General features: G+C 32.2%; 17 protein-coding genes and 1 non-coding gene across 20 annotated transcripts; 13 read left to right on the top strand and 5 right to left on the bottom strand.

Moving 5' to 3' along the window:
* Positions 1-2,034: 2,034 nt before the first annotated feature.
* Positions 2,035-5,043, top strand: LOC126677410 (glutathione S-transferase T1-like). Its single transcript, XM_050372003.2, has 7 exons — positions 2,035-2,188; positions 2,297-2,370; positions 2,482-2,542; positions 2,633-2,686; positions 2,771-2,850; positions 4,450-4,655; positions 4,730-5,043. The coding sequence occupies exons 1-7, from the start codon at positions 2,124-2,126 to the stop codon at positions 4,880-4,882; spliced, it is 693 nt and encodes a 230-aa protein (XP_050227960.1). The 5' UTR covers positions 2,035-2,123; the 3' UTR covers positions 4,883-5,043.
* A 117-nt stretch (positions 5,044-5,160) lies between these two features.
* On the top strand, positions 5,161-7,041 carry LOC126677405 (glutathione S-transferase T1-like). Its single transcript, XM_050371997.2, has 7 exons — positions 5,161-5,419; positions 5,565-5,638; positions 5,749-5,809; positions 5,894-5,947; positions 6,193-6,272; positions 6,363-6,568; positions 6,749-7,041. Exons 1-7 carry the CDS (start codon positions 5,355-5,357, stop codon positions 6,929-6,931), a joined length of 723 nt encoding a protein of 240 aa, XP_050227954.1. The 5' UTR covers positions 5,161-5,354; the 3' UTR covers positions 6,932-7,041.
* Positions 7,042-8,126: 1,085 nt separating this feature from the next.
* LOC126677406 (glutathione S-transferase T1-like) lies at positions 8,127-10,612 on the top strand. Its single transcript, XM_050371998.2, has 7 exons — positions 8,127-8,383; positions 8,489-8,562; positions 8,713-8,773; positions 9,154-9,204; positions 9,446-9,525; positions 9,942-10,147; positions 10,246-10,612. The coding sequence occupies exons 1-7, from the start codon at positions 8,319-8,321 to the stop codon at positions 10,423-10,425; spliced, it is 717 nt and encodes a 238-aa protein (XP_050227955.1). The 5' UTR covers positions 8,127-8,318; the 3' UTR covers positions 10,426-10,612.
* Positions 10,613-12,728: 2,116 nt separating this feature from the next.
* On the top strand, positions 12,729-15,149 carry LOC126677409 (glutathione S-transferase T1-like). The gene is made up of 7 exons (XM_050372000.2): positions 12,729-12,906; positions 13,041-13,114; positions 13,275-13,335; positions 13,458-13,511; positions 13,903-13,982; positions 14,113-14,318; positions 14,734-15,149. Exons 1-7 carry the CDS (start codon positions 12,842-12,844, stop codon positions 14,887-14,889), a joined length of 696 nt encoding a protein of 231 aa, XP_050227957.1. The 5' UTR covers positions 12,729-12,841; the 3' UTR covers positions 14,890-15,149.
* A 1,580-nt stretch (positions 15,150-16,729) lies between these two features.
* LOC126677396 (uncharacterized) lies at positions 16,730-19,665 on the top strand. The gene has a single exon (XM_050371984.2). The coding sequence runs from the start codon at positions 16,813-16,815 to the stop codon at positions 19,570-19,572; it is 2,760 nt and encodes a 919-aa protein (XP_050227941.1). The 5' UTR covers positions 16,730-16,812; the 3' UTR covers positions 19,573-19,665.
* A 17,841-nt stretch (positions 19,666-37,506) lies between these two features.
* On the top strand, positions 37,507-40,437 carry LOC126677397 (uncharacterized). The gene has a single exon (XM_050371985.2). The coding sequence runs from the start codon at positions 37,593-37,595 to the stop codon at positions 40,350-40,352; it is 2,760 nt and encodes a 919-aa protein (XP_050227942.1). The 5' UTR covers positions 37,507-37,592; the 3' UTR covers positions 40,353-40,437.
* Positions 40,438-40,911: 474 nt separating this feature from the next.
* On the top strand, positions 40,912-42,356 carry LOC130015436 (glutathione S-transferase T1-like; the record flags this gene model as incomplete). The annotated part of the gene is made up of 4 exons (XM_056105559.1): positions 40,912-40,973; positions 41,070-41,114; positions 41,721-41,820; positions 42,064-42,356. Coding segments are annotated over 4 exons (417 nt in total), but the record flags the coding sequence as incomplete, so codon positions are not given.
* Positions 42,357-45,188: 2,832 nt separating this feature from the next.
* Positions 45,189-47,509, top strand: LOC126677403 (glutathione S-transferase T1-like). Its single transcript, XM_050371994.2, has 7 exons — positions 45,189-45,343; positions 45,487-45,560; positions 45,641-45,701; positions 45,804-45,857; positions 46,465-46,544; positions 46,702-46,907; positions 47,175-47,509. The coding sequence occupies exons 1-7, from the start codon at positions 45,279-45,281 to the stop codon at positions 47,382-47,384; spliced, it is 750 nt and encodes a 249-aa protein (XP_050227951.1). The 5' UTR covers positions 45,189-45,278; the 3' UTR covers positions 47,385-47,509.
* A 3,266-nt stretch (positions 47,510-50,775) lies between these two features.
* On the top strand, positions 50,776-53,157 carry LOC126677404 (glutathione S-transferase T1-like). 2 transcript variants are annotated; one of them, XM_050371996.2, is made up of 7 exons: positions 50,776-50,902; positions 51,010-51,083; positions 51,474-51,534; positions 51,814-51,867; positions 52,266-52,345; positions 52,467-52,684; positions 52,803-53,038. In XM_050371996.2, exons 1-6 carry the CDS (start codon positions 50,838-50,840, stop codon positions 52,676-52,678), a joined length of 546 nt encoding a protein of 181 aa, XP_050227953.1. In that variant the 5' UTR covers positions 50,776-50,837; the 3' UTR covers positions 52,679-52,684; positions 52,803-53,038. The 2 variants fall into 2 exon arrangements, with proteins under 2 accessions (XP_050227953.1, XP_050227952.1); XM_050371995.2 differs by having other exon boundaries at positions 50,786-50,902; positions 52,467-52,672; positions 52,803-53,157.
* Positions 53,036-59,478, bottom strand: LOC126677402 (probable copper-transporting ATPase HMA5). The gene is made up of 10 exons (XM_056105558.1): positions 59,329-59,478; positions 58,844-58,911; positions 57,917-57,953; positions 57,557-57,634; positions 57,276-57,344; positions 56,084-57,178; positions 54,800-55,054; positions 54,312-54,458; positions 53,219-54,102; positions 53,036-53,105 (listed from the first exon to the last, which is right to left on the bottom strand). The coding sequence occupies exons 1-10, from the start codon at positions 59,476-59,478 to the stop codon at positions 53,036-53,038; spliced, it is 2,853 nt and encodes a 950-aa protein (XP_055961533.1).
* Positions 59,479-64,570: 5,092 nt separating this feature from the next.
* LOC126679155 (probable copper-transporting ATPase HMA5) lies at positions 64,571-69,575 on the bottom strand. The gene is made up of 5 exons (XM_050374104.2): positions 69,112-69,575; positions 66,411-67,811; positions 65,961-66,215; positions 65,222-65,824; positions 64,571-65,077 (listed from the first exon to the last, which is right to left on the bottom strand). Exons 1-5 carry the CDS (start codon positions 69,526-69,528, stop codon positions 64,661-64,663), a joined length of 3,093 nt encoding a protein of 1,030 aa, XP_050230061.1. The 5' UTR covers positions 69,529-69,575; the 3' UTR covers positions 64,571-64,660.
* A 6,304-nt stretch (positions 69,576-75,879) lies between these two features.
* LOC126677530 (probable CoA ligase CCL9) lies at positions 75,880-78,391 on the top strand. The gene is made up of 4 exons (XM_050372202.1): positions 75,880-76,303; positions 76,407-77,457; positions 77,550-77,653; positions 77,949-78,391. Exons 1-4 carry the CDS (start codon positions 76,103-76,105, stop codon positions 78,165-78,167), a joined length of 1,575 nt encoding a protein of 524 aa, XP_050228159.1. The 5' UTR covers positions 75,880-76,102; the 3' UTR covers positions 78,168-78,391.
* Positions 78,392-78,641: 250 nt separating this feature from the next.
* On the top strand, positions 78,642-81,259 carry LOC126677531 (serine racemase). 2 transcript variants are annotated; one of them, XM_050372204.2, is made up of 7 exons: positions 78,642-78,843; positions 79,456-79,631; positions 79,726-79,812; positions 79,908-80,138; positions 80,429-80,502; positions 80,598-80,784; positions 80,893-81,259. In XM_050372204.2, the coding sequence occupies exons 2-7, from the start codon at positions 79,456-79,458 to the stop codon at positions 81,137-81,139; spliced, it is 1,002 nt and encodes a 333-aa protein (XP_050228161.1). In that variant the 5' UTR covers positions 78,642-78,843; the 3' UTR covers positions 81,140-81,259. The 2 variants fall into 2 exon arrangements, with proteins under 2 accessions (XP_050228161.1, XP_050228160.1); XM_050372203.2 differs by lacking the exon at positions 78,642-78,843 and adding an exon at positions 79,229-79,345.
* A 291-nt stretch (positions 81,260-81,550) lies between these two features.
* On the bottom strand, positions 81,551-84,150 carry LOC126677043 (tubulin beta-1 chain-like). The gene is made up of 3 exons (XM_050371476.1): positions 83,694-84,150; positions 83,166-83,435; positions 81,551-82,460 (listed from the first exon to the last, which is right to left on the bottom strand). The coding sequence occupies exons 1-3, from the start codon at positions 84,085-84,087 to the stop codon at positions 81,784-81,786; spliced, it is 1,341 nt and encodes a 446-aa protein (XP_050227433.1). The 5' UTR covers positions 84,088-84,150; the 3' UTR covers positions 81,551-81,783.
* A 6,967-nt stretch (positions 84,151-91,117) lies between these two features.
* LOC126679613 (small nucleolar RNA R71) lies at positions 91,118-91,224 on the bottom strand. Its single transcript, XR_007640904.1, has one exon. It is a non-coding gene; the product is annotated as a small nucleolar RNA R71 (small nucleolar RNA).
* An 8,428-nt stretch (positions 91,225-99,652) lies between these two features.
* Positions 99,653-101,277, top strand: LOC126676647 (actin-depolymerizing factor-like). Its single transcript, XM_050370888.2, has 3 exons — positions 99,653-99,778; positions 100,052-100,317; positions 100,809-101,277. The coding sequence occupies exons 1-3, from the start codon at positions 99,776-99,778 to the stop codon at positions 100,957-100,959; spliced, it is 420 nt and encodes a 139-aa protein (XP_050226845.1). The 5' UTR covers positions 99,653-99,775; the 3' UTR covers positions 100,960-101,277.
* A 1,396-nt stretch (positions 101,278-102,673) lies between these two features.
* On the top strand, positions 102,674-105,777 carry LOC126677965 (RNA-binding NOB1-like protein). Its single transcript, XM_050372787.2, has 5 exons — positions 102,674-103,073; positions 103,245-104,361; positions 104,791-104,959; positions 105,161-105,280; positions 105,394-105,777. Exons 1-5 carry the CDS (start codon positions 102,746-102,748, stop codon positions 105,538-105,540), a joined length of 1,881 nt encoding a protein of 626 aa, XP_050228744.1. The 5' UTR covers positions 102,674-102,745; the 3' UTR covers positions 105,541-105,777.
* A 281-nt stretch (positions 105,778-106,058) lies between these two features.
* Positions 106,059-110,183, bottom strand: LOC126678877 (probable LRR receptor-like serine/threonine-protein kinase At1g63430). The gene is made up of 13 exons (XM_050373790.2): positions 109,762-110,183; positions 109,400-109,538; positions 109,071-109,142; positions 108,840-108,983; positions 108,597-108,737; positions 108,275-108,385; positions 108,139-108,203; positions 107,769-108,023; positions 107,477-107,682; positions 107,228-107,360; positions 106,982-107,139; positions 106,499-106,714; positions 106,059-106,416 (listed from the first exon to the last, which is right to left on the bottom strand). The coding sequence occupies exons 1-13, from the start codon at positions 109,844-109,846 to the stop codon at positions 106,171-106,173; spliced, it is 1,971 nt and encodes a 656-aa protein (XP_050229747.1). The 5' UTR covers positions 109,847-110,183; the 3' UTR covers positions 106,059-106,170.
* Between the last annotated feature and the right edge of the window lie 4,453 nt (positions 110,184-114,636).

Raw genomic sequence — 114,636 nt, 5'->3', positions numbered from 1 at the left:
TATAACCTTCATTCTTGTTTTTGATGACATTTTAGTATGTTTAATTATTTTTTATGTCAATTGAGTCAAACAATTCGACTAAAAATAATTATTTTGAAATTTAGTTCATAAACTCCTTTTCAATACAAATATAAAAATAATATTATTATTTTTATAAAATTTAATGGTTTAATAAATCTAATTTTTTAATTTACTTACTTTATTTACTTTTTTAAAAACCAAAAAACAAATTCTCAAATTTTAAGGCATTAGTGAATATTAAAAAATTAAATTAAGATCATTAAGTAATTATTATATTTTATAGTTATATAATTTTTTATGCATGTTAAAAATAGGGTTAATTACACCAAAAGGTGCCTTTACACCTTTTTAAAAAAATAGCATGACCTTTTTAAAATATGGCAAATAAAGGCATCACCTTTTATTTTATTACAAATTCAACATTAGGGGCGTTTTCGCTGACGTGGCAGGACATGCGGCACACTCATCAAATTTCCAAGTCAACGAAATTCCACCAAAAAATGTGTCAATGTTGAATTTGAACATAAACGAAAGGTTGCACCTTTATTTGCCACGTTTGAAAGGTCATATTATTTTCGTTAAAAGGTGTAAAGGTCATGATTTTTGTTGTAATTAACCCTTAAAATATAAATTTAAAGAATGAAAAGAGTTATAGGTTTTTGTTAGTTAAGTCATCAGACTTACTTGACTTACGCCACAAATAATAAGAAGGATTAGACATTAACTTAAATAAAAATGGTCGACTATATAGTTTGATTTATAAACAGGATGACGAAAGTGTAAATTATAATAAATTGGAGTGATTTAAGAGTAATTTGCTCAAAATATCAAAAAGTTGGACCACAATTTTTTTTTCCTAACAAAACTAAGTAATTAGTTTAAATTAAAACGGACTTTTCAAAATTTGATCAATTTATTTTTAAAAATAAGAATGTAAACTTTTTTTTGCTAAAGATAGACCTATTTTACTTCTTAGCGGGAGTTAGCGGAAATTAATTGTAATTTTTTTTTTTTAAATCAGCCCACTGGCTGCTGAGAAGGATGTTTTAGGAGTTTTGCCAACCAGGTCAAAGCTCCCAGACTAAGAATGTAAATTCAATAATTAAAAAATGTAATGTCTTTTTAAGATACTTATATTTAAATAAAATTAACTTTCTTTTGAATATGATTGATATTTTTGCTGACGATTTCTTTTTTGAAAAAGAGAACATTAGTAGCCGGAAGTGAACTAACTGTTCTAGTGCAATACAATTCAAACACTTATATCATTTCAACAAGGTTTAATCACTAAAAAGTATTTATGGTCTAGTTTTAAAATTATTAATTTTAACTCATTTTTTAATTTTATTTTCAGTTGTAACCATTTATTTATATTGAATTGAAAAAAATTGAAATATTCCCTTCATGTTCGGATCATTGATGATAAAAAAATAAATTGGAATAATATTAAATAATATAACTGGTATATTTAGACTCTTTTTCACTATAATTTGAAAAATAAAAATACTAAAATAAAAATTAAAATTAAAATTAAAAAATAGGCTAAAATTAATAATCTTTTTAAAATTTGAACAATAAATAAAAAAGTTAAAAATAAAATATAATTTTAAATATTTAAGCCTTTTAGCTCATTGACAGGTTAAGATTGTTTTGATTATTAGAATAGCACTCCATTCGTTAAACGCAATAATAATAAGACGTTTGGAAGTTAAAATATCTAATGATATAAAATGCACAAAAAGAAAATATTTTAATTTTTAAACATGCGTCAATTTGTTATAAAGATGACGTCACATAATTGGAAAAGAAACAGATTGCTCAAATAATAAAAAAACTAGCAATATTTTGAAATTATAGCCCGACACATCATGTGCTTCTCTCACATAAATTTCATAATGTATGAAATATGAGAACTACATGACAAATTTAATTTAGATAAAAAGTTCCTGACAATATTAATAATAATAATAATAATAATAATAATAATAAAATCAACGTTAATCTTCAATTTATTCTGTAAGCCATGTATATAAACATATATAGATTGCTGGATAATATTGCTGCCAAACACAGAAGCAATAACAAGAGTGTGAAAGTGAAAAATGGCTTTAAAAATTTATACGCATCCATTATCTCAGCCTGCTCGAGCTGTGATCATCTTCTGCAAGTAATTTATTTCTTTTCTTTATATTAATTCAATTTCTTCTGTTTATAATCTTTTTTCTAGATCGAATCTTTTTATAGCTAACTACACGATTTCAAACAATTTTTGAAGGCTTAATGGAATAGAATTTGAGGAGATTGTGATTGACTTGCTTAAGGGACAGCATAAATCTCCTGAATTCCTGGGTATTAACTGCAAATACTTTTTTTTTTTTTACATATTAATTAATTAGTTAAAAGTTGAAAATAAACCATAAAATGACTTCTTTTTTTCTTTTGGATATGATATGATTATAGAAATTAATCCTGTGGGGCAAATTCCAACTATTGTTCATGGAGATTTTAAGCTATTTGAGAGGTATGATCTAAACTCAGAGGTTAAATTGAAATGAAATTGTTGGTCCAATGTACTTTTTGGTAATTTCTGGTGTATAATTGACATTTTCAGCCATTCAATTTTGATGTATCTTGCCTCTGCTTTTCCTGGAGTTGCAGATCATTGGTAAGAGTCTGATCATCTTCAACCTTTTTTTATTTAGTATAAAATTGTAATCCAGGTATTGACACATTTGCCCTTAAACTAAAGGTATCCAGCTGATGTTCAGAAGAGAGCCAAGATCCATTCTGTTTTGGATTGGCATCACTCCAATTTACGTCGCGGCGCAGGTATTTCAATTTTTTGTCCAGTACTGGGGCGGCGGTGCAGGGGACCGTGGGTAGACGGCCGCCTCCCCTCCACCGGCCAGAGGTCTTGTAGGGATAGTGTCTAGACGTCTAGTTGTCTATGTACATTGCTTTCTAGGAAGGGTCATCTGTTTTGTTTCTTCCCCCATAACTTCATTTTTAGAAGTCGTTAGGCTAAAATAAAAATAAGTCTCTCTCACATTTAAAAAGTTAAAGTTTTTCTTTTAATATTGGCCTAATGTTTTAAAAAACCCCGACCTTTTAGCCCCTTTTCAATCATACCCTGACGTTGAAAATTTGTCAATTTTACCCTATTTTGCATTTTTGTGTTTCAATTGTACCCTGAAAAATTAAATTAACGTCTTTTGCGTTTGAAAATTTGTTTAAAACATTCTCCATGTCTCACATATATTGATTGTATATTTTTAAAATTTATTTAAATTTAGTTAAATTAATTAAGAATTTAAATTAGTGTTAATTTGATTATGGTTTTTATTTAGTTTTTAAAAATAAAGGACTTATTTGTACTTTTTTGAATAAAAAAGAATTTAATTTCATGTTTAGATTTAATTAATTGAATGATTTCATCATTTAAGTAAAAAAATTAACAAAAATTAAAATATTGGGGTACAATTGAAAACGGAAAATTTAAAAGTGGGTAAAATTGACAAATTTTCAACGTCGGGGTGGAATTGAAAAAAAGTTTAAAGGTGAGGGGTTTTTGAGTGATTAGGTCTTTAATATTTGATCAAATGTAGTAATTTTTTTTCAGTTAGTTAACTTACTTACAGAATTTAATTATCAAAATAACATTTATTTTGATCCCTTATTTTTTTTTTCAAAAAATACATTAAAACGTAAAAATTGAAATTAATTTTAAAATATTGTGCTTAAATATTTAACTGATTATTTATAATAGTTAAAGATTGTGCTAATTGTAAATAATCATAAATAATTTATAATTTTATGAATAAACATAAGCCATATTTAACAAATTATTTGAATTTTATTTGATGTACTTTTACGAAAGAAAATAAGCTTATGGATCAAATTAAAATTTAATTATGACAATGAGATTATTTGACCAACTTGTCTGTCTGCACTTAACAGACAAAGGACTGTCTTGAATTTGATCAAACGCCATAAAAAATTAGGGGATTTAATTTGCGTGAATGAAATTATTAATTATAATAACTGGTGTAAGGAATGATTGTGGGAGAAAAAGAACCACAACTTAGCAAATTGCTATCTAGCGTTGAGCTATTTGAATTATAGCTCATGTTTTCAATATTAAATAATCTCACTTAATTTTAGTGTTAAAAAATTAAAACTAGATTGAATTAACAAAAAAACAAACGTAGCTGGTTTGATTAAATTTAAAAAAAAATGAGAATAAATATTTGATAATTTTTAATAATTGTCTCTTTTTTCTTTCGAGTAAAAGTTCAAGCTCCTCTACTGCCCAGTACTGCTGTTTCAATATTTATGCTTAATTAATTTGTAAAGCTTCAGTAAATTAGTTGCTAATGCATGGATATTATAAATTTGCCTCTCATGATGGATTTTGCTGCTTCCTTCCAGTTATGTACGTCTTACATTCATATCTATTTTCTATATTTGGCAAGCCCCTGAACCCACAAGCAGCTCTTGAAGACGAGAAAATTCTAAACTCGTCTCTGTCAAACATAGAATCGGTTTGGCTTACTGACCACGGACCATTCTTGACCGGTAGAGATAAACCATCCATAGCGGATCTCAGCCTTGTTTGTGAAATACTAGAACTCGAGGTAATTATATATTTCATTTTCTTGAAGAACTTGGAAATTTTACTAATGGAGATTGGTTTCTTGAATTTATATAGGTTTTGGATGAAAATGATCGCAATCGTATACTGAAGCCATACCCGAAAGTTCGAAAATGGATTGACGATGTAAAGAATGCGACGGGACCTCAGTTTGATGAAGTTCATCAGACCATGCATCAGTTCATGAATGATCTGAAGCAGATTGAATAAGGAGAGGCTTAATTTTGGCTTTGGATGAAAACAGAATTGAGAACTTTTATGAATTAAGAGTCTTGTTTTTGTGTGTTGTGTTAAGCATTATCAGATTATTGTTCTCTTGGAGCACTATTCGAAGTGTGTTTGAAAATGAATAAAAACATGTTTTTGCTGTATTCCGAGTCGAACTAAGTTCACACAAGTATTTCTCGTGATTTTGACATTCTATTTACATATACCAACTCCCACACCATTTCTTTTGCTATCTAACACTATGAAAAATGAATAAATTAAAAGAATGGTGACATGAATTTGTATTATTGCCTATCCGGTATCGCATCATCATCCACTACTATCAAATATAATACCTGCAAATTGTATAGAAAGAGCTATAATTGCATAATTAATCAAAAAAGTTAAACGAATTCAGTTTTTTCTTTGAGCCATAGAAAGTGAACTAGAACAGGGGTGTACCGTACAGAGAAAAATGAAGTTGAAACTTTATATGCATCCGCTGTCTCAGCCATCGCGCGCTTTAATTATCTTCTGCAAGTAAATGATTATACATTCAATTATTGCAATCTGATAAGTTTCATTTATGATTAAAACTTCGAGTTATTATTTACTTTTTTTATTCTGGAATTTGTTCTTACTTTAAATTATTTGATTCTTGATTAATATATCTGTTGATTTGAAGGATTAATGGAATCGAATTTGAGGAAATCGTGATAGATTTAACTAAAGGACAGCACAAATCTCCTGATTTCACAGGTATAAATTATATTGTATCTGTATGATTCTTATAGTTTGATTCATGATTGATGAGTAAATATTTTCTCATGCCCTTAAATTTTACATGACGATGATAATGATTTAATCAGAGATAAATCCTATGGGGCAAGTCCCAGCTATTGCTCACGGAGATTTTAAGCTATTTGAGAGGTATATATGATCTAAAAACATTCAGATCTTAATGTTGCTAAACTATATATTATACAATTAATTTTTTCTTAAATATTTTTTCAGCCATGCTATACTTATATATCTTGCCTCTGTGTTTCCTGGAGTTGCAGATCACTGGTAAGTAGAGACATAAAAGCAAGTAAATTTAAGTTTAATATAAAGTTTATAGCCTGAAAATAACGTACTGTTTAGATTGAGCCATTTTAGATGAACAAAATTTGTAGATTTAAATAAAATCAGTTGTTTGCTGTAGGATAAAAAGTTATGAGAATGTCCCTCATTTACTAAAATTCATAGTTTTCCAAAACGCTCAATCGGAGCGGTGCCTGAACTTTTTGACTGGCTGCGTCTTCAATTGATAGGTATCCAACTGATGTTCAGAAGAGAGCCAAGATCCATTCTGTGTTGGACTGGCATCACTCCAATTTACGCCGCGGCTCAGGTGCTTGATAAAAGATTGTTTGCCTACTGTATTTTTTTTCTATTTGATCAACTGATTGAGATTGATTTGGTAGCTAAATTTTCCTCCCAGTTATATATGGCCTCAACAGAACACTAGGTCCTGTATTTGGGTTGCCCTTGAACCCAAAAGCAGCTGCTGAAGGTGAGAAACTTTTGTGCTCATCTCTGTCACAGATAGAGTCTGTTTGGCTCGCTGATGGCGGACCATTCTTGGTTGGAGGAGATAAGACATCAATAGCCGATATCAGCCTCGTTTGTGAAATCATGCAACTCCAGGTAAGCCTGTGTTTCATGCCAATTTCTTACCTAGACAGGGTCCATAGATAATGCATAGACTCAACCGATTAGAAGTTAATTGGTTAGTCCATGCATTATTCATGAACGTGGCCTAGGTAAGAATTTTCCGTGCAGTTTCCTTTCTAGTACGAGAGGTAATTAATTAGTTGAGAAAGATAGGTTTATATATTGGATGAAAGCGAGCGCAATCGGTTCCTGGAGCCATACAAGAAAATTGTACAGTGGATTGAGAACATAAAGAATGCAACAAGACTTCATTTTGATGAAGTGCATTATGCCCTTTATAAATTTAGTGCAATGCTAAAGCATAAGTCAGAAGATGCTTACTCTTGCATTCAATAGCAGTATAATGTTCAATGGAATAGGAGCTGTTAATGACTCTTTGTTTGTTAAGTATCTGTAGTAATTTTATGTTCAATATGTCTTTGAGCATCATTGCCTTGTTGGAGTAATTCCATGTTCACTATTTATATTTTATACTTTTATAGATGCTTTTACGGCATTTTGAAAACAAAGAAATTGATATAATTAGATTAGTTTCTAAAATTGTGAACTAATTGTTAAAATAAGATTTTTTTGGCCTAAGGTAGAAATATACTGATAGAATCATCGAAATGCAATGTAAATCAACCGATACAAAATATAAAAAAAGAAAATTAAACTCGAACATTTGATCTACTAAAAACAAAACGATGTAATATAGAGAATGAAATTTAGGCAGCACCAATAAACCGGAAGACTTGAAGTGATGTAAATTTTTGTACGTTATATGCATCCTTAAAACTTCTATTTTCAACTTGTCTCGTTGTAATAATGCCTAAATATATTCATCAAATCCTGAATTTGAAATTTGAACATATTTTCAATTAATATTTTTGTTGACCAAATAGCAGTTGCATTAATTTCGAAAAATAGAAGCACATTTATTATCGATAACAAAATTTACTGAAATAGCTCTTAAATAGTGACTTTTTAGCCACTACATGGATCATCCAATTACACATTTGTTTAATGTATACAAGTCGCAAGTAATAAACGACACGATAAGCGAACCGTATCAAAAATTATGATTTCTATTGCCGACTGAATATCTTCCTCGGACTTTGCATATCCATGAAGGAAATGAGTTGGTCACTTATGTTTTTAGTTCATATTAGTAATTAGTTGTAAAAATAGGATCAAGATCCTCTCAAGTTACTTGATTGAACATGATCTGTCATGTTCAATCAATTTACACCATTCATTACAAAATGAATGGTGAAAATTGAAAAAGCATAAACTATGTTTAGTTAATTTACACCGTTCATTTTGTAATGAATGGTGTAGATTGATTGAATATGATAGGTCATGTTCAATCAACTTGAGAGGATACTAATCGGTAAAAATATATCTTTAATATTTTCAGACTCTACTCTTTTTTCTTTCTGTTTGAATGAAAATTAACCTCCAAAATATCCACAAATTCATTTATGATCTGCATGTCGACAGCTGATATAAATTGAAGCTTAATGAGGACGGCAATGGCGGGCAGTATAAAATAATTAAAATTCAACCTTCGATTCCGATACTTGGTGCGTCACCCTTACCGTCACCATCGTTGAATAATCAGCATCAAATTAAAACAAAAAAAGAAAGAAAAGAAGCATAATAATTGCCAATCCAGTACTGTATAAAACCCCATACTCGCTTCACACACCACAAGAAATAAACAGCCACACAGAGAAGAAAAATGGAGCTGAAAGTTTATGTTCATCGCGTGTCCCAGCCATCACGCGCTCTGCTCATCTTCAACAAGTAATTAATTAACCTCTTATTTCAATCTGTTTTATATGTTAATTTGGATCAATTTGTATGATGTTTAGCAGTAACTAACTGATGATCACAAATTTGGTTTTGAAGGATGAATGGAATTGAATTTGAGGAGATCTCGATAGATTTAACCAAGGGGCAGCACAAGTCTCCTGAATTCTTAGGTATTTTTAATTACTATTTCATAGTGAATCATATAAAATGTGTTTACCTTCAGATCTGTTTTTATAATACTCATATCATATAGTATTCTCATTTTTTTATGTTGACCAATTGAATTTACTGTTTTTATTGATCGATGTCAATGATTTCAGAGATAAATCCCATGGGACAAGTACCAGCTATTGTTCATGTAGACTTTAAGCTATTTGAAAGGTAATAGATGATCTTAATTTAGTTGTTCTGCACAAACTGATTTGTGGTTAATTGTGTTGATGGCTATTCTATTTCTTGTTTATCTGTTGATGTAACTATTAAGGAAGGCAGGAAGATTCTAATTCACTATCGCTTTTCCGATACATGAACAAGATTACTATAGAAAACATGTACTACCAGAGTTTATAACTTGGTGATTTGATTTCTCTGATGCATTGATGAATGTATGAATCGAGATAGTTGACGCACTTATGTTATGAAAATGAAGCAAAAACTTGTGTTTGCAGTTTGTTTGGTTTTACTATAATCGGTCTGCCTTTGCTTCATGTTTTTTCATGTTTACTTACTCATACGTCTCTCTCTTGTCCATTCTTTTTCAGCCATGCAATCTATATCTATCTCGCATCTGTATATGGAGTTGCAGATCACTGGTAAGCGGATTTGCTAATTCATTGCTTTTAGTTTCATAATGTCGTATATCGCATGAATCTCATCAATTGTCGGTGGTGATTGAGTTGAAACAGGACAGATTTAATAATTGACAATACACATGTCACATGTGTACATCTAGCGGCAACATTATTGTTTGGATAGTAAATTAAATCAAAGTAATTTCAAACTAATACTCATTTCTGGCATTTGACTTTTGACAATTTTCCTCTTTTTTTATAGGTATCCAAGTGATCTTCAAAAAAGAGCCAAGGTTCATTCTGTGTTGGACTGGCATCACTCCAATCTACGCCGTGGTTCAGGTGCTTCATCAGGCCTTAATTTTTTTATATTCATATGTAATGCTGCATTCAACCTAATAGAAACAAGTTTATGTCTTCAAATGATACTTAAGAAAATATCTTCTTTTTGGATGAAAATTAGGATTAGATCCGGGCTTTATAGACCATGTTATAGTGATTGTGAAGATCAATTCATAGCCTTAATATTTGGGTTTTACTCAAAATAATGGCAAATCTAGTATGAGCTTCCATGGGTGCAGTACAATGACTCCCCTTTGGCTTGATTTTATAGATCTAATTAGTTTATTTCGTATTCTGAATCGTCCACTAAATTGCTCGTGTGGTGTGACTACATTCATGTGTATTTTGCTAAGCTAATGCGCTTGCTACATTTACCTTTTCTGATGGTCTGTTATGTGTTGCCTTTTGTCTTCCAGTTTTGTATGTTTTAAACACAAAACTAGCTCCTGCATTCGGCTTGCCACTGAACCCGCAAGCAGCTGCTGAAGGCGAGAAGCTTTTATTGTGTGCTCTGAATACTATAGACACGGTTTGGCTCACCGATAGCGGACCATTCTTGGTTGGAGCAGAGCAACCATCAGTAGCAGATCTCAGCCTGGTCTGTGAGATCATGCAATTTGAGGTGAGCATATGATTTTTTTAATATTCAGTTGTTGTAAGGCGGGGTTTGAGACATTCCGTATAATTTTAGTGATATTGCTGCTTATTTGTTCGGTGTAGTTTCTGGATGAAGATGACCGCAGCCGAATTCTGGGACCTTACAAAAGAGTTCAGAAGTGGATTGAGGATGTAAAGGATGCAACAAAATCTCATTTTGATGAAGTTCATGATACCCTTTATAAATTCAGCGCAATGCTGAAGCAGAAGCAGAAGCCAGCAGGAGAGAAGAGTGAAGCCTAGTCATGCATGTCAATAGCATTGCAGTATTCAATAATTATCGACTTTTATTTGATTTTTGTGTAACATTTTGTGCAACATTTTGGGCGACAATTTTATGATATCTTGCATTAATATATTATAGATGCTGCAGCTGTGTAAAAATAGAACCAATCCAACTATACAACTAAATCGGTTTGATTTTATGCTATATATATTTTTTTTTGTTTATTCAGTTGAAAAGTAACAAAATGTTTATTATTATTGTTATATTAAAAGTTTAATGTTCAAAAAAATCTCAGACCTTTTTTTTCAATTTCACCCGACGTTGTAAAATTGTCAATTGTATCCAAATCCGCATCTTTAGGTTTCAATACAATCGTACTCAATTTTATAAATTAGACTCTTTTTCATTCGGAAAAAATTCAAAAAAATCTTTATAAATAACTTATTTGAACTCTTTTTCATTTAAAAAATTTAAAATCAATGATTTATTTGAATTCTTTTTAATGAAAAAGATGCCAATTGAGTACAATTGAAAATAAAAGTTGTTAGTTTGAGTATAATTGACAATTTTATAAAGTTAGAGCGAAAAAAAAGAGCTAAATGGTTAGGGTTTTTTATAACATAAGATATAATTTTGAACTTGTTGTAGTTATTTAATTTATTTTCAAAAAATTATAGATGTATAACTAAAATATTTATGATTATACTCCCCCTTGTTCCAATAGAATTGTCAACTTTGCCATTTATTAGTATATGAAAAGATAATTATTGTTATGGAATTTATAAATTTTTCTCTAATTTTTTGTTATACCTTTATTTAATGTGGGTCCATTTTCAATTTATTTTATTAGTAGAATTTAAATAAAGATAGACTAGGAAGATTGATTTTTAAAGTTATTATTTTTAGGAAGTGGATAAAAATTTTGGGATAATTTTTTTTATCAAAATGGACAATTCTTTTGGGATGGAGGAAGTAGTTTTTAAGTTTTTTTTTTCATAATACTGTCAGTTTTATATTAAATCTCATTTATATTTCTACTTTTATTCATGAGTTAATTATACAAGTAATGATGGTAGATCTAGGAAAAAGAAAAGAAAAAAGTTGACAAAATAAATATGGATTTTACCCAATGTTTTTGGACTAAAAAGCATATACTATTAGGAGTAATGTGAAATGTGAAGAAGATGCTGCATAATCACTAGAACCATGACCAAATAGACAAAACAAGTGGAGGGTGTGGTCATTTGATTGTGACACGTATCATTGGTCTATGTGATTGTCATATTTATCCACCCAACAATCATTTATTGAAATTTGAAAATGGTAACTTTTAAATGTTGCTACCTCAGCAGCACGACACGTTTTATTTCAGTTTACAATATTTTTGTACACTTATTAGGAAAATTTAAATATCAAAATATTAATAAAAAAAAACAACATTTTACAAATATTAATAAAAAGCCAATGACCTCTAGCTCAGTTGGCTAAGAGTGAGGCATCAAGTCCAAGGGGGCGTGGGTTCAAATTCCCTCATGGACAAAAAAAAGATGAAGATATTGAAGAATATTTGGAGGAAGGTTCGAAGCGTCAGAAGCGTCAGAAGCAAGCGGCTGCGGCATCGTCCGCCATATTTGGCGAGTTCGGAATAGCGATGTATTCAACATAAACAATGTGGATGGCGTGAATGGCGGTTAAATTTATAAATAGTAGTATATCTATAGTTTGTTTGTAATAATGTAGTCCTATCTCTGTTTAAAAAAAAACAAACAAATATTAATAAAAAAAATGCATATTAAAATTTTACACTGGTAGGCTCCAACTTGTTAAGACTGTTCGCTGAGACAATAATGCGCCAACAAGACAGTATTGGTTAATAATAGTAATGGACCAATAAAATAATCAATTTTTACGTGTTACCCAAAAAGATAAGGATGTTTATTTTTAAAGAAATTCTATGGATAATTTTATATTTTTATCAAAATATATCCGTAGTAGAATTTAAAAATTTATTAATTTTATAAATATAAATAAATTTTCATTAATGAATTCTATCTTTAGTAAAAAAAAAAACACTATATTTTTATGGAGAAAGAGAGTTGAGTTGAGTTGAGTTTTATTACCCCACCCAATACTTTGGGTTGTAAAAGCAAATCTCTTTATTAAAGTTTGTTTAAAATGTCAAAAAAAAAGTTTGTTTAAAATGTTTAGTAAGGTATTGTAGAGACCACTTAAAATGCATAAAGTTAAATTCGGTCTGAAATTAAAAAAATCTTTTCATCTTTTCCCTTTTTCTTTTGCTATATATTCGGGCCCTCTAGTCGCTTCACACATTGCAAAACAAACACAACGAGTGAGTGAGTGAGTGAGTGAGTGAGTGAGTGAACGAGCGAGTGAAGCTTTAAAGAAAGTGAGTGATCAGCGAGTGAAGCAAAAATGGAGCTGAAAGTTTACGTGCATCGTCTGTCTCAGCCAGCACGCGCTGTTCTCCTTCTCTGCAAGTAATTCATCACTTCTGTTTAACTTTCGCATTTCAGTCTGTTTTGAGTTATGTTTAAGTTAAATTTTAACGATCAACTTTAGCAAATTTTGATTATTACTTAAATGTTTTTTTTTTTTTTTTGAAATTGTGAAGGTCTGCTGGTATAGAATTTGAGGAGGTCTTCATTGACTTGACTACAAAGCAGCAAAAGACCCCTGAATTTTTAGGTACTGTTTCAAGCCTCATCTTCATAATTTTAGTTTATATTATAGTATACACAATTTAGTTAGTTGCTAGATTTATTTAATATAATGAGAATATGTGTTTGTTACAGTGAAAAATTAAGTATGAACTAAGCAATTTTTGTGTTATTGATGATGATTTCAGAGATCAATCCTTTGGGGCAAGTACCAGCTATTTCTCATGGAGATTTTAACCTATATGAGAGGTATCATCAAGTTCTTTGCAAATTTAGGGTTAAAATTGCTATTTCCTATTTGCTACAGTAATTAGTCAATTGATATCTTATAATCCATTTCTAACCTTACTTTTTTTCCCTAACTTTTTCAGCCATGCTATACTTATTTATCTTGCCTCTGCATTCCCTGGAGTTGCAGATCACTGGTAAGAACAGTTGCTTGTTTCCTGCACTCAATTTCTCGATTATGTTATCGCAAAATTAGTAATTGAGAGCTTTTAATTTCATAATATCTGTATTGTTATAGCTTGATTTGAAGTATTTTCTTTCAATAGTAATCTAATTCGCCCAATTGAATCGAGTAATTCAATGAAGCGGATTTAGCTATAATTGGAATAAAATTGTTGAAATAAGGTTGTAGTTGACACATTTAAAAGTTTTAGTCGGTACTGGTAAAAGCTGCAAATTATTGGACTTCTTGAGTTACTAGGTCCTATGTTATTGGAAGATTTATGTTGTGAATATACAACATGTTAACATAATTTCAATCTAATGTTTATTTCCCTAAGCATTTAACTTTGAAAACTTTTGCCTTAGGTATCCAAGTGATCTTCAAAAGAGAGCCAAGGTTCACGCTGTGTTGGACTGGCACCACTCTAATCTACGCCGTGGTTCAGGTGCTTCCTAAGATCTCGTAGCTAGTATTCTTTTTCGGTTATAGTTGTTGCACCGAGCCTGATAGAATTATGTTCATGTCTTACTTTCTGGTATGATATGGGAGATTGATCTGTTGCCTATTCCTTGCAGTTTTGTTTAGTCTAAACACAACACTGGGTCCTGTATTTGGATTTCCCGTAAGCGAAGAAGGAGCTGCTGAAGGCGAGAAGCTTTTATCTTCGTCTCTGTCTACGATTGAGTCAGTTTTCCTCAATGATAATGGCTCATTCTTGCTCGGAGCAGACAAACCATCGATAGCAGATCTCAGCCTTGTCTGTGAAATCCTGCAATTTGAGGTAACCATTTGTTGTCCATTCAAATCTCTATAAGGTGGGGTTGATTGTTTGCTTTAATTTCTTCTGGATTAAATGCAAATACAGTCATAAAACCATAGCCTGTTTTGCAATTTTAATGCGAACTTTAATTTTTCGCAATTACAAACACAAACTTAAATCTCCTTTGCAATTTGAATCAACAATTGAAAACTGGTCAATTGGCGCTGATGTGGCCATTAGAATACATTTTTGGATTTCGGCATTTCACATAGCATTGATGGATCAGATTTTCAGTTGGTGACTAGAATTATAATTTTTTTTAACTTCACATTATACTTCCTAATCTTATTTGCATTCAAACCCTTTTTTGTTCTTTTAACTTGCGAGCAGAGCAATTTTTGTTCACATGGATATTAATTTCTTGAAATATTGATAGACTCTGAAAGAAGAAGACCGCAAACGTATCATGGAACCACACAAGAAAGTTCAGAAATGGGTGGATGATGTTAAAAATGCAACGAAAGCTCACTTCGATGACATTCATGAAACTCTATACGGTTTCTGTGCAATGCTGAAGCAGAAGTCAGCATGAGTCCGGAAGAGTGAAGCTTAGTCTCGCGTGGATGCAGCATTGGAGTGTTTGAAGAATAAAAATGGTGCTGCCTTTTTGTTTGTTGGAAAGATACTGTAGTCAGATGTCTCTGTATGTTAAGAAAATTGTTCTGTTGTAGCAGTTCAATGTTAATGCTGAATAAATCTATGCCATGTAGTTCATGTTAAATCTCATTTCGATGTAATGAAATATTTTGGTATGTCCTATGAAGTCATAATATATCTGCCGGCTTCATATAACTCGTGTGAACATACATATTATATCAGGTACAAGCTATGAATTTAAAAATCAGTGACAATGAAGATGATAATATATGTTTTTCGTTAAGAAAAACAACGAGATATAGCAGATTAGGTCACGGACTCACGGTTCATAACCGGCAGGTTTCTGTATTATAGCAATGAAACCTGCAAATTCTGGTTCATGGTTTTGAATCCAGTTGGTTCAAAAAAATTAAAAGAGAATTTAAGTTCCCCTGAATAATTTTTTTAAAATTATGTAGAATTCATTTACAATTCCAAATTTTTGTGTTTGTAATGAATGAATGCATTGATACAATTTTTGAAATTGAAATTTTGGAATTGGTTTTAGTTATAATTTGAGAAATTGCAAATCTAACTAAAATAGGTGCAATTTGCAAATGAACTCCAAAAATTTATAAGGACAATATTATTTATATAAAGTTATTTATTTTTTTCCTTTTCCTTTTCCTTTTTTTCCTTTTTCTTAATTTACATCTCAATCTTTTCTCATATATATTTTTATTTTCAATTTTCAAAATTTATTATAAATTATTTTATAGTATTTATAGATTTAATATTGTTAATTTCAAATATTTTTATATGCATAACATTTAATAATTTAATATTATAAAATAAATTTAATAATTAGTTCTATTCTTTAGATATTTTAAATAGGGGTAATGTTATAAAAATTCATAAACTTTACACGTTTTCTTATTTTAATTACGCCGTTCAAAAATCCGGTGAAAAATGATGACGTGTCACAATCTTGTTCGTTATGACATGTCACTATCCGGTTGCCAATCCAACAATTTTCACCGGATTTTTGTTAAACAAGAGTTTGTTAAACTTTCAAACCGAACCAAACTATAAATTCAGATTACATGAAACTGAACCAAAAAGTTTGGTTCAATTCGGTTCGATTAAAAAAAATGAAATTTTTATCTTTTAATATTTTTATCTTAAATTAATTTAAATATTAAAAACTATTGTAAAATAATTTTACATTTATGTTTATGTTTATTAGCATATTTATCTATTGTATGAAATTTAGTACCTTATGTGTGAACTATAATTAAGGAATAAAGACTAAAAAGTGCAAATATATATATTTCGGTTTTTAAAATGTACAAACCAAATCAAACACCGGATTTTTATACATTTACAAACAGAACCAAACCATAATCATTAAATATCCGAACATAGCTGCAATGTTAGTCCAGTATGGTTTTATTGTCCGATTCAATTTTTTAAATGATTTCTGCTAATTTCATCTTGCACTATTTGCATTGAGAAGAAAATTAACCATGGATACTCATTTTTTTGAATTCAAAATTTAATAATTTCTTTTTATCAAGTAAAACAGAATTTTGATAACGGGGCTTGTTAATTAGAGATATCAAATTATAATAACACAGCGGCTTGTGAAATTACAATTAAAATTGAAATTTAGGGACTTTTATGAGAAAAAGATTTAACTACGGATGTAAATCCAAATGAAAACCGAAAACCGTAATTTGCAAATTTTTAAAACCTTTTATTTCTTCTTCCTGTACCAAGTAATAAGCTTAATCCTAATAGGATTAGGAAAAGTAAAAGCTAATTATAAATAGCGAACCTGGTCATACCCTCTCACCTCAAAACTTTGCAACGGTACAAGATGTCGACTCTTTACCCATCTGAAGCGCATCTTCAATACGAAGAAGAAGTCTTGCGAGCCCCCTTTAGTGTCAAGCTATGGTGGCGCTACCTGGTGGCCCTCCGTGAAGCTCCGTTCAAGAAGCGGTTTGTGATTTATGAGAGGTCAGTTAAGGCTTTACCTGGTAGTTATAAGCTCTGGCATGCTTATCTTAGAGAGGGTCTTGAAATTGTTAGCAACTTACCCATTATTCATTCTCAATATCAAACCCTAAATAATACATTTGAAAGAGCTTTGGTTACGATGCATAAAATGCCCAGAATTTGGATTATGTACTTGCAGAGTTTGACGAAGCAGCAGTTGATTACGCGTGCCAGGAAAACTTTTGATCGAGCGCTCTGTGCGTTGCCTGTTACGCAGCATAATCCCATTTGGGAGCTGTATTTGAAGTTTGTGAGTCAGGAGGGTATTCCGATTGAGACTTCGCTTAGGGTTTATAGGAGGTACTTGAAGTATGATCCTAGTCATATTGAGGATTTCATTGAGTTTTTGGTGACTTCTCAGCTCTGGCAAGAGTCGGCGGAGAGGCTAGCTTCGGTGTTGAATGATGATCACTTTTATTCGATCAAAAGGAAAACGAAGCATACGCTGTGGTTAGAATTGTGTGATTTGCTTACTAGGCATGCGGAGGAGGTGTCTGGGTTAAATGTAGATGCTATTATTAGAGGTGGTATTAGCAAGTTTACAGATGAGGTTGGCAGCTTGTGGACATCGCTTGCTGATTATTGTATCAGGACAGGGTTGTTTGAGAAGGCAAGGGATATTTTTGAGGAGGGTATGACTAGTGTGGTTACAGTGAGAGATTTCAGTGTTATTTTTGATGCATATTCACAGTTTGAAGAGAGTATGGTTGCTCATAAGATGGAGAATTTAGACTTGAGTGATGAGGAAGATGATTCCCTGGAGGACGAGAAGCTTGAAGATGTTCGTTTGGAAGTAAATTCCAAGTTTGAGAAAACGATACTTAAAGGATTTTGGTTACATGATGTTAAAGATGTAGATTTGATGCTGGCCCGGTTGGAATATCTCATGGACAGGAGGCCAGAATTGGCTAATAGTGTACTTCTACGGCAAAATCCACATAATGTGGAACAATGGCACAGGAGGGTTAAGCTTTTTGAGGGTAATCCAACTAAGCAGATACTGACTTATACCGAGGCAGTCAGGACAGTTGATCCTATGAAAGCAGTGGGGAAACCCCACACATTGTGGGTTGCTTTCGCTAAGCTGTATGAAACTCACAATGATCTTGTCAATGCAAGGGTAATTTTTGACAAGGCAGTGCAAGTGAACTATAAAACTGTAGATAATCTAGCTAGCATTTGGTGTGAATGGACTGAAATGGAACTTAGACACAAAAACTTCAATGCTGCACTGGAGCTGTTGAGACGGGCCACAGCAGAACCATCAGTTGAGGTCAAACGGAGAGTTGCTGCTGATGGCAATGAACCAGTACAGATGAGGCTGCACAAGTGCCTTAGACTCTGGACCTTCTATGTCGACATGGAAGAGGGACTCGGAGACTTGGAGTCCACGCGTGAAGTTTATGAGCGGATACTGGACCTTAAAATAGCCACACCACAGATTGTTATCAATTATGCTTTGCTTCTAGAAGAAGAAAAATATTTTGAAGATGCTTTCAAGGTATATGAAAGGGGAGTGAAAATATTCAGATACCCTCACGTGAAAGACTTATGGGTCACATATCTTTCAAAGTTTGTGAAAAGATACGGGAAGACAAAATTGGAACGGGCAAGAGAGTTGTTTGAACATGCTATCAGCATGGCCCCTGCGGATGCGGTGAAACCTTTGTACCTTGAATATGCGAAGCTGGAAGAAGACTGTGGTTTGGCAAAGCGAGCTATGCAGGTTTATGATCAATCAACTAAAGCTGTCCCTAATAATGAAAAGTTGGGAATGTATGAAATCTATATTGCCCGTGCTGCTGAGATATTTGGTGTCCCCAAGACAAGAGAGATTTATGAGCAAGCCATTGAGGCCGGGCTCCCCGACAAAGATGTAAAAGCAATGTGTTTGAAGTATGCCAAGCTGGAAAAGAACTTGGGAGAAATTGATCGTGGGCGTGCCATATATGTATTTGCATCTCAGTTTGCTGATCCACGATCTGATGCCGATTTCTGGAATGAGTGGCATGAATTCGAGGTGCAACATGGGAACGAGGGCACGTTCCGGGAAATGTTGCGTTTGAAACGAAGTGTTTCTGCAAGCTATAGCCAGACGCACTTTATCCTGCCAGAGTATTTGATGCAGAAGGATCAAAGGCTAAACATTGATGAGGCTAAAGACAAGCTGAAAGGAGCTGGGGTCCCTGAGGACGAAATGGCTGCTCTAGAAAGGCAGTTAACCGCCCCGTTGGCCAACAATACAACTGCAAAAGATAGCGGCAGGAAAGTCGGGTTTGTAAGTGCTGGGGTAGAATCCCAGACCGATGATGGAGTGGTGAAGCTTAATGCAAACCGTGAGGACATCGAACTACCAGAAGAAAGCGACTCCGAAGATGATGAAACAGTTGAAATTACGCAAAAAGATGTTCCATCTGCTGTCTTTGGAGGACTGGGTGGGAAGAGGCGCGAGATGGAAACCGCAGATGATACCACTGCCGCCGCAAAGGACAACGATGGCGAAGGCCGACTTGGTGCGCTTGCCAGACTGAAAAGGCAAAGACTAGACTGGTTACTTGGACTTTCAGTTGTGAAATAGTTTTATGTTATGAACTACTTATTTGGACCCTAATTTAATTGGAAAGTTGGCAAGTGACTGAATTGTTAAAATTAAGTTTTTTGAATTTGTTAATTTTATTTAGTTATAACAAATACTAGAGTTTACTTTAATTTATTTAAATATTGGATAATTGTGGATACAATTTTTCTTTTAATAAATAAAAGATGGTAGGTGTTTTAAATTTATTAATTTAAAAGATATAGATTTCAAAGAGTTTAATTATTCTAAAGATAATGAGATATTAAAAAGTTGGATCAGCTCCTTGTGCTGAAAATTGAATAGTGGATTGTGATTAGTTTTTAAGACAGTTGATAAAGAAATGAAACTGAAAGTATATGCAGATCGAATGTCCCAGCCTTCACGTGCAGTTCTCATCTTCTGCAAGTAAACTTTTTTATTTCCAATTTCATTACTTTTTTTGAGCAATTCTGTTTTTATGGATTCATGTGTTTAAAATTGAGTTCTGGGTTGTCCAATTTCATTTGGGTCATCTTTTATTTACCACCTCGCCCACAAAGCAATTGGGCTACATGGCCTGTGTTAGAAACTCAGGATCAACTTTACCCTTTTTTCAGGGGATTTTGTAAAAGTATCCGGGAAAAAAAAGCAAATATAAATAATTCCCAAACCGTACATTTTTAGTCATATTCCAACGCTTCTCAATTTATATTTTTTTTTTCCTCAAACGATCAAGATGTCGAATGGTTACTAAAATTACAATTTAAAGTCGTTTTTAAACAATTGTTAAACGAATTTCAAACAGTTTTATATAATTTATCACTGTTTTTAAAGAATTTTTTTCTAAACAGTTCCAAAAAAAAAACTCAATACGGTTTGAAAAGTTTTTTAAAAAATGTATTTTGCAACCATTTCTAAACTGGTATTTTAAACAGTTTTTTAAAATAAATTAAGTAAAAATAAAATTTCAAAATAAAATTAAGACGGAGTATTTTGGACAAATTCTCTTTTTTTAGTTCCAACTAAAACCATCTGCAACATATTTCACAAGGTAAAATAATTTTAACAGTCATTGAACTTTTTTTTTTCATTTCAATCATTGAAGTTTAATTATTTTTCTTTTTGGTTACTAAACTTTCATATTTTTTACATTTTGGTTTTTCGGCTAAAATTGCTCTAATTGGCAGCCAAAATTTAACACGTGACAGTCGAATTTTGTTAGTTTTACTTTGAAAATTTATCAAACATGCATACTTTTAGTTTGAAAATGATTTTTTAGGCTAAATTATACATACATGACAAGTTTTAAGTAAATAAAAATAAATTTCAGTTTACATTTAATTATTTTTAGCCAGAAAAAATTAAAATGAAAAAAATTAAAATATAGTAATAAAAAAGAAAAAAAGTTAAAGTTTAAAAACTGAAATGGAAAAATTGAAAGTTTAATGACTCTCGTGATCAATTATCCTATTTTTCAACTAAAAGATAATTGAAGACATGATAAAAATTGGGGTATTCCACACTGCAACGGGTGATGATGTCATCACCCATTGCTGTTGAGCATTGACATCACTTCAAAGTCTTTTACAAATTCTATCATTGTGGAATATCACACTTAAGAATTATTTGGATTTGGATTTTGAACGAAAAGGATCCAAAATTGATAAGAAATTCTTATGTGAAATGATTAGATTATTTATTATAATTATATCACGTGGCACAATTTTATGGATGGTCCGTAGCTCTATGTAAATTTTTGTTGATAAATGTTTCACTCTTTGCATAAAGCTTTTGTCAAATAAATGACATTGTATCAGACTATCAGTTGCCTAAGACACAAGCATACACTGTCTAACCTCAAAATTAGCAAGTGAATTTTGTTTATACATACATAGATAGATATGTACAACTTCCATAAACATAAATTGATAGATCATTCAATCTTGATTACGTGAATCTCAAGGTTTTCCAGAATTTCGGGTCTCTTGTAATATTTCAACGGTAGAGAGCACACAACCACACTGAGTGAAGAGGCAACCATTGCAGCTCCAGCAATCCATGGAGGTAAACGGAATCCGGTACCAGGAAATAATGCTCCGGCAGCTATGGGAATGCCTAACATGTTATAACTCAGAGTCCAAATGTAGTTCAGACGAATACGAGAAAATGTCTTCCTCAAAAGGTCTATAGTAGTGATCACATCCTCCAGGCTACTATTCATTAGAACTATGTCGACTGTCTCTATTATAATATAAAAAGAGCGAACGGTGGGCAGTCGCCTACCTTATAATTTTGAATTCCTTGAAAAAAAATATAAATGTAGAATCAAATACTATATTTTTATCTCCATTAGCAAACCGCAAAATTTAATTTTAGCACTCAATTAATCTCATGTAACTCTTTTTAAATCTTTACATAATCTATCCATCTGATTCTTGTTTTTTGCATGCTATTTGCTTAACACTCTATCTTTAATTTGTTTTTAGAGTTTTAAGTTTTGAGGGTTTAATAAAATCTCGCTACTAAAGCTTAAACTTTTCTGGTACCCTTTTAAATATCAATCCCTAAAGAGCTTTACCCATGTTAAGCTGATCTCTTATACGAAGAGGAGCTCTTCAGAAACCCATTCAGTCTCAAGCTGATCTCTTATACGAAGAGGAGCTCTTGAGAAACCCATTCAGTCTCAAGCTGATCTCTTATACGAAGAGGAGCTCTTGAGAAACTCATTCAGTCTCAAGCTGATCTCTTATACGAAGAGGAGCTCTTGAGAAACCCGTTCAGTCTCAAGCTAATCTCTTATACGAAGAGGAGTTCTTGAGAAATCCTTTCAGTCTCAAGCTGATTTCTTATACGAAGAGGAGGTCTTAAGAAATCCATTCAGTCTGAAGATGATCTTTTATATGAAGAGGAGGCCTTAAAATCTCGCTACTAAAGTTTAAAACTTTCCAGGTACCTTTAAAATACCAATTTCTAAAGAGCTTTACCCATATCAAGATGATCTCTTATATAAAGAGGAACTCTAAAAAAATCAATTTAGTCTCAAATTTATATAATATCTATCTATATGGGTGGTCTTCTTTGCCCGTTATTTGCTTAAGGCTTTATTTGGAAAAAGAGTCATCTAGAAAAGTAAGGGTTAAGAGCATGGGCGGATGGTGGACAGTCGCCCACCTTATCATTTTGAATTCTGTGAAAAAAATATAAATGTAGAACCAAATACTATGTTTTCATCACCTTAATAATTATAGTATGTCCACTATAAAATTTAAATTTTACTATTTTTTTCTAATTTTGTAAACTTTTAGTATAATTTTTTCCATTATCAAAATTTTAGATCCACCAGTATATGAAAATAATTTTAATGGTAAAAGTTTGAAAACTCTGAATAAAGAAGGCGGAAGCGGTTCATGTTCTCCTCCACTAACATGTTCTTCTAGATCAGTGATGAGTATAAAAATAATGTTGTCTGTTACGCAGCATGATAGGATTTGTGAGATCTTTACTGAGTAATTCAGACAAATAAAATTGTGATGTAAAAATTTATAGAAACGAAGTTGATTTTTTTCAAATTGCGAGTTTGAAGACGAGTTTAATGAGAAATTATTAAAGAGAAAAATTTGAAAAGATACAGAAAAAAAATCTTGAAATGCCTAACATGTTATAACTCAGAGCCCAAATATAGTTCAGACGAATACGAGAAAATGTCTTCCTCAAAAGGTTTATAGTAGTGATCACATACTCCAAGTTACTCTTCATTAAAACTATGTCAACTGTCTCTATCATAATATAAAAAAAGCGAATGGTGGGCAGTCGCCTACCTTATAATTTTGAATTCCTTGAAAAAAAAATATAAATGTAGAATCAAATACTATATTTTTATCTCTATTAGCAAACCGCAAAATTTAATTTTAGCACTCAATTAATCTCATGTAACTCTTTTTAAATCTTTACATAATCTATCCATCTGATTCTTGTTTTTCGCATGCTATTTGCTTAACACTCCATCTTTAATTTGTTTTTAGAGTTTTAAGTTTTGAGGGTTTAATAAAATCTCGCTACTAAAGTTTAAACTTTTCTGGTACCCTTTAAAATATCAATCCCTAAAGAGCTTTACCCATGTTAAGCTGATCTCTTATACGAAGAGGAGCTCTTCAGAAACCCATTCAGTCTCAAGCTGATCTCTTATACGAAGAGGAGCTCTTGAGAAACCCATTCAGTCTCAAGCTGATCTCTTATACGAAGAGGAGCTCTTGAGAAACCCGTTCAGTCTCAAGCTGATCTCTTATACGAAGAGGAGCTCTTGAGAAATCCTTTCAGTCTCAAACTGATCTCTTATACGAAGAGGAGGTCTTAAGAAATCCATTCAGTCTGAAGATGATCTTTTATATGAAGAGGAGGCCTTAAAATCTCGCTACTAAAGTTTAAAACTTTCCGGTACCCTTTAAAATACCAATACCAATCTCTAAAAAGCTTTACCCATGTCAAGATGATCTCTTATATGAAGAGGAACTCTAAAAAAATCTATTTAGTCTCAAGTTTATATAATATCTATCTATATGGATGGTCTTCTTTGCCCGTTATTTGCTTAAGGCTTTATTTGAAAAAAGAGTCATCATAGAAAAATAAGGGTTAAGAGCATGCGCGGATGGTGGACAGTCGCCCACCTTATCATTTTGAATTTTTATGAAAAAAAATATAAATATAGAACCGAATACTATATTTTCATCACCTTAATAATTATAGTATGTCCACTATAAAATTTAAATTTTACTATTTTTTTCTAATTTTGTAAACTTTTAATATAATTTTTCCCATTATTAAAATTTTAGATCCACCACTAGATGAAAATAATTATAATGGTAAAAGTTTGAAAACTCTGAATAAAGAAGGCGGAAGCGGTTCATGTTCTCCTCCACTTTCATATTCTTCTAGATCAGTGATGAGTATAAAAATAATGTTGTCTGTTACGCAGCATGATAGAATTTGTGAGATTTATATTGAATAATTCAGACAAATAAAATTGTGATGTAAAAATTTGTATAAACGAAGTTGATTTTTTTCAAATCGCGAGTTTGAATACGAGTTTAAGGAGAAATTATTAAAGAGAAAATTTTGAAATGTAAAGAAACAATATCTTGAAATGCAGTAAAAGTGAAAACTAAAATAAATAAAAAAAGCTTATACAATAGAAATAAAATTCTAAATAAAAATATGCGAAGAATAAAATTCTAAAACAGAAAAATCATGATATTAAATCCTATTTATGTTCTATCTTCCGATCCAAGTCCAATTTTTTTTCTTTAAAAAATTGTGATATTATATCCTATTATTTTTAGTATTTTAGGTAAATGCTAAATTTCTCATATATTTATGTTCTATCTTCCGATCAGCAACCGCAAATCTATTTATGTTCTATTCATTCGATCTGCAAGCCGCAAATCTATTTATGTTCTATCTTCCGATAAGACGCTCTTTAAGATAAGCAAGCCGCAAATTTAATTTTAGCACTCAATGAATTTTAGGTAACTCTTTTCAAGTTTATATATTATCTAACAGACTGGATGATCTTCTTCTCCCGCTATTTGCTTAAGGCTTTATTTGAGAAAAAAATCTTCAAAGAAAGTTAGGGTTAAGAGTAGAGACGAACATAGAAAATGCGAATGGTGGGCAGTCGCCCGACTTATCATTTTGAATTCTTTAAAAAAATGTAAAGTTAATCTGCAATTTTTCTACCATATGATAATACCCTGATCTCTACTCATGTTATCTGCATTTTTCTTCATGTCAAACGTATAAATAAGGAGTTGAATCCTGACAATTCTTACAAAAAGTTTTCTCATACCAAATTTATTAAGAAACAACCGTTCCCTTCTGATTCTGACAACGAGTTTCCGCATGTCAAGTTTCCAAAGAAGGAACCGACTCCTACGGATTCTTACAACGACTTTCCTCATATCAAATTTAAGAATAAAGGATGGAATATCTCTCCGGATTCTTACGACGAGTTTACTCATAACAAATTTAAGTACAAAGGATGGAATATGTCCCTTGATTCTTATAACGAGTTTCCTCATAACAAATTTAAGAATAAAGGATGAAATATTTCTACCGATTCTTCCAACGAGTTTCTGAATGTCAAGCTTATGAAGAAGGGACTGATTCCTAACGATTCTTACAACGAGTTTCCTCATACCAAATTTATAAAGAAGGGATGGACTTCTGCTGATTCTTACAACAAGTCCTCAAACTGAAATAATGAAGAAACATGAGGAACAACTACTGATTTATCATACTGCTTAGCTTTAAATTTATGTAGTTTAAGTGCTTTATGTATTTGCCTAATTCAAATAGATTAATATTGTTTGAACGATTTTGTTATATTTTTTTTTAATAAACTGATGAGATATTATAATATAAAGAGAAATGCTCTAATCACACTAATTTGACTTTTTCAACCAAAATCATAATCCATTCCTTATAAAACATTCAATTCTCTTCATCTTAGGAGCAGTGTTTATTTTTATATTCAATTCTTTACATATATTAATATTACTTCTTACCACAATCACTTAATTCACAATCACTTAATTCACACATTAAGTTACTGCGTATAATGTTTTTTAATTATTTTACTTTTATTATGTCATATATAAATTTTAATTAAAAATATAAAAGTATATATTTTTTCATTTTATAGAATCTTTTTATGTTAGTGCATTATTTTTAATAAAATTTATTAGGTATAAATGTAATTTTAAGGGTTTAAAATTTAAATTTAAGATTTAAAAATTAAGATTTAAAATTTAAAATTTAGAATTTATCATTTAAAATTTAGGATTTAGAGTTTTTTTTTTATAAATGGGTTTAGAGTTTAGGGTTTAGATTTTATTTTATACTTTAGTATTTAAAGTATAGAATTTTAAATGTAAAACTTAGTGATTAGAATTTAGATTTAAATAAAAAGTTAAAATTAAAATAGATTGTAAGTAAAGAGTAAAAAGAAAAAGATGAAAAGTGTGTACATTCATTGATATAAGTAAAAAAAAAAGTGTGTACATTCATTGATATAAGTGTAACCGTTACTAATATTAGCAACAGTAACACAAATCGTGTAATTTGTGCTATACCACATTCGTGTGGTATATCACTTCTCATATAAAAGTTCCGTTTTTATATGTTAGCCATGTTGTAAATTGTTTTATTTGTTATTTTAAGATAAACGAAATGGTTTTGAAATGTAAAACATTGATATGATAAATAACAGTATATTAATGATTAATTTCAGCTAAGTTATCAATATAGATAGTGTGTGCGATGTTTGAATATAGCTAAATCTATTAATTTTTGTTGATCCTCAAAAAATAAAATAAAATTAAGCATAAACTTTAGCATTGTGATTTGTTCATCACGTTAAGCAAATAAAAATTCATAAAGATTGATTTTTACCCTAAAATTTCTAAATTAACTAAACGTGATGATCAATTTTTCTTATTTTCCTAATAAAATTAAAAAAACGTGTAAGTCATTATCTCTTATTTTGTTTAGTGAATTTTTTTAAAACAGACTATATTACGTGATAAGTGTTCAAAAAAATATAACAAACATAATTATAGTAGCATATCTATCTTTTGCTATTTTTTTTTCAATTAAAATAAAACTAAAATTAATAAATTAAAATTCAGCCAAAAATATAAAATTTAATGATTCTCATAATATTTTTTTTAAGATGATAACAAATACTAGAGTTTACTTTAATTTATTTAAATATTGGGATAATTGTGGATGCAATTTTTCTTTTAATAAATAAAAGATGGTAGGTGTTTTAAATTTATTAATTTAAAAAATATAGATTTAAAAGAGTTTAATTATTTTAAAGATAATAAGATATTAAAAAGTTGGATCAGCTCCTTGTGCTGAAAATTGAATAGTGGATTGTGATTAGTTTTTGAGAGAGTTGATAAAAAAATAAAACTGAAAGTATATGCAGATCGAATGTCCCAGCCTACACGTGCAGTTCTGCAAGCAAATTTTTTTATTTCCAATTTCATTACTTTTTTTGAGCAATTCATGTGTTTAAAATTGAGTTTTCATTTGGATAAACATTGCCAGTAACAGGAAGAACAAGCGAAGAACCAAGGGCAGTTGACTTATTCTTGGTGGGTGGGTTGACTGGCGGCTGAAGAAGAAGCCTGAAAAGTAGCAGATGGTTAGCAATAAAATAGTAATAAAATAAAGAAGATGGTTAGCAATAAAATAATAAAATAATTGGTTGGAAAATGTGAGAGCGCCCATGTCTCAGGAAAGGTAGGATTTTAGTACACCAGGTGATACTCTTCAAAATAAAATAAAATATTATTCCACGTTTCGAGTGAGCATTTAGTCTCTTCAATTAAAATTAAATTAAAATTTTAAAATTATATCAATTGATCGGCTGAATGTTTAAAATCATACCGACTGAGTATCAAAATTTAATTGAAACCAAATCGATCAAAACGTAAAATAAAAGCTAAACCGAACTAAACAAATTAGGTTGATAATTCAATCGGTTCGGCTAAACCTAAAAAAATAAATGGAAAGTTAAAAAAAAAAATTGTTGATATTTTTCTATCCCTAGCCATGGTGCTTTATACATATGTTGGGATAATTGCACCAACTCTTTTTGGGCTTTTATATGTCTCTTTAAACCATTATAAAATTTTAATTTGTACGTTAATTGTTTTTAAACTTTTATCTAATAGTGTGATTATCTTTGTCGCTATTCATGCACCGCTTTCTTCAATTATAATGACGTAATATGTAAAACAAAGTCATACATACTTAAATTAATTAACATCATCAATTACTCAATATGATATCAATCCAAAGCGCAGGTGAGTTGGTAAAACACTCTCTTGATTGAAATGAAGTCACGAGTTCAAACCGTACTCATGTATGCAATTGTTTAAAATTTGAAATCTTTGTCTGCTGAACCTACACTTAGTGTTTTAAAATCCGGACCGGACCGTTCGGTTCAACCGGTTCGATCGGGAATCAGATGCATGTCCTGTCCGATTTCATCATAAAACCCGGAGTACCGGTTCAATCTCTTTGAACCGAAAAAAGCTGTATAAAACCGGAGAATCAGAGAACCATTTAAACCTTAAAACCGGCCGGTTTAACAAAATCTAAAGAAAATCGACGAAAAATCTTACCACTTCTTTTTTTTCTCCCGCCATCAGTTCTTTTTTTCATTTTTTTGGCCTTCTGTCGATGAACAAAGATTTTTTATTTCCTAGAACAAATTAAACATGACAATTTTTATGTGGGACATCGAGTTTCAAAGATGTTTGTAGTAAAGGGTAAGGATTTTAGAGTGGCTGAATGCCTCTGATTTTGGTTAGTATATTATATTACTCTGATTTAGAAAACAAATCTTTTTTGTATTTTCTTTATTCTTTTATTTTGACATTCTTTCTTAGGTCAACTTGCAATTAATGCCGTTTTTATTTTTCATCACTATAACAGAACCTTCATAAACTGACAAATGCACTAAATTTAACCAACAGGCTCAAACTTCTCTGCAAGCAACATCAACCCAAAATAGCACTACCAAGTAATGAGTTCAATTTGGAAGCAACAAAATCCACGATTTAGACTTGTTTTCTTCGCAGTTAAAATTAACACACGGACAGCGACGGCAAACCGCAGCAAACCGGGCCACCAACGATCACACCAACAAACTAGCAGTAAGGTATAGCTTTAATCCTTTATTAATCATGTTAGATATGCATATTCTGTAGATTAAGAATTTAAAAAGTGTTTCAAAAAAGATTAAATAGACTTCATGATCAGAAGTTTTTTTCCCTTACCATGCATAGAAGCAGTTAATCCATCTGATTCGGGTGTATGATTTTGGAAGTGATAATATGACTATTATAGTAACAAAGATTCCTCCAGTAATTTGTAAATGCCTAGTCAATTAAAAATCATTTTCTTAAAGTAAATGTTCAATCAAAACCGTTTTCTTTACTGTTCAATCAAAACGGGGTTTTTCCCAAAAAATTGCCCTAAAACAATAATATTCCCGAAAAGTGCCTGTTGATAGAATCCGCAATTCATAGTTGCGGGTTCATGGTGAATCCGCAACTATGAGTTGCGGACTCCCCTTAATTAAATTAAGGGGAGCTAATCTGATTCCCACATGGGAATCACTTGATTCCCATGTGGGAAACAGACGATTGATGTTTGAACCAATCATTGGGAGACACATTTTGTCTCCCAATGATTGGTGGAATGATTTTTTTTTATATAAAAAAAAGTTATTTTAATAAAAACCCCACTTTAAGATATATCTAATAATTAAAAATTGATAAAAATATTAAAAATTAAATAAATTTTTTAATATTTGAGTGTCGACGTTGCTATAAATTTTATTAAAAAAAATTAAAATCTATATTTTTAATATTTGTCCACAAATTATAACAATTTCAAATGCAAAATATTTTTTGACATTTTTTTTATAATTATTTTTAACGACATTTTTTTATAATTATTTTTAGGGTTAGTGTCATAAAAATTCACGAACTTTACACGTTTTCTCATTTTAATCATGCCATTTAAATTTTCTCATTTTTAAACACTAAAATATAATACTAAATTTTTTAATATTTTCCTTTAATCCATAGAATTTATAGTTACACTAAATTCTTTAAATTATACTAATTTTTTTAATTTAAACTAATTGTTAACATTTAATTAACAATTTCTATTAAAAATTAGGATTAATTTCATAAATAGTCACGATATTTACACGAATTTTCATTTTAATTACGACTTTTAAAAATTATCATATAAAACCATGACCTCTCAAATATTCTGAAATGTACAAAATCCCAAAACTAATTTTTTTTTAAATTAGTATATATCTTTTTGAAAAGAAATTAATATTTTATTTTAAAAATTAAAAAAAAATGTTAAAAAATGATAAATTAAAAAAATAACCCAAGGGTAGATTTACCCACCCTTATTCCCGGTAGGGAATCTGATTCCCACATGGGAATCAGTTGATTCCCATGTGGGAATCATGACCACGGAGTCAGTGGTCAAGTGATTCCCATATGGGAATCAAGTGATTTCCATATGGGAATAAGATTAGCTCCCTTTAATTTAATTAAGGGGAGTCCGCAGTTGCGGATTCATCATGAATTCGCAACTATGAGTTGCGGATTCTATCAACAGGCACTTTTTAAGAATATTATTTTTTTGGGGCAATTTTTTGGGAAAAAACCCCAATCAAAACCGTTTTCTTTCAATTAACTGTTCAAATAAAGCCGACTTCTTCCCCTAATCATTTCACTTTTATTAACCTCTTTATGTATTATCTTTATCCAATTAATCAAATCTCAGTTTTTAATGCCCTAATTAAGCAATGGGGGATTAATTATTTTGAAAAACTGAAAAACGGTTATTTATGCTCTGTTTTCTTCATCTTTTACTATTCCATATTCTCCAATTTCCATAAACTATATTTTTAACCACCGTTTGTTTTCTTATTATAATTTTATGTAAATTATTAATTAGTGGTTGTTTTTTCAGATAAAGTTATATTATTTTATTCGTTATTTTCAAATTCTTTTGCTCTTTGTTTTTTTGTTTTTTTTTCACTAGCACAATTAGAACGGATTGAGTACATTTGAGATGGAAATTACATAGTCAATAATTTGTTTCTTCTGTAAATTTATTATATCGCTAGTACATCCACCTTCGCATTGCTTCGGAATTTTAGAAAGTCGAAAGATATTTCAAATAAAAAATGAAAAATAAATTGAAATAATCAAAGCATAACTAGAAATATAATTACTTAATTTATAATTGCTTTTGAAATGCATTCAACATAATAAATGCATAGATTAAATTATGATATTAACTGAATTTTATTTAAAACTCTCATTATAACTATCATCTATATATCATTTCCTTTGCTAGTAAATTCCTTACTTTAATATCATACGACAAGTATGGGCAATATAAAAAAAATCAATATAAAAATAAAGAAAAACATTGTTACATAAATTATTTATTAAAATAATATTTTTGTATTGTCGTATTAACTCTTTATCTCTAATTTGGCGTGATTATATATCACATTCTTGGCACTTTTCCTTAAGAGCATCTTAAATGGTATTCTTTACTTTTAGAAGCATCTTTAAAAAATTAATAGAGAGTTGAGTAAAAGTAAATTTTATTTAATATTCTCTAAATTTAAGGATTGCAATGTTTATAATTTTAAAATAAATAATTGAAAAAAGTGATAAAAAAATAAGATTTATATTATATCTAAATAAAAAAAATTAACTGTTTAAATTTGTAGAGTTAAATTGAATTTTATTTTTATTTTTATTAAAAAAATTCTAAAGTATTTTTTATATTAATATATTATCGTAATAGAAACTTTTAAATTTATAAAAACTCCATAGTAGATGCTCTTAAAGGGTAAAGTTTATATATTTGGCAATACCTTTAATTTTGGATGAAATATGGAGCTATTCAACGCCGAAGACAGTTACTTCAAATCATATGGTCAGTTATATAAATATATTTCGATATTTTTTTCACTTTCTTTTATGTATCATAATTTATTTCATCTCATATATTATCAGATTAATAATTGTTTTTATTTTCATCTAGTCAAAATAATTATTGGTAAAATTTATTATATAGAATGCTTTAATGAGTGATTTATATTTTATGGAAATAATGCAATATATATATATATATATATATATATCTATTCTATAGTATAAATTTGGGTCCAAAACACTGTAGAAATAACAGTGTTTGGACTGTTTTGCCCTTTACTAAGCAAAAAATCCCACCGTATCCTTTGCTTTATTTCCTTTCCTATCCTTTCTTTCTTTGCAAATTACTCCACTTTTATTTTGTGTTTTCAATTTCTCCAGTTCTAAACTTCTAATCCCTTTATCTTCACTTTCAGTTCAAATTCTTCTTTTTTAATATTTATCATGAATTTCTTTAAAACGTGAATTCTTTCTAATTTTAGAATATTTTGGCAGCTTCTCTGTTCTTTGATTCGAAAAAAATTGTTAAAAAAAATTTCTTTCTAATTTTAGAATATTTTAGCAATTTAATATACTTCTTAGCCTAATACTTTGTTTTTAGGGGTAGTTGTGTTGTTGATTCTGATCACTATTAAATTAAGGATCAAAAGTAGAATAAAGCAATTATAAATTTGAAGTTTTTACATTCCATAAAATCTCCGTCATTAGCTGTGCCAACAGTTGATTGAAGAAATTTTAATTAGCTTCATTTAGTTCATGTTAATGGAGTTGAAGAAAACAGTTGCTACGAGTAGTTGTGTTGATTTAACTTTTGATAATTATTTCAGATGAATTTGAGAAAAGCATGTACCTCAAAACAACAAAAGAAACCTTAATTGGCCTTCTTCATACCGTATACGCACACTAGAAAAATTGGATATGCAACACACAACTTTGATCTATTGAATTTTATATAAAAAAATATCTCAATTACAATTAATGAAAGTACAATGTGAAACTTCTTTCAATTGGAATTTTTTGATGTATAAAGATTATCTAAAGTTGATACAGTATTTTTTTTTCCTTTTATTTCATACAATTTGATTAGAAAATAGTATCTTCTTACAAAGTAATAATATAACTGGTGTTTTATTGAAAATAATAATAAATGTTATTTTAGCTGATTTTATTGAAAGATATATATTGCTTTATGAAATGAAATGGTGATTGCAAATGCACCTAATCATTATCATTTGCCAATAATTAATTGGGTTTCACCACAAAATGTGCAAAGAAAAAACATCACTTAATTTTAAAATTACGCTATAAACCTAAAACATTCACTTTTACCCAAAAAATAATTTGTTTTCCACTTTTTATGCTTTTATTTAACTGTAAAAAAAATTCTCCTTAGATACATACATTAAACTTTAAAAGACACATCGACGATGCATCTTTATTATATATCTTATACGGAACAAACAAAAGAAAAATATTTAAATGTTGAGAGAAAACATTTTGATTTTTTTTATCATAGTAGCTGCATGAATCGAAGCGGATATTGAGATGCTTTTATAATCCCAACTCTTACAAACGTACCGACTCTTTTAGGTCTTTTTTTGTTTTCTAATTAACTTGCTTATAAGAATACAATCTTTTGATTATTTATTTATTTTGAGACAAAATATAATTTTTTTTCTTCTTATATTATTTGCTTTAAATTTAATTATTACTAGATAATTAAGAAACTAAGTTATACAAAATAGTATTGAAATTATATATTATGGCTGTTTCTATGGTTATTTTGTTATAATTACTTTATTTATTTGTCTATTAGAAGAAAATTGGTATAATTCTTCAATAGTTATAAATAAATAAAATTAACATATTTTTTACAAACAATAACCATAGACTTATATTTAATGGCTAATTTTATTTTGTTTTGGTTTATATTTGGCTTGTTTAATTATGACAGAGTTGCCAAAATTCTAGACATATTTGAAGAAGCTGTTACTATAGTGTCTTCTCATCTTTAAAGGAACGATCACAATTCAAAATTTTATTTTTTTATTGATGTTGAGAGCTAAAGTGACAATTAGTTTCAAAATTTTATTTTTCTATTGGATGACTGTTTTGCAGTATCATCATTTGATTTTGATATCACTCACTCATTATGATGAGGAGTTGTTATCTTTGTATATAAATATTTTCACTTCATTTATTGAAGTTTAACATACCGACAAAAGAAAAAACAACAGAACCTTCATTATACCTTTCATACCATAATCATTGTTTTGATTGAATATATTTTAGGTAACTCACATTTATATGCTAAATTAGTTTTTTATAATTTTTTTATTTCCATTATTATCCAGTATCTTTCCATAATTTATTAGTGTAATTTATTTATTAATTATTTTTATATTTGTATTTTAATATCAACGATATTTATATATACCTCAGAATATATATCATATATTGTAAAATGTATAATATTTTTATATTTTAATTGAATGGTTAAACCGGTTGAACCGGTTGAACCTCGAATGGTTAGACTCACTAATTCTATCAACGGTTCGGGTATGAAAATATTTCTTAGACTACTCGAGTGGGAATTAGCATAAATATGAAAAATTTAAAAATATCATTTTGTAATTGAGATCTATTAAAAAAAAAAAAAAACCTCACGCACCCTGCATAAAAAGAGCATCATGGTGTCCAATTAGGTGTATCCAATAATAGACTCTCTTTCTGAGGTGACAAGATACCATTGGTTTGTTTGTCTATGAAAGGTAAATATCATGTTGGATTTTTTTACCATAATTTGTCTATAAAGCCAATTATCATTTTGAATGTTTCCTATTATCATAGCAAATTGTTGAAATATATCAGTACTTGCATTTACAATGTTTCTACCATCATTGCCCCTGATATTTAGGTTTTCCAAATTAGCAATGGCGTCACAATCTTCATTATTTTTATCAATATATACAGCTGATGATTTCGGTACCACATTAGTAGTAGAGGTTGAACTTATAGGAACGGCCTTGTGCTAGGGGATTACCGACTCCACGTGTATTTGCAAGGCAACAATTCCTTATGTATTAGCATATCGTTCCAGCCGAATTGATCCTGATAGCCGCACATACCTCATTATACATGGCCATATAGTCGGGTGGAGAATTTGAGCTTCAGGATAGGGGATATTCGTATTTAGATCGAATCATCATTAATCCGAACTTATTTTATTAAATGAAATTAAAGAAAATTGATGTGGAATACAAGTTGCATTAACTTGTAGGAACACAAGTAATAGAAAGAGTGATCTATTACATTCAAAGCTGGGAACAACTCTTACCTTGCTATTTCCCAGTTCAATAACTTCACATGTATTCGGAGTAAGGGATTTATGTAATGGATATGTCAGAGTTCACCGACCTACTCCTTTCTCTATATTTCTAGTATTTTCTATATCTAGAATTTACAAGTTTACTTAAGAAGCCACTAGAAGATTAGGCTACGTTAACTACCGACTTAAAGTCCCTATAAATATGAGTAGTCATATGTTATTATGTATGTATGAGAGAAAGCAAAATAAACAGTGAGTGTGTGCATTAAGTGGCGTGAGCAAGAGTGTACTTGTGTTTGTAAGAGTTTATTTTAGTACAAATAAAATAAGTTTCTTTTAATTAAGTCTTCCTATTTTCCAACAAGTGGTGTTAGAGCGGCACGGTCAGTGATCCGTTCAAGCAAAGGCCGAACAAGCGATCCGGGATCGTATTACGTTGAAACACCGCTAGCATGCAGTCAGGGACCGTGCAGAGTATTAGTCAGGGATCAAGCGATTTGGTTAATTGGAGAAATAATCAAATAAATAGCGGATTTTTCAACATCGGTGAGTACCTTTGAAAAACTCAATGCTAATAATTATAGCATTTGGCTCGTATGCAATTTTGTTCTTGAAATTGAAATTTTGAAACTGGTTTTAGTTACTTTAAGAAATTGCAAATTTAACTAAAATAGGTGAAATTTGCAAATGAATTTCAAAAAATTTAAAAAATAATATTAGACTTAATGCTTAAAAAATCCCGACCTTTCATCCCTTTTTCGATCCTAGCCTGACATTGAAAAACTGTCAATTTTATCCGAGTTTATATTTTTTCATTTCAATTGTAATCTGAAGCATAAAATGAACTTTATTTATTTGACCAAAGTTCAATAATTTTTTTTTTAAATGGTCAATTTAATATAAAAAATTAATCTAATGCAAAAAGGTCAATTTAGAGAATTTTTGCCAAATAAAAAAAGGTCAATTTTATACTTTAGGATACATTGAAATGAAAAAAAATAGGATAAAATTGACAGATTTATAACGTCAGGGTAGGATTGAAAAAGGAACGAAAGGTCAAGATTTTTTAAAACATTAAGCCATAATATTATTTATATAAAGCTATTGTTTTTCCTTTTTTTTTTCTTTTCCTTAATTAACATCTCAATCTTTTCTCATATATATTTTTATTTTCAATTTTCAAAATTTATTATAAATTATTTTATATATCATAGTATTTATAGATTTAATATTATTAATTTCAAATATTTTATATGCATAATATTTAATAATTTAATATTATAAAATAAATTTAATAATTAGTTCTATTCTTTAGATATTTAAAGTAGGGGTAATGTTATAAAAATTCACCAATTTTACACGTTTTTTTTATTTTAATTACACCGTTAAAAAATCTGGTGAAAAATGATGACGTGTCACAATCTGATTTTTCTATAACATGTCACTATCTGGTTGCCCAATTCAACAATTTTCACCGGATTTTTGAACGGCATATGAATTTGAAAAAATGGTACTTTGTGTACGAAAATAATGGTTTTTAAACGGCGTGATTAAAATGAGAAAACATGTAAAATTAGTGTATTTTATGACATCAACCCTTTTAAATAAAATGTTTTGTTCAAACACATTTCTCTTCTAATGGAGTCCTAATACAAATACAATTATAAAAAACCAGAAAAATAATAAAAAAGAAAGGGGAATTTTTTTTTTTTTCATTTTTCTAATCAAGAATCATAATTTTATACTGAAATAAGCACGAATAATATATAAAAAAACTTTATATCAAAAATCTAGAAAAAAAGAGTGGTTAAGCCTAGTCCTATATAGTAGAATAATCAATTTCTTTTTATCAAGTAAAACAGAATTTTGATAACGGGGCTTGTTAATTAGAGATATCAAATTATAATAACACAGCGGCTTGTGAAATTACAATTAAAATTGAAATTTAGGGACTTTTATGAGAAAAAGATTTAACTACGGATGTAAATCCAAATGAAAACCGAAAACCGTAATTTGCAAATTTTTAAAACCTTTTATTTCTTCTTCCTGTACCAAGTAATAAGCTTAATCCTAATAGGATTAGGAAAAGTAAAAGCTAATTATAAATAGCGAACCTGGTCATACCCTCTCACCTCAAAACTTTGCAACGGTACAAGATGTCGACTCTTTACCCATCTGAAGCGCATCTTCAATACGAAGAAGAAGTCTTGCGAGCCCCCTTTAGTGTCAAGCTATGGTGGCGCTACCTGGTGGCCCTCCGTGAAGCTCCGTTCAAGAAGCGGTTTGTGATTTATGAGAGGTCAGTTAAGGCTTTACCTGGTAGTTATAAGCTCTGGCATGCTTATCTTAGAGAGGGTCTTGAAATTGTTAGCAACTTACCCATTATTCATTCTCAATATCAAACCCTAAATAATACATTTGAAAGAGCTTTGGTTACGATGCATAAAATGCCCAGAATTTGGATTATGTACTTGCAGAGTTTGACGAAGCAGCAGTTGATTACGCGTGCCAGGAAAACTTTTGATCGAGCGCTCTGTGCGTTGCCTGTTACGCAGCATAATCCCATTTGGGAGCTGTATTTGAAGTTTGTGAGTCAGGAGGGTATTCCGATTGAGACTTCGCTTAGGGTTTATAGGAGGTACTTGAAGTATGATCCTAGTCATATTGAGGATTTCATTGAGTTTTTGGTGACTTCTCAGCTCTGGCAAGAGTCGGCGGAGAGGCTAGCTTCGGTGTTGAATGATGATCACTTTTATTCGATCAAAAGGAAAACGAAGCATACGCTGTGGTTAGAATTGTGTGATTTGCTTACTAGGCATGCGGAGGAGGTGTCTGGGTTAAATGTAGATGCTATTATTAGAGGTGGTATTAGCAAGTTTACAGATGAGGTTGGCAGCTTGTGGACATCGCTTGCTGATTATTGTATCAGGACAGGGTTGTTTGAGAAGGCAAGGGATATTTTTGAGGAGGGTATGACTAGTGTGGTTACAGTGAGAGATTTCAGTGTTATTTTTGATGCATATTCACAGTTTGAAGAGAGTATGGTTGCTCATAAGATGGAGAATTTAGACTTGAGTGATGAGGAAGATGATTCCCTGGAGGACGAGAAGCTTGAAGATGTTCGTTTGGAAGTAAATTCCAAGTTTGAGAAAACGATACTTAAAGGATTTTGGTTACATGATGTTAAAGATGTAGATTTGATGCTGGCCCGGTTGGAATATCTCATGGACAGGAGGCCAGAATTGGCTAATAGTGTACTTCTACGGCAAAATCCACATAATGTGGAACAATGGCACAGGAGGGTTAAGCTTTTTGAGGGTAATCCAACTAAGCAGATACTGACTTATACCGAGGCAGTCAGGACAGTTGATCCTATGAAAGCAGTGGGGAAACCCCACACATTGTGGGTTGCTTTCGCTAAGCTGTATGAAACTCACAATGATCTTGTCAATGCAAGGGTAATTTTTGACAAGGCAGTGCAAGTGAACTATAAAACTGTAGATAATCTAGCTAGCATTTGGTGTGAATGGACTGAAATGGAACTTAGACACAAAAACTTCAATGCTGCACTGGAGCTGTTGAGACGGGCCACAGCAGAACCATCAGTTGAGGTCAAACGGAGAGTTGCTGCTGATGGCAATGAACCAGTACAGATGAGGCTGCACAAGTGCCTTAGACTCTGGACCTTCTATGTCGACATGGAAGAGGGACTCGGAGACTTGGAGTCCACGCGTGAAGTTTATGAGCGGATACTGGACCTTAAAATAGCCACACCACAGATTGTTATCAATTATGCTTTGCTTCTAGAAGAAGAAAAATATTTTGAAGATGCTTTCAAGGTATATGAAAGGGGAGTGAAAATATTCAGATACCCTCACGTGAAAGACTTATGGGTCACATATCTTTCAAAGTTTGTGAAAAGATACGGGAAGACAAAATTGGAACGGGCAAGAGAGTTGTTTGAACATGCTATCAGCATGGCCCCTGCTGATGCGGTGAAACCTTTGTACCTTGAATATGCGAAGCTGGAAGAAGACTGTGGTTTGGCAAAGCGAGCTATGCAGGTTTATGATCAATCAACTAAAGCTGTCCCTAATAATGAAAAGTTGGGAATGTATGAAATCTATATTGCCCGTGCTGCCGAGATATTTGGTGTCCCCAAGACAAGAGAGATTTATGAGCAAGCCATTGAGGCCGGACTCCCCGACAAAGATGTAAAAGCAATGTGTTTGAAGTATGCCAAGCTGGAAAAGAACTTGGGAGAAATTGATCGTGGGCGTGCCATATATGTATTTGCATCTCAGTTTGCTGATCCACGATCTGATGCCGATTTCTGGAATGAGTGGCATGAATTCGAGGTGCAACATGGGAACGAGGGCACGTTCCGGGAAATGTTGCGTTTGAAACGAAGTGTTTCTGCAAGCTATAGCCAGACGCACTTTATCCTGCCAGAGTATTTGATGCAGAAGGATCAAAGGCTAAACATTGATGAGGCTAAAGACAAGCTGAAAGGAGCTGGGGTCCCTGAGGACGAAATGGCTGCTCTAGAAAGGCAGTTAACCGCCCCGTTGGCCAACAATACAACTGCAAAAGATAGCGGCAGGAAAGTCGGGTTTGTAAGTGCTGGGGTAGAATCCCAGACCGATGATGGAGTGGTGAAGCTTAATGCAAACCGTGAGGACATCGAACTACCAGAAGAAAGAGACTCCGAAGATGATGAATCAGTTGAAATTACGCAAAAAGATGTTCCATCTGCTGTCTTTGGAGGACTGGCTGGGAAGAGACGCGAGATGGAAACCGCAGATGATACCACTGCCGCCGCAAAGGACAACGATGGCGAAGGCCGTCTTGGTGCGCTTGCCAGACTGAAAAGGCAAAGACTAGACTGGTTACTTGGACTTTCAGTTGTGAAATAGTTTTATGTTATGAACTACTTATTTGGACCTTAATATAATTGGAAAGTTGGCAAGTGATTGAATTGTTAAAATTAAGTTTTTTGAATTTGTTGATTTTATTTAATTATAACAAATACTAGAGTGTACTTTAATTTGTTTAAATATTGGGATAATTGTAGATGCAATTTTTCTTTTAATAAATAAAAGATGGTAGTTGTTTTAAATTTATTAATTTAAAAGATATAGATTTAAAAGAGTTTAATTATTTTAAAGATAATAAGATATTAAAAGGTTGGATCAGCTCCTTGTGCTGAAAATTGAATAGTGGATTGTGATTAGTTTTTGAGAGAGTTGATAAAAAAATAAAACTGAAAGTATATGCAGATCGAATGTCCCAACCTTCACGAACAGTTCTGCAAGCAAACTTTTTTATTTCCAATTTCATTACTTTTTTTGAGCAATTCATGTGTTTAAAATTGAGTTCTGGGTTGTCCAATTTCATTTGGGTCTTCTCAATTTAAAGGTATTATTATTATGGTAATTCTTTATATTTGTTTTGAATTGAATTTGTTCTTTTTTAATATTGTACCCTACGAGAAAATTGCCTGCCATAGTTGATGGAAGATTCAAGCTTTTTGAAAGGTAGTGCTTAATGAATGATGCCAATTATTGGTGATCAAATTGAGTATTTGTGTTCCCATTTTTTAATTTTTTTTTTGAATTTATGCTTCTTTGCAGTCATGCAATTCTTATCTATGTATTCCCTGGAGTTCCAGATCATTGGTAAGCATAGTTGCTTTTGTATTGAAACTTGAAAGTTGGTTGCTTCATTTTAATATGTTTGGCATGAAAAAAAATTAAATGCGAAATTGGCTCAGCTGATTCGAGATGAATTCCCAAAATAGATTTGAAGCAAAAGTAAGGATTACATCCTTGCATTAGTATTAGTTTGGCCTACACTCTTTGACTATCCCTGTTTTTGTCACGCCGAGGTGAACTACATATTTGCTTCACTTCATGATATGGCAGACAAAATGGACGATTTTACCCGTATGGTTGTCTCCTAGTCCTAGGTTGTCCAAAAATGTAATGTTGAAACGAGAAAATGCTGAAATGAGAATCGCGGAAATAATTTTTCTTTATAGGTTATAAACATAAAGTTTCGGGGTCATTTCTGAAAACAAAAATGAAATACTGAAACATAGAATTCTACATGTATTGGAACATAGGCTCCTGGTTAGATGAAGCTGCTGGTACCTATATGTATGACCAACTCACATGCTTACATTCCAACATCTAATATGTTCAAAAGATTGAGGTTTTCGTATCCGTAATTCTCAGATCTAATTCTGCACTCTCGATTTAAAAAATTCTTATTAACCCTATAAGGTATCCGGCTGATGTATTCAAGAGAGCCAAAATTCACTCAGTATTGGATTGGCATCACTCAAATTTACGCAGAGGGGCCGGTATTAAATTCTTTGTTTTCATCTAAGCATCATCAGTTGATTTATTGCAAGTGATGACTACAGAATAATGGTACTTTCTATTTTGTTATAGGTTATATAAATGTATTTACTGAATTTTGGCCTGGATAATAAACTGATGTTTTTCAATTCCTTAGCTGCATATGTTATGCATACTGTATTGGCACATGCGCTTGGGCTACCCTTGAATCCTCCAGCTGCTGCTGAAGCTGAGAAAATTCTATGCAAAACTGGTTTGGATTTAGGTTTTGGATGAAGAGGATCGGAATCGAATACTCAGCCCGCACAAAAAAGTTGAGCAATGGATTGAGGACACAAAACAAGTAACGAGGCCTCATTTTGATGAAGTGCACAAAGTCATATTTAAAGCTAAAGAAAGATTCCAGAAGCAGAGGTCAATGGGTGCAACAAACAGTGAGACTGAACCGAAATTAACATTAGAGTCCAAGATGTAAAGAATTTTGGTGTTCATGCTGACCGTATGTACTGTATATGAGACCAATGCTTGTTGCATCATTTAATAAAGGTTTCAATATTTATATAATATTTTTTTTATTTATATAAATAGATACGTACAATTCCGTAAATCCTGACAGGTATTAAAGACCACAATCATTCGATCTTTATTTCGTGAACCTTAAGGACTCAGTTTGACGTTGTTTGTTCTTTTATAGACCGAATGTTCATTGTTTCTTTTACTTGTTTTTGAAAAACAAGTGCTTGGACACTGGAATGCATTTTTCTACTATCATATAAGGAAAATTTTGATTTTCCTCTCCACATGGTTCTTGCGTCATGTGCTTTGCAACCGAAGAATGTAATTCCGAGTATTCATATTTATCCGAAATTTCAGCACTTACAAACTTACTATATTGGTCTGGACTAGATATTTCCTAATTTGGATTGCAAGTAATTGTGTTATCCAATTGAATGTTGACTGTCGGCAGCAACTGATGCGACAAGAATTCATTTTTGGATTTCAGCATTTCACGTAGCACCGGCAGATCAGATTTTCAGTCGGTGATCAGAATTATGAAAAATTATAAGTTCAAGTTGAAATTGGAAACACATTATGGATCCTATTCTTCTTTTAATTCCGAGCAGAACAATTTTTGATCACATGGATAATTATTTCTTGCAATATATATAGACTCTGAAAGAAGAAGACCGCAAACGTATAATGGAACCACACTAAAAAGTTCAGAAATGGGTCACGGTTCATATCCAGTGGTTTTCAATTTCTATAGAAATGAATCTTGCGATTTTCAGTTCATGCATGGTTTCTAATCCAGTTGGTTCAAAAAATTAAAAAAAATCAAAAGATAATTTTAATGTAATTATAAACCGATAAATTCATTGGTTTTTTCTTTTACACCGCTACTACCACCGTCCCTTTTCCTCCACCTCCACCAACCACTGCTTAAAATCCACAAACTACCGCCCAAAAATCTGTCGTCCAAAATCGAGGAGTCTCCGTTGAGAGACGAACCCATCTGGATTCGTCTCCAACGGAGATCACAGATCGTCTCTGTTAGAGACGAACCCATCTTGGTTCGTCTGAACTTCGTCTCTGTTCAAAGACGAACCCATCTGGGCTCGTCTCTCAACGGAGATGGCTTCGTCTCCGTTGAGAGACGACGAGCTCGTCTCTGTGGGAGACGAAGCTCATCGCCTCTCACAAAGACGACGAGCTCGTCTCTGTGAAAGACGGCGATCTGACAACTGCTCATCAATTATAAAAAAATTGATTTATTTGTAAAAAAATATAAAAAGGCCCCTTTTATTTTTAGTTAATATAAATTTAATATGTAAAATTTAAAATTAAAAAAGTTAAATTGTTTTTTTTTAATTATTATAGACTGATTTGAATAATTAAAAAACATCAGTGTCATTTTAAACCTTTTGCCATGAAAAACCACCTAGAGAAAAAAACACCATAAACAACCGGAGAGTGTATCTCATTCTTTTAGGTGAGAGTGGGGAGGAGGATTTTTATACCAAATTTGACAAGTTCAGGATAAAAGTGATTATGTTTTGCTAATTTGAACGTTTTTGATATTTTCTGCCAATTTCGGGGGTAAAGTGATCATTCGTTCAATACATGGTATTAATTAAATTGATGTTTAAAAACAAAAGAGAATACAAGAATATACTAAGAAATTAAACCTAATGAAACTTGGAAAACCTTCTTTTTTTTCCTATTCCAAGTAATAAGCTTAATCCTTTTAGGATACGGAAACCTAATGCAACTTGGAAAACCTTTTTATTCATATTCCAAGCAATTATAAGCTTAATCCTTTTAGGAAAAAGAAAACCTAATTAAAATTGTTAAACTATTTTTGCCTATAAATAAAGAACCTCTGGTTTCATTCTTTCTCATCTCAAAACTTTGCTTTGTAGTATTTGTGTTCTGTTTAGACTGCTAAACATGACTCAGTATAACCTGCCATCTGATGATGCCTTCTTTAAAGCACTCATCAACATTAATGACGATTTGATCTCTGTTCATGATGTTGTCTGCAATTTTCTTCATGTCAAACTTATAAAGAAGGCATTGATTCCTGACAATTCTTGCAGCCAGTTTTCTCATACCAAATCCATCCAGAAACAACCGTTGCCCGCTGATTCTGACAACGAGTTTCCGCATGTCAAGTTTATGAAGAAGGGACCGATTCCTGATGATTCTTGTAACGAGTTTCCTCATACCAAATTTGCGAAAAAAGGATGGAACATCTCTCCCGATTCTTACAACGACTTTCCTCACAACAAATTCAAGAACAAAGGATGGAAGACCTCTTCCCATTCTTGCAACGGGTTTCCTCATACCAAATTTATGCATAAAGGATGGAAGACCGATTCTTGCAACGAGTTTCCTCATACTAAAATAATGAAGAAACATGAGGAACAACAGATGCTGCAACAAGACAACTAACTACTGATTTATTATACTGCTTAGTTTTGTTAGCTTTAAATTGATACATGCTTTAGTTCTTTACATATTTGCATTTTCAAATAGATTAATATTGTTGGAACGATTTTATAATTTTATTTTTTTATGAAGTGATGGGATATTATAATATAAAAGTTTCGTTTTCATATGTTAGCCATGTTACAATTATTTTATTTGTTATTTTAAGATAAATAGAATGATTTAAATATAATTTTGAATGTAAAACAATAAGAGGAGTCTTTTTGATACGAAAACGCAAGCTGCAGGTTTTTCTATACAAAAACGCAAGTTATGGGCTAGTTTGACCTAAAAACTTTCAAACTGACTTATTTAATATTTCGTGTCAAGTAGAGGGATGAATTGATCCTTTATTCAATTTTTAATTTATTGGAAAAGAGTTTATTTATTTAAAAGATAATAAGATATAAAAAGTTGGGTGAGCTCCTCAAACGGACCTTCTTGCTGAAAAGAAATTGATTGTTACTAGTTTTTCAGACAGCTGATAGAAAAATGAAACTAAAAGTATATGCAGATCGAATGTCCCAGCCTTCACGTGCAGTTCTCATCTTCTGCAAGTAAAACTTTTTATTTCCATTTCATTAATTTTTTTGCTCAATTCTGTTTCTATGGATTCTATTGCTTAAAATTAAGTTCTGGGTTCTTGTTTTCTTCGTCCAATTTCATTTGGGTCTTCTTTTCTTTCCTTTTTCTCTGACAGAGTTAATGGGATAGACTTCGAGGAGATCAGAATTGACATAGCCAAGCGCCACCATTTATCTCCCGAATTCAAAGGTATTATTATGGTCTTACTTGTAATTTTTTTTATTTTTTTGAACTGAATTTGTTTTTCTTTTTTAATATTGTAATTACAGAGATAAACCCTATGAGAAAATTGCCTGCCATAGTTGATGGGAGATTCAAGCTATTTGAAAGGTATGCTTAATTATATATATCTCACTCCCTCGTTTGATGATCAAATTGGGTATTTTAATTCCCATTTTTTAACATTTTGTTTAATTTTATGGTTCTTTGCAGTCATGCAATTCTTATCTATCTTGCTCATGTATTCCCTGGAGTTCCAGATCATTGGTAAGCTTAGCTTACGCGTCGGAAATTGGTTTCTTCGTTTCATTTTGTTTGGCATGAAAAACTTTTAAATGTGATTTTGCCTCGGCTGAAAGACAATGATATAGACTTTTTCATATGAATTCCGCGAAATAGATTTGAAGCAAAAGTAAGGATTACATCCTTGCATTCATATCAGTTTGGCAAAGGTGAATTACATAGTTGCTTCACTTCATGATATGACAGAGAAAATGGACAATTTTAGCTGTATGGTTGTCTCATAGTCCTAGGTTGTCCAAAAACGTAAATGTTGATACGAGAAAATGTTGAAATGAGAATCATTTTACTTTATAAGAATAGGTTATGAACATAAAGTTTCGGAATCATTTCTGAAAACAAAAGCGAAATACTGAAACGTAGAATTCTACAAGTATTGGAACATAGGTTGTCAGATTCTTCTTACTACTGGTTAGATGAAGCTGGTACCTATATATGACCAAACTCACGTGCTTACATTCCAAAATCTAATATGCTCAAAAATTAAAGTTTTAGTATGGGTGTTCTGTGTCTGTAATTCTCAGATCTAATTCTGCAGTCTCGATTTAAACAATTTTCTTATTAACCCTATAAGGTATCCGGCTGATGTATTCAAGAGAGCCAAAATTCACTCAGTATTGGATTGGCATCACTCAAATTTGCGCAGAGGGGCAGGTATTAAATTCTTTGTTTCCATCTAAGCATCATAAGTTGACTTATTGCAAGCGATGACTGCGGAATAGTACCTTCTCTTTTGTTATAGGTTATATAAATGTATTTACTGAATTTTGACCTGGATAATAAACTGATGTTTTTCGAATTGATTCCTTAGCTGCATATGTTATGAATACTGTATTGGCACCCGCACTTGGGCTACCCTTGAATCCTCCAGCTGCTGCTGAAGCTGAGAAAATTTTATCTGCATCACTGTCAATGATAGAATCCTTTTGGCTCAAGGGGAGTGGCCGGTTTTTACTTGGTGGCAATCTCCCTTCCATAGCTGATCTAAGCCTCGTCTGTGAAATAACGCAGTTGGAGGTATGGGGATAATCTTTTTCGTGTTTAGATAATTGATAAACCGTTACTTTTGTGTTGATGAAAAATGAAGTATGTTTTCTTCATGAAACATGAGTGTTTAGGTAAGCTTATGCGAAAATTTGTAGGAAAGAAATCTATACTTGCAGACACCTCTCTTAATACATCTTGCTGAACTATTGCTGTTAAGAATTGACCTCGCGCATATTAAAACCCTTAATACACTCAATTCAACCATAATTTATCTATGTAAAATTGGTTTGGGTTTAGGTTTTGGATGAAGAGGATCGGAATAGAATACTCGGTCCGCACAAAAAAGTTGGGCAATGGATTGAGGACACAAAAAAAGTAACAAGGCCTCATTTTGATGAAGTGCACAAAGTCATATTTAAAGCCAAAGAGAGATTCCAGAAGCAGCGGTCAATGGGTGCAACAAACATTGAGACTGAACCGAAATTAACATTACAGTCCAAGATGTAAGATTTTTGGTGTTCATGCTGGTCATACATGCTTATGAGACCAATGCATGTTGGCATTATTTAATAAACGTTTCAATGTTGGCATAAAGTTTTTGTCAAATAATCACATTTCACCAGTTGCCTAAATTACAAGCATACACTGTCTAATCTCAAAATTAGCATGTGAGTTTTATTTATACATAGATCGATAGATATGTACAATTCCATAAATCCTGACAGGTATTAAAGACTATGTATTTCAACAACATAGTCTACAACCACACTGAGGGAAGAGGCTGCCATTGCAGCTCCAGCAATTCATGGCGGTAAACGGAATCCAGTACCAGAAAATAGTGCTTCGGCAGCTATGTCAATGTCTAGCAGGTTATAACCTGGAGACTGAATGTAGTTCAGATGGAAACGAGAAAAAGTCTTCCAGGAAAGGTCTATGGCAATGATTCACATCCTCAGGTTAGTCTTCATCAGAACTGTCAGCTGCCTCTATATCTATGTCTGTGCCTGCACCGATTGCCATTCTGGCATCCGCTGCTGCCAGAACAGGCGAATCGTTTATTCCATAACCTACCATTGCGAATACAAAACCTGAAGCCTACAAAATGCTAGATATTTACTTTCCAAGTGGTATGGCAGCTAGGGGTGTTCAAAAACTGAATCAAACCAAACTGACAAATTCAGTTTGCTGAAATAATTGTAAATGAATTTGAAACATACCTCTGCATTGATGTGGCAGTCATTTCTCACCAGTAAATACCAATTATAAGGTAGAATCCATCTGTTGTCCATTTTTTTGTCACCTGTAAAATAGTTAGTATGCATCAAATAATCCATTATAGTATATAATTTTAGTAGTATTTTTATTTTGTATCTTACAGCCGTTGTTCATTCTTTTATAGACTCAATATTCATCTAAAATAAGTTCTCGGACACTTGAATATGCATTTTTCTTCTATCATGCAAGGGAATTTTTGATTTTTATCTCCGCATGGTCCGTGCATCGTGTGCTTTGCAACCAAAGAATGTAATTATGAGTACACATATTTATCCGAAATTTCAGCACTTAAACTTATTAAATTGTTCTGATATATTATGTCCAAGTTAATTTTAATATAACCAGTCCTTTATTTCTTTCTAATCTGGGCAGCAAGTAGATATTAGTAATTTTACCATTTTAATCATCCAATAGATTATTGACTGTCGGCAGCAATGTGCTCATTCAACATTTATCACATGATACCCTTTCAAGAAACAAAAAAACATTTCTAACTTAGACATAAATAAGCCACATGGTATGTACATTCTAGATAATTAATTAGCTATATAATCTACAAACTGATATAGGCCCTCTATATTAATTAATACTGTCTGGTCGCCGCTGATCTATTAATTTTTGCCACACAAATTGCATGAATTTAGATGGTTGGTATCGCTTCTCTTTCATATTTGCAAGTTCTATATACGAATTTATGCTGAAAAAAATTACAATCTAGTTGAATAACAAGCATGGATAGCAATTAAGAGAAAAAGAAAATAATACTACTACTAAGTTGCTTTTTTCAACAGATGAAAAGATTCAATTTGCATATGGATATAAATGAAAATATTTAATTTTATCAATAATGAGAGTAAAATCCTAAGCATGTAGTCCTTTGTATACGAAGACAATGTGGTTGGTGAGCAATAGTAGGAGTTCTTTGAATGTACTGCCATTCTTTTAATCATCGGGGAAGAAAAACACTTATGGGAAGAATTGAACATACGACTTAATAGAACGCTCCTTAACGCTTAGCCGCTTATACCGTTTGAATTATTCTTTTAACATTACTTGTGACGCGTGAATGTCAGTCACGTCATAAGCAATCAACGACTTTAGCATGGTACTGACAGTAAGGAGTTGCTTGTTAGCGAAGTTATAATTCTAGGGATTTATTGGTTAGAATTAAAATTTAGAGATTTTACCAATGAATTATAACTCAAATGGTATAAGAGTTGGACAGCAAACTGATAGGTCGTGTGTTTAATTTCTTTCACAAACGTTCCCCTTCCCCAATTATCAAAAAAAAATTAGAGATTTTAATGAGAAAAATCATGGACTTTAGATATAAATAAACTGAAAATTCCAGCTGTAGATGTTATATAATGCAAACAATTATATGAGTCATGTATTATGTCAAATATAATTACAATAGAAAATTCTTAGAAAGATTGGAGGGTCACGAGCGGACCACTTAAGTACCAACCTCTTAAACAGAATTTAACTTTATATAATTAATCTCATAATACGACTTGTTAGATTTTGCATTAACAAGACATCATTAAACGTAAACTCTAAGGATCTTTAAAACAAAAAAAAATTATAATACTGTAAATAAATATTGATAGAAAATTTACTTGAATTTTCAAGAAAAATATCGCTTGAAGTCATTAACGAGAAATTGATTTCTCTCCCTTAACCTTTTAATTTCTTAATCACACTCTTTAAATAGAGGTAGAGATGTCTTTTGATGTGGTAGAGAGAGGATCAATTTCCATTCCATTTAGGCACCGTTAGGATTGAGGGTTTTTAAAATCCATGAATTTTACAAAATCGATGGATTCTAAATCAATGGAATTTAAATACATAGATTTTAAAATTCCATCGTTTGGATTGAAAATAAAATCAATGGTTTTTAACATTATTTATGGAAAAAAATAAATAGTATAACAATCCATCATTCATAAAAAATGATGGATTTGGAATTTCCCACCTAGTAGGTGGGAAATCAAAACCCTCAAAAATGATGGATTGTAAAAAATAAGGAAATTTATAAATATATAGATTCTATTAATTTTTTTTTGAGGCAAATGATGGATTTTGTCCAAATCCATTGATTGTTTAAAATCCATCATTTAGAATCCATCAATCTAAACGGTGCCTTATAGTCTTTTCAATTCAATTTGGTACGTCCATCACGTAACCAAATCAATAGTTGAGATTAATCCACTTAATTAAATTTTGAATAATTAAATTGGACCATAAATATGTGTCAATTTGTAGTTAAATTGCATGACACCTTAATACATATTGATTCATAATGTGTTGACACCTTAATCCATAATGTATATATATATATATTGTATATTTGACACCTTAATCAATTATGTGTCAATATATACATTGTATATTTGACACTTAATCTAAAATGTGTCAAATTATATAATGTACATTTAACACATAACATACACTAATATTTTCATAATTTTTCTAACAGTAGAAACAAATAGTTGTATTAAAGTTTGTTTAAATGTTGAAGGAAAGTTTAGGTATTGTAGGGACTCGGCATTTAAAATGAAAAAAAGTCAAATTTCTTTTCCACTTGCTATATATTATGGCCTTAATTTGCTCGCTTAACACATTGTATTGCAAAACAACACACCGAGTGAGTGAGTGAGTGAGTGAGTGAGTGAGTGAGTGAGAATGGAGTTGAAAGTTTATGTGCATCGTCTGTCTCAGCCAGCGCGCGCTGTTCTCCTTTTCTGCAAGTAATTGGACATTTCAGTCTGTTTTGAGTTTTTATTCAAATTTTTAAGATGATCAACTCTACCAATTTTTATTATTACTTACTTGTGTTTCTTTTGAAATTGTTAAGGATGGCTGGTATACAATTTGAGGAGGTCTTTATAGACTTAACTATGAAACAGCAGAAGACCCCTGAATTTTTAGGTACTATTTCATGCCTTATTTTTCATAATTTTTAGTTTATAATATTATTCTTGTATTTACATATGCTAAGTCAATTTAATATAATAAAGAAAATATGTGTTTGTTACAGTGAAAAATTAAGTACTCTCATGACACTCTAACTTAGTCTACCACGTCATCCGTGGATTGAGCCAATAACATTATAACACCTCATTAAAATAAGGGTATTTTTGTAATATTATTATTCAAAAGTATAAAAAAATAACAAACAAAATTACAAGAATACTCTCATTTTAATGAGGTGTTATAATGTTATTGGCTCAGTCTACGGATGACGTGGTGGACTGGATCTACCTAAAAATCTCTCATGACATAAACAGTTTTTTGGTTGATTATTAATGATGATTTCAGAGATTAATCCTTTGGGGCAAGTACCAGCTATTTCTCATGCAGATTTTAATCTATTTGAGAGGTATGGCATAAATTTCTATGCAGACAGCTTATGTTTATTAAAATAATAATTATACTTTAGGCTAATAATAGTTGTTTGAAGAGTGCATTTTAACTCAAATTTAGGATTTAATTAAATATTATTCACCAAACGGTATGCCTAGTTGATTTCTCTAACGCATTGGTGATAAACACTGGCAGAGCCAAAAAAATTCACTAACGGGGCTATATTTTTTTGATAGGACAATACGATTCCTTAAAAGTAATATTTTTATTAATTTATTTAGAATTTTTTTTCCAGCCATGCAATTCTTATATATCTTGCCTCTGCATTTCCTGGAATTGCAGATCACTGGTAAGCAAAGTTACTTGTTTACTGCACTCAATTTCTTGATAATGTATTACATAATCTATCAATTATAGCATGATCTGAAGTATTTTATTTCAATTATAGTCGAATTCCCGTAATTGGATCAACTGGGGCACATGAGTAAATTCAGATTCAATTAAGCGGATTAAGCTATAACTAGAATGAAATTGTTCAAATAAGGGTATAATCGACACATCTAAACGTTTTTAGTTGGTACGAAAACATTGAAACGAAAAATATTAAAATGAGAATCTGCAAAATAATATTTTTATAAGAATAAATTATATAAAATCTCAAATTTTCATAATCACTGGAAACTAAAATTAAATGCCGAAACGTTTCTACCGCCTCGATCTAAACAATTATGTTGTCAACTCTATAAGGTATCCGAGTGATCTATTGAAGAGAGCCAAAATTCATTCAGTATTGGATTGGCATCACTCGAATTTGCGCCGAAGTACAGGTATAATTTTGTTACATACCGCATATGTAATTATTTTTTCTAACAAAGTAATTTTGATAATTTGTTTTAGATATATAAATGAATTGATAATGAAGTGATGTTTTTGGATTTGATTGCTTAGCTGCATATGTTATGAATAGTGCATTGGCACCGGTGATTGGGTTACCGTTGAACCCTCAAGCTGCTGCTAAATTTGACAAACTTTTGTGCGCATCATTGTCAACCATAGACTCCGTTTGGCTAAGGGAAAGTGGCCCATTTTTATTTGGTGCCGATCTTCCTTCTATAGCTGATCTAAGCCTTGTCTGCGAAATCATGGAGTTGGAGGTATAATGATAAGTACGTAATGTTAATCTATTTTGCTTATTGATGAACTTTTTTTAATTTTATTTTGTGATAATGAGTGTTAAATTATCGCTGTTGAGAATTGACTGTTGTAAAATTTATTTGAGTTTAGGTTTTGGATGAAGAGGACAAGAATCGAATACTCGGACCGCACAAAAAAGTTAAGCAGTGGATTAAGGACACAAAACAAGTAACATTGCCTCATTTTGATGAAGTGCACAACGTCCTCTTTAAAACCAAAGCAAGATTCCAGAAGCAGAGGTCAATGAGTGCAGCAACATTACAATCCAAGATGTAAAAATTAAGTATAACGGTCGATTCTACTAATCATCCGCTTCATTCTTTTCAGGTTCTTTTCCATGGAGGTTCTGCACATTGCATATTTCCTAGAACTGAAACCGCGGTTTTACATAATCTGTGATATCCGGTTATATTTCCTTTAATAAAAAACATAAGGATTATATTTATACCAGTACAGGGTTATAAACCGTATGCTGACGCAACTGAACTGAAACCGCGGTTTCTTACTGCACAATTACATTGTTCAACTCTAGGGTTTCGAGCTCTTTTGGGCTTGTATATTTTTTCAACAAATAGGACGACGTAACCAAAACCAGAGAGGAGCATGTGGCTATACTTCCAGCAACCCACGGCTGTATGACGAATCCGAGTAAGAACGGTGCAGCAGTAGCAATTGGAATACCAATCACATTATGAATGATTCCATATTTTAGATTCAGCTCGTTACGAGCAATGGTCTTATTGCAAAGATCAATTGCAGTAATGACATCTTCCAAGTTGTTGTTAGTCAAAACAATATCCGCCGCCTCTGTAGTAATGCTAGTCCCTGCTCCCATTGCCATACCGACATCTGCTTCTATGAGCGAAGTTGAATTAGTTGTACAAGAATCTACCATTGCCACTACAAACCCTCCATCCTGCAACTCCTTCACTTTTTCAACTTTCTGCTCTGACTTAGCTTCTGCAATCACCATTCCTATCCCGACTTCCCTGGCAATGGAAATGGAAGTTTCGTGATCATCACCAGTCACCATGACGGTTTTAATTTTCATAGACTCGTTGAGAATGGAAATGATTTGGTTTACACCTGGTTTCAGTTCATCATATATTTCTAACACTCCCGTTACTTCCCGGTCTATTGATACAAAAGTCACAGTTCCGGATGTCCTTTTCGGTCCTTCAAGTATCATATCTGGTATAGCAACACTGTTTTCAACCAGAAATCTCTTGTTTCCGACCAAAATTTCCATATTCCGCACAATGGCTTTCACCCCTCGGCCTGGAACAGAGACGAAATCGCGTGCTTCTGGCCAGAAGGAGCTGTCCGGGTCTTCTCTGCATTTACGGGCATATTCTATAATAGGTTTTGCTAAAGGATGCCTGCTATTTGCCTGATATAGTCTCATAAACCCAACAATGTTTTGTTGTCATTAGAGTCTGATCGAAAACTGAAATTAACCGTTCATCCGAATCAAATCAAACCGAACTTAATTATGATTTGATTAAACTAATAAAAAGGGAAGCAAATAAGTAGAAAGTTTAATTTGTGGTTTTGATTTGATTATATCAATGATTAATCAAACTGATTAAAAAATCAAACCTCAAATCGACTGTAGCACCCTACCTCAACTGCAGCGACAAGTTCTAGAAATTCTTGAATTTTAATAGCCGGATTCAGAAGCTTTACGGCAACAACCACTGGATTTCCAATTGTAAGTGTTTTCTTGTTAAACACAATGCAATTTACCTGGAACAACAATCACTCGGTATCAAATTATATAGCAAGCAAAAGTAACACGTTAAAAAAATTATAGATCTTCAAGACGTTTTTTAATAGGAAAGGAGTTTTTTTATTAGGAAACGGGTCTCTAATTTTTTTATTATTTACAGAAACGTTTCCAAAGAGTTTTTGAGAGTTTCGGAAAAAAACGCCCCTTCCTGTAATAATTAATAATTGACTATCACATTTATTATTAACACGTGTCCCTCAATAAGTGGATAGTTCGTAATCTTATGTGGCGAACTTGGTTTACACAAGAATTTCTCCTTCCTCAAGGTTTCCGAGGCAAAATATATTTGTTTACAGACCTTACGTTGACTTTCTAAAGCTCTTGTACTTGGAAACAGAATACCCCGTTTTGCCCCAACTGTAGTAGCGACCATAAGAGCAATTTGAGTGGCGAGAGCGAGAGAAGACGAGGAGCTTATGGTAAAAACAGATATCCAAACCTGGGTTGCAACTTCAGAGAAATCCATGGAATTAGGTAACCACCATTCTGGGTAACCATGGAGCTTACCACCTAAATACCAAAATAGCCCTGCGGATATGGAAAATGGAATGCCCTGCGAGCACAATTGGTCAACTATATTAATCAAAACTCTCCTTTACCATAAAACTAATAAAATTATAACGCCTTTCTATCAGGAGAAATTCTTAGGTAGATTTAGTCTAACACGTCATCCGTAGACTAACCTATTACATTTTGACACGTCATTAAAATAATACCACTATCGTAATTTTGTTCTTTACTTGTTTACACCTTTGGATAGTAATATTACGATAGTGCCATTATTTTAATGACGTGTCAAAATATGATAGGTTATTCTACGGATGACGTGGTGGAATGATCTACCTAAGAATTTCTCTTCTATTAGATAATATATTTTAATCTAACTTTTTAAAGCAAAATTAAAACTGTACGTCTACCATGTAATCTACCAAAAGAACTAATACAATTAAAATACATATTAAATCATGAAAAGCTATTGATATTAGCTAGTCGTAGAATTACTGTATTTTTATATTTTATATTTTTCTCTAAATTATAATTATATTTTTAATATACATAATTCAATCATTTGTTATGAATATTTTATTAGTAATAGATCTAATTTAATTGCTATACTTTTTCAATTTTATCTAAGTTATAATTAATATTTATTAATTTTTGTAAAATAATATCAATACAAATAAATTATAAAATGTTTGATTTTTGTTGATTAGTTTATTATTATTTATTCTAATTTAAATTTATTTTAAAATTGAGTATTATTAAAAATAAAAAGATTATAAATAATGAAACCCATTAAATTTGAACTTGACTTTATTTTTTTTAAATAAAAGATTTAATAATAAAAAAATCAAGTAATTTTTAAAATAAAAATAATATCAAATAAACAATTTATGCAAAGATAGTAAAAATTCCAAAATTAAAATTTAAGTAAATAGTATGCATGTAACCAATGATAATACTTTTTTGGTACTCTTAATTGTATAGATATAGCAAATGTATTTTAATTTTATAAAGGAAGTATAGAATCTATGTGAAGAAAAACTCATAAAATTTGACCTATAGTTTTTATTGGACCTACCAAAAACATCAAGCCTCCCGCAATGGTAGAAGCAAACTTCTGCGCATGACCTTCCAGCATCTGGTCGGACTCAACGAGTTGAGCAATCTGCGAGACAACACTTTCTGATCCACAAATTCTCCCATTATAATGCGATACTAATCCATTCTTACTATATTCCCAGTTACCAACTGTTCTTGCACCAAATATAATTGTCATCACATCACTCCTCTGTGTCGACCGGTTTTTGCATTCTTTCCTGTTCAACATTCCTTCATGATCGAAATTCAAAATTATTGATGTTTCCATTGCTAAGCCATTATTATGCTTGGAGATGACCACAGATCTTCTCCTCTTAAAAAATGCATATAAATACCTCCCAAGAAGACAGAATGCCATAAAGTTTAAAATGGACCCAAAATAATCCATCCCCTGAAATTTTGAAGAGAAAACGGTTACGAACACTGAATACAAATAGATCAGGGTTGCTTTTAGGGCAACTGAAACATCCGTGTCAATCGACAAAGAGCCCAATCCTTTGTATGATGCTGTAAAAAATTGGGAGAATGCGAGGATCTGCATGGGAGTAGATGCCACCCACCTGACAATTGTTCCTAGAGTCAGCTTATAGACCATGAAGTGGTCCAATGTCTGGTTTATTGCAGGAACAAACATGAAAACCATGGATACTGAAAATAAAAGAGCCACGTAAGCAAAACTGTATAAAGAGTAGTATAGATATTCAGTTTCTTGCTCCTTAAGACGTTCTCTGCCTCTTTTACTTTCGACAAATATTACTGCCTCAGAATTCTCATGATTCTCAGTTGATTCAAATACTATAATAAAACTTTTAGGATCAGGAGTATTGTGATCGTAAGAAAGATATATTTTCTTGAATTCTGATTCAATGTGTTTTCTCTGGAAGCTTGGAACGGATTCTAGAGATCTTTTAATAATCCCGATCGATTCATGATCCACTTCAGCTCTGATGACTATGGCATGAAATTCCTTACTGATAGTTTTTTCAGTTTCAGTGTTAGAGTTGGATGTCTCGCGGTTCTGATCTTGAATTGATGCGGCCCCATAGCTTACAGCTTCAATGGTGTTCTGAATGCTCTGTTTATGAAAACAAATTATTGCAAATAGATGACGAGGAGAACAACGGAGAAGCAAATACAAGATTCTGAATAGCAAGTGCAATTTTTTTTAATACTGGATAGTCCGTAAATAGTGTCGTGAGATTATATAGAGTTACTTCTATTGCAAGAAAAGATTCTGAAACCTACAAGCGCTGTGGTCATTTGAACATCCATAGAATGATAAAGGAAAAGCTAAGAGAAATCTTTGATTGTGAAAAATTGTTTTCTTTAAAGTCTACGAATCCGTGGGTCGAATAGAAGTCGATTATGATATTCATGTGCTGATATAAAAAGTCGACAAAAGCATTCAGCTAAGCGAGAAATGAAGTTTATTATGCTATACATTTATACTTACTTGACCCAAACTGGGTTTCAGGACAACGTCAGTTAAGAGCCGGTCTTCCCAGCTGGTCTCTCCGGTGGCTGTTTTAACCTGCAGGTCAGTGCAAGTAGAATGCGCCATTACAGACATGCCCCTTTTTTGTGTTCTCTTGGTTCGGAAAAATTGATGAAACTCATTACTTATTTATAAAAGAGATTACTTATAACTTATAAGAGCTCATACAACTTATCTCTTATTCATTTTTTGATTGATATTTTAAAATTGGTCCAAATAGACCCTTCATTATAACGCTGTTAGTAAATTGCTTCCGTTAGGCATAGTCTATGTGCAAAGTGTGGGAAGCAAAATGCATCACGTGTGACGTGTCCATACTTCATTGAAACACTCCTTCACTTCATAAACTCTTCGTCTGCAACAGAATAAAGGAGTATTTAAAACTCAATAACGAAAAAATGGAGCAGATAAGAAATAAGACATGGCCCATCCCAAAAATTATTTTATAGATTTAGTCTATCATGTACAATGAGCTAATCACATTATAACATATCATTAAAATGATGATATTATTTTAATTTTATTTGCTATCTTTTTATAATTTTTAATAATAATATTTTAATAATATCATCATTTTAATTATGTGTTATAAAGTGTTTGGTTTTTTTTTTGAATGGAAGTGTTTGGTTGAACTAAATAATTTCTGCCCATGAGTATCTAATAATTTCTGCCCATGGGCATACAAGGATATTCACATAATCACAGGTGCAATTAAATTAATATAAAATTAAGATGAAGAATCTAAACAGAGTTGTAGTGGGACCCCTACATGTATGCATGTAAACCATGGAAAACCATGTCAACTCCACGTAGACAAGAATTAACGGGGCTATCTAATGTGTTAACACCGTTGTTTTGTAGCGCTTAGTTGTTTCTATTTTAAAACGTCCAAATTCAATGAATGATAAATTATTCTGTTATATAGTATAAGGGCATATTTACCCCTTTTCTCAAAATTTCCAAACTATATGGCCTTTCATATCTAGCAAGGCCGTAAATGAAAAATATCAAACCAATAAATTCAAACAAACCATATTTAAAGTTATAATTTTGAATAATTACTTGTTTGATTTTAGTTTGAAAAAATTCAAAAAATTTAATCATCATCTAATAAAAGCTATAAAAACAAATATATATATATATATAATAAATATTTATTTTCTGAAATTAAGTACTTTATAAATTAATATATTCTAATATCTTCTAACAAGTAATTATTATTTTTATATCACAAGTTAAGGGAACCTTTGTTCAATTATATATAGACCCTTGAACATGTAGTAGTATATACCAGCGCAGTTTGATGTGATAGTCTTGAAAAGAAAATGTGGGTATCACAGAAACAAACTGTAGCTTTGTGGCACCATGTACGACATGTGTGGAAGTTTGAAAAAAAAAACTCGTGAAGAATTAAAAAATAAAATCCGGGTCCTACAGTGCATGCACAAGAATAATTAATCATATAAACAACATTTATCTAGTAGTGTAAGGTTTGTATTATGTTACTCATATAACAAGTCAATAAAACATTTATAACTTTCAAATAATAATAACAAAATAAATAATAAATTATGTCATAAATATTTATTGACTAGTATAGCAGTACAAATGATAGTAATAACTTTTCCACTTGGAAGCAGAATACCTTTTTTGCCCTAAATGTAGTAGCGAGCAGAAGAGCAATTTGAGTGGGTACATGAGGATATTATTGTAAAAACAGATATCCAAACTTGTGTTGCAACTTCAGAGACAACATCATGGGAATGAGGTAAGCAATATTCTGGGTATATGTGGCTAATAAAAAAGCCGGCGGAGTTTTTTAAAAAGCTTTTTTGATTTGAACTGTCACTGGCTTGCTTGTAGAAATTGTGCATGCCCATCTTTTGACCCAAAAAAAAAAAATACACAAAATTGATGCTTTAGTTCAATACCCATTGTTTATTTATAACAATGCCTAAGTGGAAAGAACCAGAGGTTATATTTCGCTGTCGTTACTTTTCTTTTTGACATAAAAAAGACAGGGGTTGAAGTTGATTTAAAGTAAACGATAAGATAAGTATGAATTGTTATAATGTTAATATTCAATTCGAGTTGAAAAGAATAAAATTCCATTACTTGGTGGACAAATAATTATAATAATAATATCAGTTACTAATTAATGTGATAATTGTAGTTTTATTAAAATTACACAGCTGAATACAAATTTAATTTCAATAAAAATTTATAGATTTATTAAAAGTTTAATTTTGACTCATTAAACAGTTCCATTAGAAAAACCTCATGTCTTAAAAACACTCGATCTTTTATCCCTTTTTCAATCTTATCCTGACGTTTAAAATCGGCCAATTTTACTCAATTTTATATTTTTTTTATTTTAGTTGTACCGTAAAATATAAAAATGACCTTTTTCTTATTTGGCAAAAGTTCAAAAAAAAATTCTAAATTGACCATTTTTATATTAAATTTACTTTTTATATTAGATTGGCCATTTTTGAAGAACTATTTTGAATTTTTATTAAATAAATAAAAATCAATTTTATAATTCAGAGTACAATTGAAATGAAAAAAATGTAAAATAAGATAAAATTGACAAATTTTCAACGTGAGGGTAGAATTGAAAAGAGGATGAAAGGTCGATGTTTTTTAAGGCACTAGTTTCGCATTACGTGCTATGCACGTGGCTCGTAACGTAACTCGTCAATGAACATATTAATAAATTTATTATAATTATATCAATTTTTTATTTATAATTAATATTAAATTAGTTAAAAAATTTTGTAAAGGTAAATATAATATATTCGGTTATTATATTGTTTTTCATACTAAATTAATTTTTCTTTTGGTTTTATAATAACCATAATTAAATAATTAACTTAATTTTATTAATAATATCTTTAAAAATAATAAGACAGAAATTTAAATAATAATATATTGGCCAAATACAGTATTTTAATTTTATAGTTCAATCAAACTAAAAGATAAGTATTTCTACTAATTTGGAGACAATTTAGTTATTTTTTACATGCTAAAAACTAAATTGGAGATAATTTAGCTATCTATTTTAATTAGAACTTTAATTACAATAGTGATTAATTAAATAGCTAATTAGTTAATGACTATAAAACCTTTATTTAGTAGTAAACTGAAAAGGATTATTCAGTAAATTTGCATGTCCCTCTGCCCCCATCCGTACTTTTATATATAATATAGATAGAGGATGGGTAAGCGAGTAAGCATAGATTTCGTGTTTGAGGCTAGCATTCTGGAGATCTCGGATTGTAGGGCCAAAGGAGAATAAGAAAGAGCCCTACCAACGTATCCTTACGCGGATCCTTCTTATCCGTATACAATGACTTAAGAGGTATAAGGGAAGAAGGCGATAGTCTTCATATTCACTACTCTTCCAAACAAACCCGAACCTCAGTTGAAAAGAAAATCAGTATATCTCTCTACTTTATGAACATTTTTTTTATTGTTATTGGTGCAAAGACCACTTGCCAAGATGCTACAATCATGGTCTGAATTGGATGAAATTGGGAACTTATAAAAAAATGCAAGGACACTCATTATAGAAGTTTTCTTAGTATTGATGTTGTTGAATTATTACTCATATTTGGCACTTGGTTTTTTTATCATGATTAGGATATTAAATCCTTTACACTACTTAGTTTCCTATTAGGATTAGATGTCTCAATGAATTAAAACTTAAATTGTATCTGAATATGGTTCATTAAAAATACTAATGATAATCCTATTGTAGTCTAAAAATGGTTCACTTTAGATTTTATACTTTCAACTTATTTTAGTCCAAATATGCATAAGACTATATAAAACTACATGAATATATATTAAGTCCTTTTAGCGGAAAATGAAAGTAAATGCGGATTGTGAGCGTGCCAGCGAGCATATTTCAGTTATATGAGCGTTATCTTGGAGAAATTCTTAGGTAGACTCAGTCCACCACGTCATCTATGGTCTAATCCTATCACATAATGACACGTCATTAAGATGATGACAATCTTGTAAATTCGTTTATTACTGATTTACACATTTGAATAGTAATATTACAAGATTGCCATTATTCTAATGACGTGTCATTATGTGATAGGATTAGTCCATAGATGACGTGATGGACTGAGTCTACTTAAGAATTTCTCGTTATCTTGACATCAAGTAAGCAATTTATGAGTTTAGTTAATTTTATTACAGGTATTTCAAAATCGGTCGAATAATTGAAAAGTAAAAGTCACAAAGAGAATTGAATTCAAATTTGTAAACTTGTTTACAAAAATAAAAAGACTTAATTATTCAAAAGCCCTTCACCTTTAATATTTTTCAATTACACCCTGACGTAGGAAAAATCTCTCAAAAATCCCCCCATCTTTAGATTCCTTTTCAATTGTGCCCCAAAGTATTAAATTGACCTCTTTTCACATGAATTTTTTTTAATAATTTTTTATTTTTAATCTATATTCTAATTAAACGCTAATTTTATTAATAATGTAAAAAATTATTCTTCCTAATATCCAATAACTTTTTAAAATTGAAACCATAAAAATTTCCAATTTAGGGTACAATTGAAAACAAATCTAAAGGTGGAGGGATTTTGAGAGGATTTTCCTACGTCATGGTGCAATTGGAATGGAATTTAATGGTTAGAGGAGTTTGAGAGAGTTTTCCAATGTCGGAATGCAGTTGAAAAAAAAATTAAAGGTGGAGGAGTTTTGAGTGATTAGCCAAATAAAAATGAGATAATACAAATGTTTTGATGTTTTCTCGTTGGACAGTGTTTCTAAAAATTTGTTCGTGACGTTGTGATGTTGCCATGCTCTTCTCTTTGTACTAGTTACGTTGGCAGTTAACAACTCAAAGCAATTTATTTCATGCTTTTAAACTGCCGGAGTTGCTTCTAACTTCAATCATAATTTTAGAGAGTTTTTTATAAGGCTTAACCGCTACAGAAGCAGCGCTCAATGGGTACAACAATAAGTAGCCCACTTGAAATTAACGTTACAATCCAAGATGTAAAAATTGAGTTCAGCCTGGTTGATCCGATTATCATCTGCTTCATATTTATATTCAAGGTTCTACGCATTGCGGATTTCCTCGAGCTGAAACCGCGATTTTATATGTATGATTATCCGGTTTGTATAAATACATAACTGAACTGAAACCATAATTTCTTATTGCACGATTACATTGTTCATCTCTAAGGTTTCGAGCTGCTTTGGTTGTATAATTCTTCAACAAATAGGACGACATAACTAGCATTGTTCCAGCGTTTACCTCATTATTTTCTTGACAAAATTTCACTTGTTGTTTAAAATTGTAAAATTTCAAAAGTTAGTATTCCGAAATTGTCAAAAATAAAAGTTAGTGTTAAAATTGCCTAACAGACTACATTTAGTAATTTTTTAAGCAATCGAGCCTAATATTTGTAAAGTAAAAACATTAAAAAGTCTAAAATTTCACGTTCACCTAAATTTGATATTAACGAATTTACGTGAAACAATGTCACTTCTTATATGAATTTATTAGTTATGTGAAATTATTTTTACTAAAAGTTTATCTTTTCAAATAAAATATATAATATAAACAAAAACAAATTGTTGGTAAAAATAAATAAACTTTTTTAACAAGGAGTATGTGGAATAGAATTTTTTTCATTTTCCATAAAATCAGTTTCCCTTTTTATCTGATTCATATTCAAAAATTTCATATTATTTTGGATCAATTTAGTTTGTGGACAATTTGAATCGATGCTTTCTGGGTCAGATCGGATTGAATTGGTAGGTCGGACCAACGTTTAGCAACTCTAATTCGCCCACAACGAAATTGAGCTACATGGGCTGTGTTAGAAACCCAGGATCATCTTTACCTTTTGTTCAGGGATTTTTTTTATAAAAATACCCAAAACAAATTGCAAAGTTCAACCCAAACTCCTAAGTTTCTAGTCATTACCCTAACACATCTCAATCTTTATTTTTTAACTCCAATGCGGATCACAGTTTCGAACAGTTTTTAACAATACTATTTGGAACCGTAAATAATTTTGAAAAGAATTTCAAATGGATATAGTTTGCCACCATTAAAAAAAATCTTAAAAAGTTTCAAAACGGTTTCAAATGATTTTTGAAAATAAATTTTGCAACATTTTCTAAAACGGATTTTTAAAAAAATTAAGTAAAATTTTCAAACTCGAAATATTTTTTGCAAATAAAATTAAAAAAGAGAGTATTTTTGACAAATTCTGTTCTTTGGGTTCCAGCTAAAACCATATGCAACGTATTTCCCATCAAAAAGATATTGAAGATGTGATAGAAATTAGGGTTTATGAAAACTCTAGAAAAATTATTCAGAATCCATTGAAAATTTCATCTTTCTGACACTGCAACGTGTAATGATCCATTTCCGTTGAGAATTGACATCACTTCAAAGTCTTTTACAAATTCTATCATTGTGCAATCACACTTAAAAATTACTTGGATTTAGATTTTGGACGAAAAAGATCCAAATCGATGAGAAATTCTTAGGTGAAATAACTAGATTATTTATTACTCCCTCCGTCCCAATAGAATTGGGAGGGAGAATTTTTTTTTCTTCCAAAACTCTTGTCCACTTTCAAACTAACTAATCTTTACATTCAATTTTCTTATATTACTTCATTTAAAATCCACTAATGAGTAAATTATAAATAAATTGCAAGTGGACCCTATATTATATAAGGGTATAATAAAAAAAGTAAGAAAACTTTTACAAACCCCATAAAAAATAATTATTTTTCTTAAACTGTGTGATAAAGGCAAAGTGGACAATTCTATTGGAACGGAGAGAGTATAATTATATCACGTGACATAATTTTATGGATGGTTCGTAGCCCGACGTGAATATTTGTTGATAAATGTTTCATTGTTTTTGCATAAAGCTTTTGTCATATAAACGACATTGTATTAGTTGCCTAAGACACAAAGATACACTGTCAAACCTCAAAATTAGCAAGTGAATTTTATTTATACATACATAGATAGATATGTACAACTTCCATAAACATAAATTGATAGATCATTCGATCTTGATTTCGTGAATTTCAAGGTTTTCCAGAATTTCGGGTCTCTCGTAGTATTTCAACAGCAGAGAGCACACAACCACACTGAGTGAAGAGGCAGCCATTGCAGCTCCAGCAATCCATGGCGGTAAACGAAATCCTGTACCAGGAAATAGTGCTCCGGCAGCTATGGGAATGCCTAACAGGTTATAGCCCAGAGCCCAAATGTAGTTCAGACGGATACGAGAAAATGTCTTCCTCGAAAGGTCTATAGCAGTGATCACATCCTCCAGGTTACTTTTCATCAGAACTATGTCAGCTGCCTCTATTGCTATGTCCGTGCCTGCACCGATTGCCATTCCGACATCCGCTGCTACCAGCGCCGGCGAATCGTTTATACCATCACCTACCATTGCCACTACACAGCCTGAAGCCTGTAAAATGCTAGATATTTAATTTTCAAGTGACTAAAGGGGTGTGCAAAAACAGAATGAATCTGAAAAATCGAACCGAAATCCGTAATTTCAAAATCAAACTGTGTAATATAGATTATGGCAGTTTAAGATCATATCCTGTACCTGTAATTCTTTTACTTTTTCTGCTTTTTGTTCAGGCTTAGCTTCTGCGATAACAGACTCGATTCCGACTTCCCTGGCAATAGAATTCGCAGTTCCCCAATTATCACCAGTCACCATTAAACTTCGAACTTTCATAGATTTCAGAATGGAAATGACTTCACGTGCACCTGGTTTTAGAGGATCAGATATGGCTATAACTCCAACTACTTCCTTATCCATTGCTATCAAAATCCCCGTTTGTGCCATTCCTTCAGCTTCTGCTAGCATTTCTTCAGCATCAGCCGGAATGAGAATGTCGTATTCGAACATTAAGCTTCTGTTTCCGACAATTATTTCCTTATTATGAACATTAGCTTTTACTCCATGGCCGGTAATCGAGGTGAAATCTCGTGCTTCCGGCCAGACAGGATTGTCTTCATCTTGTCTGAACTTCTTGGCATACTCTACAATGGCTTTGCCTAAAGGATGCTCACTGTTTACTTCAGCTGCAGCGATAAGTTCGTAAAAATTTCTCAGAACCATAGTTTTGAAGAGTTTTGTGGTGACAACTACAGGCTTTCCGATTGTAAGAGTTCCTGTCTTGTCGAAAACTATGCAATTCACCTGCAATATCGGTATTTTTTAGGGTTAATTACGAAATAAATCATTATGATATTTAGCGTGTCCTCCAATTCTAACATAAACTTTCTATTCTGGCAAATTTTAATGATATGGAAATGGGGTTGAAGAATCAGTGAACCTTGTGAGCACTTTCTAATGCTTGACCGCCTTTGATTAGCACACCCTGAGATGCACCAACTCCAGTACCGACCATGACCGCAGTAGGAGTTGCTAATCCAAGAGCACAAGGACAGGCTATGACCATAACAGATATTCCGAATTGGAGTGCAAGCTGAAAGCTGTCCATGGAACTTGGAATCCAAGATTCTGGATATCCATGAAATTTTCCAGCTAAAAACCAGGCAACAAAAGTTGAGAATGAAAGAAAGATAACCTGCAAAATATGGGTAGTTATTTTATATGACAGCATAAATTCTACATTACACGGAATCAGAAACGCTGAAATATAAAATGGTGAAATTACATTTTTAACAAAAATTGGTTATAAATATAGAGTTTCTGAATTTTAAAAGTCTTTTCAGAAACGAAATCAAACGCATAAACATGGTACGCGATATTGTAGACTTACCAGAGGTACAAAGTACTTAGAAATCCTATCAGCAAACTTCTGAACAGGAGCTTTAGCCATCTGAGCAGACTCAACAAGACGAACAATCTGCGAAAGAGCACTCTCCGAACCAACTCGTGTCGCCTTAATATGCAACACCCCATTCTCATTCACACTACCTCCAATCACTGGATCACCTTTCCGCTTCGCTACGGGCCTAGCCTCTCCGGTTATCATACTTTCGTTAACATGACTCTGTCCCCATATAACAAAACCATCAGAAGCTACTTTTGCACCCGGAATGATCTTAATCACATCATTCTTCTGTATCAATCTGCTATCTATTTCCTCTTCACCAACCACATTTCCTTCATCAGATAGTGTCAGCAATGTTGCTGTCTCAGGTGCTAAGTCCATAAGCTTAGCTATAGCATCAGAAGTTTTTCCTTTAGCCAAAACCTCCAAATACTTCCCAAGAAGAATAAAAGATATAAGCATTGAACTCGTCTCGAAAAAATCCGTCCCCATGAATTCATCAGAATTCGCTGATCTTAACACGGAATAAACCGAGTAGAAATAGGCTGCATTTGTTCCTAAGGCAATCAACACATCCATATTAGCAGAACCATGCCTCAATGATTTGTAAGCTCCTGTGTAGAATCGTCGACCGATGATGAACTGTACAGGAGTAGATAAAACCCATCTCAGAATTGCTCCTAAAGTTAACATGTTAACAATTTTAGTATCTAATCCGTGTTTAATACCAGGAATGTACATAAAAACCATTGATGTTAAAAAAACAGGAACTGTGAAAACCAAACTCCATAAGAAAGATCTATGATATTGCTTAATTTCTTCATTTCTATGAGTACTGTTTCTTGCTCCTGATCCGTCAGGAAATATAATTGCCTGAAATCGTCCGGTCCCTGTCGATTCAATCAGCTTGATAAAAGTTCTAGGACCAGTCATTTCAGGTTTGTAAGAAACTGTAATTCTACTAAGTTCAAAGTCCATGTCTGTAGTGACAACACCAGGAAGTTCTTGAAGAGACTTTTCGATGAGTTGCATAGAATTGAATGTCTTAATACCTTCAACTTTAAGCTGAATCTTGTCCATGTCATCACCAGTACTGATAATTATGGCTTCAAATCCTATGTCATCAATGGCTTCTATGAGCTTATTGCAGCTGATCAAGATAGAAGGGTCATACTGAACTTCTGCTTCTTCTGTTGCTAAGGCAACTTGTGCTTTTTGTACACCTTGAATTGATTCAAGAGCTTTCTCAACTGTGGAGGAGCAAGAAGTGCATGACATTCCAACGATTCGAAGTCGGCATACTTGATTAGATTTATCCATAGTTTCATCTTCAAGGATTGTAGCATCAAATCCAGCATCCTGAATCGTCTCTCGAATCGTTTCTGCCTATAAATATATGGTCAAAATCATATATATAGTTATAAAATAACCTTAATTAAAAAATAAATCAATAGCAATATATCAAAGTTCATAAATATATTTATCGGATTATTAATTCTAGGGTTACCGTACATTTCTTTTTTTGCAGTTTGGTTACCGAACTTTAAAACATAACAAATTGGTTAACGTACTATGCTTTTGGTGACTCCGGCAAGTTTTTAATGAAATCCGGCCAACTTAAGTCCCAGATTTCACTCTGAAATTTTAAAAATGGGAGAATGGAAAAGATGGCATGGTAAAAGGGTGTAAGGTGCTATTGGTTTATATGGTTGATGTGAAAATAAGAGGAAATTAAAGTAAAAACCAGCTGCCATGTAGGCATAAATTGACTAGATTTCATTAGAAATTTACTGGAGTCACTATAGGATGATAACCAATTTATTATGAAGTTTTATAATCAAACTGCAAAAATGAAATAGTACGGTAACTCTCATAATCAATTACTCATATTTTATCTCATCTGAACCAAGAAAAATAGGCACAACACTGTTGCTCGATGTTTTTCTTTACAGGAACATCCCACGAGTCCTTCGGACCATATCCTAAGAAGACCAACCCACTGTCAGAACGTCCTACTTTAATATGAAGTTTACTACGTTCGTATCGTTTTATTTTGATCATTTGAATTCTATTTTTACATTAACCGAAGGTTACTGGAACAATTTAAATCTAAAAATATTTATGTGGCATCAGATACTTTGCATAACTACATAAATTTACATTAATGTCATACAAGCAATTTATGACTGAAACAATTAAATGATTACTGCCATGTAAAAAGAATATAGTTCAGTAACTGAAAAAACATTTAACTCTTAATAGGCCTATAACAACCAACTCAAAAATATTATGTGAAAGTGACAAGAAATCACGACAAAAGAAATTCTTGCGAACTGCAGTAAGGAGAAGACATCTTGACACATATTCGAAATGTGGTTTTCTTGCATTAAAGATGGACATTAAATTGTAAAATGAAGTTTAGAAATTTGTCTATGTCAAAATTCGGGGACCATTTTTTTTCTCGTAAACTAAATGGATCCATAATGCAAGATTCACCATAATTGTCTTTTTCTTTAATTAACTTAAACTTATAAAAACTTACAAAACTCATAATCATTTTCTTTCCCTTAACGCATAAACCAACCAACCCACAAAATCATTTCTTGGTTTTCTTTCAACCTAAGTAACAGCAACAATATAATAAGGAGCTAAAAAAAACGAGTAAATCAAGAAATAAAGAACATACGTTAATGAAAGTTGGGTAGAAGATAACTTGTGCCCGATTATTTAAAACATCAACAGCGGCTTGTTGAATACCCGAAAGGCGTTTAACAGCTTTTTCGACGGAAGCAGCGCAAGCAGAACACGTCATTCCGACGACGGAAAACACAGCTTTATGAGCCTCAGCTGAACTTTCTTGCACTGAGACACCTTTAGGGTACTTAGGCATGGAAGGGTAACGTGCTCTCGGTGATATGTCCTCATAATTGCTGTGTCGATCATTGCGGATGCAAGCCAAAGCTAAAAGCTTCGTTGCCATGAAATTAGTATAATTTGTGTGCAAGAAAAAAGAATGCAAAGTGAAGGAAAATGAAAAGAAAAATGTGTTTGATTGTATGGAAAGTTTGGTTTTAAAGAAAAGTTGAGGAAGGAGAAAATGCATTGAGTTTTAGGAAATGGAAGGGACTATTTAAATAAAGTTAGTGGAGTTTCACATTTGACATAAGTGTCCATTTTTAAATGATTGAGTATTATATTGCCCTACTCCCCATTCCCTATTTTATTTTTATTATTAGAGGGACGCACTTATAAAAAAATTGAACCAACAAAATCAATAGAATGTTACTCGACTTTCGTACTATTTGAATTACATTTTATTCATTAGTCCTCGTTCAACTAATTTCGTCTCACGTATATATAAATATATTTTAGTTAAATAATAAAGGCAAAATGATTTTTATTTTCATAATTTTGACTATTTATTAAATATATCTTCACAAATTAATTTAAATATTTTGGCTATTAATTTTAAAATTTGGATAAATAATTATTTGATCATCAATTTAAATCTATACACATAACTTTCATTTAAATTCACATGATTCTTTATAAAATAAAATAAAAGATCAATTGTGTAAAATTATTGTTCATGAAATAAAAAAAAATAAAAAATTAATTTCAAAAATAAGTGTAATTTGAGACTTGTACATGATTGTTCCGGTTTGTATTGACAGAGCAGAATGTTCAAATTAATTTGAGACTTGTATGAAACGACACCAAAAAACGACTACATGCTACAAAATGCCAAAAACATGAAAGTTTAAAATGTATGATGCAAATTTTAAAAAACAGTTTAAATCGTTAAAAAGATGTTGTTGGTATTCAAATGCAAATAAGCCATAAAACTATCTTTTTGCATCTTATCAATAAAACTTAATTTTTTTTATTATTTGAATTAATTAAATAAATAATTTTTAACTTTTTACTCAATCAAACAATATAGGAAAAAGGTACAAATATACCCCAATTTTTTTGCCAAGGAATAATTAAGCTCTTTCTAACTTTTAGTCTCAAAAATTAAAACTAATTCAAATATGCCCTTGCTAGTTAGAGTGTTAGAAGGACCGTTAATTTTGTTTGCATATGCTGACATCGAACCCTAGTTGGCATGCTAAATTTTTTGAGCAAATTACTTTAAAACTCATCACGTGTGTCATAATCTATATTTTGATAATCTTTTCTGAAAATCTAACGATTTGTTACTTCAATTTTAATTTTTTATACTGTAAGGCCCTTCTATAAGTTTCATTAATAATTTGATACTTATTTTCAAACGATTTGAAACCTCAATTTCAATTATATAAACGATTTGGTACCTCACTTTTAATTATTTTAACAATTTGTTACTTCATTTTCAAACAATTTGGTAACTCATGTTTTATTCCGTTAACAATTTGATATCAATATTTAACAGAAGGGCCTTATAATTCATAAAATTAAAACTGAAGTACTAAATTATTTAGTTTTTAGATAAGGGATATCAAACTGTGAATTTGTTCAATTTTTTTTCCCCATCACACGTTTGCGAAATAAATCAAACGGATGTTTAATATATATAGTCCTGCTAATATATAACCAAACAAAATACTGTAACATGGAATGCTATTATTGGATCATATATTCGAAATGGGGATGTAAAATCAGCACCCACTCTCCTACTGGACCAAACTAATATGTCGTATTTTCACTAACATCGTATGCAATACACACTAACAAAAAACAACCTATAGAATGATCCAATCTCTATAGATAAAAATGCAGAAATTTAAGGTCAAAAAATTCAAAGTACATAGATTTTAGAATAGATTATGCCTAATGTATATGAAATATGATGATAACCCAGAATTAATACCTTGTCCGGTCAACTTAATTATTTTTCAAACCATGTAGTTGCTTTCAAGTAAGGTTCTAAAATTTTGAAAGTTTCAGTAAATAAGGCAATTCAATTATTATCATTTTCATGGAAAATTACATAACTTGAAAATTTCCTTAAACTCTAATCTAATCATTAGTTGAATAATTGATTTATATATTTTGAAATTTGGTTATCAAACCTCAAACTTTGATTTATATTTTGTAAATCCTATATACAAGTGACATGTGTTTTGGGTCGAGCGTGCATGTCTGTAAGATCTATCAATGGAGAATTATTCATAATTTGCGTCAAACAAAGAAGAAAGGACGAAATTATAACATCTATCGCTATAAACCTTGCAGGAAAGGCATACATAAATTATGATCATCAGCAAATAAAATGGGTTAGGTGTCGTAAAAATATTTATCCACTAATTTTGTAAGTACAAGTGCTTGCAATTGTTAAGTTATTGTCACGTGCAAATTTGTCTTTCCTTTTTGTTGTCCTAATTTTATTTTATTTGATGAATTTAGTTTCCTAATTTCACAATATATTCATGAAATACAATCAGCATATCTTTTTAATTAAATTATATTAATTGAAATAATTTAAAATATTTTTATAAAATGTGAGCTTTTCATTTCTTTCAATTTAGAGATAAAAAAATCTTATTGCTGAAATAAAAAAATTAAAAGTGGAAATTTAGTGACTTTAAAAATCAATTACTCAAAAATAGAATGTACTATTCTAACCTAGATCGAGTCTATTAACATTTTAAATATAAAATAAAAATTAATTATGAGTAACGCATTAATTTTTATTGGCCAAATACAAAATATTCAAATACATGTTTATAATTCAGAAAAACTCAAAATATTACTTCTAAATTTGGTTTCATTTTAGAGTTTGATTGAATTATTTATTGAAAATAACAATACGTTCTGCCGCTAAAGTAGTGTTTAAATATGCCTACATTTATAAATAAATTGAACTTTAGAATTTCAAAATTATTGTCATTATATATCTTAATTGTTAGTGCAATTTTATAAGCTTAAAAGTCATAGAATTTTACAAATTAATGTATTTAGCAGCATAAATACACACTAGAAAACATGATATAGTGCGCGAAATCTTTGTCATTTGGGCACAAGAAAACTAGATGATATGAAATTGGAAAATGACACATTTGATCGATGAAAAAGTCGACATTGCTGCATGCATCATACATATAAACTCGTAACGTACGTGGATTAGTTTACTTGGAAAGAAAGTTATACAAGATATGTAAATATGTGCATACGTGGAAACGTTGAAGTATAATTATAAATACATGAACATTAATTCATTTACAAAATGAGACATTACGACACCCTTCATATTCATTTTTCATGGTGAGATTCTTGGCATGTATAAAAATAAATTCACTTAATGTTGATGAACTAAAACCAAACAATTGAGCTACATAGCTGACCTTTAGTTTCTTTGCTTATAGGTCAAGTTAATGTCAATTGTTATTATCTTATTTTAGTGGAGTTTTTAACGAGAAATTATATATGCCTATATAATGCTTTTAAATTATGCTTAATGCTTTTGGATATGTACGTCCAAATTATCCTAAAGCTAGCTCAACAAATCTAAATCGTTTGTTCTATTTTATGGGAATCAGGAGACTATATGGTATATAAAAAAAATTAAAAAAAAAAACAGTAATCATAATCAAACATTATTCAACTCAAAATACTAGGGTAATTTTCACTATCTATCTCCAAATTATCTTCTCTTTTCTCGACACAACCATGCTATTCCGAAGAGGTCTTTGGCGGAATTGTTCTACCATCTCTTTTTTTTTTAAAAATTGTTTCATTTCGTATTATTTTTCCATTTATTAGTCGTTTTTTTTCTCATTTTCAGATTTTTATTTCTTTATCATTAAATTCTGCAAAACAATCATTTATATCAAAGTGTCGAGCATGATAATCGGATGGTCCAAGAATATTAAATTTCCTAGAAGTTTATAGCCTCACCAAAAGGTTATGAATTAATGGCATGAGCATGATTAGTTGTGCATGACATTGTATAATGCAAATAAATTTCATGAATTGGAATGCCACAACTCAGTTCCATTTGAGCAGAAAGACGATCAGATGTCCTTAGTTATTCTTAACTAATGCTTTACACATAATTAGCAACTTCTTTATATTTTTAAAAGAGAAGCAAATGCTAAAAAGTTGAGCATTGTACTCCTTGTACTACACAATTGGCGATCATAGAGTTGTAGTACTACTGGTACGTAGTACAACTGTGAATTCTTCATACTTTTTTTGGATTGCTCACCCCTATGTGAAAGTGCAGTATAATGGCATTTTCAGTTTGTTTAAACAATCAAGAAATACTACTATTAGATATGCATAAAAGATTCTAGGATCTTGTGGAACTCGACTGTCAACAAATTAAGATAACACTGAATAACTAAGAAACTAGTACTATAATTGTTCATGGGCCGGACCTAGATAGGCTCGGGTTGGACTTAAATGCCTCGAAGCGGATTTTTGTGGTCTCGGATAGGCTTAGACCGGGACTCGATCAAATGTGACTATTTTAAATATAAGTTCAAGCATTGCATGTGCTCGAATTAATATCGATATATATTATCCAAAAATTTGATGTATATATTAGAATTATGCAAGTTCAAGTTGATTTTTTTTCATGGTTCTATTAGAGTTTTCAGCAATTATTTTTTTCCAGCAATTATTTTTGTGTTGTTTTAAATCGTCAATTTTAATAATATGGTGTGCCAATTTAAATTTTATATGACATCTCAAAAATTAATTTTTACCATGCAACGCCATGTGATAGTTATAGACGTCTATGTAAATAATTGAATTATTAAAATAAAAATTTATAAATAGTTTAGATACAAATTAAAATTTATAGGCAGTTTAAGGATAGAGAGAATAATTCATGAAAAGTTAATGTGAATTATCCAAAGGCCTAATGTCTTAAAAAACCCCGACCTTTTAACCCCTTTTCAACCATACCCTGACGTTGAAAATTTGTCAATTTTACCCTATTTTGCATTTTTGTTTTTCAATTGTACCCTGAAAAATTAAATTAAGGTCTTTTGCGTTTGGAAATTTGTTTAAAACATTCTCCATGTCTCGCATATATTGATTGTATATTTTTAAAATTTATTTAAATTTAGTTAAATTAATTAAGAATTTAAATTAGTGTTAATTTGATTATGGTTTTTAGTTAGTTTTTAAAAATAAAGGACTTATTTGTACTTTTTTGAATAAAAAAGAATTTAATTTCATGTTTAGACTTAATTAATTGAATGATTTCATCATTTAAATAAAAAAAATTAACAAAAGTTAAAATATTGGGGTACAATTGAAAACGGAAAATTCAAAAGTGGGTAAAATTGACAAATTTTCAACGTCAGGGTGGAATTGAAAAAAAGTTTAAAGGTGAGGGATTTTTGAGTGATTAGGCCTTATCCAAATGAGAACGGTGATCATATAATTGATGCTGGATTGGATTCGAATATTGGACAAATGAGCCCATTAATATAGTGGGCCGTATGTTGTTGACAGTCTTATGTTAATGGCATGTTACCATGGGCTAAGCTGGCTCAGTTCATCCCAATCTTAGCTCAACATTAACGAACCCAGGTGCGTAAGCACTTACGTTTATGAAAATGGTTCGAACCACCTGGACCCTTTGTGGACCTATACTGAGTCTTAGCTGCCTCCCATGCCAAATAGATAAACGATCGTTGTCCCTTCTTTATTCAACATTTCTCCGTCCATTATAATTTGACACCCAAACTTCACCATTTAAGTGCATTAAAATGAAGTGCTATTTTTTTATGTGAAATTATCTTTTATATTTTTATTATATTAGCGTGTGGCATTTTTAAAAAATAATCGATTGAGATTGCAGAAATTAGAATAACACAAAATTTAAAATGAGAATAAAATAATAGAAAAAAACAAATAATATGTTAAAATAGTATATCTATAAAAATAGATGTGATAATATTAAAATAAATAACGCATTATTATTGAACGTTAAATTTTACTATATGTTACAGTGGGTGCTAAATTCGATGCAAGATATAGCATATGTTAAATTAGCACTAACTATAAAAACTACATTTTAATTGGAGTATAAAACTCAATACTAAATTATAGTAAAATGCTCTAATAGCTAAAATTTCTTAATCTCTTAAACATTGGCAATTTTTGTCTAACTGTCCTTCTAGTAGTGAAGCAAACTGTTTATATTAACATTTTTATCTAATTGTAAATGGAAATAATTTTGAATTGATATATTAGGATTTAATTGATTAAAGTGCAAGGAAATAAAAAAAAATAAAAAAAATAGGGAGACTGAACTAAATGCATATATTCTAATTTAGGTTTACACTTTCCATAATGAAAGAACTTAATTTTAACAAAAATCAAAGAATAAGGATTACATACCAAACAAAAGTATAAGTACCTAATTGTAAAACAAATAATATAATAGTATCCAAATATTTATTTTGCCTAATCAAAAGTCAAATGAATAGTAAATCCACGTGTGAGTAAATAAGAGAAGGCGGACTAAATTAGCTGATAGCAACACGCAAAAATTGACCGTCGGTTTCCGGCGGACTGTATCCCGCCCTCCTCTTTCCTTCCTTCGTACGTTTCCACACACTATAAAGCCGGCTGCACTATCATTCTTCTTCTTCATCGTCGTCGCCGTTGTATCATACTCCGATTGCTCTTCATTTCTGTTTAATTCTACTTTGATTTCTTCTTAATATCTAGAGACGATGGATAGCCTGACCTTGACCGGTTTGTTAAAGAAATCCGCTACTCAATTTCCCGATAACCGTGCGATTTCCGTTTCTGGAAAACTCGATTTGACTCATTCTCAACTACAACTTCTCGTTGATCGCGCCGCTTCTCTCCTCCTCGCCTCCGGTGTCTCCGCCGGAGATGTTATCGCTCTCACTTTCCCCAACACCGTCGAGGTAAGCTATATTTTGCCGTATTTCAATTCATTTTGTTATTTTTCCGTTTCATCCGAAGAATAATTGGAGGATTAATTTTCTGTTATTTTTTTATTGATTGCAGTATGTGATAATGTTCTTAGCCGTCATTCGCTGCCGAGCCACGGCAGCGCCGCTGAACGCCGCTTACACGGCGGAGGAATTCGAGTTTTACCTCTCTGATTCAGAATCGAAGATTCTGATTACGTCAGCAGAAGGAATTCAATCAGCTCAAGCTGCAGCTTCAAAGCTTAATATCCCTCACGTAACCGCCGCACTCGATATAGAAACCAAAACAATACTCCTCTCAAACACTGAGTCATCAACGAGCCTTGATAACTCGGTCGCTGAACTCGTTAACGAATCATCTGATGTGTCACTTTTTCTTCACACGTCAGGCACTACCAGCCGCCCTAAAGGCGTGCCTCTGACTCAGCTTAACTTAGCTTCCTCTGTTTTAAACATAAAGTCTGTTTACAGACTCAATGAGTCTGACTCGACCGTTATAGTCTTGCCTTTATTTCACGTTCACGGCTTGCTCGCCGGATTACTCAGCTCACTAGTCTCCGGAGCCGCTGTTACTCTTCCAGCCGCCGGTAGATTCTCCGCTTCAACATTTTGGTCAGACATGAATACATATAACGCCACGTGGTACACTGCAGTTCCTACAATTCACCAAATCATATTAGACCGCCATGGCAGCAAACCGGAGCCGGCTTACCCTAAGCTGAGGTTTATTAGGAGCTGCAGCGCCTCTTTGGCGCCTGCTATTTTGACTCGTCTGGAAGAAGCTTTTGCAGCGCCTGTTTTGGAAGCTTATGCAATGACTGAGGCTTCTCATTTGATGTGTTCTAACCCGTTACCGGAGGATGGCGTGCATAAGGCCGGTTCGGTTGGGCGACCCGTGGGGCAAGAAATGGCGATTTTGAATGAAAATGGGGTGGAGCAAACGGCTGGTAATCATGGAGAGGTGTGCATTAGAGGAGCAAATGTGACGAAAGGATACAAGAACAATCCTGAGGCTAATAAGTCAGCATTTCTATTCGGATGGTTTCATACCGGAGATATCGGGTTTTTCGACTCTGATGGATACCTGCATTTAGTGGGCCGGATCAAGGAGCTGATTAACCGTGGAGGTATGGTTATTATAAATGGCCAATTATGACATTATTGCCACAATGAAGTTTGTTTTATTTGCTGAATGTTTGGTTGGTTTAATGTTTGACAGGTGAGAAAATATCACCGATTGAAGTAGATGCAGTACTGTTATCTCATCCTGATGTTGCTCAAGCAGTTTCATTTGGAGTTGCAGATGATAAATATGGTGAAGAGGTAATAACACAAACAATCAAACCGTTGTTTTAAATCCGAAATAGTTATTATGTTCATAAGAAATTCAAATAAGTTACTAGACCATTTCCAATGACCGAACATTGAATTAGCATTGCGCGTAAGAACATACACAACCTGATTTGTAGAACGCCTTATAGAAACAAAAGATAAACGAGTGAATAGTGTAACTAGTTGCTAGTGATAAATTAGGTGACAATACTGTTTTAAGCTTTTAAAGAATGTAAAATTGCATGGTTGGTTTCTGAAATTGAATCGTTGCTGATTATTTGTGCAGATAAACTGTGCCATAATTCCAAGAGAAGGCTCTAGCATTGACGTAGCTGAGATTATTGGTTTCTGCAAGAAAAATCTGGCAGGTTTCAAGGTTCCAAAGAAGGTTTTCATAACTGATCATCTCCCAAAAACAGCTACTGGGAAAATCCAACGCAGGATTGTAGCAGAACATTTTCTTGCCCAAATATCCGCCGCTAAAGTCACCAAGTTTGGAGCTTAATCGGACAAATGCCATCGGAGACGAGACACTATGCTTGTTTTTGTTTCATTTTACAGATTAGCATTGAAAATTCATTCCTTGTGTATAAAATGAATTTTGATATCAAGAGCAGCATTGTTTTTAGTTTTAGCTGATTATTACATGTTGCTTAAAACCATATGATAGAAACATTTTTGATTTGTAATACCAAATAAAAATTATATGATACAATGTTATTCTCCTCCCATAGTGTTCTAGTCAATCTTAAATCAATTACAGAAAACCACCTGACTTCTAACACATGTAACATTTGCATCCTTTTGTTTGGAAGTCGAACAAAACCACTTAATATAACCGATGAGCTATAACTTAAATGTTATAATCGTTGAGTAGTATTCTCCTAAGGTCGTGAATTCAATTCTTATTTCTTCCCACAAGCCGTCTCCTCCAATTACAAAAAAATCACTTAATAAATGTATTCTGAATTCTTTAGTTGCTTCTACTTCTTGTTTAGACCCTCAAACGGCAGTGTCTTGACTCAATTTTCAAAACTCTATCCATAAAACGACGTCGTATTCCTTTCTTGTCCAATGATTAACCATTTCATCAGCTGGTCAACCGAACAAGAAACAAAGAAACCGAGTATAATTACAGTATTTAAGAATTTCCGAGCTTTTAAAGCTAGCATCTCCAAATTGTAAGTCTGATTCAGTTTTCCTTTTAGCTTTTTTCATTATTATTTTCTGTTATCATATTTGGATCCAATTATGAAGTGCAGTACGTTGAGAATCTGTTAATCTTAATGTCGAAAGGTTATTAATTGAATTTGGATTAGTCAGCTTATAATCTTTAACATCCATATGGTTAGCATCACTGTGCAGTGCTTTGTGCTTTTATTGTATTTCAGTTAACTTTTGTGTGCTTTAATAATTTGCTGACCACATCATGTTATAAACCAAATTCTTAATTGCATTGAAATAATGACTGATTATTGGCTACTTCAAATATTACCAGAGTAGGAGACTTCGAAACTGGATAATGAAACTGAGTTGGGGTACCTTGAAATACTTATGTTTGCTTGTTCATGTCTTTGTAGCATGGACACTTCATCAATCACTGTTTTCCGTTTCGGAAACGTGTCGGAAATGTGGCCAATCGGATACGAAACTTCATTTTTAATGTCGGAATTGTTTCACAACGTACATGTCCAAGTGTCTCGTTTTTCTGTATATTGGTCTGTGTGTGTCAACAGAAGTTGTTTTACTTGTTTATGTAACTATCTACTTAACTTAGTATTTTCATTTTAAAGATGGAAACAAAGAGTCAAATAAGCGAAGGAAATTATGCTGCTGATATCTCCTCCATACGAGAAGCACAATTACGCATCAGTCCATTTATTCATAAAACACCAGTTCTTACCTCAGATTCTTTAAATGGCATTTCTGGAAGAAATCTATTCTTTAAATGTGAATGTTATCAAAAGGGGTGAGTGACAAACTAATCATTTGATGCTATTAAGTTCATTTTTTAGTCTTTGTGCTCATCATGAGTAAGTTTGTATTCTCTTGCACTTTATTAGTGGAGCATTCAAATTCAGAGGGGCTTGCAATGCTATATTTTCCCTTAATGATGATCAGGCAACTAAAGGAGTTGTAACACACAGCAGGTTTACTCGAACCTATAAGTTATATTGCTTTTTTGTAATTCACAATATTGAGCTGATTGTCTAAAAATTCTATTGATTCTATACTCCATTAATAGTGGCAACCATGCTGCAGCATTGTCTTTGGCTGCAAAGTTAAGGGGAATTCCGGCGTATATTGTGATACCAAAAAATGCTCCAAAATGCAAAGTTGAGAATGTCGTACGGTATGGCGGTAAGATTATATGGAGCGAGTCTTCTATGCACTCAAGGGAGAGTATTGCAGCCAATGTAATGCAGGAAACCGGCGCAGTGCTTGTTCATCCATATAATGACGGACGCATTATAAGGTACATAGTCTTACTCTTGTGTATTCTTTTTGTGTGCATGATGAATATGAATTCATGTTTTTTGAAGGGAAAAAGATTTACGTGACTTATAGAATTTAAGATGGTGCTTGGCTACATTATTTATTCACTCAATAAGAAACTGGTTAGTAGTGCCTCGAGATAATTTTACCTTCTTCTCCCAGCTAAAAATTTCTATACAGCTTGTTAAATATATTATTAACCTGAATGATTGGCTGCTGCATTTGGCACATATACAAGGTGAACTGTGAATTGTTTCGTTGTCTATGCAGTGGGCAGGGCACCGTGTCACTCGAGCTTCTGGAGCAAGCCCCCCAGATTGACACTATTATAGTTCCCATTAGTGGTCTGCCTATTTAATTTCTAAATTCCATTTAGTCATTTTTTCATATCGTTTTTTTTTATGATTATGTTTCAGATCCTAGTAACTCAAAATTGCAGGAGGTGGTCTAATATCAGGGGTGGCATTGGCTGCCAAGGCCATCAACCCATCGATTAGAATTTTGGCTGCTGAACCCAAGGGAGCTAATGATGCAGCTCTATCAAAAGCAGCTGGTGAGATCATAACCTTGCCTGAAACCAACACTATTGCTGATGGGCTCCGAGCTTTTCTTGGAAGTATGACATGGTGAGGTCAACTGCACCGTCTCCTACGTGTCTATGTTTTAAAAGGTTTCGAATTTGTAAATTCTTTAAATTAACCCTCTTACAACTAATTACACTTTACATGGGGCAGGCCAGTGGTACGCGATCTTGTGGATGATGTAATAACCGTGGAAGATACAGAGATAATGGAAGCAATGAAACTCTGTTATGAGATTCTGAAAGTTGCTGTCGAACCTAGTGGAGCAATTGGCCTCGCAGCTGTTTTATCTGACCGCTTCCAGAAGAATCCCGACTGGAACAACTGTAGCAGCATAGGTATCATACTTTCAGGAGGTAATGTTGATCTTGGAGTCCTTTGGGATTCATACAAACAGTGAAATCAAACTGATGTCAATGGGTGATTAATTGATGAAATTTTTTACCTTGGTATAAACAAATGGTATGGCATTATTTTATGCAAATGAGAATTCCTTTGATTCCGATATGGAATTATTACATGGTTCCGAGCACAATTTGATTCATTATTCCAACATGGTAGAGTATTTATCAAATTCATCTCCATCGATACCTGACAATTAACTTGATGAATCAAAGCAGCTGCAAAAAGTAATCCACTCCATAATTCATTTAAAGCACTAGTTATAACCACAGATGGCAAAGCCAAAATCAGACCTAATAAGGCAATCCATATGATGCAGATTACTAACAATTAAAACTAATAAAACTTGAAGTACGTTCTAGCAGATGAAAAACAACATCAGAATAGAATGGAGATCAATTACAAAGAATACCAGCAAACAGGTAATAGAACCTGACAAAATATCTTTAATATAAAACGAAGAGCGAGATGCTAATGGTGGATACAACATAAAAGGTAACAAGCAATGCAATACTGCAGAAATATAACCCCAAAATATAACCCCACATATAGTCAAACTTAAAAAGCAATAACAAAAATGGGCATAACAAATGTAAATTCCACGATCCTTCCCCATATAAGCAAATCAAGAGAACATTGCCTCTAGGCCTCTTCTCCATAGTCCTCTTCCTCTGCATATTCTCCTTCATCATCTGCAGTAGCATCCTGATATTGCTGGTATTCAGACACCAAATCGTTCATGTTACTCTCAGCCTCAGTGAACTCCATCTCATCCATACCCTCTCCAGTATACCAATGCAAGAAAGCTTTCCTGCGGAACATAGCAGTGAACTGCTCACTAACCCTTCTAAACATCTCTTGGATAGATGTGGAGTTGCCAATGAAAGTGGAAGCCATCTTCAAGCCTGTGGGAGGGATGTCACAAACAGTGGACTTCACATTGTTGGGGATCCATTCAACAAAGTAGGATGAGTTCTTGTTTTGGACATTGATCATCTGCTCATCAACTTCCTTTGTGCTCATTTTTCCGCGGAACACTGCTGATGCTGTGAGATATCTGCCATGGCGAGGATCAGCTGCGCACATCATGTTCTTGGCATCCCACATCTGTTGGCTCAGCTCCGGTACGGTGAGGGCAGAGTATTGCTGAGAACCACGGGATGTGAGAGGTGCAAAGCCAACCATGAAAAAGTGAAGCCTAGGGAATGGAATGAGGTTCACAGCAAGTTTGCGAAGGTCTGAGTTGAGCTGACCAGGGAAACGAAGACAACATGTGACACCACTCATGGTAGCAGAAATCAGGTGATTCAAGTCCCCAACTGTAACAAATTTCTCTTGTTAGTTTCCCTTAACAAATACAAAAAAACATGTAAAATGTTGAACAGCTTGAACTCTATTATTAAACTGCATAGCACATAGCATCACAAAGGAATGAGTGTACAACATTGTCAAATGTGCAAAAGCATGAAACATCAAATTAATGATTTAGCAGATAGGGAAGTATCAAATTAAACACAACCTAATCATGACACTAGCAAAAATTTACAACAGTAGTTGACAGATCATGAGTATCAAAAATAGGTACAGGTATTATTAAAGCTTTAATGTTAAAATATTAGAAATAACAAATTCTATGCAACTTATCCTTCTTGGCAAGTGATACCCACATGCACAACTGCAACTGGGCTTGTGCATCAATAACAAGAAAAGAATCATAAAATATCAAATGACACCGAGATAGACATATAATTATCAAAATGTCAAACCCGTCTCATCTAAAGCATCAAAGACAAAGATAGACAAAAACACAATGCAGCTATAGATGAATGACAAGAATTGCCCAATCCAAAATTGCACAGCCTGCAACTCGATAAACATAATCAAATTCTAATTGGTTTATTTCTAAACCCCTATCAACAAACCATCAAACTCTTTATTGAACATATACAGTATAACTAATTCATTAAACAAAGAAGAAATCTAAAACAAAACACATTACAAAATTAAAAGGGAAAAGTACTTACAACTAGGAGTGGTGAGCTTAAGAGTACGGAAACATATATCATAAAGAGCCTCATTATCAAGAACCATACACTCGTCAGCATTCTCAACAAGCTGATGAACAGATAGAGTAGCATTGTACGGCTCAACAACAGTATCCGACACTTTAGGTGATGGAAAAACGGAGAATGTAAGCATCATTCTGTCTGGATACTCTTCCCTTATCTTCGATATCAACAGCGTCCCCATTCCGGACCCAGTTCCTCCTCCCAACGAATGACATACCTGAAAACCTGTCACCAAACACAACAATACAATCAACATTTCACTCACTTTCTCTAGAAACAAACAGATCTCATTTGTTAATAAGTAATCACCAAAACACCCCTGAACCCTAACTGCTCACACAAAATTCTCCAATCAGCATCTATAATTTACAATAAACTAATCCACCACACGAAGCAATGCTATTATTTACATTTTCGTCCCCTACATGAACAAACAGTATAAAATAACAAAAAATCAAGGGGCATTTCGGTAATAAACATTACCTTGCAAGCAGTCGCAATTCTCAGCTTCTTTACGAACAACATCAAGAACAGAATCAATCAACTCAGCACCTTCAGTATAATGCCCCTTCGCCCAATTATTACCCGCACCGGATTGTCCAAACACAAAATTATCGGGTCTAAAGATCTGCCCATACGGACCGGATCTCAAACTATCCATCGTACCCGGTTCCAAATCCATCAAAACCGCACGCGGCACAAACCTACCGCAACTCGCTTCGTTGTAGTACACATTGACCCGCTCCAACTGAATATCCGTATCGCCATGATACCGACCCGTCGAGTCTATCCCGTGCTCGGCGCACACGACCTCCCAAAATTTGGCTCCGATCTGGTTTCCGCATTGGCCACCTTGAATATGGAGAATTTCTCTCATTTTTAGGGTTTTGTTTTTTCAGAGTTGTTTGGCAATAATTGATTGATTAGCGTGTGAAATGGAAGTGTGGCTGTGTGTGGTTATAAAGGGCCGCGCGTGACGGTTACTGTTAAGTGATTTAACGGACGTTTGGTTTTCGTTTTAGTGGGAAATTAAAATATTTGAAATTGGGTTTTTGCTCGCTGTGTATTGTGTTTCTGTAGTTCACGTAGCTGGCAAAGATATTTTTAGGCTAAATGTGCTTTTATGCCCCTGTACTTTCATATTTTAGACTATTTGTATTAGATAAGACAGCATTAATAATAGCAATACTTTTTACAGCTAAATTTAACTTTTTTCTATTGTATACACATTCATATTTTACTATTTTCACAAAATTGATTTTAATTCTTTTACGAATTAATTTATTATTTCTAATTATTTATCAGAATAATTTTTTAATGGTTAAACTATTACATTTTGCATTAATAGATGCATTATTGAAACTAAAATAATTTTTATATCCAATTTATATAGGACAAAAATATTAGTAAGCCGTTAATAATTATGTAAAAAATTATAAATTGTAGAATTTATTAATAAGTAACCAGCAAAATTTTGCTAATAGTGAATAATTTTATTAACTTAATATTAACCATATTATATTTAACAAAATACATACGGAATAGAAATTATTAAAAAAATTAAAAAATCAAAAGCTAATATAAATATTTTACAAACAAACAAATATTAATGATCGGTGTTTATAACTGCAAAAAAATTGATAGTTTTTGCCAAAATTAAAAGTTCGTGTTAAATTTTCAAAACACGATAAAATTTATGAATTTTTACGCTATTAAGCCTTTTTATAAAAAGTTTCAATGATTTCTATTAAACTTTTAATTATTGTTAATTGATATCGAATTTTTATTAATTTTATTGACAATCGTCACTTATTATAAAAAATTCATAATATAGTTGATTGAAAATTAACAATTACAAAAATAGATTTATTTGGTATAAATTACAACTATAAACTAAAGTGCTAAAACATTAAATTTTAATTAAATTTATCTCTTGATATAAATTTATAGATCAATTTGATCTTCTATTCCTGTATAATTTTATTTTATTTTTTAAAGACGTCTTTTAGACGTTTGTAGCACGAGATGTTCATTATGAAAAAGGCCTTTAATTGTAACAAAATAAATAAGATTAGATGCATAGATGATCGATTGGAAGTTAAAGTGTGTAAGTGATGAAAATATTAATTTCTTAGGGATGCAAGTATACTTTTGGTTGTATTACTGATATGGCATAAGGATGTGAACAAGTCGGCTTTAGGCAAAATGAGGCTCAATGCGATTTTTATAATTTTTTATAAAAATATTTATTTTCGTTAAAGTGTCTGTAAAAAATAATCATTTGTTTTTTCACAAAAGAAAAACCGCTTCCGATAGATCATTGGTAAATTTTTGGTAAATCATCGGTAGTTTTTTGAGAAATATTTTGTAATTTTGTTAAAAACAATGTGTTTTGCCAAAATATTTAAAAAGAATTATATATAATATTTTTTTTACTAAATATATAAATAGAAAAAGATTAGTCCTTAAATTATTAAATATATATAATATTTATTATTATTAGGGAGTCAATTTAACATTTATAATAAAAAATACAAGACCTACTACTAAAAGGTCCAATTAATATATTTATGGAAAATGCTTTATAACCTACTATCTTAACCCAACTCTTTTAACCCACCTTATGTGGCAAAGTTTTATTCGTTCAATTCCCCTCCAAAAATGTATATCTCAATTTCCATCTTTAAATTGATCCACTCTTTTATTGCCACGTAAGGTGGTACAATAAGGAGAGACAAAATTGGTGGGTTAAATAGCACCACTCTATATTTATATTCTAAAAACGTACGTTTTAAAAGGATTGTATATGAGTGTGTGGCCCTTTGCAATTTAGGGCCCTACTTACCAAAATATATAATTAAAATAAAAACTGTAAAATCTATCACTTAAAAACTTAATAAATATATACAGTATAAAAAAATCAATAACATATTTTATTAAGGGATAATATCAAAAAATCACGAATTTTATATATTTATTTATTTTAATCACGCGGTTTAAATTTTCTCGTACGAACTACTATATTTTTTCAAATTCATAGACAGTGTCGAATGCATCATTGCTTCATTTGTATGATTCGCCGAGGTGAAGGTCATTTTACACCAAGAAATAAGTGCTATCTCAGCATCATGTATTAATTTGAAAAAAAAATAGTTGTTCGTGCAAGAAAATTACAAAATTTAAACTATATTAATTAGAATAAAAAAACACACCTTCAAAAAAAATAAAAAAAACATGTAAAATTGTGTGATCTTTATTTACATTAAACCTTTTATTAAAGGGCCTCGTATTTTAACATATGGGGCTCTATAGTGGCCTAGCCTAAGGTCGGGCCTGGGAGTGAAAATACAAACCTTTTAATATTTTTACAATTTAAACCAACTTTTTTAATTTTTACTATTCCAATTTCATTACTTGTAGTAATTATGTCCTACTTTATTAAATCAGTTTAATTTTTTTCATGTAGTAATGTCATGTTTGAGTTTTATATAAAATTATTTTTTGATCCAACTACGTGGCATTTCATTTAGTGGCCTAATAGTGTCACAAGATCGAACTTTTTTTATTTTTTAAAATTTATTCAAAGTCTGTAAAGTTTGTAGAAATTTATTATTTTTATGAATTTATGCATTTTTTCAATCAATAATTCTTTATCATTATTCTTTTCAAACTTACTCCAACCTCTGAAAGTTAGAAAATATAAAATTAAATTTTAAGATTGTTTTTAATATATTTTAAATTAGGAGTTAAAATTTAAAATTTTAAGAAACAAGTTTTGATAATTACAAAATTAGTATAAAAATTGAGCAATTAAATTGGTTTAAGAAAAAATAAAATACTGTTGCAACGAAATAATCGATATAGGTCAAATTTACAAAAATATCAAAATATTTTAACTTTTTGGTATAATTAAATCACGTGATTGGAAATTCCAGCATGACATTGCCCTGTAAAAAATTGATAGAAAGCAAATGGATAAAATAATAATAGTATTACAGTTTATTTTAAATTGGTTATATTATAAAAATATAAAAAAATGAACTTTTAGCATCATTAGGCAATAGTGCAATACTAATAATATTCACAAACCTACTCGCATTGAACATAAGATTTCCTTTAAAAAAATGTCGAACATAAGAGAATCGTTTCCATTATTGTTGAAATTAACAACTACTATTAAATTTTATATAAAGGACTAATAAACGATAATGAAAAAGAAATAAGTTCAAAAAGAACAATAATCTGTCTAAAAATTGATTTTTTTTATGGATGCATACTTGTTTGATCTACCATATTCTGTAAGATAAAATTATGTGATGATAATTTCATTATATTTTTGAGAATATTTTGATGAATTAGGATCGTGAATATATATATATATAATTGAACCCTCCATTTAACATAATGCTACTCACCTATGTATTTTAAGTTTAAGAATTAGTTTGGCATCAACCTTCTTTTAAATGTCATGAACAAGAAGCTACCAAGGGAAAGAATTATATCATCCAAAGAAAAGATGATATCATCCAATACAAGTTGCAGAGTTTCGAGTTGAAAACTTGGAATAGAAGCAGTACTCATGGTTTGGCCTCTGCCAGTTCATGGTGGATGACAAATTGACAATACAATACAATACAATACAGACACTGCAAGTAAAAGTCAGGAAAACCATACAATACAACGGTTACGTCGTATGTCATTCGTGCAACAAAAAAATGATGCGTTAGCCAGTTAGAAAATTAATTAATGATACAAATTAAAAAAATTACAGTTACAAATGCTCAATGTCTTGTTATAAACATGACACGACACAACCATTATATTGAATAAACACGTAAAAGTCAACAAGGGGTTACTTCCATTCACAGTTCCTGGATTTTCGTATCTTTTCCATTAAAATCATTTTGTTTCAAATTGCAATCTATAAAATTCATGGTTTTTCAAATGATAGCTAGAAACTTTTTGTTATTATAGTAAATGAAAATAATAAATACAAAAAATACACGTCAATTATATTTAGCAAAAAAATCAATGTAAATATTATTGGTAGTACTTTTTTTATATTCGTGATTTTTACTTGTCAAATGAGATGTATTATAGGCGTCCAAGTCCGTATTTTTTTACGCTGTAAAATGGACAATTATTATTTGTTATTGTATAATTTTATAGCTAAAGATAGTTATAAATTGAGAAAAGGTAGTTTGATGATAAAAATAAGAAAGTAGAGGGATTGTGGGTAAATTTTACTCCAAACAAAGGTGAGGATGCAAAGGCTGTATCATATGAGGACTGACTTCGTTATCCATCACTCCCAAGCCTTCAAACCCAAGCACCCTCCCCTCCCCTACAATTTGATTGTTAATTATGACTAGTGAGTTCACTGTTTTTTCATGGCTAATTGATCATAACAGTCACTGAATTTTTATTTTTTTTATTTCAGTCATTAAAGTTTATCTATATTTTGTTTTTTTCCGGCAGAAAATAAACCGAAATTCATTTATTTTCACCTAAAAACTTGTCATGTATACATAATTTGGGCTAAAAACTAATTTCCAAACTAAGATCATCTGTGATCAATTTTCAAATTAAAACTAGCAAAATTATGCTGCCATCTAGACATTTTTGGCCGGAAAAATTAAATAAAAAAATGAAAGTTCAGTAACTAAAAAAAAAAAAAAATTAGCGACTGAAATAAAAAAAAAATTAAAATTTGGTGACTGTCATAATGATAGGAGTAGAATTACTCCTATATTACCGTTGTTTTACGAGTTATTTACGTGTGTTTAGTGAGCATTTTTATGCATATTGGGTCTCATTTCTTGTTCGAGCGTTTCAGGTACTACCACGTAGATTTCACGGAGTTTTGGACATAATTGGAGCCAACGGTGAAATTTAAGCGATACTGAGTCAGAGCATGAAGTAGGGCGCGATGGAGGGTGCTAACGCGCCTCGCAACGCGCTTGAAGTATAAATCTTGGTCATGAGGAGCGATGAAAGAAGTAAGGCGCGATGGAGGGTTCTGCCGTGCCTCGCATCGCGCCTGAAGGGAAGTGATATTTGAAGCAAGGCGCGATGGGAACCAACGCGCCTCGCAACGCGCTTCCCATCGCGCCTAGCTGCTGAACTGGTTGAAATACCGTTTCTGTCCTCGTTATTTCGTTCCGCTGTCAAAGTTATGAAGGGGCAACTTTGGGACTTCACCAAAATACGAGTTTAAGGCTGACAGCGGGTATATATAGTGGATTTTACAGCATAATTAGGGTTCGCTTAGTTCGTTTACCATTCTATTAGACTAAAAACACTAGATTAGTTTTATTTTCAGTATTAGTTCATCGTTCTTCGATTTGATTACTCTTTGAGCTGGATTTTATTCTTCGATATTATATTGGGATTTTTATGCAAATAAGGTACGATAATTCAGAGAGATCTTTTTCATTGTTTATCTTATCAATTATGAATTCCATATATTATGTTGTTGGTTTATCTTTGATCATGAGTAACTAAACCCATCGTGGGGATTATTAATGGGATTTATGCCTGTTTAAATAAATTGGATTTATGGGTTGTTGTTATTACTATGTTTTAATTATTGTTCTTAATGCTTGAATTTATTTAGCTAATTTATTCATTGTCATGTGTTCTGGTTTTAGCTTGAGAGAGTAAAACTGAAATAGACCAATATAATTAAGAACGTAGGAGTTAATTGCACGAGAGTGAATTGACAAATACGTGTTCTTAGGGTTTGCTTCACAAACATCAATCAATTAATTATTTAGGTTAATTATAACACGAGAGTGAGTAGTTGCCTATTGATTGTTTAATTGACTGTTTTTGCCTGCAATTGCTCGAGAGAGAATTTTAGGTGCTTACGATTAGCCTGAACCTTAGTAAAACAACCAAATCCATATTCCAATCTGATTGAACAGCATAATGAAAGTAAATAATCCCTGCTTTACCTATTATTGTTTAACATCAATTTAATTTCAGCTTTAGTTTATTAATTTACACTAGTTTAATTTTGTCTTTAATTTACACAACAAAACAAAAATATCTTTTCAACTATCCAAATCGAGTCTCCTAACTGGTTGTATTTAGAAGCTTTCTCTGTGGGTACGATATCCGGACTTCACAGTCTGTATTACAAGTTGGCATACGTATGCTTGCGTATTTTTACCAACAAGTTTTTGGCGCCGTTGCCGGGGAAAGCATATCTTTAACATCTAAGTTAGGATAGCTTGGCTTGTTTTAGTTTTTATTTTTCTTGTTTTACGCGTGGTATTTTGTTGTTTGTGTTGTTTCAGGTACCCTTCTCATAGTGTATGCATAATACACGACGTAAAGGACTACCGCTAGAACCTTTTCAACAAGATCTCACTACCTTTGAGCGAAGTGTCCGAAAATCAGCTCAAAGGAATCAGAATATGGCAGACGAAGATGGTATCCCACCTGGTTTCAATCCTGTGGTGGATAATAGAGTTCCCCCACAAAATCAGCAAAATCTGCAGGATGTGCAGGGAGAGAATAATGGCGGACAGAGAGTACGAACATTGATGGAGTTCTTTCAGCCAACTGTGGGCAACACTACTCATGGTTATTTTGCACATCCTGTACTAGCAAACCACTATGAGATCAAGACAAGTGTCATTCAGCTGATAGAAGCGCGCTGTCAATTTTATGGGCTACCTAATGAAGATCCGAATCAACACATCGCCGATTTTTTGGAGGTGTGTAGTACATTCAAGCTCAGCAACATGACAGACGATGAAGTTTGGCTGCGCTTATTCCCATTTTCTCTGAGGGATAGAGCGAAGCAGTGGATCCATGCATTGCCTAGAGCGGGGATTAACAATTGGTCAGATTTGGCAAAAGCCTTCATGAGCAAGTACTTCTCCATGGCAAAGACTGCAAAGCTGACTAGGGATATTATGCTCTATCAGCAACACGATGGAGAATCGATACATGAAGCGTGGGAGCGATACAAGGAGATGCAGAGGAAAGTTCCTCATCATCACATCACTAGAGAGAATCTGATCCAGAATTTCTACAATGGGTCAACTGAGTTGGGGAGAAGCGCTATAGATGTAGCTGCAGGAGGGTCACTAATGAGGAAGACGACCGATGAGGCATTTGCCCTATTAGATGAGATGGCCATAAATGGATGTACTTGGCCAAACGAGAGGGCAAAAGTACCTGCGCAAAGAGGAGTAATGGCAGTCAGTGTTGATCCAGCTGTGGAGAGTCTGAAAGCGAAGAATGCCTCACTGCAAGCTCAGGTTGATATTCTTATGAGGCAAGCTGCAGGAATGACTATGGGAAGTGTTGCTGCAGTTCAGAGTAGCTGTGAAGTATGTGGAGATCCTACCCACGTGGCAAATGACTGCTATGTGATGGGACATGCTTTCAATGAGCAGGTCAATTTTGTGGGAGGACAAAGACAGGGCAATGATCCATATGCTGCTACTTACAATCCAGGATGGAGGAATCACCCGAATTTCTCATGGAAGGATACTGGGGGTAATGCCAACAATCAGGCAGGTCCAAATTTTCAAGGAGTACAAGGGCCACAACAGAATCAGGGCAACGTCCAGAATCATGGAAACTTCCAACATCAGAACAATAGGCCTCAGCATCCACCTGGCGTTCAGCAAAGAGAGCAAGGAGAGTCTCTTTATAGTAAGGTGGACAAGATGATGGAGTTAATGTTGAAGAATGAAGCAGAGACGCAGCAAACATTGAGGAATCATGCTGCCACTATCCACAATCTTGAGTTGCAGAATCAGCAGATGGCCCAAGCACTTCAGACTCGAAATCAAGGGGGTTTACCATCCACTACTGAGGCAAATCCGAGAGAGCAAGTCAAGGCGATAACACTGAGAAGTTCAAAAGTGTTGCCTGAACCTCATGTAGAGAAGGTTGTAGTAGAGGCAGAGAAGGAGCAGTGTGAGGGTGGTGCTACTGAATCACAAGTTTCAAAACCATATACTCCACCTCCACCATATGTTCCTAAGGTTCCGTTTCCACACAGACTGAAGAAGCCACAAGACACTTGGAAGTTTCACAAGTTCTTAGAAACTTTCAAGAAGCTGCAAATCAATATCAGCCTGGCGGATGCACTCAGAGGGATGCCGCATTATGCCAAATTCTTGAAAGACATTCTGATGAAAAAGCGGAGCTGGGACGAGAGTACGATTCCATTTACAGAGAATTGCAGTTCAATCAGTTTGAGCAAGTTGCCTACAAAGCTCGAAGACCCAGGGAGTTTTTCTGTTCCCTGTACTATTGGTGATTTAGAAACTGCTAATTGTCTTTGTGATTTGGGTGCTAGCATAAATTTGATGCCCCTTTCTTTGTTTAGACAGCTGCTTGGTGATCAACAGGTCAAGACCACTCCCATGATGTTGCAGCTTGCTGACCACTCTGTCAAAAAGCCATATGGAATTGTGGAGGATGTTTTAGTTAAGATCGACAAATTCATATTTCCTGTGGATTTTGTCGTTCTTGACTATGAGATCGATAAGGAGTGCCCTCTAATTCTCGGACGACCGTTCATGAACACCAGCAGAGCTCTCATTGATGTGAATGCAGGCAAGTTGACTCTGCGATTAGAGGATGAAAGTGTAGAGTTTGAGATGACCAAAAGGGTGCGAAGCGTGAGAAGTGAGGAAAAATGCATGAGAATTGACTGTGTGGAGGAGAGTGAGAATGAGAGCATGAAGGATGTGTTGTACTTAGATTGTCCTATGACATCTCAAGAATTCAACCCATCAAGCAAAGAAAAACCACTGTATAAGACTTTTTGTGGTGTGCCTGCGCAGTCAGTAAAAAAGAGAGCACCCTCGAAACCTCCACTCTCAGCCAAACCGCGAAAGGGTAAACCCAAACAATGGGCAGGGTGGAGGTTGAAATTTTGCTCTAAGGCGAGTAGCATTGATCCAATGCAAACCGGAAACACCAATGTAAGTAAGCTTGTCATTCTGAATATTTCTCAAGTGCGTTCATGTGCAGGCAAGCTTATATTACAGTGGAATGGTCCCTTCAAACTCCGGCGTGACATTGGACCTGACTTGGTAGAATTGGAGGGCGCAAATGGAGAAGTCTTCAAAGTCCTTGCACACTGGTGCAAACCATATTCGGAATTGTCAACTGACAATGGAGGGGAGTATGACACTCCCGATACTCCGAACTGAGTCAGGTGTTATACGGTCAACGCTAGTGACCTTAAACAAGCGGTTTTTGGAAGCAATTCTAAAAATCTATCTTTATTTTTGCTCTCTAGTTTATTTTGTTGATTTTTCTTAAATTTTTGGTTTTATATTAGTTTTATTAGTTTTGCATCGTTTTATTTTCATTTTAATTAGTTCAGATTAATTCCAGGGTGTTCGTGGTTTGTGATGTTCAGGTTCGGGTCTTCCGCGTTCAAAAACGCAGTTTTTTGGCAGTTGTAGCAGCAGGGCGCGTTGGAAGGCGCGATGGAAGCAACGTGCCTCGCAACGCGCCCGTTGGTAAAAAAAAAGGGCGGAGCAGGGCGCGATGACTTCAACGCGCCTCGCAACGCGCAAGTCATCGCGCCTCACCTGCAAGATGTGAAACAAGGAGAAGCGAGGCGCGATGGGTTCAACGCGCGTCGCGTTGCGCCTTTCATCGCGCCTCTTTGAAAAAAAAAAATGACACATCCGGAGGGTGATTATCCATCACCGGTTCACGAGCCATCGCCACCGCCGGAGGACATCTAGAGTTTTTCTCCTTTTCACTCTTTCACTTTTTGAGTTTTATTTTATTTTTATCTTTATTTTGGTGCATTGGGGACAATGCATGATTTAGTGTGAGGGTGGGAGAAAACATTTTGTTTTTCTGTTGTGTCTTGTGTGTGTCTTATTTATTTTTATTTTTGTCATGTCTTTACTTTATGTTTGTCTTTATGTTTATGTCTGTAGTAGTCTATGGTTGTGAACCTTATTATCTACTCATGTTTGATGTTTGTTTAGTCCTAAATAGCCTAAGGATAATTGTTATGTCATGATTTCAGAATTATTAGCATTTTTCTTTCCCCTACGTGATGAATAAGTTAGATGTGCTTTTAATTGTTGACAACAATTGGAGAATATAGTTAAGTGTTTCTTACTTGATTTTGACGACATGGGTCATTGCGACTAGGGTGAAAATTCGAGTTTAATGAAATGCTTGTAATTTGATAATTGTTGTGAAATTTGGCATGTGAATTAGGATTGAGCAACGGTGCAAATTGTTGAAAACTTGAGTAAATAATGGCAATGTTTGATATAGTGAATTACATGGTGAACACACGACTAATTTTGTGAGATTTTGAGCCTATGGGAGCATATATTTTTTTTTGTGCTTATATTTCTTGTTGTGTGGTTTGAAGCATGTCTATATTCTCTAGAACTTGCCTGTTTTCCGTTGTCATATTGCACAGTTGAGTTGAAAAACATGGAGATGATAAATGGCATTTAGGATTCACCTTTTCTTTAGACCACTTAAATAGCCTACCCTTTTATCTTTAGTTTACCCAAGTTGAGCCTTAGCCTTATTTTTGTTTATTTACACACTTTACACACATTTTATCTTTTCTCATCTTTCCACTTTCTACCTTGATTGATTTGGCAAATTGATTGACATTGCAGGAAACTAGTGTGAGGATGTAGTAACATCCTAGCTCGTGATTTTTTTTTTTGTTTGATGATCTCTTGATTTTTGTGATTATTAGTGTCTCTTGGAGTTCAGAAAAAATATATACGGGAAGCAAAAGCGTTGAAAGAAAAAAAAAATGTATAAAAAGAAAAAAAAAATCAGAATATTGAGTTTAAAAAGAAAAAAAAAAGGACATGTTGAAAAAAAAAAAAAAAAAAAAAAAAATTGAGAACTCGAGAAAATAAAAAAAAAGGAGAGAATGAGAGATTGTATATTTAGAGAGCTAATGTGATTAATTTTCTGGTTTCCTTTGATCTATGTTGGTTTGTTAAGTCATGTTTACCCTTTCTTTTACCTTGTACCATACCCTCGCCTAAACCCCATTACAACCCGAACAAAGTCCATTTTGATTTGTGTTTTTGACTCGACTGAGTAGTGGAATGATGGATTGCAGGCAAGCTTATGGTAGGATTAGAATGTTTCAATTTTGAGTGCTAATTTTTGAACCCTTAAACACATGAGTGTTAGAGTGTACCTTGTGAGTTATTTTGCCATGTGATTTTACGATTCAAGCATTGTTGTTTTTGCTCATAGGACTAAAACGGTTGTTACCTTTGTTTTTGGTGAGTTTGCATGCTTTGTTGAACAATACGTATTAGGTTCGAGTATGAGTGAACTTGTTTGAGTATTCTTGGTGGCATTGATTCATGTCGTAATTTTAAGTAAGTTGGCTTGGTTTATATTCTCTTTGTGTTGTCGGTTTTAAAAGCACGATTTAATTGATTCATCACTATATGGGTTTGAAAAATGTTAATTTCTTGTTGATTATTGACATTCTATTTGATTTGGGCTATAGCATGATTCGTTTCTTGCTTGAGGACAAGCAAAGGTTAAGTGTGAGGATGTTTGATAGGAGTAGAATTACTCCTATATTACCGTTGTTTTACGAGTTATTTACGTGTGTTTAGTGAGCATTTTTATGCATATTGGGTCTCATTTCTTGTTCGAGCGTTTCAGGTACTACCACGTAGATTTCACGGAGTTTTGGACATAATTGGAGCCAACGGTGAAATTTAAGCGATACTGAGTCAGAGCATGAAGTAGGGCGCGATGGAGGGTGCTAACGCGCCTCGCAACGCGCTTGAAGTATAAATCTTGGTCATGAGGAGCGATGAAAGAAGTAAGGCGCGATGGAGGGTTCTGCCGTGCCTCGCATCGCGCCTGAAGGGAAGTGATATTTGAAGCAAGGCGCGATGGGAACCAACGCGCCTCGCAACGCGCTTCCCATCGCGCCTAGCTGCTGAACTGGTTGAAATACCGTTTCTGTCCTCGTTATTTCGTTCCGCTGTCAAAGTTATGAAGGGGCAACTTTGGGACTTCACCAAAATACGAGTTTAAGGCTGACAGCGGGTATATATAGTGGATTTTACAGCATAATTAGGGTTCGCTTAGTTCGTTTACCATTCTATTAGACTAAAAACACTAGATTAGTTTTATTTTCAGTATTAGTTCATCGTTCTTCGATTTGATTACTCTTTGAGCTGGATTTTATTCTTCGATATTATATTGGGATTTTTATGCAAATAAGGTACGATAATTCAGAGAGATCTTTTTCATTGTTTATCTTATCAATTATGAATTCCATATATTATGTTGTTGGTTTATCTTTGATCATGAGTAACTAAACCCATCGTGGGGATTATTAATGGGATTTATGCCTGTTTAAATAAATTGGATTTATGGGTTGTTGTTATTACTATGTTTTAATTATTGTTCTTAATGCTTGAATTTATTTAGCTAATTTATTCATTGTCATGTGTTCTGGTTTTAGCTTGAGAGAGTAAAACTGAAATAGACCAATATAATTAAGAACGTAGGAGTTAATTGCACGAGAGTGAATTGACAAATACGTGTTCTTAGGGTTTGCTTCACAAACATCAATCAATTAATTATTTAGGTTAATTATAACACGAGAGTGAGTAGTTGCCTATTGATTGTTTAATTGACTGTTTTTGCCTGCAATTGCTCGAGAGAGAATTTTAGGTGCTTACGATTAGCCTGAACCTTAGTAAAACAACCAAATCCATATTCCAATCTGATTGAACAGCATAATGAAAGTAAATAATCCCTGCTTTACCTATTATTGTTTAACATCAATTTAATTTCAGCTTTAGTTTATTAATTTACACTAGTTTAATTTTGTCTTTAATTTACACAACAAAACAAAAATATCTTTTCAACTATCCAAATCGAGTCTCCTAACTGGTTGTATTTAGAAGCTTTCTCTGTGGGTACGATATCCGGACTTCACAGTCTGTATTACAAGTTGGCATACGTATGCTTGCGTATTTTTACCAACACATAATTAATTTCCCATTTTTCATAATTAGATCTTATTAATGAAAAATAGATTGTTTTATCCCACAATTTTATTTGTTTAAGAAGATAGCCCAACAATAGACTTCTCAAGTTTTTATTAAAATTAAAGTCTCTGATTAATTAAAAAGAAAAGGTATAATGTTGATTTCTCAAATCTAATTTTAGTGAGATAATATGCGATTCGTTACCTTCATTTTTTTTAGGATTACCTTACGTAGTTGACAATAATGTCCTATAAGTAATGATTACCGAGATAATATAATTTACAATTTAAAGTTTCGGAAGTAAAAATATGAAAGTTGATTGATTTTTAAAGAAAATTAAAATACAACCGGAATAGATGAGTTTCGGTTCGGTTAGATTTCACTAAACTAAAAGAGCAAGTTTAAAAAAAATATTAAAGACAAAAAAATTAAAAAATAGAGAATAATAACTTTATTGATAAAATTTTAGTCAAATTATAAAGTTTTATACACCATAGTATGAGAAATAGTATAATTTTAGAGAATATATATTATATATAGTTAGATTTCTTTGACTTTTTATATTTAAAATTTTAAAAATAAAATGAAATGAAATACTTAAAATATTTATGATAAATAAATAAAAAGAATGTTTTTAGTTTAGTTTGCTTCGATTTAATTTTCAATCGTTTCCGTTTGATGATTCCCTACTGCCAAAAATTTAAATAGTACTATTTACTCTTTTATGTTTTTTTTTTTCAATAGAGGGGGAAAAGAGGTTGGAACTTAACATAAGGTTCATTTAAATTGACATAAACCCATCATTATGTTTTTTTTTTGACATAAACCCATCATTATGTTAAATGATTGACAGTCATATATTAATCATAGTATAACTTATTTCGTGCATTTCACTCAATTATTTGACCTAATTAAAAATCTTACACAAATATTTCAAATTGAACTAACATAATATCAATATGTCTTACAAAAAATCTTAAACAGAAATAGTTTGGTTGGTAACGTTATCCAAATTTTGTTCATGATAAAATATGGTCTGCCCATAAATATCAAAAAATCAAACTTGTCATCATCATCCTCGCATATTAAAATTATACGGATTAGGATTCTGTGTTCACGATTTATATCGCTCATTACAAAATAAACGATGTAGATTAAAAAATATAATTTTAATCAAATTAATCTACACCGTTCATTTTATAATGAACGGTGTAGGTGTAAATCATGAACATGACCTCTTCAAGTTCATTTTGAACTTGAGAAAATTCCAAGTTATACACAATACTAACTTAACATGGCCTTGTGTTAATTAACATAATGTTTCTATACAGATAATACATTATCAGTGAATTACTAATTGAAATAAAATATTGGTATGCAATTTATTGAAATTATAACACTATTATTTTTGAGGAAATAAATAATATACTAAAAGTATGACGAAATTGACAAATATAAGTTGGTTTAATAATTTCATAATTTATGTTAAAAGCAAAATGTAGTCCCTTTACTAATTTTCACAAAAACAATTGTCCATAATTTGAGAAAAATCAGAACATTTTCACAAAATACTTATCAAATTTATCAGTTCTTGAATATTATTATAAAAAAAAGCTATGAATTTCTTCAAATATATGAACTGATTTGTCTTCAATGTAACTAAAGATATCAAATTATATTTTCATAAAAAAATGCCTAATTACTTAAAAATCACCCACCTTATAACTTTTTTTCATTTATACCATGACCTAGTAAAATTTTCAATTGTACCCTATTTTCGATTTTTATGTTTCATTTGTACCACAAAATTAAATTTTTTGATAATTTAATTAATTTAAGGATAAAAATATTAAAAACAAGATACATAAATGATAAATATTAACGTTTTATCAGAATATAGGTTAAAAATGAAGGACTAATTTAAACTCTTTTTTCAAAAGAAAATAGAGCAATTAAACTCATTAGGGTACTAGAGATGAAACATAAAAATTGAAAATATGGTACAATTGAAAATTTTCCAAGGTCATTGTATAAATGAAAAAAAGTTATAAGTTGGATGGTTTTTAAGTAATTAGACCTAAAAAAAAGATATCAATTTTTTTTTTATAAACTAGACTTGTCATCTTTTAAATTAATTGTTTTGATATCATAGATGCAAAATTGTTGGACCAAATAAACACAATTAATCATCAAATATATGTTTATCAATTTCTTTAAATATAATAATTTAATTGACCTATTTTTGTATTCCTGAATTAGGTTATGCCCTAGCAAAGCATCCGAGACCAAAAATAGGCAATTAAGATTAATTAGAACAAAGAAAGCTGACAAATCAGAACGTGGAATCAATGGATATAATCATCTTAAAGCTGAAAACAGCAAATTAGACCCTCCATTTTCTCCACAAAATTCTACAAATTCTCACCATTCATATGCCCTCAAAACCAGGATCTCCCATTTCTCCTTTTTATTATTCTTACAAACTCTCTCATCATCTCCTTAATCCTTTCACATTTCACTAACCTTTCCTCTAATCTCCTTTTGGTCGACAAAATGGTAAAATTATTGCTTAATTACGTTATGCGAATTATCAATTGAAAGTTCGATTAGTCTGTGTTGATGATGTTGATGTCGAAACTCATCTTATCGTGTTTTTTATTTATAGATTATGACGTTTCACATTAACACTGATTGATTGATTTCCAATCGGGTGATTCAAATTATAAAAAAATAAAGTTTATGTTTCAATCTGCAAAATATTAAAAATCCTATTGAAATTATTTATCATGTTATAATATTTTTAATAATATAATTGCGTTTGTTGAATAGGCGAACGCATCGTCGGGAATGGCTGTTCATGATGAGTGCAAGCTAAAGTTCTTGGAGCTAAAAGCAAAAAGAATCTATAGGTTTATTGTGTTCAAGATTGAAGAGAAGATACAACAAGTGACAGTTGAAACGGTTGGGCAACCTCAACAGACTTACGACGATTTTACGGCTAGTTTACCGGCTAATGAATGTCGATATGCTGTCTATGATCTCGATTTCACTACCAACGAGAATGTTCAGAAAAGCAAAATTTTCTTTGTTGCATGGTACGTAACTTTTTTGTTGTTGTTGTTTTTATTTCTCATGGACCAACGAATTGATATGTTAATATGACAAAATTAACAAATAGATCTTAAAAAGAATTGTTGGTTTGATTTAGTGATTTTGTAATTTATATTAATTATATCTAAGCATTAAATAAAAAAAATGATGATCTACAGAATATATCTAGTCTCTTAAGTTAGTTCTAAGACAAATTAGTGTACAGTTGGAAAATAATTAATAGAAATTAATATTTGGATATTAAAAGTATTTCATGTCATTATCAATTTTCTTATAAATGTTTTCTCCAATATGGATTGGTTTGTGATAAAAATACAACATGGACAATTATATCCTTTATCTTTATATTTGCTATTTGTATATAATTGACTCAATCATAAAACTAATGGACCAATTTGTCATAAGAATGTATTAATTTATTTTATCATTTCTTATAATTGATGATCTTAATATAAAAAATAAATGTTCTATTTAGGTCTCCTGATACATCAAAAGTAAGAAGTAAAATGTTGTATGCAAGTTCAAAGGATCGATTCAGGAGAGAGCTTGATGGCGTTCAAGTCGAATTGCAGGCTACAGACCCGAGCGAGATGAGTTTTGACATTGTTAAATCTCGAGCTATCTAATTTATGGAATGCGACGCGAGATGATCAACAACAGGAACATGCATTTTATTTAATATGCTTAATTAGCTGTCCATGATTTTTCTTCAATTTTCACACTTCAAGCCTGTGGTAAGATTAGGGCTTTGCTTTGCTAAATTACTTCATGAAAGATTACAATGTTGGATAGAAATTTATTTTCAAATCCCATTGCCATTGTGAATGATTCTTTACACCTTGGTTTTTAGTTGGGATGTAGATTTGATTGTAACGTTCTTTTTAAAGACATACAATATAATATTTTTATTGAGTTTTTGTAATTTTAGCAAGGAATTACCATCATTGTTATAAATATGTGGTCTGTGTTTATTCTAATTTTTTTTTATTCTCTCAATTCTAATTTAATTTTGATAAATACATTTTAATTGTAGTTTGCTATTCATTTTTTTCTTTTCTTTTTCTTTTGTCAATTTTAATCAAACATTTCAATATCATCATATTGTAACCTAACCTTGATAAATATCTTGAGATAGGCTAATAATTTCAATAATTAATGATAATTGAATAATACATATTAAGATTAGGTTATAAATAACAAGATAAAAAAATTATATTAACCGAAAAAAGTTAAAAATGTTTAATCCTTAATTTTAAAAAGAAAAGAACGAACAAAAAAGAAAATTCCGAATAATAGCATATAATATTGACTTTTTATGTAGGACATTTAAAAATGAGGTAATAGACTTTTTAAACGTGACAAGAAGAGTACTTAATTTGTTGTCTATAATTAAGCTTTCAACACGATAATGCGAAGAATGTAATGATGAAATTATGCAGATTACTCATTCATACAACTCTTTGTCTTGAGACGTTCTCCGTAACCACTTAACCATTTGCTCGAATGTATTGCAAAAAAAGGGGCAAAAATGGTAAATTAGTTCAAGTGCTTAATTAAAGACAATTGGAATTTGAAGGATTTAGATTTCTCATTAAATTAAAGACAACTATGCTGGTTTTGTAGAGGAATAATTGAACTAACAGTAGTTGAACTATTTTCGATTTGTTGAGTAAAAAATACATATTATTCATGGAACCTTCAATATCTCAAAAATAAAAAATTACTAGAATTAGATCAAGCATATGAGATGCGATCCAATTTTATAGAACAAAAGATCAGTTCACCTCTTGTACTTGGCACGAAAGATCAAAATAACTCAAGATTGTGAAAGTGAATCAAACAAACTTACACTTTTATAAAATCGGTCAAAAACACCTAAAGAGACTGAGAGATCACCCCTCTACTATGCAAAATCAGATCAATTCACATCTTCATTCCGACTGCGTCTCTGCTCCATTCTAATTGTCTGACCGCCGCCCTCCTTTCTCCTACCGAAAATCGCCGCCTCCGTATTCGCCGTCGTCAGAGAAGAAATTGTGCTTTCATTTAATGAGAAATTTAAATTTTTCGTGCCAAGTTAAGAGAGTGAATTGATTATTGGTTCCAATTTTATATATGTAAAACATCGACTAAACCACTTTTGAATCTATATTGATACAATCAATATTTTACTCATGTTATCAAAATAAAATAAAATATTTTACTGAGGTTAAATTTGTAAAAAGCGTAATAGTAATGACTTTTATGAAACTTTGCTAACTAATTGACAAGAAATATAACAAATTCAGGCACCGATTCTGTAAATCGCAAAGAGTTCAAACACCATTCCAATACTTAATCCCTTATAAAATTCACACTAAACCCAACTCCTTTCTCCTCCTTCATTGCTCTGCAAAACCCTAATCAACAACAATGGACACCTCACAGCCACCGTCTGCATCATGCTGGAGCAGCATAGTAAAAAAACCACCGCCACCACAACAAACCCCAAATACCAGCTTAAACCCCACAAATAATGCATTCGTGGAGAGCTGCAAATCATCCAAAGGTATATCAATGGCAGTAATTGACGCCAACGCTTTAATAGAAGGCGGCGAAAGGCTTCATAATTTAGCTGATAAGTTCGTTACGGTCCCTGAAGTTCTCGCCGAGATTCGCGACCCGGTGACACGTCACCGCCTCTCGTTTATCCCCTTCACTATCGACTCCCTGGAGCCTTCCAGTGATGCCCTTAATAAAGGTAGTGGCATTTATGTAATATTTAATTTTGTTGTATAGCTAATGCTTAGTGATAAATTTTAATTAGTTTAATTAACTGTGTTGGTAGTGTCGATGCTAATGTAAATTTGAACTAGATTAGCTACTACTTAATGGTATTTGCATTGCTGATGGTTTTTAATTATCGCGGCAGTTATTAAATTTGCAAGGGCGACGGGTGACTTGCACACCCTGTCAGATGTTGATCTTAAGCTTATTGCCTTGAGTTATACCTTAGAGGCGCAAATTCATGGAACGAAACAAATTAGAGATGCCCCGCCTCCTATTCACACAATTAAGGTGAAGAGGCTTCCCGAGAAGGACTTGCCTGGTTGGGGTTCTAATGTTCCGAATTTGAAAGAGTGGGAAGATTTAGAACAGGAATCTGGGGATGGACCTAATGTTAATTCGAGGATTCTTCCTTTGAAAGAGATGAGCTTGAATACGATTCCCGTGGATGATAAATCTGAAGTTGGTTCAATGGTTTCGGGGAGTGAAGTGCATTCTGAGAATCACGAAGATGTTGAGCATGGTTTGAGAAAGCATAGGAGATATCCACCGAAGAAAAAGGAGGTAAATATTGAGGGGAAGATTGTAGCGGATGGAATTGATGCTTCTCAGGGACAATTTGATGATAATGCTGGTGACTGGTTGCCTGCTGTTAGTCGAAGTACTCATAGAAGGTTTCTTAGAAGGAAAGCTAGACGTGAGCATAATGAGGCGTTGATTGAAAATGATAGCCAGCAAGATCTGGATAAACATGTGGACCGCAACAATGTTGATGAAACTACTATTCTAGATCCACAGTTAGAAACAATGGATGCTGATAATGGGATTTCTGAGGAGAGTGAGGTGAAGAATGATGATGAAGATCTCAGTTCAATCCTCAATCAAATGAGGCTGGAAGAACATTCATTGGAAGCTCTTCAAGAAGGGAATGAAGTGACTAGCACTTCACCAGAGCATGATTTTTCTGATAACATAGTTCTAGAAGCTTCAGCTGACACTAATACAGATGCTATTTTTGAAGAAGGTGAGGCTGATATTGCCAATGAAGAACTAGAGCACTTGGAGATCTTAAGTGAGACCAATGAAAGTGCTGATGTGGCACATGGTGATGATGATAATAGTGAGCAGAGCTGGATGCTTAGGTCCTTGTCAGAGTCCAGTGTTGCTTGTGTGACTAGCGATTATGCTATGCAAAATGTACTTCTGCAAATGGGCTTACGGTTGCTGGCACCTGGAGGAATGCAAATCCGCCAGCTGCACAGGTATACAATTAATACGCAACCATATAGCTGTGAAAACAATAGGCTAAGGTTTTTTTTTTCTCTCTGAAAAAGCATTTTTGATAATTTTAAGTATTTTATTGGAGCAAATGTAATACTAAGAAATTGTAATTAATTACGATTTTGCTAATATTAGACCAAATATGAAGCAATTGCTTTGAGCTAACACAATATTACTTTAATACCTTCACATTAAGTTCAACTCTTGTTGGAGTAATATTTTTGATGATTTGGTGGAATTATGTTTTGACTGCACGTTGCAAGTGCCCCCTCTCTAACCCCTGAGAATGAGGTAGCATACATTAAATTAGCTCCAAATCCAGGAGAAATTGTTGTTTTAGTTGATCTGCAATCTTCTATATTTAGCCGTCACAATTGCTTTGCTTATCTTTAAGATGCTTGTATTTGTAGGTGGATATTGAAATGTCATGCGTGCTATACTGTGACTGCTGAAATTGGGAGAATCTTTTGTCCAAAGTGTGGAAATGGTGGCACTTTAAGAAAGGTTGCTATTACTGTGGGTGAGAATGGAATCGTTATGGCAGACCGTCGCCCACGTATCAGTCTGCGTGGTACAAAAGTAAGTATTTATCCTAATAAAAAAGGAGGTGAAAATAGATTTACACGAGCAAATAGTAGGAATTTCGGCTATTCTAGTGTATTGGTTCCAATTTTGAGTATAAGGTTGATGCATGTGCTGTCTGAGTGTAGCACAATTGTCATCTGTTTGGTTTTGTGTTTTGAAATCTTATTAAATGCAATAACATTTTGCTCCATGCAGTTCTCACTGCCTGCACCACAAGGAGGAAGGGACGCAATGACAAAGAATCTCATTCTGCGCGAAGATCAACTCCCCCACAAACTTCTTTATCCCAAGACAAAGAAGAAAGTGAAAAAAGAGGTTGTCCATCTAATTCTTGTTCTCATCATTTTTGAAAAGTTTTGTATCAGTAGATTTGTTTATTCATATCATATGGTGTGATTTAGCAACCTGTATTAAAATTTGAAATGCAGGGGGATGACTTGTTTGCTGCAGATGATATATTTCGGCACCATACTGATAAAAGATCTCCCTTCCAGCCACCGGTGAGGAAGGCGTTGGCTGTTTTCAGTGGAAGGAGGAACCCGAACGACAATCACTACTCCCGTCCTAAGAATTGATGCAAATTTTTGCATAATTTAGTGTGCGTGTCATTTAGAATTTATGTTCCTTGTTTCATAACAATACATCATTTTTTATACTAGCGCTGGGACATAAAATTTGATGTGCAAGTTTGGCAGGGATGAGCACAATTTTGTTATGGCTTTTGTGTAATGTAAATGAAGACCAGATGTCTACAAACTTTTCTGCTCAAGACACTAAACACTTATCTTCAGTTAATACACAATTAGGGTTCATTTTCTGGTGCAAATAAAAATTAATATAATAAAGTCAGATTAATTTTATACTTCCATAATTTTGACAATATGATAAACCAATTTGGTTATTTGGGATAATCATATTTAAATTTTTGTTCAATTAAAGTTAAAAAAAGTTGAGTCATTATGTAACCAAATTATGTATATATAAAATTATTTTATCTAAAATAAACTTCATCAAGCAAATCAACCTTTCTTTTCAGTTTCATGCTACAACCATTTACAACAATCAGCACTAACAATTAAAATTCTCAACTCCATGAAAACAAAAAAATGATTGATTAATTTTTTTCAGTATTACAAATTATATACTATATCTCATTCTTTTTACAAGTTGTTAGTTCTTCACTTGATCTCTTGATCAATTCAAAATCATGATGATAATGCAAGCTCTGCCCATGCTAAAGAAGACGCCTTTAACTCAGCTGACATTGATGTATCAATTTTACTCTCCAGCAATCTGCTTACTTCCTCCATAGACGGCCGCTTTGTCGGTTCCGGATGGATACACCGGTTCACCACTTCACATATGACTTTAAGATCCTCATACTCGAAATGTTTCAATTCTGGATCCACAACATATGACATTACTTCTGGCATTTCAAGAAACTCCTTGGCCTGCACAAGTTTGATTTTTTTTTACATTTCTGAAAAGAAATTGTGCAAAAAAATGAACTTGAAGGAAATTAATTTTATTTACCCATTCCACCAAGAATCCTTTGTCCTTGCAGTATGGAGGTCTGCCACTGACTATTTCCAATAAGAGCACCCCGAAAGCATATATATTTCCTTGGACGTCGAGACGACGTCCTTCCATTGAATCCGGAAGTATACAGATCGCACCTTGGCTACCTATTGAGCCTGAATTCTTTTCTGATCTTGAAAGAATACTTTTCCAACTTTCAAAATCAACCAGCTGCAATGGGTAGTAGAATCATTTTCTATTTAAACGCTATCGTGCGAAAGAAAACGTAATCTGCTGTCCAAAAATGATAATAACCTTGAAGAACAGAACCAAAGATTACATATTCTAAGCCAAGCCTATCAATTGTCATGGTCTAAAACCACTATTTACTCATTCCGATAGGAGTATGAAATTTGAAGGCATTATTTACGTTTGCGTTTCAGATATTATTAATTTCCTCACTTTTCCATGTGAATGAAATTGAGGAATTTGATGTACCTTGGGATAAAAGTCTTCAGTAAGATACACAGAGCTAGAGTTAAGCTCTGATATGGTGAATGGTGGATTTAGTTCGGTATGAAGATACTTGAGCCCGCGAGCAATGCCTTGAATAATTTTCATACGCCTTGTCCAAGATAATTGGCAACCTTCTCCATCTGCTTGCAGTCAGACTAATTGCTCAGCTTTCATCTATATATATAAAACAACATTCAACTAAAATCCCAGGACATAAACTTGACTTACAATGAAGGTGCTCATACAAAGTTCCATTAGATGCATATTCAAAAACCAGCATTCTTGTAAATGGATTGCTCTCTCGACAATATCCCAGCAATTTTCCAGCGTTTTCATGGTCTAGTCTTGCCAAGTCTGCTACCTGAATGGAAATATAAACTAAATGTTTAGAATACGGCAGACAAAAATTTCATTTCTTGAATTTTGTATTACTTTTTAGAAGTTTTGTGTTATTCTTTGAGCAGTAACTGTAATTACCTCTTTCTGAAAATAGAGCTCAAGGTAGCCTGTCCAATTTTCTTCTTTAATGCAAAGAGATATAACAGCAACCTCAGGTCCGCCTTTCATGGTGCCTTTGTAAACCACACTATCAGGAGAAGACCCAATAATATTGCTGAAGTCTTCACAGGCAATTTCAAGATCTTGTCTGCTGAATCTCGCAACATCTTTCAACATCTCAGAATCTGTATAGAATCAACAAAAAAAAACTAAATAATTCTCTCAAATAAATGCTGTTGAATTTTTTACTGCAATGAGCAAGGAAGCAAACCTATGTATACTGTAATTTGGTCATTCTGACTTGCTGATTTCTTCCAAGGAATAATGATAGAAGATTTGCTATTGCATCTTTGCAAACCCGTAAAAAGAGCAACGAGAAAAAGAGAGCCCACCATGGTTCCTGTTGCAATTTCCAAAGCTAAAAGCCATCCAGGTTTTGATGTCCCCTGATGCTGCTTGGATACATTTTCAGGAGGCCGGTGCTTAGAGTTGACTGTTTGATGAGTTTTGGCAGGTGGCGTGCCACCTAAAACAGGAGGCTCATCAGCATAAGATCTCATGCAATTAAACAAGACAAAACTCATTTGATATTTTCCACCCACAGTTAAAATAATACAAGCTGATAAAGAAGTTATACATACCACATTGTGCAACAGTCCGCTGTTTAGGATCTTTATAGTGGAGACAATTCCCTTGAAAACTCGTGCTGCATTACAGAGGAAAACATAAATTTACAGAACAAACAACAGCCAGCACAATAAATGGAATGACATGTACCTTGGAAGAAACTTCAAGCACTTAGGTATGCTACCAACAAAGAAGTTATATGATAAATCAGCCACCTTTAACTGAGATGCTCGACACAAGCCAGTTGAGTTTGAGACCAACCTGAAAAATACACAAATGATAATCAAGAATTCTAACAAATTCAAAATCATTAAACCAAGGATTAAATTGACTTTGTGTGATCAGTTCAATAATCATTCTGTCTCCGTGATTTCAAACTAAGACAAGAAGCTAAACGTTTCACATTTATGAAAAATCTCAGAAGCTTACGAGCAATTGCAACCATCAATGTGATTAGAAAGATTCTACTTACATTCGATGTGTAGAATCTGAATTGCCGCCCGCAGGAACAGTTCCTTGAAGTCTATTCCTATCCAGCCGAAGTTCCACAAGATACTTCAAATTGCCAAGTTCAGGGGGCAAATGCCCAGTTAATCCATTGGACTGAAGATTTCTATAACAACAAAGTACATCTAAATTAAGACGAAGTCCAGCATTGCAAGCCAAGCATTAAAACTGAACTTCAATCACTAAAGAGCAGTAGAAAAGCTTTTACATTCTCACAACATTGTTTAATTTTGCTATCTCTAGCGGGATAGGACCAGTCAATTGATTCACTCCCAAATCCAAGACCCTTAGGTTCTTCAACACGCCCAGCTCTTTCGGGATTGTCCCAATCAGATTATTACCATGTAAGATTCTACACACATCAACCAGAACAAACCAAAGTTCAAATGGAATGTATCAAATCTGAACACAGCATAGATTGAGGATTTCAAGGACATACAGTTCTTGCAAGCTTGTGATCCGACCTAAATCTGGGGGAAGAAAACCCCTTATCGACGATCCACTTATATTTCTGTCAGAACAAAAAGAAGCAACATCATTCACCTAGAACAGACCAACCTAACATGAAGTTCAAGAACCTAGACATCCATGTAGGCATGAAAACAAAAACACCAAAACCAGAACTTTCAAATTGAAAAAGGCGAAAGGACTATTTTTAGAAGCGTTTTTGGAAACGGACACCAAATAATGAAATGTACGAATTCGATAAGTTCTCGAGCAGCATAGCAATCCCGAGGCAACCGAGAAAAATCAATATCTTAATCTTACATTTTCATAACATGATCTCTAGCAAAAGTGCATCCAATGCCAGACCAGTCACAGGGATCTGAATCTAGAGCGTTCCAATTGGACAAAACCAGAAGCGGGTCTTCATATATAGCTTCCCTGAAAGTTGTTAGTGCAGCAACTGCACAAAATCCAGCATTCTACTCAGTAAAGAACCAAGAAACTAACTTTTCTAATTGAAACAAAATCAAACTTTTTGCTTAAGTAATAATGCTAGTAACTAACAGTCTACTTCACAGTAATTTTGGACCAAGAAGGATAAAATCTAGCAACACTAAATTTAGCCTTAAAAATATTAAAAGCATAAAGAATCAAGATCTGATAATTAAAGTAGCATCTCATACCTTCATCTTCAGGAAATGGCTCACAAGTAATGAAAAGAGCAAAAGAAACCACAAAAAGAAACTGCAATGGAGTGTTTAATCTCATTTTCTCAGCAAGAAATGTCCACCACACCACTCTTTAATTATCAGAACCCTGTTCTTGAAGTGCAAATAAAACCCAAGAAATTCAAGAAAGTAGTAGAAATGAAAGTTGTAAAGATTAAATAGTGGAATGTAAATGTGTTTAATTTTAATGGGTATTATTAGAATGAGTTGCCATGAAAGCAAAAGCTCTCTCACTTAAAGATTCTTGATAAAGTAAACAAAAACAAAGTCCAGACTTGGATTCAAAGACAGGTTTTTGTTTACTCTACTTACTGCTTAATTCAACAAAAAAGATTGCATTTTTGATAAACAGAATGTTGTTCTGTTAATTCATGCTGATAACAGATGGCATGGCGGTTTTTATTTTTATTTTTATTTTTGCTTTTGCTTTATTTTCATTTTTATTAATTACTAATTGTTTATGGGACTTTTTGGTATTTATTTATTAAATAATTTATAAAATTGAAATTTTGATTTTATTGCTAATTATTGCATTTAGGCAGGATTATCTTACTGAATTGAATAGGCCTTTTTGACTTTGCTGTTCTAAAAAAATTTAGACTAGTTTAAAATTAGTAAATCTCTTATAGTTTGTTTAGTATGAAAAAGTATTTATTTAATTCTTTTGATATGATTGTGTAAAATAAAATATTATGTAAATTATTTTTCTATTTAATGCTATCAAGGCATGTCTTCTTCCATCAAGTTTCAAGTCATTTTCCTAAAGTCAGTTTCACTGAAGTATTTATTTCTCTTCTAAATTTTTATTAAAGAATTGAAATTTTAAGTTGAAGTTTGGATTAATTTTTGTAATTGTAACAAATTGACACTCAGAATGTATTTGTTTTCTTTTTCTTTTTGGTGACGAGGACTCACTCTACTGAGGCGAAACTCAATATTATTGTCAAATCCCGGGATGTGGACCGCCTGTAAGCCCACATACTTGGTAAATCCGGGCTATAATGGCCAGCAACCCAACCTCAACCACTCCATATTAAGAAAGGGTGTAGCCGGTGTTCGAACCCACAACTTTTGGCGCCCAGATGGCTGAAATTTAGACCACTAGACCAAACTCGTGCGGGCATATTTGTTTTCTTTTTCTTTTAAGTGAATTATATTTTCGCAATCTCATGCTTTATGTACTTGTAATTAATGCTTTGGTTAAAAAAATGGGTTTAATAGTAATTAATTATAGTAATTAATAAAGCATCATTAGCACATGAACATTAAGCAATAGAAGCACTCAGATGCTAATGGGCCCTTAAAAGCGGCATTTACGCCAATAATTATGCACCACATTCTCAACCTCACCCTTGCATTTATCCTTTGAAATCATCGGTGAGCTGAATTCAAATTTACATCCTCAAATTTGTATAAAAAGCTCCTTTACATCCTTAATTTGATCAATTATACAATTAGGGACGGCATTACACTCAGCCTGAGGTAGGTTTTAGTCCGGGTTGTTGTCAGAAATTTTTAAATTTTTTAAAAATATTTTTGTAAATTTTCAAGAGAATAAAGTAGAGTTTATAGGGAAATTAGTTTTAGTAGACGGTACAAATCGAGCTACTGAGAGGATAAAAAAAACTAAATGATCAGATGAAATTTAGTCAGAACAGGAAAAAATTATACAGTTCTTTCGTTGTATACAATTATTTCCTTAATTTAAAAAATCAACACTAATTAAAAGCTTTTAATGAGCTATTAATATTCTTGGTTTAAATATCTTATCTTTTATTTTTTTTAATGTAAATATATAAAATATATCTCTTAATTATTGTTGAAGCATTGAAATTTGTTGCACCATATACATAGGTAACAATATAATCTATTTGAAGCAAATGCAACCTCCAAATCTTCCTTAGGGTTTAAATATTGAATCAAAGAAAGACCAAAAGCCATAAAAGATTGGACATAGTTAGACAATAAGAACTACCATATCAATGGCTTGCCTACAAAACAATGCTAAATAAAAATACACATTATTGGAGGGGCACAACTTGTTTAATATTGGGACCATACTATACTTTATTTTACATGTACACCTAAATAATTATGTTTACTCAAAAGATATTTTACTATTTTCTTGGTGACCTAAACCTTTTCTGTTTTGGCATGAGTTTGAATTTCATTTGTTTAGTGAATTATAGACAGTAAAGTTTGCAATGCTTCCAAGCAAGAGACTAAAAAGTTTTTAAATTTTTTGAGTATTTTTAAAGGCAGGAGGAGCCTAAGGGCATCTCCAAGGGGAGTCACCATTTTTCCCTCACCATTTTTCAATTTGGTGAATTTTCACCAAATTCACTCCAATGGTCATCACCAAATTCTTCACCAAAAAACATACTTTTTTACTTTTTAATATAATAATCATTTTTAATTCTTAACATTTTATACACTTTTTACCAATTACACCCACAAACTTATTTATGCTCATATTCATCCGAATTATAGTATTATTCATATTTTAAAAAATAAATTGCTATTAATTTTTTTAATTATGATATCTTATAAAATTTAATTTATATTAAAATTATTTAAAATGAACATTACATTAATTTATTTAAATTAACACAATAAAAAAACTAACATAAACATTACATTAATTTATTTAAATTAACACAACATAAAAAACTAAAATTAACAAAAACATAAATCAATCCTCATAATGACTATGGTTCATCCACAAATGCTCTATTAAAGCATCGCGAAGTTCAAGATGAGCATTTTTATCTTTAATTTGTCGATGTCTTGAGAGAAATTGTTGGAATCGAATATGACCATCCACTGCTATTTCAACCGGTTCATCTGGTACCGGTACTTCCATTGCATCTTGAATTGTTGCATTAAGATCCCGTTCGTCCTCGATTATCATGTTATGCATGATAATACATGTTGTCATAATATCATGTAGCACATCTTTTTTCCAAAATCTTGAAGGTCCCGCAATAATTGCGAAACGCGATTATAATACATGTTGAATTCAATTGTTGATCCAAATATGCGTGCATATTGGGAAGCCGAACACAGGCGAATATTTCAAAAAAGAGCTCAACAATCATCCTCTACTTCAAATACTTTTGGTGACTATTTTACTAATATTGGTGGATCCGATACCAATCTACCAGATTATTGATAGAATATGTGTTCTATTTTATTTATTATGTAATGTCGTAGTATGTTTGTTTTTAGGTTATTATATCGTAAAATTATCTATGTAATGTTTTATATTATTGTCTCGTAAAATTAATTATGTAATATTTTTTTAATTGTCTCGTAAAATTATTAATGTAAGATTTTTATGTTATTGTTTTATAAAATTATTCATGTAATATTTTTATATCATTGTGTCGTTAAATTATTTAATAAGTAAGTAATTAATTAAATACAACTATAAATTATATGTATTAAAGTGTAAATTAACCATATTATTTTATTCAAAAAGTGAAATGGTGAAGGAAAAATTCCTTCACCATTTTTGATGAAAGAGAGTGTGAGGGAGTCACCAAAATGCATTTTGGTGACTCCCTTGGAGATGGGGAGTCATCAATTCCCATTTTGATGACTCCCCTTGGAGATGGTCTAATGATTTTGATTTTGAGTGATCACATCTAGTTCTGCATCAAGTGGTTCGGTTTGATTATAAAAATATCAAAACACTTTAGTTTTTGAAAAACTATTAAAATTAGACTGACTTAATAAGAGTAAATTTCGGTTTGGTTTAACCGCAATACGAAAATAATTTTCCTTCGTTTAAAATTTAAAGATAAAAATAAAAGTTTAATGGATATTAAATCTACGATAAATTATAATATTGCATTTTAATCAATTAAATACATAAAGACACATTGTTTTAAAAAATTAAATTATAAGACACATTTCAGTTTTTGTTTTTTCAAAATTTAAACAAACCAAACTAATTTCTTTAAATATTTACAATAGAACAACCAAACCGTTAATTCTTTGTTTTGGTTCGGTTCATATTGCTCGGATTTTACACACTCATAATCACATGGATTCAGCTCATTAGGAATTGGGGAGTTGTCAGACTTTCATTGGGTCAACTCAAGAATTGTCAACCTTAGTACTTAGAGGTTATAGCTCTATTCTCCATTATAATTTTGACTAAATACATACAAATATTAAATAATCATACACAATATTTAGTTTGAAAAATATAGTAATATATTTTGACTGTTGATCATTAGAGGTATTCATTGGCCTCTGGGCCGCTCCGACTTGCTTGAGTCGGATTGAACAATCAATTTTGTTTGTTTAAATTCGGTTTAAGTTCGAATCTGTAGACGTCTGATTTTTACAAACAAGTCTGAATTTTTATTTCCAACTAAAAATTTATATAGACCTGAAAAGTTCGATATGAACTCGTAAAAACCAATTAATAGGTTGGTCGTGGATAATAATAAACATCAGTTATGAATTGAGTTTTCAAATTTAAGCTTGTATATAAAAAGTCCATACTAATGCAATCCAGTCCGAATCCTTCCAAGTACTGCATATAATATTAGGTATATTGACCATGCTATAATATATATAAAATCACAACAGTGATATTAATTTATTATACAAGAATTATAATGTATTGTTTTTTTTATTGCAAATTTAATACGATGATATATTTTTTATGACCTAAGTTATGGAGTATTATTTTAAAATCTGAGGCATAAATAAGGCAAGTTGAATTATTTTATTTGGATGTTTTTTTTTATTTGTTGTTGTAGGAAGAGGTCCTCAACCTTCCTCTTATCTTTTGCCATGAATAGTGGCCATGTGCTT

Source organism: Mercurialis annua, linkage group LG4, assembly GCF_937616625.2.
Source record: "Mercurialis annua linkage group LG4, ddMerAnnu1.2, whole genome shotgun sequence".
Classification (NCBI taxonomy): Eukaryota; Viridiplantae; Streptophyta; class Magnoliopsida; order Malpighiales; family Euphorbiaceae; genus Mercurialis; species Mercurialis annua.
Note: the sequence above shows the minus strand (reverse complement) of the source record. Positions and strands in the feature narration are given on the sequence as shown.

Bases quoted from the DNA above. Each gene is read 5' to 3' on its own strand.
- LOC126677406 (XM_050371998.2), top strand. From the start codon at position 8,319: ATGGAGCTGAAAGTTTATGTTCATCGCGTGTCCCAGCCATCACGCGCT. The intron at 8,774-9,153 runs GTAATAGATGAT...ATTCTTTTTCAG, and splicing joins GACTTTAAGCTATTTGAAAG to CCATGCAATCTATATCTATC. The intron at 10,148-10,245 runs GTGAGCATATGA...TGTTCGGTGTAG, and splicing joins GTGAGATCATGCAATTTGAG to TTTCTGGATGAAGATGACCG.
- LOC126677396 (XM_050371984.2), top strand. From the start codon at position 16,813: ATGTCGACTCTTTACCCATCTGAAGCGCATCTTCAATACGAAGAAGAA.
- LOC126677404 (XM_050371995.2), top strand. From the start codon at position 50,838: ATGGAGTTGAAAGTTTATGTGCATCGTCTGTCTCAGCCAGCGCGCGCT. The intron at 52,346-52,466 runs GTATAATTTTGT...TTGATTGCTTAG, and splicing joins GAATTTGCGCCGAAGTACAG to CTGCATATGTTATGAATAGT. The intron at 52,673-52,802 runs GTATAATGATAA...ATTTGAGTTTAG, and splicing joins GCGAAATCATGGAGTTGGAG to GTTTTGGATGAAGAGGACAA.
- LOC126677965 (XM_050372787.2), top strand. From the start codon at position 102,746: ATGGACACCTCACAGCCACCGTCTGCATCATGCTGGAGCAGCATAGTA. The intron at 103,074-103,244 runs GTAGTGGCATTT...TTATCGCGGCAG, and splicing joins CAGTGATGCCCTTAATAAAG to TTATTAAATTTGCAAGGGCG. The intron at 104,362-104,790 runs GTATACAATTAA...TTGTATTTGTAG, and splicing joins CAAATCCGCCAGCTGCACAG to GTGGATATTGAAATGTCATG.
- LOC126677530 (XM_050372202.1), top strand. From the start codon at position 76,103: ATGGATAGCCTGACCTTGACCGGTTTGTTAAAGAAATCCGCTACTCAA. The intron at 76,304-76,406 runs GTAAGCTATATT...TATTGATTGCAG, and splicing joins CTTTCCCCAACACCGTCGAG to TATGTGATAATGTTCTTAGC. The intron at 77,654-77,948 runs GTAATAACACAA...TTATTTGTGCAG, and splicing joins ATGATAAATATGGTGAAGAG to ATAAACTGTGCCATAATTCC.
- LOC126677531 (XM_050372203.2), top strand. From the start codon at position 79,244: ATGGACACTTCATCAATCACTGTTTTCCGTTTCGGAAACGTGTCGGAA. The intron at 79,346-79,455 runs GTACATGTCCAA...TTCATTTTAAAG, and splicing joins TGTCGGAATTGTTTCACAAC to ATGGAAACAAAGAGTCAAAT. The intron at 79,632-79,725 runs GTGAGTGACAAA...GCACTTTATTAG, and splicing joins TGTGAATGTTATCAAAAGGG to TGGAGCATTCAAATTCAGAG.
- LOC126677043 (XM_050371476.1), bottom strand. From the start codon at position 84,087: ATGAGAGAAATTCTCCATATTCAAGGTGGCCAATGCGGAAACCAGATC. The intron at 83,436-83,693 runs GTAATGTTTATT...GTTTGGTGACAG, and splicing joins GAATTGCGACTGCTTGCAAG to GTTTTCAGGTATGTCATTCG. The intron at 82,461-83,165 runs GTAAGTACTTTT...AATTTGTTACAG, and splicing joins TAAGCTCACCACTCCTAGTT to TTGGGGACTTGAATCACCTG.
- LOC126676647 (XM_050370888.2), top strand. The intron at 100,318-100,808 runs GTACGTAACTTT...TGTTCTATTTAG, and splicing joins AAAATTTTCTTTGTTGCATG to GTCTCCTGATACATCAAAAG.
- LOC126677405 (XM_050371997.2), top strand. From the start codon at position 5,355: ATGAAGTTGAAACTTTATATGCATCCGCTGTCTCAGCCATCGCGCGCT. The intron at 5,810-5,893 runs GTATATATGATC...ATATTTTTTCAG, and splicing joins GATTTTAAGCTATTTGAGAG to CCATGCTATACTTATATATC. The intron at 6,569-6,748 runs GTAAGCCTGTGT...TGAGAAAGATAG, and splicing joins GTGAAATCATGCAACTCCAG to GTTTATATATTGGATGAAAG.
- LOC126679155 (XM_050374104.2), bottom strand. From the start codon at position 69,528: ATGCATTTTCTCCTTCCTCAACTTTTCTTTAAAACCAAACTTTCCATA. The intron at 66,216-66,410 runs GTAAGTCTACAA...CATATTTTGCAG, and splicing joins CTAAGTACTTTGTACCTCTG to GTTATCTTTCTTTCATTCTC. The intron at 65,078-65,221 runs GTACAGGATATG...AGCATTTTACAG, and splicing joins AAAAAGTAAAAGAATTACAG to GCTTCAGGCTGTGTAGTGGC.
- LOC126677403 (XM_050371994.2), top strand. From the start codon at position 45,279: ATGAAACTAAAAGTATATGCAGATCGAATGTCCCAGCCTTCACGTGCA. The intron at 45,344-45,486 runs GTAAAACTTTTT...TTTCTCTGACAG, and splicing joins GCAGTTCTCATCTTCTGCAA to AGTTAATGGGATAGACTTCG. The intron at 46,545-46,701 runs GTATTAAATTCT...TTGATTCCTTAG, and splicing joins AAATTTGCGCAGAGGGGCAG to CTGCATATGTTATGAATACT.
- LOC126677397 (XM_050371985.2), top strand. From the start codon at position 37,593: ATGTCGACTCTTTACCCATCTGAAGCGCATCTTCAATACGAAGAAGAA.
- LOC126677409 (XM_050372000.2), top strand. From the start codon at position 12,842: ATGGAGCTGAAAGTTTACGTGCATCGTCTGTCTCAGCCAGCACGCGCT. The intron at 12,907-13,040 runs GTAATTCATCAC...GAAATTGTGAAG, and splicing joins GCTGTTCTCCTTCTCTGCAA to GTCTGCTGGTATAGAATTTG. The intron at 14,319-14,733 runs GTAACCATTTGT...AAATATTGATAG, and splicing joins GTGAAATCCTGCAATTTGAG to ACTCTGAAAGAAGAAGACCG.
- LOC126677402 (XM_056105558.1), bottom strand. From the start codon at position 59,478: ATGGGCATGCACAATTTCTACAAGCAAGCCAGTGACAGTTCAAATCAA. The intron at 57,635-57,916 runs GTATGGACACGT...ACTGACCTGCAG, and splicing joins TGAAGGAGTGTTTCAATGAA to GTTAAAACAGCCACCGGAGA. The intron at 55,055-56,083 runs GTAGGTCCAATA...TTGTGCTCGCAG, and splicing joins CGGGAGGCTTGATGTTTTTG to GGCATTCCATTTTCCATATC.
- LOC126678877 (XM_050373790.2), bottom strand. From the start codon at position 109,846: ATGAGATTAAACACTCCATTGCAGTTTCTTTTTGTGGTTTCTTTTGCT. The intron at 109,539-109,761 runs GTATGAGATGCT...GATTTTGTGCAG, and splicing joins GCCATTTCCTGAAGATGAAG to TTGCTGCACTAACAACTTTC. The intron at 107,361-107,476 runs GTAATTACAGTT...ATTTCCATTCAG, and splicing joins AGCTCTATTTTCAGAAAGAG to GTAGCAGACTTGGCAAGACT.
- LOC126677410 (XM_050372003.2), top strand. From the start codon at position 2,124: ATGGCTTTAAAAATTTATACGCATCCATTATCTCAGCCTGCTCGAGCT. The intron at 2,543-2,632 runs GTATGATCTAAA...TGACATTTTCAG, and splicing joins GATTTTAAGCTATTTGAGAG to CCATTCAATTTTGATGTATC. The intron at 2,687-2,770 runs GTAAGAGTCTGA...CTTAAACTAAAG, and splicing joins CCTGGAGTTGCAGATCATTG to GTATCCAGCTGATGTTCAGA.